The sequence below is a fragment of the Electrophorus electricus genome, chromosome 2 (assembly GCF_041902795.1).
Source record: "Electrophorus electricus isolate QZ-2024a chromosome 2, ASM4190279v1, whole genome shotgun sequence".
In the NCBI taxonomy this organism is placed as follows: Eukaryota; Metazoa; Chordata; class Actinopteri; order Gymnotiformes; family Gymnotidae; genus Electrophorus; species Electrophorus electricus.
The window spans coordinates 38,550,644-38,694,822 of NC_137498.1; the positions used below are offsets into that span (position 1 = coordinate 38,550,644).

The 144,179-nt window shown below is 40.6% G+C and overlaps 5 protein-coding genes across 21 annotated transcripts; 1 reads left to right on the top strand and 4 right to left on the bottom strand.

The window, feature by feature from the left end:
- The first annotated feature begins 12,338 nt into the window (after nucleotides 1-12,338).
- Nucleotides 12,339-55,996, top strand: runx1t1 (RUNX1 partner transcriptional co-repressor 1). Of its 5 annotated transcripts, none has more exons than XM_035529396.2 (11): nucleotides 12,339-12,815; nucleotides 40,163-40,300; nucleotides 41,484-41,725; nucleotides 43,276-43,365; nucleotides 46,464-46,645; nucleotides 49,052-49,299; nucleotides 49,915-50,012; nucleotides 50,246-50,462; nucleotides 50,634-50,702; nucleotides 52,718-52,908; nucleotides 54,028-55,996. In XM_035529396.2, exons 1-11 carry the CDS (start codon nucleotides 12,788-12,790, stop codon nucleotides 54,304-54,306), a joined length of 1,782 nt encoding a protein of 593 aa, XP_035385289.1. In that variant the 5' UTR covers nucleotides 12,339-12,787; the 3' UTR covers nucleotides 54,307-55,996. The 5 variants fall into 5 exon arrangements, with proteins under 5 accessions (XP_035385289.1, XP_035385290.1, XP_081558959.1 ...); XM_035529397.2 differs by having other exon boundaries at nucleotides 49,915-50,003; XM_081702833.1 differs by lacking the exon at nucleotides 12,339-12,815 and adding an exon at nucleotides 12,840-15,032.
- Nucleotides 55,997-73,449: 17,453 nt separating this feature from the next.
- lrrc69 (leucine rich repeat containing 69) lies at nucleotides 73,450-75,894 on the bottom strand. 2 transcript variants are annotated; one of them, XM_027001723.3, is made up of 8 exons: nucleotides 75,709-75,894; nucleotides 75,501-75,627; nucleotides 75,335-75,407; nucleotides 75,027-75,222; nucleotides 74,823-74,894; nucleotides 74,634-74,735; nucleotides 74,311-74,490; nucleotides 73,450-74,104 (listed from the first exon to the last, which is right to left on the bottom strand). In XM_027001723.3, the coding sequence occupies exons 1-8, from the start codon at nucleotides 75,883-75,885 to the stop codon at nucleotides 73,997-73,999; spliced, it is 1,035 nt and encodes a 344-aa protein (XP_026857524.3). In that variant the 5' UTR covers nucleotides 75,886-75,894; the 3' UTR covers nucleotides 73,450-73,996. The 2 variants fall into 2 exon arrangements, with proteins under 2 accessions (XP_026857524.3, XP_081558970.1); XM_081702844.1 differs by lacking the exon at nucleotides 74,823-74,894.
- Nucleotides 75,895-76,037: 143 nt separating this feature from the next.
- otud6b (OTU deubiquitinase 6B) lies at nucleotides 76,038-78,449 on the bottom strand. 2 transcript variants are annotated; one of them, XM_027001725.3, is made up of 7 exons: nucleotides 78,216-78,449; nucleotides 77,755-77,906; nucleotides 77,525-77,623; nucleotides 77,059-77,371; nucleotides 76,850-76,911; nucleotides 76,533-76,628; nucleotides 76,038-76,426 (listed from the first exon to the last, which is right to left on the bottom strand). In XM_027001725.3, exons 1-7 carry the CDS (start codon nucleotides 78,283-78,285, stop codon nucleotides 76,355-76,357), a joined length of 864 nt encoding a protein of 287 aa, XP_026857526.2. In that variant the 5' UTR covers nucleotides 78,286-78,449; the 3' UTR covers nucleotides 76,038-76,354. The 2 variants fall into 2 exon arrangements, with proteins under 2 accessions (XP_026857526.2, XP_026857525.2); XM_027001724.3 differs by having other exon boundaries at nucleotides 76,522-76,628.
- Nucleotides 78,450-81,518: 3,069 nt separating this feature from the next.
- zmym4.1 (zinc finger MYM-type containing 4, tandem duplicate 1) lies at nucleotides 81,519-94,142 on the bottom strand. Of its 6 annotated transcripts, none has more exons than XM_027001763.3 (28): nucleotides 93,951-94,142; nucleotides 91,850-93,178; nucleotides 91,452-91,580; nucleotides 91,279-91,334; nucleotides 91,014-91,184; nucleotides 90,651-90,726; nucleotides 90,279-90,546; nucleotides 89,540-89,717; nucleotides 89,191-89,403; nucleotides 88,929-89,079; nucleotides 88,480-88,595; nucleotides 88,137-88,346; nucleotides 87,770-87,920; nucleotides 87,478-87,653; nucleotides 87,182-87,350; nucleotides 86,917-87,081; nucleotides 86,780-86,814; nucleotides 86,398-86,542; nucleotides 86,194-86,306; nucleotides 85,890-86,061; nucleotides 85,095-85,289; nucleotides 84,881-84,987; nucleotides 84,544-84,691; nucleotides 83,799-83,950; nucleotides 83,598-83,712; nucleotides 83,176-83,421; nucleotides 82,777-82,927; nucleotides 81,519-82,438 (listed from the first exon to the last, which is right to left on the bottom strand). In XM_027001763.3, the coding sequence occupies exons 2-28, from the start codon at nucleotides 93,165-93,167 to the stop codon at nucleotides 82,225-82,227; spliced, it is 5,340 nt and encodes a 1,779-aa protein (XP_026857564.2). In that variant the 5' UTR covers nucleotides 93,168-93,178; nucleotides 93,951-94,142; the 3' UTR covers nucleotides 81,519-82,224. The 6 variants fall into 6 exon arrangements, 5 of the variants coding, with proteins under 5 accessions (XP_026857564.2, XP_026857563.2, XP_081559002.1 ...); XM_027001762.3 differs by having other exon boundaries at nucleotides 91,279-91,337; XR_014118747.1 differs by lacking the exons at nucleotides 81,519-82,438; nucleotides 82,777-82,927; nucleotides 83,176-83,421; nucleotides 83,598-83,712; nucleotides 83,799-83,950 and having other exon boundaries at nucleotides 84,659-84,691; nucleotides 85,756-86,061; nucleotides 91,279-91,337.
- Nucleotides 94,143-97,932: 3,790 nt separating this feature from the next.
- On the bottom strand, nucleotides 97,933-120,484 carry sfpq (splicing factor proline/glutamine-rich). 6 transcript variants are annotated; one of them, XM_081702899.1, is made up of 13 exons: nucleotides 119,639-120,484; nucleotides 118,764-118,952; nucleotides 118,372-118,673; nucleotides 118,176-118,274; nucleotides 117,647-117,843; nucleotides 117,483-117,567; nucleotides 117,207-117,321; nucleotides 117,017-117,065; nucleotides 116,643-116,752; nucleotides 100,058-100,212; nucleotides 99,541-99,587; nucleotides 99,168-99,254; nucleotides 97,933-98,547 (listed from the first exon to the last, which is right to left on the bottom strand). In XM_081702899.1, exons 1-10 carry the CDS (start codon nucleotides 120,290-120,292, stop codon nucleotides 100,177-100,179), a joined length of 1,836 nt encoding a protein of 611 aa, XP_081559025.1. In that variant the 5' UTR covers nucleotides 120,293-120,484; the 3' UTR covers nucleotides 97,933-98,547; nucleotides 99,168-99,254; nucleotides 99,541-99,587; nucleotides 100,058-100,176. The 6 variants fall into 6 exon arrangements, with proteins under 6 accessions (XP_081559025.1, XP_081559018.1, XP_081559029.1 ...); XM_081702892.1 differs by having other exon boundaries at nucleotides 100,058-110,791; nucleotides 119,639-120,483; XM_081702903.1 differs by lacking the exon at nucleotides 100,058-100,212.
- Nucleotides 120,485-144,179: the final 23,695 nt, after the last annotated feature.

The following is a 144,179-nucleotide window of genomic DNA, read 5'->3' on the forward strand; positions in this document are numbered from 1 at the left end:
AGCATTTGGGTTACTGGATATTTTATTATTTCTGTTTAAAGGGGAAATTTATGATCAGTTATGTAAATGTGATTAATCAGATTTCATTCTACATTTTCATGTGAGTGGCAGCTGGGTATGATAGAAAACTCTGGCATTCTCTGATTGCTGAAGGTAAGGGTGTATCCATTCATACTGGAAGAACCTGATGTGTGGCTATTTGACAAGCCTGGAATTGTTGACATGAATCTTGCAACACTGACTTTACTCATTTTTTACTCAATTTAGTGTTTAAGTGTACGCAGGGAAGGGAGGATGGTTTACATACACCAGGGGGCCTGGATGGATGATATACTGTACTGAGAAACACCTCAAATTTCTCAGAAGCAGGGGTGACTCAATGACCTTGCTCTTTGCCCCAGAGTACTTCTACAGAACCATCCTCAGCAGTGGATATATTTGGAGTACTTCAAATATACTTGCTGTTTTTCTCTCATTTTTCCCAATGCACATGCAGAGGATTCACACAAACAGCATGTGTACATAGAGGACGACACATGACTGCACACAGAATGAAGGGAAAAAAGAAAGGATAAAGAAGGGACTTTAATAACATACTACTTTCATTAAAGGCCTCTTTCCATGCACCAATGAGTGACAGAATCAAACTCTAACATGTAGGCTCTGGGTAAGCTTGAGACCATGAGACCAGGTGTGCCTCCATTTCTGTAATGCTGTGGGTTGCCAGAGGGAACCTGCTGCTGAGTACGGAGGCTTATCCAAAACAAAGTCCGTGCAATTGCGCAACAATGCAACTTTTAAATTGCACTCAAATTTAGTTATGAATCCATTTAATATATTATTTTCATTTTCATATTATTGGGATTTTGATTAAAGAATAATAAATTGAATTTCAGCTGTTCGTGTTTTTGTATGAGAGACATTTTTATAATCCAGGGTCCTGCAGAAATCCGATTTCATCTGTAAAGGACTTGTAAACAAATCCGTCATGCCTCACTCCAGCCCATTCTGCAAATGAGGCAGACGAAGTGGAGTGTTTGCCAAAGGCTGGATACACACTGGGCAGAATTGTCCCAGTTACCTTCTCCTCCCCTCAGAAGCCAGAGAGACGTTTCTTTTCTCTACAATCTTCTGCACCTGGCTCCAGGGCCCACTAATGATGCCCTGTCTCTTTGGGTTGCTCATGCTGCTTGTGGTTCCTCTCTCCCCTCCCTCTCCTGTGCTGGGACCTGGTGCTGGGCGATTTTTCCCGGTCCACTGAGCTCTCGCTCTCTCTCGTATACCAACCAAGGATACCAACCAAGTAAGGAAGCATACTATAGGGAGGCACTAATATGCTAAAGTGAGTGACTAAATATATTTTTATTTCATCATTTAACTTATGAGAAGTACACTGACCAAATGTAACGTTCTATAATTCAGTGTGTTGTTTTAACACAGCAAAATATACTGTGCATGTAAACATGATCTATTTTGAGACATTTTACCTGAAAATAAATTACTAAAAACCATATCAGAGATACTTTAACTTTTTCTCCCAGGACAAAAAAAAGAACAAACATAGATCTTTCACTCACTTTCATAAAAAAGATTCTTAGAATAGTAAGTAGATAAGTGCCTTGAATTGGCATAATTAGTCAAGATTAAAATGCAGATTTAAATATGCTTATTAATTCCATTCTGCTCATTTCATATGACTGACTGCACTTAATTAAATCAGATTGATTAGACCTTTCCCAGACTTCCCCCACAACCACATAATTATGACAAATAGAGCACTTGCTACAAATGGGAGCCTTTGACGGCTTCTCTTCCTGTCACCTTTAAAGGTACTGCTATGCTCACATATCATATGTCTGTAGTGAAAGAGTGCCATAGGAAATCTTTAACACCGTGAAAAGCAAAATGGTGGTTGTCATTTGTGCACTTCTTCAACAGTTCTCAGTTATGGTATACTTATGGTATACTTATTTAATGTATGCTGTATGACTTTTACAGCAGTCAAGGCAAGAGGTGAGGACCAGGCTGACCTTAATTAATTAATTAATGTAAACCTGGTAGTTACCTGTGACTTAATTAATTAATTAATTAAACCAATGAGTTTAAAGAAGAAAGAGTTGTAGTGACTATTTGTTTTAGCACAGACTTCTGCTTTTCATTAGCGTTTTGGAAATGGCAGAAGCCCAGTGGCTGGTTTTTTACACATAAATATGTTGTTGCATTCTTTTTATTTTATCTTGTTTTGACTAACCATATTTGTTTAAACCTATGTTTAAGGTAAATAATTGTTGACACAATAGTAATTACAGCTGTACAGATGGTACAGATTTATAGGTTTAATATCTATTTTATTTATGGCTCAGTGATGTTACAAGATATTATATTTGTCTAATGTTAATATTATTTTTATTATTATCTTTATTATTTTGTGAACAACAGTCATGTTTGTACTGTTATTAAATTTCATTTTGTGTGTATTTAACCACTCCATAGCCAATGCTGAGCAGTGTGTGAGGGGGACAAGCCGAGGGAGTGTGTGGGCAGTGGGCTCTTTTTGAATTTGCTTTAAGAGATGAGTTGCCTCTTTTTTAATTAATGGAATATTCTGAATATTTTGACATTTTACAAAATCGTAATATGCATGAATTTGACATCATCCATTTTACATGGAGCTGCTTACATCCATTTTACATGGAGCTGCTTAGTAGTTATGCCTCTTAAACAAGACTAGGTGGCATCTCCTCAACCATCAACTTGTGCATCTCACTTTGCAAGACTGCTCTATATAGTAGGCTGATCTCCCTCAGTATACTGCTCTATACTGATAGACTTTTCTATCCCAATAGGTTCGTCTACACTTTGTACTCTTTCTTCACCTACATGAAATACATCAGGTCAGAAGGATCTAGCCTTAGAGAGGTTTGCTCATCGTTTAGAAGATAGAGATCCGTTAAGTGAGAGCTGTGTTTATCTCATTCCACCTAAAACTCAACCTGTGATGTTTTATGAAACCAAAAGGACAAACTGCATGAATCCGTGCTGGGGTTTTAAACCCTTACTTGCCTGACAGTAGACATATCAGTATTCTTCTCTTTTGTTATAGCATGGAAGTGAATCATATACATGTTCAGGTTGAAGTTTTCAGAAAATTGTTCACAAAATCAATAGACATGCTGTAGACTAAAAAAATTAAACTAAAGAAAATGTGATTACCTTTATGCCCATGCTACTAGCAATGCAGACAGCCATTGATGCAGAGTGTGCTGTTGGCTATGAGCTGCTCTGTAATGCCTATATTGTTCCAATTATATATATATCCTTTGAAGTAGTGTTAAAATATGCATGTTTCAGATATTGATAGACCATTTTAAATAACAGCTTACAAAAAGAGATGGGTGTCAGAAACAAAAGCAATTTTAAAAAAGGTGTTTTTGCTGGGAGCCGTTGAGTTAATGGTTGATATGGTTATTGTTGAAGTGTTTCTGGAGCTTTGATTGGGATTTTGAGTGGGAATTATCTCACTGGGTGCGGGGGGGGGGGGGGCGGGCTGTTCGGGGGGGGGGGCTGTTCATTAACACATACTCTCTCTCTCTCTCTCTCTCTCTCTCTCTCTCTCTCTCTCTCTCTCTCTCTCTCTCTCTCTCTCTCTCTATCCTGCCCATAACATTTTTGTAGAGAACAGTAACAGCAGCAGCACAATGAGTTAACACAATGAGGTAGATAATAGTAAAAGAAGCCCATTGAGGTAACACAGTGAAGTAGATAACTAACAGTAGCAGCACAATGAGGTAACACAATGAGGTAGATAACAGCAACAGTAGCAGCACAATGAAGTAACACAATGAGGTAGATAACAGTAGCAGCAGCAGTGCAATGAGGTCATGCAATGAGGTAGATAACAGTAACAGCAGCAGCACAATGAGTTAACACAATGAGGTAGATAATAGTAACAGAAGCCCATTGAGGTAACACAGTAAAGTAGATAACAAACAGTAGCAGCACAATGAGGTAACACAATGAGGTAGATAACAGTAACAGCAGCAGCACAATGAGGTTAGACAATGAGGTAGATAACAATAACAGAAGCAGCATTATGATGTAACACAATGAGGTAGATAACAGTAACAGCAGCAGCACAATGAGGTTAGACAATGAGGTAGATAACAATAACAGAAGCAGCATTATGATGTAACACAATGAGGTAGATAACAGTAACAGCAGCAACACAATGAGGTGACACAATGAGGTAGATAACAATAACAGCAGCAACACAATGAGGTGACACAATAAGGTAGATAATAAGTAACAGCAGCCCATTAAGGTAACACAGTGATCTAGATAACAGTAACAGCAGCAGCACAATAAGGTTGCACACTGAGGTAGATAACAGTAACAGCAGCAGCACAATGAGGTGACACAATGAGGTAGATAACAATAACAGCAGCAACACAATGAGGTGACACAATAAGGTAGATAACAAGTAACAGCAGCCCATTAAGGTAACACAGTGATGTAGATAACAGTAACAGCAGCAGCGCAATGAGGTAACACAATGAGGTAGATAACAGTAACAGCAGCAGCACAATGAGGTGACACAATGAGGTAGATAACAATAACAGCAGCAACACAATGAGGTGACACAATAAGGTAGATAACAAGTAACAGCAGCCCATTAAGGTAACACAGTGATGTAGATAACAATAACAGCAGCAGCGCAATGAGGTAACACAATGAGGTAGATAACAGTAACAGCAGCAACACAATGAGGTGACACAATGAGGTAGATAACTAACAGAAGCAGCACAATGAAGTAACACAATGAGGTAGATAACAATAACAGCAGCAACACAATGAGGTGACACAATAAGGTAGATAATAAGTAACAGCAGCCCATTAAGGTAACACAGTGATGTAGATAACAGTAACAACAGCAGCACAATAAGGTTGCACACTGAGGTAGATAACAGTAACAGCAGCACAATGAGGTTAGACAATGAGGTAGATAACAGTAACAGCAGCAGCACAATGAGGTGACACAATGAGGTAGATAACAATAACAGCAGCAACACAATGAGGTGACACAATAAGGTAGATAACAAGTAACAGCAGCCCATTAAGGTAACACAGTGATGTAGTTAACAGTAACAGCAGCATGCGCAATCAGGTAACACAATGAGGTAGATAACAGTAACAGCAGCAACACAATGAGGTGACACAATGAGGTAGATAACAATAACAGAAGCAGCATTATGATGTAACACAATGAGGTAGATAACAGTAACAGCAGCAACACAATGAGGTGACACAATAAGGTAGATAATAAGTAACAGCAGCCCATTAAGGTAACACAGTGATGTAGATAACAGTAACAGCAGCACAATGAGGTTAGACAATGAGGTAGATAACAGTAACAGCAGCAGCACAATGAGGTGACACAATGAGGTAGATAACAATAACAGCAGCAACACAATGAGGTGACACAATGAGGTGACACAATGAGGTAGATAACAAGTAACAGCAGCCCATTAAGGTAACACAGTGATGTAGATAACAGTAACAGCAGCATGCGCAATCAGGTAACACAATGAGGTAGATAACAGTAACAGCAGCAACACAATGAGGTGACACAATGAGGTAGATAACAATAACAGAAGCAGCACAATGAAGTAACACAATGAGGTAGATAATAGTAACAGAAGCCCACTGAGGTAACACAGTGAAGTAGATAACTAAAAGTAGCAGCACAATGAGGTAACACAATGAGGTAGATAACAATAACAGAAGCAGCACAATGAGGTAACACAATGAGGTAGATAACAGCAACAGCAGCAGCGCAATGAGGTAACACAATGAGGTAGATAACAGCAACAGCAGCAGCGCAATGAGGTAACACAATGAGGTAGATAACAGTAACAGCAGCAGCACAATGAGGTCACGCAATGAGGTAGATAACAGTAACAGCAGCAGCACAATAATGTAACACAATGAGGTAGATAACAGTAACAGCAGCAACACAATGAGGTGGCACAATGAGGTAGATAACAAGTAACAGCAGCCCATTAAGGTAACACAGTGACGCAGATAACTAACAGCAGCAACACAATGAGGTGACACAGTGAGATAGATAACAGTAACAGCAGCAGAAGAAAGAGGTGACAAACTGTTGAATATGTGTCACAGTGGTGAAAAGTTCATAAATACTGTTCTTCAGGGAAACCCCTCCTTATCACCTCTCACTGCAAAATAGTCATATCCAGCAGGTAAAGGACAGAGACTGTCAACAAGAAGGCTTCCTTCACAAGTCAGTCTGAATAGGCCAATGCTGCCTTTGTCATCATGAATCTTCACATGCACACATACATGACTACAGCACTAGACGTGTGTGTTGTATGTGCTGTGTTGAGCTGTGATGTTCAGGGTTACCCTTACCTTGGATGGCAACCTACAAAATGGCTGCAGTTGGTAAGACATGCCTAGTGACGTGTGAAGCTCATTTTTCACACTTTCTGGCTCTCCCCCATGTTGATTTGACAATAATTGCATGATCTCTTTGGGCAAAAATGGCTGTTCTCAAAGTGGCATGGGCACTTGGCAGTCATGTTCATTTAATTACTGAGTGCGTTATTACCGTCAAGCACTTTCCACCTCTTTCTCACGTAATGGCTGCTCATGCATTTCCATGACATTTCCTTTCATAGGCGGCTGCTTGTCTAAAAATGCCAGAGCTCATGTTTGATCGCTCGAGTCACTCTGTTCACATCATAAATCAGTCATTGCTGCGTTGCAACGTTAATGCACATTCATGTAGTCATGCCTTCTTGTGCTCTTCTCCAGCAGTCAGACATCGACAGGTCTTTTTTAAGTAAATCATCACTGTTTTCTCTTTTTAAAATGACGCCTCCTTGCAATGCAGTAGTGACCATGGGGGATTGTGTGTGTTAAGTCAGGTGTATCAAGTCTCATGGCAACTGCAGGCAAAGCTAAAAGGTTTCTGTGAGCTTTTGTTTGTAGTTATTGATTATTCTGAAAGTGCTGATGGCCACATCCCTATAGGTATTGACCTTACCCTATGATTTTCAAAGCTGATTAACTGTGAAATTCTGTTTCTTCAATGAAAAGATTAGTGTATTGTCATTTTCAATTATGTATTTTATGACAGTTCAGATATGACATGTCATGTGTTTTGTTCACCTAATCCTATATATATATATATAAAATACTGTTTATGTCTTATTTCATAAAATAAAATGATTTCCATATTAATAGTTTGTTTATGTACAGATTTCTGACATTCTTATGCAGTTTCTCATAAATCTAGATTTCTAAGGATATTTTTCTTTCATGGAGGACAATAGCCAAAGAGCACATTTCATAGGGTGGGAGAAGGTAGAGAGAGTAAGTATTATTTGCCCCCTCAGTCAGCAGGCAGGACTGAGGAAGATAAAAGACTTGGACAGAGTGATTATGAGCCTTGCCTCAGAAAGTCTGTTCATAAAGGTTAGTCAGTGATCCGTGACATAAAGAGTACTTTTCCATGTAGTTAAAGTCTGTCATCAGTTAATGGGAGGCAGGGACAGACAGAGATGAGCAGCTTGGGGAGCTGTCCCCATCTCTGCAAGCAGAATTATTTTATAATGCCAGTAGGGGTGGCAGGAGACAAAGAAGGCCAAAACGTCTCCACAGTCAGTTAAACCAGACAGAATGAGCTTGGTTTGTTTTGTTTGTCTGTATGTTTATTGTCTTGGGTAGAATAAGCCTTGTGTGAAATTGATTGAATTTAAATGTTGCTCTGAAGGTCTGAGTTTAATTTTTATTCATGCCTCCTAAATCATGAGTTTAAGATGCTAAGGCAGTACAGAGCAGCGTAAGAAGATGTGTTAATGTGAGACCTTGGGGTACTTTTCCCCTAATTCTGTCTTGCTTCTTTTCACTATGTAAGTCACCTATTTAATGTGTGACATGCAAGATCATTTTAACTGAGATGCAACACAGAACACTAACTGAAAGTAGAAAATCCTGTTCAACACTAACAAAAGTTTGAAATCTGCAGCCAAATGTTACTCATGGTTACCATAGTTACTGCAACCACTCTCTCTATAATAGATGCAATAAGGCCCTGCCAAGGTCACTGACAGACAAACCTCTCATGAAGAATGTCCATGATTACTCACCAATGCATTGTGGATCCTTTCATTATTTATTTATAGTGCAATTCATATCTGAAATAGTATTTTTTTAATTGTTTAAATCCACACATGTCTATATTTCAATCATCTAATGAGCAGTGCTGGTTTATGTCTAACTCCTTCTGCACCCCCTGATGAGAGAGAGGGAAGGGGTGTTTGGGAGTAGCATCACCATGACCTTTCTGTGTTTCACTTTTAGTGGAGTGACCTGACTGTACTCATTAAAACCGATGTAACGGATCATTCCCCACTAATTGTTTTTTTCTGACAAATTAGGTCTCAGACTCAAGGCTTCCACAATGCCTGGAGCAGAGTTCTAGCAAATGACAGCTTTTACTTTTCATTTTATGTGTGTGTGTGTGTGTGTGTGTGTGTGTGTGTGTGTGTGTGTGTGTGTGTCCACAGATGTAGTTTATATTATATACTATCACTGCTCAGGAAAGTGAAGGGGAGAGTGACAGACATGCAAAAAAAACCAAACAAACAAAAAAAACGTCATATAACACTGATGACACATTTTACTATAGTGGAATTACAGTTTTCATTTTATTCTTTCCTCTTGTAGGAATAGAATGTACTTCTATGGATATTTTGCTTGAAGTGGAGATACAATATTTTGTTGCAGTGATACAGCTCCTGAGGGTTCAGTATCATTGGTATTCAAGAGAGAAAACTGCGTGTGTTTTTCTATCTTCCACTCTACCTCACACCCACCTTCTGTGCTATGCATTTATTTTCTCTTCCACTCTCCATTTCTCCCTCTTCCTCTCTCTATCCCTCCCTCTCTCTATCCCTCCACCTGTTCCATGGTCCAGTGGAGGACTGTGAATGCTATCATGGGAGAGCGCAGCACGGTGCAGCCTGCCTAGCTCCAGTCCATCACGGGTGCAGTCAGGCTGTGCGCCCAGCCAGCCCGAGCCACACAGCGCCGCGCCAAGGGCCCAGCTGTGGCCCCGACTGCCGTGTTACAGCATGACGGATGGCTTCATATCAGGTGTTTAAACTGAGTGGCCGCTCCATCTGCTGAAAGATTTGGGAAGTCTGGAGCTTGTGCTTGATGAATGGTGAGAAGCGACACTGCCAATCAGCCCAATCGTTGGTGGTTTCGTCTCTGTTCTCTCTCTCCCTATCCCTTTCTCTCTATCTGTCTCTCTTTCTCTCTCCTTGTCCCCAACACCCATTTCTCTGCAGCCTGTGCCTGCAGTGAATCCCCTCGTTCTCTCTCTCTCTTTCTCTCTCTCTCTCTCTCTCTCTCTCTCTCTCTCTCTCTGTCTCTCTGAGCTCTCTCCTCGCATTTCTTTTCAGAAACCCTAGTCCACTCCTACTGAATGCAGGGAATTTGGTAGGAGCATGTTGGTGGTGGGGGGAGGGGGAGCAACAGCACACACTATAAAAGTCAGATGTGGTCCAGCACATGAGCTGCCTGCTGGACTCTCTTCTCCCCAATGGCTACTGTGTAAAACAACCATCACAATGCAGGAACAATCCTTGGCACTGTCACTATCAAATGTAATGTTTTTAGCACAATGGAGTAACTGATTTCATTACATTGTAGTCATCAATGGTACATAATGCTCTCTTTTTGTTTTGCTTTGTATTAATATTTTAAGTTCTCATTACAATTTGAACTTGTATATTTATGTATATATTTAAGACACCAAACCAAGGTTAATCTTATATGTAAATTTATAATATTCATATATATTATATATTATAAATAAATTATTTTTTGTCTTATTTGTTTTGACAGAGATTATCTTTATTTTTATTAGAGGCTTCTATTATGTTTACAAATGCATCAAGGATGAAAGCAAATATTTATTTTTCAACAGAAAACTCTGACTGGTATAAAGCATATTTGTGTAACCTCTGTTTGTGTGGCAGTCTGACTGTGTGTGTGTGTGTGTGTGTGTGTGTGTGTGTGTGTGTGTGTGTGTGTGTGTGTGTGTGTGTGTGTGTGTGCACGTGCACAAGACTGACAAGCAAGACAATGTTACATTTCATGTGTCTTGTCTGTCAACTTTTATCACCATAAAGACTAGGGGTGGAGGGAAGAGGTGAGATGCTTTTCACATGTGCACACTTCAAATGGGCTGCAGAGAACCCAGACCCCGGAGGACCATGCAGTACCCCTCAGCTGTCTTCAGCCCCCTGAACTGCTCTGCTGCTAGAGTATATCTGCTGCTATAGGCTGATCTACCTCACATGAGTTTCAGCAGGGAAATACTATTCCAATAAATTTTTGTCCTGGTTTTCCTTTGACCAAAGAGAGTTCTGATGAGTGACATCCAAGAGATTTTTCTGTTTTTATTTATTAACCCTACCACTCTGAAATGAGAGGTAAATGTATTTGCTGTAAATAACTTGATTTTTGATCCATGTCAGCTGGATTTAGATTAAGACCCAGCTCTGGAGTGGGTTCACTAATTATATTATCACAGAGGTGGAAACAGCTGTCCATTTCCTGCTGCTTAGCTTTTCCCCTTCAGCTGGTGTTGCCATACGGTATTTGTATCTGTATTCATATCCAAAATGACCCACAGCATTTCTCTTTTAAAAATATGTGTGAATGTGTAGTGTGGGGGGTTGTCACTGTGCTTATAACAATAAGAGGATAATGCCTATGGCAGTGTGGGTCTAAGCTCACTGCTATTGTGCATGCTCAAATGGCAGTCTCTTTTAACTTAGATTAAGATTCGTTTTGCCAACACACCCATTCGTGTCATTCTGTTGTTATTATTGCCGTGTTCCAAGATAGTGGCAGCGATTGTGTGTGTGTCACAGCTGGCCCTCCGGTATGTAGGGAAATGCAGGAAGCCTGCATGACTGTGCGTGCGTGTGTGTGTCTGTGTCTGTGTGTGTCCCCACATGGAGGCGAGGTATCCTGTGTGTGCATGGCCCATCGCCCTGGGCGTCCCACTTCCAGGAACCTCAGCGAAAACAGCCAGGCGTGTTTCCTGGTCTCTGGCGCTGTTATCAGAACGTACGGCTGCCTCTCAGACCCCTGCCTTTTCCCCTGCAGGTTTCCTAAACCATCGTCCCTGTGCCTCCGGTGTCAAGATGTTGCTGTTTGATTGTCATGAGGAGCTTTTTTCTAACACACACTGGGCACAAAAGGGAGTCGAGTGAGTGTTTGTGATAACGCTGCAAAGGGTGTGTTTGCGCGACTTTGACTGCTCTGACCCCAGCTCCACTCGCTCTCTCTCTCTCTCCTCAATCTCCCTCTCTCCCTCTGTGTCCCCGTCTGCAGTACTCCTAGGCAAGGAGGCTCACTGAGATGTCTTTGTCTGAAAGGAACAAAGAATATGAGTGGCACATCGAAAAAAGTAATGCCAGGGTTTCAGGTATGGCCTCTCTACTGCTCTGCCAAGATACAATATAGCAAGCTACAGACAGATTGAAGGAGATACAAGCAGACTCGACTGAAGGGAAAAAAAAGATTGTAGCACAGTGGCCTATTTTGGTAGCAATTATGTTTCACAAAATACATATCAAAACTATACATTAAGCTATACTACTATGCTGTACTGTATACTACTGTACCATAGGCTATACTGGGTGTAAATCACTTAACATTGTAATGAAAGGAAAAAAGACAAAGTACATAGATACCACATTTGGAGGGAAGACAGAAACTGCCGTGGAAATAAGGAAATAGTGTGTTCTAATTTGGAACATACAATTTATGGGTTAAGTTAGGGTTAAGAGAGAGATTGAGAGTGAGTCTGCGATGCATTAACTTCAAGCGTCTGTGTGAAAGAGGCTGTTATCATCAGGCTGTAAACGAAGCTTCTGCTTTCCCTGGCTAGGCAGGCCGAGATGAGATCCAGATGGTAAGGGAAAGTGCCTTGAGTTATTGCAGGCTAGTGTGTGTGCGTGTGTGCGTGCGTGCGTGCGTGCGAGCGAGCGATCGAGGGAGCGAGAGCGAGAGAGAATAAGAGTATTCACATGCACTCCCTGACAAACGACCACAGACCAGCGTTCATCACGCTCAACAAGCACTCGCCTAAACTCGTTATAGTAGGCAACCTCGTTCACCACCAAAAAACGTGATTCTACTCGCTGTTAGTATTCACTGTATTGGCCCCTGCCAAGACAGACATGCCTGTTATCTCAGTCACCTCCCACTGAATCGGTCCCACCCACTCTGCACCTGGGTTTCCCGAAGCTTGCCGACTAGAGTCAAAATACCAGCGCTCCTCAAACCAACGGCGACGGACAGAGAGACTCGAATGTGATATTCACAATTTGATTACTATTTCTGACGATCTGTAAATCTTACCACTGTTACATCCAGGACAAATATTCTATACCTTTAGTGAGAACTCGCAAGGACAATATAAAGAAGGTTAAATTGAAGGACTGGCACACGAGCATCCTCTTGTCAGTGTCCGCGCTGGACTTCCTTTGCAACCACACTGCCCTTAACTGAGTGAAGAATTTCTGGAGCGGTGCGTCGCTGCCCTAGTGCACTGGAGTTTGATGGACAGTTCGGTCGTCTTGGAGATAAACTGAGAGGACTGAGAAACATTTCTTAAACCTAACGTTTCGACTTGAGTCGAAGACCGGGAATTAATTTTGCCCTCGTAATACCGTAACGCATGGTGGGAATTTCTGCTTCTTTTCAGTGTAAGTAGCATTTTGATTTATAACCGTTTGCTTTACTATTTTGATGTATAACCATCTGCTTTAATATTGAGTTAACGTTTATTCATTTTAGTTGTTTTTAATTATAGATTTCTGAATAAAGTACAGGTAATGTTATTAAATCATAGAAGCACGTTACCTAATTTACTGGATCGGCTAGTAGCCTGATTTCCTAACGGAGGGTGCATCATATCCTTAACTAAGTGTTTCCCACTGTATAGCTGTAGAGTCCGCTCTGTTTTCCTATTTAAATTAATGTTCTTGAATTTTCAGTGCTAGTTAGAAAACGTCATACGTTAACGTCAAACGCTACAGAAATGCAGTGTTACTCACTTGTATGCGCAATAGTACATTAACTCATCACAGAATTTCTGAAACGTATTCGTCTGCAATTATGTTTGAATTAGAAGGCAGGGCAGTTACATAAAACGGCAATTATTTAAAAAGTCTACGCTGTTGCTCGTCTTCTCATGTAAATTATGTGCACCAAATTTTATAAAATCTATTGGTTTAAATTTATTTATCTGCAAATCGTAGAAGAACATAGAATTTTTAAAAAGTTTTTATGTATAGTAGGATACAGTATACTAGTATATTATATATGTGTAGTACTAATATTAAATACTAAAATGAACTCAAAAGTGTTACATGCAAAGTGGTGTGAACATCAGTGCAATAGAAATGGCAAATGCCACATTTAGGGCTTTTGTCCAGTGAAATCTAATCATAATCTCCGTAATTCTCCGTAGTTCAATATAAATATTAGTTAACCAAGGCGAAATCACTGAGTCTGGCTAATCTAACGCAGGTGTGACTGTAGCTTTTTAAACTGTAAGGAAGTCCCCCTAAAAGTGCATTCTGCTCCTCCTGTAAGGGTATGTTAACTTGACATACAATTATCCTGTTTAAGTTGCAATCGGAGTTCATAATAATAAAAGTCAGGTGCCTTTTAAATTAACAATACCTATCAGTTGTTGAGCGTGAATGCCAGAAATATTAACTTATTCTCCCAATAGCGGAGAAGAAGCATGACCTTAAGAGACCCTAATAAGCATGCAGAATATTGCTGGTTAGTGTGCTAGCTCCTTTTTTTTTTTACATGGACGATCTGTCACATATGATTTTATCCCTTTTACCCAGTGGAGGTAAACGTTAGGAGAAAGGCATGCTTGCGCACTTAATACAGCAAACCATGCGCGCCCTGCTCTTGGACTCTCCAGAGTTGGGTGGAAAGGATAGCGTTTCGGGACTTTGCATTTGAAGAAGCTCTTACCCGTCACCACTGACAAACGCATCTTCACAGTCCATCATGATGTTTGTTTATTTGTTTGTTTGTTTGTTTGTTCCCTCTGCTACTTTGTCAGCGCCAAATCCTCACGTGACTCTAAAGGGACGATTAAGTGAAGATGGAAATGATGGAAATTTAAGTATGACATGGTTTGGCTGCTTGAAATTAAAGGATCGATTTTTATTTTTCGTGGGAACTTGGTCTCTGTGGCAATCAGCGTATCTTTTAATCCGACAAAAATATCTCTGGCATTCGGTGCAAGCTGCTTATGGCTCCTCTTTATATTCGTTCTCTGATTCGTTTGGATCATGGAGGAATTTCCATGGAAAATCCACGAGTCTTTAAATGCAAACTGTAAATGTCGTTTTGTTTTTAACTAATTTTCTTGGGTCAGCAATACAACTGGATCTACATTGATAAGTGTGTGACATAAATAGCCTACTTTAGAATACATATAATTTGTCATAGAGAGTTATTGGTATGCCTCCAGAAGTGTATATTGTGCCATATAGATCTGACACTGCTAGACATGGTGACACACTTTGTCCATCCATCATTTTCATCAATCGGTTCACACTGAACAGGTCCTTGCATCACTGTAGTCTGTTGTCCACCTTTCACTGTGCAGCTCTCTTTGTGAGCAGAGGTGAAGATCAGCTTTAATTAAAGTCAAACATAAGGCAGGGTGGCTGTTGGTGCATATTCAGTAAATTGTAAGTGTACTGTGTGTGTGTGTGTTTGTGTGTGCGTGCGTGCGTGCGTGTGTTTTCCATGTGGCCATGAGGCTGTTTAAACAGCACCAGGCCAGGCTGGAGTAGGACAGCATCATTCTCTGGCTGTGGCCATCTGTACAGCCACTAGCCTGCCTGTCCCACACCTGTTACCCTCTCCTCCATTTCTTCCAGCTCCATGTGAGTGTAACACATCAGTGTTGACCTAGCCATGCTCCCTGCCCGCACCTCCTAATAATGGCCCGGCAATGCTAATGTGGCAGTAGGACTACCCATTTTACTACTGCACAGCTGTGTCTAGTAAAGTAGCTCTTTATTTTCTCATTAGTTGTTATTGACTCAGTGATAAGATTGGGGCACTTCATGAAATGCTTTTTGGTGTCATGTAGAAAACATTCTGATGACCTGCAGTGATATGTTTTTTTGTCTGTTTGTTTTTTGTGGTGCATTTACATGAGAGAAAATAATAACTGTTATACAAATGAAAAAAGATGGTTTTCATTCACCTGATATGCATTCCAGAAAACATTTGTTGTTGAGTAATTACAGTGCATTTTAAATGAGGAACTGCAGACACTGTGGCCAAAAGCCAGATATCTTATCAATGCAGTATGGCATTCACTTCATTAGTGATGTCACATAATCGTTAACCCCTAATATAAACTATCTGATATTTCCATCATGTTACATCAGCACTTAGCAAGTTGATTCTGCTTGCCTGTTTTTCTTTGTCCACTCTGACTGTGAAAATATGCAGCTGTACTGCTCATTGCTAAATTTTACATTTACTGCAGTTGTGGCCCTGAGAAATGTTTTAAAGGCCCATGACCGTGAAAGCAGTCTGTACGTTCAGACTACGAATAGCGAGATTACGCCGCAATTTCAATTGAAAAGGAAAAACGTCTCCATCCATTGTTTTAAATAATAACCATGTTCACCCTGCATATTCTTAGAGAACCCAGGTCAGAAACAGTATGCAGTAAAAGAACCCCACACCACTATTTTCACCCCCCCCCCCCCCCACCCCTCTTCTTTAGCGCTTTGTCATGTATGAAGCTCTTTATATTCATTGAGCACTGCTCTCAGACTTGCTGACACACTCGACCCACGGCTGGAAGAGAAGCCGGGGAGAGGTTTTTGTGAATGGGGATAAAGCCCTCTTTTTGTGAGGGCTTCAACATTGGTTACTGCAGAGGGCAGACGATGAATTATTGATGTGGACGCCATCTCCTAGAACCTATGTTTCAGATCGATGAGAGACATTGATGGGATACAAATTTATCACTAAGAAGAATTTTGTGCTCTGGTTATATAATTTTATCAAGGGTGATGTATCAGGTGAGAGGAGTGAATGACATAGTGTGAAAACAGAATTTTAAAAGAACTGAGGTAATATAACACATTGCAATAACTGTACAATATAATGTAATTTTTTGTATAAAAAGCTGTGTTTAGTGAATCTAAGAATTTGTTGAGAAATAATAGGTGTAAATTTCAGAGCAAATACAGTTCCTAGCTCTGTGTGTGAGAACTTCAAACTTCTATGGAGCTGAGGGGCTGCAGGCTGTGAGGCAGTGAGGAGCAGTTTGGTCCAGGGTTAACCAAACAGCCCACTGCTCCAGCTGACAGGTGGCTGGGCTGCCTGCTCTTGCTCTCTGTCTCTATGTCTGTGTCTCTCTTTCTCTCTCTCTCTCTCTCTCTCTCTCTCTCTCTCTCTCTCTCTCTCTCTCTCTCTCTCTCTCTCACACACACACACACACACACACACACACACACACACACACTTTATCTTCCTCTCCTGTTAATCCAATGCTCATTTACCAATTAATGTCTCTTTCCCTCCATCTTTCTTAACCCAGCACACGCGCACGCGCGCACGCACACACACACACACACACACGCACACACAACACACACACACACACACACACACACACACACACACACACACACACATTTTCACTCACATCCATACATAATATACACATTTGCTCTCACACAGTCACACACATACTAAAACCACCTCCCTCCTCCCCCCTCTGCTCTCTCTTTCCCTCTCTCTCTCTTTCTCTCTCTCTTTCCCTGTTTATTTTCCTGCCTCCATCTGGACCAGGCTGATATTGTAATCGCCCTAATGCACATTGCCTTCCCCTCAGACACACACACAATGTGCCATCCTGACAAGTCCCCTTTTTTATTCTAGATAAGCTTGGGATGTGTGTTTAATGAATACAAAGCCATGGTGTGTCGCCGTGCACTCTGCCAGAAGCTAATCTTATTGAATAGGTGCTTTTCAGTGATGCAGAACGTGATAGCAGTGCAGGAGTGAAGATGTAACCTGCTATCTCGTGCCTCCTCTATTTTCCTGTCACAGGATTTACATTTAAAGATTAGCTGTAAAAGGGTAAAAGATGCAGGGTGGTGAAGGTGTTAGGATGGCAGGGCACATGTGTGCGGTTGTGCATGGCCATGCAGGCCGGGGGGGGGGGGGGGGGGGAGCTGCATTTGAGAATGAGGATGGTGGAGTGGGTTAGAAAGGGATGTCTCAGAGCTGTGTCTGGAGCGCGTGGCAGCCACATGACTGTTCCAGCTCACTCCAGGTTCATCTCCTCTCTCCCTGGGAACAGAGATTAGCACATTGTTATCTGTAATTGGGTTTTGTCTGTGCATCCAGGGCAGCTTGGAGTCAGAGACAAGGTGAGAATGGCAGATGATGGGAATTATGCTTTGGCATATCTTCGTAAAGGTTGATGGATGGAGAATGCAGCTGGTGTAATGGCTTGATTAGGGTTTTTCTTCTCCTTTTCTTTATGAGGTGATGATTCCTGAGGGATGGACTAAACCTCTTGCTGGATGTCCATAAAACTCCTTCATAAAAAATTATTTTTCTTTTTATTCTTGTGCGAGGGGCAGTGAGAACTGCAGTCAAACTGCAGAGGAGGTGACAGAAATAGTACATCTCACTTGTATGCACTTACTGGCTACTAGGTGCATTAATTGCCTTCAAAACTATACTAGCATGTAATTACACTATATAGTACATAGATATAATGAATATTTTTTCAGTAAGTCCATGCCAGTGTGTTTCACATGGTGTGTTTGGCTGAATTGTGCAGCTCCTAATCTCTGATATATGGGCTGTTCTTGCGTGTTAAATTTGATGTATGGATTTTGATATGTATTTTATGAAAAGGGCGGCCTCTGTGGTCCAGTAAAGAGGACTGTAATTAAGATTTGTTTAGAGGCCCGAGGCTCGACTCCTTCAGGAACTGAGGATCGATAAGCAGAGACAGTAGGCCCCCACGATTTCACTTCACATATTGACATATTCAGTCAATTACAGCTCCTGAGAAAAGGGAGGGAGAAAGGGAGGAAAGAGGAGAGAGAGCCAGAGAGAGAAGATGAATGGATAGAATTGTCCTCATCACTTTCTGGCTCCAGATAAAAGGCAAACAGCGTGGTGCCCAGCACATTGAGATTTATGTTCTGTATGCATTATACCATGTATTAAATACCCCACTGAGAGTTCTTACTCTACTACAGAATTAAACCTGCTATTGAATAGCATCCCAATAAACTGTGTATAGCGGTTATTTCAAATAGCACATTTCCCTCTGTAATAGACTGGGGGTGCTGCACCATCTTCCTGGAGTTGGCGGGTAGCGTCACAGACACTGTGGTGGGACAATAGGACTATGGAAGCTCGCAGGAAGATTGTGTTGTTGCCAAACGATCAGCAGGTGCCTGGGAGATGAGTGCCCACTGTCAATTATTTTTCCGCAGAGCTGATCCTGAAAGCAGGGCTGAAGTGGCAGAGGCCAGGAAGATGTGAGGGGGAGGCAGAAGAGGGAGGGGCAGGTAGGGTGGGGATAGGCTGGGTGGTGATGAATCTCTCCTTTTCACTGTGGGTTAATTTTGTTAAACGGTTGTTGCAGCTTGATGTTGAATGGAGCGGGACCCCTGGTGCATTAGAAGTGTATGAAATAAATAGAGAATTGTGGGGAATTATTTGGAATTATCTCCCTGTGTTATCACCAGCACTCCATGACTGTAGATATTGCTTTAACACAGCAGCCGTTGAGAAGAGCTGCTGGTGGTGATGCGCTGTTACCTGCGAAATTCTATCTCAGTCTTGCTTTGTTCTTGGGAGCACCATGCTGGTGGACAAAACCAGAAGCAGTGCGTCCAAGGTGGTTTGGTAAAGATGCTTAAGTAAATGAAGAGAGATCTTGAGTGCTTGCCCTCAGACACCTGCCTGGAAACTTCATAGAAAGCACGACTTGAATCCTGTTTATGGTTGTGCATGTGTCTTTTTTTATGTTTGCTGGGAAGGAATTCCCCTGCTTGGAATCATTCTCGAGTGGTCGAGGCTTCCGGTAAGAGCAACATATGAGCCCCTGCCAATGGGAGCAAACAGCCAGTTTTTGTCAGCTTTTTTTTTTTTTTTTTAATTTCCTTGAAGCCAGTGGGCAAAGGTTCTCCTTGGCCTCCTCCACCTTTGACGCTTTCAGTGCTATTAAGTGCAGTGCTATTGAGGAAAGACGCTGTAGAGCTCCCATCATAAGATCACTGTAAAGGTACAGCACTAGGAAAGTCTGAGTGGTGGCTTTCAGGTAGAGTAGAGGATCATTAGGGCTTCGAGAGGAGTGTGCAGAGAACAGTGATCCATACCCATATCGATCAACACGGGGTTAGTGTATCAGTGACCTTTTATGTGTGTGACATGGCCACTAAAGGTCTGAGGGTCTGGCTGCAGAGAGACTCACAGACCATCCCAAATACCAAAACATAGACCTACCCCACAGGCCAAGTGCATCTCTCTAAGGGCTGTGTGCGATAGGAAAGGTGTTGTGTCTTAGTAAAGAGACACCTTTTAGTTGTACTGCCATTGTACTCCCAAGTACACATTTAGAAGTTGTCTGGAATAAGGGCAATAAAAAAATTGTAAAAGATAGTATAACTGCTTGTAATGAGCTGTTTCACTATAGTTTTGTTTCAGCAGAGTTTCCACACATTCTGCAAAGCAGTGTGCTCATAGAAAAAATTGCTGACCAGCACATTTCCATGCGAAGAGATGAGGAAGGTATGGATGAACTCCGGACGCCTGCTGCATGGATTTGCACCGAATGTTATTTCATGCCCTTGTGCTCCCTCTCTGATTTATTCCTCTGAAAATACACTCCAGTGCCAGTGTTTAAATAAGTACAGATTGTGGTGAGCAGTGCGGCGGAGTTGAGATTAAGACCATACTTCCAATGTGGACGGGATCTTGTGAAGCAATCAAATGGCAGAGCGTATAAATCCATTCTGCCTTATAAGGTCAGAAATGTTTTAAGTTGTTTCAGGGCGTTTTCTGCTTGCCAGTAATTGCTTTGCCATCTGTCTTTATGTGTCTTTATCAACATCTGGTTTTGTGAGCTATACTTCAGTAACAAGTATTCTTTATAGGACAAGCTCTGCTATTGCTATTAGCTTAGCCTTGACTACCGCTCTGAGCACTGATCTCCACATATGCTTGCTATTACTCCATACTCCATTCACCAAATATAATAACCTTTTGGGAAGAGAGTGAGTTTGTGTCTGTGCTTGTGTTTTTCTTCTCTTTTACTTAATTTTTTTCCATACTTGTAAAGATTTTTATTTTTATTTTTTTTTGGTCTGGTCTTAATAGAGACCAGAGAAATTACTGGTTCTCAGGGTATTCAGGGGTATACAAGTGTAACAACAGCTTATCCACTAAAAACTACTCTACTTTTAAACAGAGAGAGAGAAAGAGAGAGGCAGAGTGAAGGAGAGATAGCAGAGTGAAGGGGGGCAGAAGAGTAAAGGAGAGTGGGGCAGCAAAGTGAAGGGGGGAGAGAAGAGTAAAGGGGGCAACAGAACGAGGGGGGTGCAGCAGAGTGAAGGGGCCGGGGGGGGGGGGGGGCATCTGCTTAAGTCCAAGCCACCCTCATTTGGCAAATGAGAGAATGCGTCTGTTTTGACCTGCTCCCTTCTCCAAGGCTGAGGAACATGCACACACTTTGGCAGCATTGCATAGATATGATCTTAATCTGATCTTTCCTCTTTGGCAGTATTAAATTGTCCACATAATAATTTGCATCTGCACAGGGGTAGAATATAATGATGCAGCTGCAATTTTGTATGTGGAAATTGAACCGTTTCATTTTGTTTCGCTTTCTTTCACTCCTCCTCCCTGTGCCACCAGCCTGCTCCTTGTCCCCACATGTTAGGCTGTGTCTATGTGCCAGTGCCAACTCTGCCTGATATTTTATTAGGCATCACCTTCCAAATTTGCCATACAGCACTTGCGAGCAATGCAAGATCCAGTTTTGGAAGTGCTCATTAGTCATTAACTCTGCCACAGCCACACATCAGTGTTCGGAGAGGACGACTCAAGGCACATGACGCGTGGGGCAAACAAAGCGCCAGCCTTGTGTGTCACCTGGAGGAGGGAGACGGCACGTGTCGGTAACGCCCACTTCCCTTCCTGCCGGGGCCTCCTGGGGTGCCCGTCACTAAAGTGACGAATATACTTGGCCCACGCTGCCTCAGGCTTTTACTCTTAATGATGGCATGGGCGGAAAAGTCAGTGGCTGGTTAGAGACTGAAGAGAAGTCCTGGAGGCACGCTTATTACGATCCCTCTGACTCCTGCATGGTCTTGTCTGCTACACAGTACCAAACATGAAAAAGGCCCTAAAAAGGTCTCTTGCCTCAGCTGAGAGCTTTAGGTATTCACCAGTCTATCTCTCTCTCTCTCTCTCTCTCTCTCTCTCTCTCTCTCTCTCTCTCTCTCTCTCTCTCTTTCTCTCTCTCTCTCTCTCTCTGTGTGTGTGTGTGTGTGTTTGATGGATTAGAGCTATTACTGTAGAGTTTGGTTTATCTGTAGTTGGCACCATATTCCTTTCCCTGTAGGATTTGGGGACCAGGAGAGGAGGGGAGACACAAGAATGCCTTTATTCAAAACAACTGTTTGTGTGTAATTAACATATGAAAGGGAGCTTACAGTCTGGCAAATCCATGCACTTGTTTTCAATTATTTATCGGCATTCTGGGTGATGGGTGGTTTGGGGGTGGGGTGGTGGGCGGAGGAGAGTGCCTCTCTGCCATGAATAAGGAAGGGGTTCTTATGTGACAGAGCTGGAGGACCTCAGGGAATATACCCTCACACATGATGAGATGGAAATAGAGTGAAGCTGCAGAGTGGATTAGGGTGGATGAGGAGCAGAGCAGGTGAGCAGATGACAGCCCCCGTGTGAGACACACACGGGTTAGGGTGATTACTGGACAGGCCTCCATCAGCGCTGACGGAGCTGGGCATCAATCTCTATGGAGTCACATGACGGCATGTGAAATGTGGATGAGTGGTGGGGGGCATGTGTATGTGGAGCTGACTGGTCACTGCCGAGTCTGAGACAGAATTTGGTAAAAAGTGTCATAGGGGAGGAGTTTAATGATCAGAAAGATTCCATAAAGCATGTGTAAAGTGTGAGAGGCAGGGAGGAGGTGTGGGGATAGAAAGGATGGAAGGGATCATGTAGGTGGCCAGGGCCTTCATGTATCTGCCCCTGTCCTGGGCTGGAGATTGATGGCGAGGGCTGTATCAGCACCCACCAGGACTGGTCTGGATATGGCACAGGAAAGCACAGGAAGAGGTGCCAACTGGAGGAGAGAGCAGGAGAGTAGTTCAGTGACAGGGAGAGTTAGAGAGAGAGAGAGAGAGAGAGAGAGAGAGAGAGAGAGAGAGAGTGAGAGAGAGAGAGAAAGTCTCTGCTACAGACACCAAAAGAGCTATTGAACAGACACAGAGCCCGTCTGCCAGGAGACACAGCAATACAGAAGCAAGAAGCAGCAGAGTGAGCAGGAGCAGTAGGGGCCAGGTCACAGGGCTCCCAGGAGATCATGGTTTAGCTGTGTGTGGGTTTCTTCTCATGTTTAGATGTGTGGGCTAATTCCACTGAGTGGATGAGATTGTGGTTGTGTACCCGTATTCAGTACTCTAATGTATTTTTAAGACTCCTTCCTGGAAAGACTCCTTCCTGTAATTTCAACTTTCAAGGACATTGTTGTAGGTCCACATTATGTTGTGTGTAATGAAATATTGTCAATGGGTACATATCTTCTGTTTTCTATCTATGAGTATTTGGTGTACTGGAGTTTCCGAAGTCAGTCATATAGTGTTAGTTGTAACTACAAGTATTACAGAATCCACTCATATCTAGGTGGTACAGGTTGGTGGTTAAACAGCAGCATTTATTTTAGGCTTTTGTCATTTTTTTTAGGATCTGTGAATGTCAAATTTCATATTTCAGTCATAGAAAAGCATTGGTTTGCACCAGGCTTTCTCCTTTCTTTGTCAGTGTGTTCAGTAAATCAGAACGAAAGCAGATGGAGTTCGTAGAGTGCATGTGTGTTTGTTTTTATTTTGGGTCTCTGCAGTCTGAAGAATAGGAACCCATGTGAGCTGCATATGTGCTGCGTAACCCTGAGCAGGGTGTGGCCCTCTTTCCCCTCATGCAGAATTAACATCGCCTTAATGTGGAATCACAGACAGGAGATGCATAGCCTCTCAGTGAGACACTCCCTACCCAGCGTGGCTGTGGTAGGAAGAGCCTCTGTGTGTGTGTGTGTGTGTGTGTGTGCGCATGCGCAAGTGTAATATACTGAAATTCCAAATTTCTTTGCTTTTTATCTTGGGTCTGGGTGAGGGGTCTTGCAGGCCCAGGTTCCTTTGCCCATGTAGAGCTGAAACTATGAAGATATTGTGAAGATATTGAAATCCTAAAATCCAAATAGTGACTTACCCCCCCTTTGATTTCCATCCCCCCCCAACCCCACCCCACCCAACTCCAGCTTGCCTCCATCAGCCACTGTGTTGTCTTTGGCTTTGATTTAGGGGCTATGAGACTGTTGTAGCTGTGGCCAAGGGATGCTAATGGCATGCATATGCTGGGAGACAGTGTTTTATTTTCACGTGTCAGATATGAGGTGATTGTGATTCAGGTGAATCAGAACATAACTTTACCATCCCTGCACCTGCTGCCATATTTTATTAATGGTGACGCATTTCTCTGTCTTCACCTCTTTTCATGCATCTCTAAACTCTCTCTCTCTCTCTCTCTATTTCTCTGTCTCTTGCACAGTCTCTGTCTCTGTCACTTTGTCTTTGTCTCCAGTAGAGTTAGTAACTTTATTTAGCACATTGCACATGCATGTCGGGTGCTGCTGTAAACTATCGTTCCTGCAGGAAGTTGTGGTGTTGCTCACCTCATTATATAGCCACAGTGCATGCTGTCTCGGCAACAGCAAACATGGTCAGGGCGGCCAAAGTGATGAGGTGCATCAGCATTGACAGCCACTGCCCCAGGACACTGGGGTCAGTGGACCAGCCTGCCCTGAGCCCTCATCTCTCCCCCTCTTCAGCGAAAGGAGAGCTGATGCCAGCCCTTCTGCAAATGTTGTAGGCTTACAGGTGCTACTCATTTTTCCCATAGGCAGTGTTAACCTGAAGGCTCATGGCAAAGCAGGGCTCCAGCATGGAGCAGGAGGGGCAGGAGGGGCAGGAGGGGCAGGAGGGGCAGGAGGGTATTGGTGTTGTAGACTTCAGCATATGATGTGAGCATATGGGTGCTCTAGACTCCATCACGTGGTCTGAGGGTATTGGTGCTCTGCGCTCCAGCTTGGGACAGAAGTGTGTCAGTGCTCTGTATGGTGAGCAGAATACCATGGAGGAGACCTTGTCAGCACACAACGAGTCTTGCCTGAACCAGGCCTTCCTCATCAGGGAGAAACGAGTGCCAGAGCGCAGAGTCTGGGTGGCGGCTCACCGATGCCCCAGGCAGGGCTTGCGGAAGGTAGATAGAGGGGACAGGCTCTCTGGCAAGACAGCGGAGGTCAGGCCGCCAGCTCTGCTGCTCCCGGGACTTCCGACTTTAATTACCTGAGCATCAAAACATCCCGGCTGGTCCGGAGGTGAGAGTGTGTGAACGGGGGATATCGGGGGGCCATGCGGTCCCATGGCTGCGACATCCTGCCCCAGCGAGGCGGGCCCCTGCGCGCGCTGGTTCCTGACAGCGGCCTATCTCTGCCCACAGCACGGTTCCTTCTATTCTCCAGGCCATTGTGTGGAGCAGGGCAGGGCCAGGAACGACTGGTTCCTGTTGGACTCTTTCTCCCCTCAACCCCCCGGTCAGCACAGGCAGCTCTACTGACAGAGTCCTCCTGTTTTCATTTTGTCATCAGCAATGACAAAATATTAGAGAATAACAGATTGATGAGATGCTGCACCCTTATCGACTCCTTCTTTCCTTTTGTTCAGCCAGCGTATGACAGTGACAGTGCACTTATCATCATTGAGAAAAAAGAAATTAATTATTGAGGGAAATTTTATAGTTCCCTTATATTTCTTACTTTCATATATGTATGTATATTATTTCTGGTTGCTATGTTATATCTTTGGGTAGATGTGCCGATAAGTGGAGCTGTGTGTGTATGCTGCACCATATGAGTATACTATTCTAGTCTAACACAATTACAGTGACAAACACTGTATTTGTGTGCATGTGCGCATGTTAGTATGAGCATGTTTGTTTGAATATATGCGTGTTGTTCATATTAGGGTTCTCCAGTGCAGTGTGTACTACTAGCGCCACCTAGTGATCAAATTTTACAGGATGATTCCTGAATCTACCTGACTGTCTTGCTGTGAAATTACACAAAATATTGAATGGTATCAAGCATCATAGAGGTTTTGATGAATGCGCAGTGTTCTGCGTCGGAGAGAGCGATGCTAGCTCTTCAGCCCACCTCGGGCACAGGCACGGCAGACTCTCCAGCACAACTTGGCTCCTGTTCAAACAAGAGAGCTGGTTCATGACTGATGAGATAATTGGCTTTTGTGAATCAGCAGAAGTGGAGGGATGCTTCATCTCCAGCATGCCTGCTCGCGCCTACTCCTGCAGCTGGAGCCGCTGCGGATGGGACGGAGCTCTTTAGAGCCAGTGTGGTTGACGTGACAGGAGGTTGGGAGTGGGGGTTCAGGAACGTGGGGCCAGGCAGCCAAGCTGCAGAGCATGAGAGAGGAGGAACAGACCTCAGACACAGCCTGCTCAGGGACCTGGGCAAAACAGAGTGGACAGATGGCTGGGTAGCTGGACACACAAACTCGCACAGACACACTTACACACATACATACGCACTCACACACATACACAGACATAGTTTCTATCGTCATCTTGCTTTTACAGTCACACACCCAGTATAGCATGGAGGGGAGGTATACAGAGTAAAGGATGATGGGCTAGTAAAGCTACACACTGATGACAGATGGCCACCACTAAATGCTAAGTAAATAGTTGAATGATTAACAAATACAGAGAAGGAGTGGTCTCTTTTTCCTTTGTTTAGACTGCTGTACCTTTTTGCTCTGATTGTTTCAAGGCCATAACTGAACCTGTGATTCTCGCTTTCCTAAGAGAAGCTTGTGTTCTTTAGGGGTTCCCTTAGACAGAGGACCAGCATCCTCCACCCCAGTCACTCTGCTGTGTTCCCTGGCCACTGTGCTTGCGGTTTGCTCGTCACAGAGTTGTAATAGCTTCCAGCTGGGTGGAAAATCAGGTCTTTGTGCCGCATGAAGGCGAGGAGGCAGCCGGGGAAAAGCTGGACCAATTCGGTCCCTTTGTTCTGCACTGGCGGACCACAAAGGACAGCGGCCCTCTCACGTCTCCCTCCGACACGGGTCAAGCAGTGCTGGATATGTTGGGTGAATGTGCCTTCTTGTGGCCAGGCTTTGGGGAAGTTCCACGGGGAGGGGGAAGTCCGGATAGGGCCGCTCCTTGGGGACCCCCACTACCCCAAGGAATCGGGACGGAGAGAGGTGGCGACAGTCCACCACATTCACCTAGAGCTCATTGGCTCCTTAGTTCAAGTGCCACAGGCATTCAGATTGTCAGGCCTTCAACACAAAAGTGGAGTGCAGGTCCCATTCAGCCTGTTAAGGGCCACCCCTTCCAGTTAAAACAGCCCACCGCCATCCTGTGGGATCTCCTCAACCCACTGCTTTCCCACTGTCTCTCATTGTCTCCTCACCCTTTCAGCCTGTTAACACTGCTGGCTCTTAAAGCGGGCGTTTATCAAGGCGATCCGAAAACAGGCCTGCTCTCTGCTGCTCCGGGGTGTCGAGAAGGTGGCAAGGCCCAGATCACGGACCAGGCTGACGTGCTCAGAAAAGGCCCTGCAGTGTGGAGCCATGCAAAGCTCAGGCTTTGTGCTGCGCTGAGGAGTGTAAGCGTAAGCTCTGCTCACACATCCACCATTTCACTGCGTGTTGTACTGTGTATGACTATGTATGTGACAAATAAACCAAACTTGAAACTTGAAACTTGAAACATTCGTGGACAGAACAATTTCTCATGCACGCTCAGCACATATCATATCCGAACACTCTCATGCCAGGAGACACACGCCACAGGTCATCCTTTTGTCATGGTAAATGATGGCCCTGGCCTTATTCAGCTGCTGTTTGCTTCTCAGCAAAGGTTTGCATCACTGGTGGGATTTTGTTAGATTTATTACAGTGTTTAACATATTTGACATTCTAATGCAATCAAGCAAAAATTTTCAGTACTGCACTGTTCATTTTTTCCAAGTGTAGTGTAAATTGAGATGGTGTGGTTTTAACTCAAACAGTTCGGTTCTGGATTTTTGTTTTACTGTCTTTCTTTCTATTTTTGTTTTAAAGTTTGAAGGCACAAGGTGAGAGTGCAAGTGAGGCAACTGAGAATATTTTCAGCAGAGTTAAATGGTTCAGTAATGTTTTTATGACTAATTTAGAGAACTTCAGATGTTATGTTGTCAGCGATTAGTCTGAAAGTTCAGTTATCCCAGATATTGGTTTAGTGTCTTACTGTAGCATGTATTATAAGGACAAATCAACTGTAATCAGGGTCATGAAATTGCCTTCTGTTCACTCACTGCTGTTCTAATGTATTAAATTGTTGCATGATTCAGTCTAACAAATCACCACTGCTGGTGCTTTTTTTCCAACTGGCACTATGTAATTCTCAAATGTACTTCACTCACCAGCATAAAAAAGAGGGAGAGTAAAAGGAAGGTGGGGAGGGGAGAGAGAGAAACAGGAGTGATGCTGGGATGAAAAGCTGAAGGAAAAGAGAGACAGACAGACAGACAGACAGACAGACAGACATACAGAGGAAGAGGGAGACAGATAGCGCAGATGTTGTTAAATAGATGGAGAGGAAAAATCTGTCCAGCCACCATCTTCACTTCCTCTCTTTTGCTCTCTCTCTCTCTCTCTCTCTCTCTCTCTCTCTCTCTCTCTCTCTCTCTCTCTCTCTATCTCTCTCTATCTCTCTCTTTCTTTCTCTCTCTCTCTCTCTCTCTCTCTCTCTCTCTCTCTCTCACACCCTGTCTTTCTCTGTCTAGTGTTTTCTCAACATGGAGCCTCATCTGCTGTTTAAAGCGGCTGGGTGAAATGCCTTCAAGCTGACAGGGCCTGAAAGCTCAGACATATGTTAATCACATGTAGTGATGACAGTCTGAGAGGGGGCAAGAGGGAGAGAAGGAGGGAGAGAGAGAGGGAGAGAGCGAGAGACTGGTGAACAGAGGAGAGAGAGAGTGTGAGAGAGATAGCGAAGGGGAGGGAAGTGCTACTCTGGAGACTTCAAACCCAGCAGCGGCAGCAGACGAATGCCTTTGTTAGGACTCTCCAAATTGATTTTTTCTTTTTTAATGAGACTCCTGCTGCCACAGCTGTATCTGTGTCTGACAGAACGAGGAGGGAGAGGAAGCAGGGGGTGGGCCTTGCAGAGGGATGGGGCTGTAGTTTTATAGGAAGGATACAGCTTAGGTCTTACAAATGGTGATAGCAGCATGTCATGTTTTTTTACTGGCCAATATTGGACATATATACTGTGCTTTACTAACTGACTGCAATACTCATTCTAAAATAAAATAAATCTTAAATCTGATACAAAAGGTCATTTTTAATCTTTGACTTGATTAGCCCTTAAAGGTACAAAGCCTCAGATGTTTGATCTTGGTGTGGTCGTGGACATTTGAGCTGAGTGCGCATAAACAGGAGCAGATTCTTGTAAAGTCGCAGCAGAATCTTGTGCTACTGTACCTAATATGCGGAGTGGGTGAGATTGGCAGGCCCCCGTCCTATCTGATACATTTGCATCAGCACCTGACATCCACAACATATCTTCAGCATTCCTCCATCCTGCCACGTCTCCATTTCTTTCTCCCTCTGTTCAGAAACACCCTTCCATTTCTGTATTTGCCCATGTCAGCTTTTTCAGTCCCTTTTCTTTCTTAAATGCTCCTCACTTTTTCGCAATTTTGCACTGCTTTTCTCTCTCTCTCTCTCTCTCTCTCTCCTCCTCCATCTTCATCTCTTCCTCTTTTTCCTTCTTTTTTTCTTTTCTCCTTTTATCTATTGGGCATGCTCAGTAGTGTGTGGCTGCCCCAAGTCAACCAGGAGGAGATGGTAGAGGGGGCAGGGAATGTGTGTGTGTGTGTGTGTGTGTGTGTGTGTATACGTGTCAGTGCATGCTCGCACGCCAGCTGTCATTGTTTCAGCCTTAGGACTCATCTTGCATGCATGTGTGCGAGGACCCCGTGGCCAAGTGTGCCCTTGTTCAGCACAGAGCAGCAAGTCGCCTCCTCTTCTGCTCCTGTGTGTGTCTGGCAGAGCAAGGGAGAGACAGAGAAAGGGAGAGAGATCACCATGGATACCTGGGCCGAGCCCTTAGACGCAAGCGAGCCAGGTGAGGTGGGATGGCTCAGAGTGGGCCATACTGGGCTTGCGGGAAATGGTGAGTGCTTTTCACCGGTACTCCACTCCTGAAGCTCCAGGACCTCTCACGTGCTGAGGAGGACTTTCAGAAGTCATTCATTCCTGTCTTTGCCTACTGTTTCAGCACAGCTAACATGCTGATAGCGTTTGTACGATGATAGAGGTTTGGTGGAAGTGGGCACTGGAGATGACTGGATCTGTGGATCTTTATTCTAAGGGCTTATCCTAACCTTCCTGGCCAAGTCCATCTTCAGCCATGTGCTATGGCAGAGTGTCTACTGGAGAAAATGATAGCATCCACCAGTGGAAGACAGTGAGCTGAGAAGGAAGAAAATACAGGCATTTGGAAGGAGCAAAATGGAATAGCAAGAAAGCCAACAGAAGAGACAGAAGGAGGAGGATAAGAGAGAGTGTGTGTGAGAGAGAGAGAGAGAGAGAGAGAGAGAGAGAGAGAGAGAGAGAGAGAGCGAGAGAGAGAGAGAGAGAGAGAGAGAGGGCAGCTGGCAGGTTGCGTGTGTATGAGGCTTGTAGGCAGTGCTGAGTGCTGCATGCTCTCTGCTCTTCACAGATGGTGTTGTGAGACAGACTTGCCTGGCACTGCCCACCGCGCTGCTCTCCTGTGTGCCATGGGCACTGGGGCTCTGCCAGACTACTCACCCTCTCTCTCTCTCTCTTTCTCTCTCTCTCTCCCTCCCTCAGCCTCTCTGCTTCCCTCTCTCCTTCTCCCTCTCTCTCTTTCTCTTATAATTCCAGAGAAAAAATTGTCTATTTTATAAGTTTGTGTCTTTAATTTTCCCTTAATATATCTCAGAAGGTTCCAGGGACTACTGTCATTGCATGTGACAAGTGTGTTCAATGCAGTGAATGGCTGTACTGTTTCAAGACTTTATATGTGGTGTAAAAATGCATGTCTGTTTATCCTTTTGGGTGTTGCATTATAGACTGAATGTGTGCTTATTTTAGACGCAGGCACTCTAAAAGCCATTTATTTATATAACATATGTATGAATGGCTTTGTATTCAGCTGAAGGCTCAAGTGGGTGCTTGTGTATTGTGTATGTCTACGTGTGTGTTGTGCATGTGTGTGTGTGTGTATGTGTGCTGGAAGGGTCTGGAGGAAGCAGCTGTGCGTGGGAGCGTGTGCCAGGTCAGAGCCACTCGAGGAGAGCTGACATGGGGCTATTTCGGACGCCCATCTGCACTGGAGCTACTGTTCCTCCAGGCCTCAGCGACGGGCAATCTGTTCGCTCGCTGGCACCATGCCAGCCTCCATGCCGTCCATCTGTAGCAGGGACTGGAGCTTTCTCAGAGGCTCCCTCCACTCTGCACCGCCCGTGCCATCCTCCTCCTGCGTTCGCCCATGCAGCCCTGTGAGCATATTCCCGCTGGCGGGCTGCGGCTTGCTGAGCGAGAGACGTTTGTGCATATGTGGAGTTTTAATGAATCACATTAGGATAGATAGGAAGCTCCATGGCATTCTGTGTGTGCGTGCACATGTGTGTGTTTGTGTATGAATATTTGTGCATGTGTGTTTGTGCGCGTTATTATAAATGTGTGTGTATTTATGTGTGTCAGTTTGGGCCACACTAAAAACTTCATGCTTTAGCCCTCCCCCCCCCTTTTATGAAGCTTGTCCAGTCTGGACTCATCCTCCCACATTGGCCTATCCATGCTGCTGCCGTCCACAGGCCTCCTGAAGCCGTAAGTTACCTACTACTGCACCATGAAGGGCAGTTCCAAGTTCTTGCCATTGCAGCAGACCAGCTCCGAGCTGGATTTTACTGATGCAGCGCATGAAAATAAAGCCATTTCCCCAAGCTTGAGCAGTCCCTTAGTGCATTCAGATATTAAAGGGCTGTGATAATATCCCCAGAGCTGTGCCTCAGCCCCTTGTACTCACAGCAATTAACAAACAACTAGTCACTGACCTCCTCCTCACCATACACAAAAGCACTCACAGTGGAAGTGCTCTGACATTAGGTCACGCATCAGCATCTCCTGCCACCATGGCCTGCCAGATGTGGCTCAGATACTTTTTAGGATCTCATGGTGCGCAGGGCTGGAGAATGAGAGTGTGAAAGAGTGTGTGTGAGAGAGAGAGAGAGAGAGAGAGAGAGAGAGAGAGAGAGAGAGAGAGAGAGAGAGAGAGAGAGAGAGAGAGAGAGATGGTTTTCATGTGTGCACAGTGATTGAGGGTAGAGTTAGTTGTTTTTTTAATCTGGTTCTACTTAGTAAATCTCCATCCTGGACTGTGTTTCATAAATTGTCTACATATTTTTCTGAGCAGAGGACTTAGCTCAGTCTAATTTTTAACACATGGCCTCTGTCATGTGATACTTTCAAAACACTTGCAGACAGCGGTCCCAGCAGAAACCTACCGTCATCCTGCCGCCAGGTCTCTCTCTCTCTCTCTCTCTCTCTCTCTCTCTCTCTCTCTCTCTCTCTCTCTCTCTCTCTCTCTGTCTCTCTCTGTCTGTCTCGCCATCCGCCATCCCATTGGCCTCCCATGTTGTGCTTCTCCACTCTCGTTTTATCCCCCTTTTTCCTTTATCACATAGATGTGTTTCCAGTTAACATAGCCATATATTATTAGCTCAGATTTTTGGGTGTAATAAAATAGCATTTCCCTGATTTAAAACATGAGCCTCTTTATTGTCTGTCGAAAATTGATTTGGCATTTATAGCTGTGGACTTGACTCCTCTTAACATCAGAGGCCGCGTGAGCAGTGCAGTTGTTGCCAGGAGATTGGTGAGGCCCACGCACTATCACCACAGCCGTGGAAGATCAGTCAGCAGCGAGAGAGAGACAGAGAGAGAGAGAGAAAGAGAGAGAGTGAGAGAGGGGCGGGGGGGTTTGAGACAGGACAGTGCTGCAGGGCTGTCTGAGAGCGAGATAAAAAGCAAAATAACGGTTCCCTGGGTCTGCAGAGCAATGTGAAATTTGTTTGCCTGCATACACATATACCCCATAATATCTGTCTACTGATTTGGCGTATTTTTTGTTCTTCAATACTATCTAATATTGGTGACACCATGAGAAGCACCTGGAAATTGAGAACAGGTTTGGAGAGTAGGGATGTAGCCACTGCTTAAAGTCCTTATAGCAGAGTCAAAGGATTTGCATCTGATTTGCTTCTGAATTGCATTTGATTCTTCTGAACTATAAGACCTTGTGAAGTTTTGGTTAATCACAATAAGTTACTCCTCAAGTGTACTCACCTCTGCCAGAAACATATGACTTCACTCTGTTAATGGATGTCCTTGGGGTCCAAAACCACATTGCATGTGCGCGCTCGCTCGCTCGCTCTCTCTCTCTCTCTCTCTCTCTCTCTCTCTCTCTCTCTCTCTCTCTCAGTCTTCAGCTGGCATCTGCTGGTGCCAGGAAGCTGAGTGAGTCATTGACTTGAGAGTTGGATGAGTTTCAGATTAGCGTTTGAAAGCACTAATCTTGGTATAAAAGCTCGTTTATTGACAAATGCTCTAATTCTGCCTCTTCAGATAAGAAGTTAGTAAATAATTATTTTTGTTTGTTCAAAACATGTTGGCATTTGCAGCGCTGTTTGTAGTATAATTGCAAAATCTTGTTCCCGTTTCAATGATTTATCTGTTTGTAGATGAGGCATAGCGGAGGGAGATTACAGTAAATGTAGTCTTATTTTCATTTATCCAAGCTCCCCCGTGAGGTCTTACACTTGCAAAGATTTTTTTTTTCCCTTTTTGCCTGGCAACAAGATACAGCGCAAATCTCAGAGATTTCAACAGATGCATAACGGAGACTGTGAATCACTTTTATTGTTCCTCAATGCTTGTTTTCTTCCTCTATGCTTTAAGCCAGTCGGGTCTTATTTCAACAGATGGTTAAAACAGACGTTACTATAAATCCATTTCGAAGACGAAGAAGAAGAAGTAAAAAAACGAGAGACTTCCGCTCTTAAACACTGCATCTGTTTTATTGGTCATTTTCTTTTTATTTTCAGAAGCAGGTCTTTATTTTGAAGCATCTCAGCAGATGGTTCTGGGGCGTATGTGTTTATGGCGGAGACAGGGCTCGCCGCTATCCCTGCCCTGCACTCCTGCACTGGGTGCCACCTGTGCCCTCTCAGCGGTGCCCACACCTGCCACACCAACACTGGCATCAGCGCAGGCCGGCATAACATTCTGCTAAGGCTTGGAAATACACAGTGCTGCTTTTGCTCCCACCCAGTGTGATCTCCTAGTGCCAGAGTCTTGTAAAAATAGACTTATGTTGACACAAAGCAACAGTGGTGTACTGCTGGAGTACTCGATCAGAACACATGGATGTGCTGTGACAGTAAGCAAGAGTGAAGCTCAGAGCAGTTCCTGCTGCTGTTTGTTACTGCATTCTGCTTAACACGCTCAAATGGCAGCTGCCATTAATTTTTTAATACAATGTCGCAAGAGAGACTCCCACAAAGAGCTTAATTGTCACATTTGCTGTGTGTATTCCTGCCTTAAGCATATCCCTTAGCAGTCCGTGTTGGTAGATTCCAATATTTTTTGTATGCTTAAGACAGGCTCATTTCTAACACTATCACAGCACACTTATGGTAACGAGCTAAAACCAGGCAGGTTAGGAATGTGGGCTCTTTAAATATGAAAGTGGCCAGGTTGGCCTAGAGCTGTGCTGGTGGGTGGGGCGGTAATTCTTGACCGAATGTGGGCTGATGAAGGTCCCCTCAGCCCTGACGTCATTTGATGGGCTGGAATAGAAAGTTGGCACACCACCTGGCGTTGCCCAAACAGCGATCAGGAAACACGTGTGCTTGGGGAACGGTGTGGAAGGGGCCCGGAGAGTGGGGGCACATGAGAGAAAGAGCAGGGTGGGGGTGGGAGGCGAAGGAGTAAGACAGAGGTGCAAGGGAACAGAACTTGCTGTGGGGAGAGTGAGGGGAATAAGTGAGGGGAATGAGCTTCAGGACAGTGGGGGCATTCATACATCTTCTCTGACAACCAGAAGGGGTTTGATGGGCCATGCTCAGCGCACTGTTCCATCTGGCAGAGATGATTGCATGGTGCACAGCCGTGCTGCAAGTTCATAATGTATTCTGGAGGGGGAGAGCACGCTTGCATACCAATGCAAGCCTCCAGTTCCCCCTGACTTCACCCAGAGCTTCTGCTACTCAAAACAGTGCCTGAATTCCAATTATCTGATGATTCCCATGTTCCAGGCATGCCCCTAGCCCGTCTTTCCATCACCTGCATCTGTGTCTCTCCCGGCAGCCTGGACCCATATCTCCTCAACCGGTATGCCGATGGCCCAAGCAACACCGCTGCCACGCCATTTCTCTTTATTCACTCAACTTGTTCTGTGATGTGTTTCCTGCGAGAGGTGGCCTCCATCTTGTCCTCCCTCACCACCTGCCCTCTCTGTGATGGGTGGCAGGACGTACCCTTCACCTGCAGGGCCCTGGCTGATCCACTGCCATCTCTCCAGCATGGCTGCGCAGTTGACTGGCTACCCGCTGCTTCTCACGCGTCATGAGTTTTGGCACTGGCGAGGGGGCCATGCTCAGCTGAAGCACACCTCCTCTGAGGAAGCACTCTCAGTGACCTGTGCACTCACTGAACTGTGCTGATTTAGCATGGTCAGGTTATTAGAGAAAGTGTGAAATCCCTGTTCATTTTGCAGAGAGTTGATAAGTGTGAGTTGCTTTCTGACTAGCCTAATATAAGTCACTATTGTTGGAGCATATTAGATTTTATGAAGCTTCTGGTCCACTAACTTAGGGAGGGTGAGTGAATCTTGCTGGAGCTGCTGTGTAGGAGGATAAATCTAGTTCCAGCCTCTCTCAACAAAAAATGACAATGCAATTCATAGAAATGCCCTGTCGGATATATTAAATGCATTTCAGATTTGCATTCCTGCAGGATTTGTGCATTTTAATATGCATTGCATGAAGTATTTTATGACCTCTTTCTTGCTCTGTTTCTGTATCCACAGTTATTTTAGCTATCCTGGAATTCAGTGAGTGCAGTGAGTGATGTAACAGATATGCAACCATGGCAAAGCCTGCAATATGAGAGCAGAAGAAAAGTGGAGCTGAAGCAGGGCATCAGCTGCCCAAGCTGTAGAAAGTGCCTGCCTAAAGCCCTGTGCTTAGATCAGCCTGATGTAAGCACAGGCGTGAGATTTCTGCTGTGCGATGGACCATGCGTGTTCAGCCCTAGTGTCTCTTTTAATGGCTCATGGTTCGAAGCCATAGAATTTGCTCAAGTTGCTCCTTTACTTGGGTGATTTTATGATTTTTGAAGTGGAGATTTGCAGTCATTTGGTGGTTCCATTTTGCAGTGGGGAGATTAGCAGAGAGCCCGTCCAGCAGATGAAATCCTGTTAGAAGAAGCATTCAGTGGCAGCCTCCACAGCTGCTCTCTGACTGCCACCCATGCACGACTGCCAGGGACAGATAGCAGAGGCAGCAGATGGACTGAAACATTCTTGCACATCTGAGCAGCTACTGCTGGGTGAGACTGCTTAATGTATTTGGTACTGGATATTTCCAGTATTACAACTTTCAATATTGGGCAACCCTTATGAAATATGAATGTTAATTTGAAATGAATATTTGTGATTTCCCTTAAGGCAGATACACAGTATAGAATGTATTACAGCATATTTACTCTACTGTAAACTAACTAAGCAGTGATACAAGTGTTTTGATGAGGTGCTAAGTTTCACAAGAGCATTGTGTGAGGTTCTGAAATACTATTTTTTTACCTTTCTAGAAAAAATAGAGAGCCCTGGATCCAGTGTTACATGAGTGTAGTATTGACTGGCACTCACCATTCTTGGAAAATGATATATGCGAGAAGCACACTTTTCCGAGTCTCCATTCGCAGTGGCATTTAATGGCTGTCTGTGGAACTCCAGCACTATGCTGAAAAGTAAGAAAGAACCTTGGCCAACAAGGAAATGGAAGGCCCTTCACAGGCCTTACGTACATTAAACCTCTCACTGCAACAGTATCCATCTCGGGTCGCCCTGTATGCATTTGTGTGCCTCATGCACTGGTTTCCCATTCGTAAATGCGAAGTAACTGCCGAACAAACTCATTGTGTGTCAGTCAGTCCTGTGAAATGAGCGAGGGTAGAACTGCACCCTGGTTTGTTTTTCAGCCTGTGTAAAATCTCTCATTGACATGCACCTGCACTGTGTCTCTTGTACAGCATACCTCAGCAGCCTGTGGGAGGCTCTTAATGATGTTATTCAGTAGGCCTTTTGGAGTGTGTGACCAACCGTAGATGCGATGGTGTATGTAAACTCATCTCCTGTGCTAGGCGCAGAGTTTTCAGTGAGATTCTACTAAGGATGAGTCATGTCATTACTGCTGCATTGTCTGCCTGCACTTTGCACTGTCTTTGGTTGAAGTGATGTGAGATCATGCTGCACAGTTACCTCCGCCACATTCCTCTGTTCAGTACTTCAACATCCATGGATTTTATTTTGTACTGATGCATTCTGATATATCTGCCAAAAAGAGAAAGGAACAGGGATGACTATTGAAACAGAAAGAATGTGTACACTTATAACAACTGCATTACATTCTAGCTATCTGAGATGAGGTGGTAACGGTGAATGTTTTAAAGGAATTACTCTGACTGAATCATGGGACGATGGCTTTTTTTTGCCTGTTACATAGATCCACATGCTCCTGCCTCTCCAGCCTATATAAATATTGAATTTTAAATTCATGCCATGTTTTCTTATTTCTCCTTCAGCCCTGTGTTTCCCATAAGGACCTTATTCAGTGTTCAGATTGCATGTGTGTGTGTGTGTGTGTGTGTGTGTGTGTGTGTGTGTGTGTGTGTGTGTGTGGGTGGGTGTGGGTGGGTGTGAGTGGGTGTGTGTGTATGTGTTTTGGATGTTGTGTTGGATGTATGTGGATTAAAGACTAAAGTACTTCTTCATTCCTGTCAGACAGAAGGCAGGGATGAGTTTCAATTCTTTTAGAGTATTCTCCACAGTTCTGTCTTACTAAACTAGGTGTTAATCTCTAATTAGATATGTATAGTAGAACCATCTTTAACAGTGATAATTTCTGACATCTACACAGTGATGAAAAGATTTATGAGTGTGTGAGACTTTCTTTTTACTTTAATTAATCACACAGGCTGCTGGTATTCCTAATATTTCCAGTATTTCTGGATAAATTTATTGTATTCATTTGAAACTTTTATAGTGGCATCTCAAGTGACTCATCAATGTCAGCACTAGTCATGTTTTTAACATTTCAGTGTAAATGACTGGTGACATGCTGGGATTGTAATGTTAAATCAAAGTTCTGTGCTGTATCCTGTCGACCTTCATCTAACATTCCCCCACACCCCAATTACATTCAGAAGCTCTGTGTTCTAGTTTTCATGTAGCTAAAATTAGATCATTGGATCCGGATTCATGTGTAGGATACACAAGCACAGAGTTCAGATTAGAAACTGTTGTCTTGTAGTCCCTTTCATAGGGATAAATCCACATCATGGTATCCAAGATAATCAGCTGCCTTGACAGTTCATTATGATAATAAAGATTGCTCTGTCAATAACAAAGTGAGTTAAGTACTAAAGGTTTATTTTTACTGTGCTGCCTGTTTATCAGTGATGGTATCTCATTATTGTATGGAGACAGGAGACAGAATAAGTGAGTGAATGGACAAGTAGAGGGAGTCTGTTTTCACTACTCAGACTGGCCATCTGTTTGAGTCTGTTATCTGCAGAGCAGGGGTTGTGTGAGGACCAGGTATGGGCCAGATTAACCATGCTTAGCGTAGACATACACACACACACACACACACACACACACACACACACACACACACACACACACACACACACACACACACACACACACACACACACACACACACACACACACACACACACACACGGGTCCTGGGAAATGGTGGCCACATGGGGCTGAAATTCCCACCAAATTGATCTCCTCCACTTTGGCAGGGGTGTGTTGTTGGAAAAGGTGCAGCCTTTCTCTGGGAATGAAAAAGCTAAGTCATGCACCCCCCCACCCCCAACCCCTAAAGGGCCCTCAGCTTGAAAGTGTTCTGCTTGTAGTTTGCTTCATGACTGTGTACTGTATAAGGGCTCAAAGACATTATTAATTTTGCTGAAATGTCACTTATAAGGTGTTGAGAGCAAGTTTTTTTTAAAGAATCAGTGGAGTATTTTTGTAATGTACAACTAGAATGTCTTGATTGTTTTCCATTTCCTGGACTTTATGATGTCATACGCTATTTGATCTAGTCTGGAGGTCTTTATTCCAGATGTGTCTTCTTAAAACTTAGCATCTGTGTTCTCATTTCCTCTTTAGCATTCTACCTCTAGCACAAAGGCTTCAGTTTGAACAGACAATAGAATTATGGAATTATGGCTTTAATAAGGCACAGTGCTTCAAATCAGTCACTTTGACGGACTCCTGCCTGATCGAGTCAGAGTGTGACATCTCCATTTTCTTAGAGCCATCTGGCTCCACCACGCTATGACTGAAGCACTCGCCACAGGGCTCTCATGTTGAAAGGTGAGCTTATCTAACAGGCTTAGGCTCTCACTGCTCTCTCCCTGCAGCCTTCCTCCCACGCTCTGCCCCGCTCCACCCATTGCCCCTCCTCCCCTGCCTGTTCTCACGCACACGTGATCACAGCCTCGCCTGTGGTCGAGGATGCTTCAGACAGGCAGGCAGGCCACCCCGTGTCTGGTGTCTGGAACCTGTACCCTGACCACCAGCTGTCCGAGTTCCAGCTGTCTCATGTGTCCCCTGCCTCAGATAGCAGTATGGAGTCCTCCCATCTCACTCCACGCCTCCTTGTTTGCTTTTGCCCTGGCCACCCCAACTCCCCATTTGCTCTCCTGTGCGATGTTCCACAAGACCATTCGATAACACTGTTTGCTTTTTGGATACAATTCAGTGCTGCTGATAGCTGCCATTGTCTGCAGGTCACAATCACACTGACTCGGCACATGTACCACAACTAGCCTATATTTGGATTAGACACTGCCAATAATGAACTGCGTGAATAGCTTTTAGCTTGTGAACACATGTCTGCCATTCCTGAAGCAGGTTCACATGTGAGCTCTTGCTGTGGTGCTCCTCTGGGGAGAGTAGGACTTGTGCAGGAGAAGAGCTCGGATTTGAGCAGCGCTACTACAGCAGAGCTCCCTGTAGGAATAGAGGAATGTGTGTATGTGTGCGTGTGTGTGTGTGTGTTAGAGGAGCTCAGATGTGTGAGAAAGGCAGCTTCTTGCAGATCATAGAGGACTCACCAGAACTGCTCCGTTTTTTGTTTTTTTTTGTCATCTATCTCTAACTTGCTTTATCTTTTTCTCTCTGTCTATATCTCTCAATCTCTGTTCAGCTCCTTTACTTTCTTCATTGTTGGCTCATCACTCAAATCTTATCATCACCGAGGATGAAGATTTGGGTGCCGTATCTTGAGCCCTGCGTGTGTCTGTGTGTTTCACTCCAGATCGTACTGAGAAGCCCTCCGCCATGCCCGACTCACCTGCCGATGTGAAAACACAGTCCAGGTTAACTCCACCTACCATGCCTCCTCCTCCCAGCACACAGGGAGCTCCCAGAACCAGCTCCTTTACTCCCACCGCACGTGAGTACTACACACATGCACACATACACGCACACACACACACACACACACACACACACACATACAGAATATACATAGCATACATATTAGAAGCAGAACTGGACACCACATTCCTGGCAGTGCAGGGCAGTGCAGTAGCAGTCTGCTGAACTCTCTGCTGTCTCCAGCAGCGCTGACCAGTGTGTTTGTGTGTGTGTGTGAGAGAGAGAGTGAGAGAGAGAGAAAGAGCATGTGCATTATGCGTGGGAACCCAGGGGACTGCCAGGATGGCTCCATATCAAAGCTCAGTTCGGCCGCTCCCTCCCTGCCCAGACTCAGGGTAATTGAGTAGTGCTGTACCTTCAGCATCCCTAACATGCCCCTCGCTCCCTCTCCCTTGCCAGATCCCTAAAAAACAGATCACTTGGACTCTGCAATTAGCACTTATGAAAAAAAGCACGCGACAAGCCGGCTCCTTGGCTCCTTGTCTGCCTTTTAAAGGCAAACTTTAATTACACATGCTGAAGGTTTAACAAAGCAAGCTCTTTGATTCCCCCTACACACACAAACACACACACATACACACACTCCACCACCACAGCCACCACCACCATGTAATTGGTACCAGATGCAGCTGAAGGATCTCGTTTCTGTGCCACTGGAAAGAGGCCAGACAGGCAAGCCTATCGCACAGCCTAATCTCATTAGAGCGACGTTGACGCCATGCTGGATCGCTCCTCGCGTATGGTTTGCATCATGACAGTGGGCACATTTGACCACATGTATTCTCCCCCCTGCTACATTTCTGCTGTCTGATGTGCGGTGTGGGAGCACATGGCTGTGGATGATTGGAAGCAAATGTGGCTGTTGCGCGAGAGCGTTTGGGAAGTTGGCCATTAGCACCGTGATCCCAAACACATACACAGAGTGACACAGGATTGTAAGTGTGGGTAATAGGGATGCTTTAGACTTAGGCCCTGAAATAGGCTGGCAAGACCAAGCTTAGGCTAAAGAGAATTTCCCATGGTAATTCACAATTGGCACTGCAGTCCAAAACTAGACTTAACTTGGATCTGTGAAACAGGCCCTTGAATTTCTTCAGAACAAACCTTGGTGTAGGAATCCAATACAGACAATGACCCAGCAACATTCACCCTCCTGTTTGTGTTAACTGTTTCTCTGGCTTTTGATTTTTTACCCCCAGTCACAAATGGCACCAGTCACTCCCCCACGGCCCTGAATGGCGCCCCCTCTCCACCCAATGGCTTCAGTAATGGCCCTTCATCTTCTTCATCCTCCTCGCTGGCCAATCAGCAGCTGCCGCCAGCCTGCGGTGCTCGGCAGCTCAGCAAGCTCAAACGCTTCCTCACCACGCTGCAGCAGTTCGGCAATGACATCTCACCCGAGATAGGCGAGCGCGTCCGTACACTGGTACTCGGCCTCGTGGTGAGTCCATACACACCATGCTAATTTCATCAAGCTCCTCGGTTAGTGGGCTCGCATTAGTCATTGACAACAGATTTGGCTACATATGTCAAGGAAATTACAGTTTTCACAGAATAGGCTGGATTATGAGAAGGAATTTGATCATGTATCATAATCAATTATAAATATGTGCAAAATCAAGTACAAATTTTTTGCCTTCAGAATCATAATGGAAGATTTTTGCTTTCTGCTCTAAATGTTTTAATCATTTTGTTCTAAATGTGTTAATCATGCAAAGCTTTATAGCTTTAATCATGTAAAAACTTTACAGAATGCAACACAGGCAACACAATCAACTGAAAAAACACGGTCAACACAGTCACCTGAAAGGAATTTATGTTGTTTTTAACCTGTCTCATATACACCAAAGCCCACTGAAAAAAAAAAACAATGCCTCATCCAACAGGTTGTAGATGTTTACTGCTGGGCCCAGTAACATGCCGCACCCTGCCTAAAATCCAGCCATAAGAACATGCAGCCATGGCTGAGAAAGTGTTTCTGTGCATCATGGAATACTAAGTGAAATACTGCTGCCTTTACCAAGGCCACTTTAATTAGCCTCTCTGAAGGAAGGCTCCCTTTTTTTTGGCACGTGTTTGTTTATTTTTCACAGTGTCTACACGCCGAGGCTTTCTCCTGTCCCCTTGGCTTCCATAACTCCCGTTAATATGCTCCCCTCTCTGCCTTATTGAAAAGAGTGACACACTTAATTAGCGCCAGCGAAGCCGGAGAAAAGCTCAGGAGGCTTTCTGGCTGTCAAAACAGGCCGCTGCAATCTGGGCGAACAGATGTAAGCCTAATGTAACAAAATTCAGGTCTGGGAAATGAGGGAAAAGCTGTGTGTTTTCTCCAGCATGCACCCTCTCGCTCTCTCTTCCCTCTTCTTCATTTTTTTTTTTTTCTCACTTCTTGGAAATAACATATTGAAAATTGAAAATAGTGTCACCGTTCTGCCAGTCTGTTAAAATGAGATAGAGCAGCAAGAGTGGGAGATAGAAATTAGTTGCTTCTCTCCTTTATTCCACCCATTGCGCTAGACAGGCGCAGAGCAGCTGGAGGGCGTGATATACGGTGGCACAGCTGAGATCAGAGACCAGCGGGAACCAATATCCTTATTAAACAGATCAAACCACAGCCCATCCGTTGCGTGTAAAGCAGCCACTCGCCTGCGACATGCATGTTATGATAGGCACCTTATCTCGTATCTTACAGGCAGGAAGTTAGAGGGACAGTTAACTTACTGTGTAAGGTTTAACACTGACATTGGGATTGCCGTGTATGTATGTGTGCATGCACAGTCAATATTTGCACATTTAAGGAGCTACTAAGGCAAAAGTTCCTATATGTTGCCATCTTCCACAGCCTTCCCAGCAACCCACTGAAAGCCCAAATTGCTAAGCCTGCAGCAGGATCCAGTTTTGCCTCCTATGAGTAACATTATCATATAATGCGTTCCATCTGTATTCATGCTTGTTCTTTTCTCCGCCTCTCACTTGTCTCCATCTCTACAGAACTCCACTTTGACCATAGAGGAATTCCACTCCAAACTGCAAGAAGCAACGAACTTCCCACTCCGACCTTTTGTCATCCCGTTTCTGAAGGTATTGCGCAAGCCAGTGATCTGGAAAACATTTACACAGCTCCGCAGCTGATGCACAGATGTACATACTTCTCCTAGCCCGCTTTTCAGTTCCTCTCCCTTTCTCTAACTCTGAGTCCGGGAGGACCTCGAATTTCCTCTTCACTGAGACCTTAATTTTATTTCTCTTTTTTGATAATATTTTATATCAAAATAAGGGACGTGAACTCACATGAGCGCCCATTGTATCAGTGCAGCACAGTTTGACTCCCAGCGGAATTTGTCTTTTTGTTTCTAGTGCCTGATGGACTCCCCTGCTTAGTCATCGATTTTCTCACATGGTGGATGTTTGAGCGGGGGATGGGGGGTGGGGTTATGGGGGGGGGGTGGCAATGAACATTTGAAACCATTAGATGAGCAACATGAGCTGCTGCTGGCCTCTGGAAGAACACCAGCCTGTACCCTGGTCTCACTCCATTTGTCACTGGGCTACTTATCTCATTACAGCTCAGAGAGCCTGGTGTCTGTTTATGTTGGGCCACTTAAAGTGAAATGCTCAAAGAAATAAATGGATCATGCTTTCAAAAAGGAGTTAGAATTGCAACAAGGCTTGATTTTAAAGCACATTAGTGATGTCACTTTAAAAAAATGGGCATAACACATTTAAAAGGTGCACTGTTTACATTTGGGGCACCATATCCTGGTGCAGTCCTGGAGATTGACTGTGAAAAGATGCAGATGAGCTGGTGTGTGGGTCCTGTGATATTTACCACTCTTAAGCTGGGCTCATTCATTCTCATCTGCTTAGACATGACAGCTGTTATACAGCACACCAGTGCTCCTCCCTCCACTATACCCTTTACATCCTCCCCACTCCATAAGCCCTCCCTCTCCCCCACTCTCTTTCACACTATTTCTATACTACACACACAAACACACACACAGTCACATGTGCCACGTGCTCTCACATTTAACAGTGCAGTGAACATTTGCTGGAAGTGGATGAAATACAGGCTGTGCTGCAGCAGATCGGCATGGCACCATGTCCCTTCAGTACAGGAAGAGTAGGATGTGGTCTCAGGCATTTCATCATGTCCACTGGAAGTCAGGAGCATTGGTTTCGTAAGGGGCTGTGCTGGTCGCTGATGGATGCAGAGAGACATAGTGGGACACTACCCACCACCATCTTGCTGCTCCATGCCATATGCTTACTGTATCACACAGTCAGGAGGGGTGCTATCCAGCATGCAACTTGTGTTCTCACTCTCCCTCTGTCTCTCACACACTTTCTCTTTCTTTTTTCTCATCTCTGCCATTCTCTCTCTCTCTCTCTCTCTCTCTCTCTCTCTCTCTCATCTAATTTTAGTGCTTTCCCTCAAAGGAGGCTTTAATGACAAATACCATATGGCTGTGGGAACAGGGGCTTTTATAAGTGCACAGAAGCGCAGCTGCAACAGTGTGCATTAGAGGCATTTTTTCATTAGGCTAATGTCATCTAACGACCCTCCCTTCAGCGTTGGGTTTGCCAAGAAGTGCTTACTGGAAGGGCAATGTGCACTGTGTTAATGATGTAATCTGGAGTCAATACCAGCTCACTGCCTTCGTGTGGATGGTGTTACTGTATGATTTCTCAAAATAGCTGTTTCTTAGATACTAGGCTGAGCTAGAATATGGAACATATGGGGAGGGGGTTCTCATGGTGAATGAGGCGGGAAGAAGCCAGAGAGCAGGCGCCCCTCGCGAGTGGCCTGCCAGTGTGGTACCAGCTGTGCTGCAGGACTTAGAGAGCACACCACCACACACTAGCACAATGAAGCAGGACGGATACAGTGCACCACCACACACTACTACTGCAGGGAAGTAAAGATTGCGTAAACATGTGGCTTGCTGCTTTGTGGCCTGCCGTTAATTCAGGAGTTTCCAACTAGCTGTGTGCTAATGGATCACACCAGGACAAAGCTACAGAGAGGCATTAGGCAGCATTTTGAAGTAGCGTGTTTGCTCTGTCTTCAAGCAAAGCTTAAATATATGTCATCGATTACAGTGTCATAATGAGAACAATGACCCTGAGAGGTGAACTCAAAAACAACCAGTCCTATGTCTTGTTACTTTTGTGAAATTATGGAATACATAGTTTGCTACATGCACAGCCACTGAAGATGGCCTGCCACTAATTGTGATAAACCTCCAAGTAATAACAACTGAGGTCTTTGCAGTCAAGGCAATCTCTGTCCACTGGTAATTACTATGGAAAGCTGTTAACGCTGCATTACCTCAGGCAACCAGTGACCAGGGGCACCTGTCATAATGTGCATCACTGTAGCCTCTGAAGTGTATACATTTTCAAATAGAAGCTACATAGAATATTTTCAGTTAGAGTCTGTAAGCTGAAAAGTGTTCTTTGGAATTAAGAGCACCTTCAATGCTCACATTTCAAAGAGTCGTCCAGTCCACAGCTCTGGGGTTAAGACTCGATGTCTCTGAAATGGTGATTGCTTATGGAGAGTGGAAGAAAAAAATAGAAACATCACAAGGAAAGCGAGGAAAGGAGAGGAATAGAGGTGATCGTGTGCTGTTAGCTCATGCTGATTTGGCTGCCATAATACCCACACTGTTTCTGGCTGGGGTTTTATGAAAACCTTTCATCTGCTGTAAAGAATGCTCCTCTGCAACGCTTTGAAGTCGCAAAGCCACCCATGTGCTTCTGGAGAAAGTACACCCCCCTAGCAATCAGTGGTCCAGAGAGACAAGGAGGAAATGAAGGAGAGAGAGAGATAATGCTGGCCACTCCTCAACCACCTGCTTTGAAGATGGCACTTTCCATGTAGACTGTGATTTTATATGCCCCTGTGCCAGGCAGGGCGAAGGCTGAAAGCATTAATGCATGGTTTGGGTCACAGCTGAGACTAACCTAGCCAGAAAGTACCAAAGTAAAGGGCCTTGGGTTGTGCAACAGTATTTTATTTTATTTTTTTACCCTTGAAGAGCTTCCCCACAATCACTGTAATGGGTAAACAATGCTTGCAGAAACACTGGAATGTAGCCAAGCGCAAGTCATGCCACAAAACCTTTTGTCTCACTTAGCCTGGCACGAGAGCTGACCGCTATCTCCCCCTGCAGGCCAACTTGCCGCTACTGCAGCGTGAACTGCTGCACTGTGCGCGACTGGCCAAGCAAAACCCAGCACAGTACCTGGCCCAGCATGAGCAACTGCTGCTGGACACAAGCATCACGTCCCCCGTAGACTCCTCCGAGCTGCTGCTGGACGTCAACGAGAATGGCAAGAGGAGGACGCCAGACAGGTGAGCGCAAACCACTGTCCCCCCCCCCCCAACACATTACACCCCACCCCTGCACTCCTCCACCCCTCAACTCATCCACCCCTCCTCCCCTGCACCCAGCGAGTGAATGCGGAGAGAGCTGTAATAAAGTGAGTGATGTTGGCTTCCTGTTTCAAAAAATCTGCCAGTTTTGTGCAATGCCTGAGTGACCAGGAGACTACAGCCCCTTTGGGACTTAAGGCACACATTGAGATGGTAATAGTAAGAGCAGCAGGAGCTGTGTGTGGATGAGCAGGGCTAGTCTTTGCTGGGATGTACTGTGAGCCGCTCCTTGCATACTGCAGTTTCATGCGCCATTGGGTTTCTCTGCAGTTCTCTTTAATGAGGCAGAAGCTGGCTTTCCAAAAGAGGAGAATCCACGATAGGGACACCTGGAGAATATAGAAATACTGCGCTTCTATGTGTGTGTGTGTGTGTGGGGGGGGGGGGGGGGGGGTGCGCGTGTATGTGTGTATATGCATGCGTATGTGTGTGTGGGTGCATGCATGCACATGTTTTTTGTGTGTGACTGTATGGGGGTGTCTGAGGTCATTTGGGTGTAGAGTGACTTGCCATTACTCAGTGTGCTGGAGGGCCTGTAAGCAGTGCAGTTTTAGCACTATAAATGAAACCAAAGCCCAAATCTGTGTGTGTCCTGGAGAAGGGGAGGAAAGTGTGGTGAAAAAGAATAATGCATCCAACCTCAATACCTGCCCCAAAAGCTTACAATTTTTCATGATTCTAGTAACAAAACTAAATAATTGTTGTTTAGTGTCTGATATTGATGATCACCTTAAGTCCTTGTGGCTAGGGCCAGCAAGCACGTGATCCTCTCTTTTGATGTTTTTTTTCCTATAATACCTGAATATTTGCGGGTGTACTAGTGGCAGGAGGGGTGGGTCTGGGGGGACCGGCTGATAACACATACAGATGAGGTGCACTTGGCCATCCAGCTGGCTAAGCGCTTCTCTTCCTGCTTAGCTCGGCATGTCTCACCTCGCTGGGTGGGGGGTGGGGTATTGGAACTTGAATGGGACGCACAGCGTTCTAAACTGCAAGGCACAATATTGGGCCACTTCATACTGATTAATATCAAAGGGTCTGCAGAGGCGAGGGAGCTTTGCAGAATGCAGCTTTTCTCTTCATTTAGAAGAGAAATGTTAGAGAACATCTATTAGAATAAAAAATTCCATTGTGTTGCATGGCCTCTTTATTAGTGAAAAGTAAAGAAAAAAAAGCTTGAATTTAAATGAGCATGGCTTAGATTCGGTGAATCCCTGGTGATGCAACAGAAATGTCTGAGGTGTAGAGAAAAAAGTATGAGTCTTCCATGTATGTGGAAATTATTATGTGATTTTCTTGCTTTTAAGAGAATTTCTGCATAGCCCGGTTGACTGTTATGTTTATAGAAAAAAACAACAATAAATATAGGTGGCAGAAAAAGTGCTTTATGAAATGTAGAACAACTTGTAGAATATTCTTTAAGAATATTCTTTTTAGAATATTCTTATCTGAATAAGGTCCAACAGGACACTGTTTTACATGCTGCACAAGAGAAATCTTGAATCTTGGGTCTTTAATTAGAGTAGTGTATGATAGTGGCTGAAGGCAGGCACATCTTGTATGTGTGGGGGAATGTGTGATAGGGGATGGGTCTTCTGGGGACCATATGGATGAGCATTAGGAGTCCATAAAAGCGAGTCATTAGGAACTTCAGTGTGTTGGAGTGCTAACAGAGGGAGCACTACCTCACCACAGTGATAGGGGCAACTGATAGGTGAGCTCAGAACACAGACACATCCTTCACACAAGCATAACCTGTGCTCAAGTGCGTGCACTCACACACATACACACACACACACACACGTGCCCGCACACACACACATGTGGCAGAAGGTGTGCATGCTTTATCCATGGTCACGCACCAATACATAAGAGGAATGAATGACATTGTGGTACGTGTGACTCAGTGAGACAGCATACGGTCAAATATCTGCCATGCTTTGACTCATATTAGTGAATATGCTCAAAGGTCTTCAGATGTATGCTATCAAACCCTCGTTTACAGCGGCAGCAAAGAGCTCTCTGCATGCAGAGCACCAGGATTCCCAGTGCAGGAAATCACAGAAAGCTGGATTACAGCAGAAGCTGTTTCACATGGGCTCCCAACACAACTCGAACCAGTGCACGCGCACGCACACATGCACACACACACACACAGACACACACACACACACACACACACACTCACACTGACACAAGCACATGTAGACAGGCACACCATATCTTCATTGCCAGTGTTTTCTCTCTTCTCCAAAAGTGTTTTGCTCAAAGCTGCGCATTCTCTTTCCTTCTCCCCCTCCCTGTCTGGCCTGCCTCTTCCTGCAGGACCAAAGAGAATGGCTTTGAGAGGGAGCCTTCGCACACGGAGCACCCGAGCAAGCGAGCATGCACCATTAGCCCGGGACAGCGATTCAGCCCGTCCAACGGCCTGCCATACCAGCCCAATGGCCTGCCACACCCAACCCCACCCCCGCAGCACTACCGCCTGGATGACATGGCCATCGCCCACCACTACAGGGACACATACCGGCATCCCAACCCCCGCGAGCATCGTGAACGCCCGCGGCCCATCGGTATGCTGCCCGTGGATGCGGCAAGATGCTAGAGCCCTTGGCTCCCTGCACACACTTGGTGTGCTGCTTTCGCTGAAGGCACAGCACAGCTATTAGAGGTTAAATCAGGCATCAGCTCCTTTTTTATGCTGATTGGAGGGGTAATATAATAGTAGATGTGGATATATATCCACCAGCTTGACAAATTACACCCAAATAGGGGTGCTAAAAATACAAATCTATGTGATGGTGCTGCTCTGCGGTGATGTATGGATGAGATATATCTGAGCCTGGCAGGCCTAATTCCACCAAGAGCGAGACAGTGCCCACAGGCAGCGCTGCAAGAGGATAGTGAGGAATGAATGTGTGTGTGTGTGTGTGTGTGTGTGTGTGTGTGTATGTTGGGGGTGGGGGGGATGAGCGATGAAATGTGTGTCTGAATGTGTGAGAGATGGAGAGTGTCATGAAGGGCCTGATTGATATCCCTGAAACAGACGGAGGCAGCGGAAGAAACGGGGAGCCACAGCACAAATAGTAATGAGCCTGGTCCTTTCTTCCTCTAATCTCTCTCTCTGTCCCCTTATTTCTCTCCCTCTTCTTTCTCTCTCTCTCTCTCTCTCTCTCTCTCTCTCTCAGGGATGCATGGAGGTGCTCGTCAGGAGGAGGTCATTGATCACAGGCTTACAGACAGAGAATGGGCAGAGGAGTGGAAGCACCTTGACCATGTAAGAAAAGTAATAACATTTTTTATTACTATTCAAAGCACCTGTGTGTATCTGTGTGTGTGTGTATGGGTGTGAGAGAATGTGAGCCAATGAGAGACAGACATGTCAAAGTGAAAATGGAAAATGTCATGTTACTGTACATGTCTGTATATGTGAGTGTGTGAATATATATATATATATATGTTAGCATTACCATAAGTGACTTGTATGGTGTGCATACTCAGCGTGTGTGTTGTCCACAGCTGCTCAACTGCATCATGGACATGGTGGAGAAAACGCGGCGCTCGCTTACTGTGCTGAGGCGCTGCCAGGAGGCCGACCGCGAGGAGCTCAACTATTGGATCCGTCGCTACAGTGACGCTGAGGACCTGAAGAAGAGCTCCAGCTCCAGTAGCAGCACCAGTGGCAGCAGCCAGTCCCGCCAACAGAGCCCTGCCAGCCAGGAAAGCACCCCCGCAGGTAGCAGCACACATACCATGCACGCCACACCTCGGGTCCCTGACACAGCTCAGGAAGAAGATCACCTGCTGCTGTTTAAATACATGAGAGATGGGAAGGTGTAGGCATGTTTTGTGTAGTTTGTTGAAGTGGGGTGTATAATGAAAGAATCTGTTCCCCTTTCTGAATCAGAGGTCCACCGGGAGCTGCTCCACAGGCCAGTATCTGGCTATGTTCCCGAGGAGATCTGGAAGAAAGCAGGTAAGCCGGTGACACACACACACACACACACACACACACTTTCTCTCTCTCTCTCTCTCGCTCTCTCTCTCTCACACACACACACACACACACACACACACACACATACATGGAAACATGAGGAAATTTGAAGAATTTTCTGGGGTTGTTTCATGGCCTATTGGTAATAAAGAGCCCTTTTCAGCCAGTTAATCACTCAGTCACACCCATTCCATGCTGAGATGTCTGAATTTGTGCGATTCTGCACTCTAGAGCACTCCCAGATGTCTGCTGCACTCTTGGAGTTCTGTTCTCAGGTTTGAGTGCCAGCGTGTGTTCCAAGCTCGGGAATGGCGTACAAGCAACGTACAGAGCTCAGAGCAGAACTCAGATCGTAAAGCCAGCAGCCAGTGTGTGTTAGTGCACTTAACTGCTGCTATTAGCAGCACAGGAGTTGAGGGCTGGCTCCCCTCTCAACACAGCCCCATTTGAGCAGAGTATCCGTTAAAGCATAGATAGCATGATTAAAAGACTTTGTTTAACAGTAGGTGATCTGGGTGAACTATGACGGATGATGGATATTGTAATAGGAGATTGTTTACACTGGCCTCTGATCACTTAATGGCATCTGCTAAAGCAGTTGCTGTGTAGTCTAATTGAAGGCCTCATAAGAGCAATCTAACTAATCTTTCTCAATTAAAAAAGGGAAACGATTCTAACATCAATTTAACTCGTGGCGTTGCCATCAAAACACCATAGTACCACTGCAGATAGAAATTCCATCTGAACAGTGGAATATAATCACAGTGAAATATATCAGGAAACATCATTCATTTTCCATGACCTCAGCCCATCAGAGAGAGGACTCGATGCACCAAACCACCGTGCATTAAACAATTCAGTCCAATCCAGATGAAAATTGGTCTCCATTTTACAATCCCATACTGCAGTCACACTGCAGTCACATTTATGATTGAGGGGGAGGGTCTGTGTGAGCACAGCCATCTATTTCTATAACACAAGAGGCATCTACATAACAGCTTAATACATGACAATTTTGTCCATAAATGACACTCAAATTCAGCCAAACACTTTAGATGAACAGTGCCCATGTTCATTTTCCTTCTGTATCAGACACTTTATAACCAGTAAAGTTTGGCACATTTTAGATTAATAGAGATGGATCATGTATCGTGGAGTGTTATGCAAGTACCAGGTCTGGTTTAATCAGTGAGTAGATCAAATCTCTATAGCTCTTTACTGTAGACAATGAATATTCATCTTTCCATGCAGTGTCCTACCAGTTTCCATATCCTGATTTGCATATACAATTAGACTAGCTGCAGCCTTGAACACAATAGAAAAGGGAAAAACCTATCCTTTGTTTCTGCCTCTCAGATGGATCTGTGTCAAAAATATTTACCAACAGTTTAACAATACAAAATGCATTTGTAAAGTGTCCATCTGTGAAGAAAAACCTCTCCATGCTTTGTCCATCAAATATTACTTCACATCATATAATCATTTTTGTCCAGAACTATTGGGAGGTTGTGATTTTTTCTAAGCACAATAAATTAACTTGTCCTATTTTTCTTGTTTACTTGTCTTGATCAAACAGTAATGTTCAAATGAAAATGGATGTTTCAAATTAATCACAAAATGGATCAAACCAGTACTGTGATTAAACATCCTGCAGTTAATTTTCAAAAATGACATTAACAAACTTAATAAAAAAATACAAGAACACAATAATAATGCTTAATGTTATTTTTTATTTATTTATTTTGCCATCCTCAATATGTAAAAAAACAAACAAAAAGCAAATAATTTACATTTACAAATAAGTAATGTTAGGATATGTAAATTTTGAATTTGTTTTTAATGGTTGGCATGGAATAAATCCTATTTATTTTGTGTTATATATTCTTGTTTGTAATGATAAGCAAGGCTTACTCCAGCTTGCTGTCTAAATTTGGCCGTGTTAGCAGAGAGGACATGCAGCACGGCCTCTCACATCCTTGTGACCTCTGTTTCAGAAGAGGCCGTGAATGAGGTGAAGAGGCAGGCTATGTCCGAGCTGCAAAAAGCCGTAGCTGAAGCAGAGCGCAAGGCCCACGAGATGATCAGCACAGAGCGTGCCAAAATGGAGCGCACGGTGGCAGAGGCCAAAAGGCAGGCAGCGGAGGACGCGCTCCTGGTCATTAACCAGCAGGAGGACTCCAGCGAAGTAAACATGCTCACTCTCCCAGATACAAGCAATTGCTAGCCTGGACCCAGACTCCACCAGCACCAGGGAGCAGTTGTCTAAGCTCAGCAGAAACCATTGCCAGGTTCATTTATGCCTGATTTAGAAGGGACAATATATGAGGCCCTCATATGAACAGCTGTATGAGGAGAGTCATCAATTTGTGCATTGACACCTTGTATCTAAATTAAGTGCATGTCTGTTAGACAGCCTGTGATTAGATTTTTCTTCTTGATGCACTTTCTATAAAGCAGTTTTTAAATTGTGGCTACAGTTAATCCTTAACTATTGCTGGCGGTGATTCAGCAGAACTGATTGAAATTATATTTTAATGATACTTTAAAGTGTTTATGCCTTGCCCCTCAGCATTCAGTTGGGTACTAAATTTACGGACATGTTTTCACAGCAGGTGTAAATGCAGATATTCTTATAAACATCATCATGGTACAAGATGTACATTATTTTCATCATGTCCTTAGGAACATATTCAGTGGCTTATTCTAAAATAATTTTTAAGCATGTTTATTAGAAAAGGCATTAAATAAAATCAAATAGATGGAAGGTAGAGAGTAGGACAAATGCGGGTGCCAGATCTTTTCTCATGCAGGTGGGTGTTAGAGGAGGCAGCATAATCGTTCATCCCCCAAGGGAGGACCTGCCCATTCCTTACTTGTAAAAGGTGCTTGGACACTTAAGGTGGTACAGATTCAGTCAGGGAGGATTCTGGGATAGATGTGCAATTTCTCAGCAAATTGGGGTTGCACTCATTTAATCAGTCTGTGGGGAAGAATGTTGAATTGCACAGAGGAGCCTGGGGATAGGTGGGCTCTGGGAGCATTTTGTAGTTACATCCTGCCATGTGGAAGAGTCCCCTTTTTCCACCTTCTTTTTGCACATAAACCTTCAAAAGTATTAATACTTCAATAAAAATAAATCAGAATTCTCTACAGTTCTATGAAATAGGAAACTGGTGGTGTTTAAGTGGCATTCTGAATATCAACCTATTGTCTTGCTGTTTTCGGTGGTGTGCCTAATGCTGTTGGAATAGAAGGACTCTTGTTTAAGTGCACTGGGACTCTAACCATATCCCTTCCTGTGCAGAGTTGCTGGAACTGCGGCCGCAAGGCGAGCGAGACGTGCAGTGGCTGCAACACGGCGCGCTACTGTGGCTCCTTCTGCCAGCACAAGGACTGGGAGAAGCACCACCATGTGTGCGGCCAGACGCTGCAGGCCCAGCAGCAGGCAGAGACCCCGGCCACGGTCAGCTCCTCAGCCACGCCCAGCAGCGGGGCAGGTAGCCCTGCGGACACACCCACCACCGCCACACCCCGCTCAGACACCCCTGGCACCCCCTCCACCATAGAGCCAACGACGCGCTAGAGCTGGAGGTGACCTCACAAAGCCCTCACAGCCCATCTAGGACTGTCTCGCCTGCCTTGCTTGCTTAAAGATGGTAAAGCTATCGTGCTAGCAAAAGAAAAAAGAACGATTACCCATTGGAGGTCCATATCAGGTCATATTGACTTGCCATGATAGAAAACGCAAAGATATTCTTTGTTTTAAATTCTCAGTGTTTTAAATTCTTTATTGATACTATAGCTACTATTGATTATTGTTGTTATTGTTATTTGTTGTCATCATTGTTTTTTTATGTTTGTGTAAATAAGAAGAAAAAGAAACTGAGTAGACAGCTGAGACCTCTGGATGAGCACATTTGACCTCCCCTTTGATTTTCTTTGGTTGTTCTTGATTTGTTTGTTTTGTTTTCAGTGCTCCGTTACTTCTCCAGTAGCTGGGATATAAAACTAGTCGACCTCATTGATAGACACTTTACCAAATCACAAACCAAGGGATTAATTCATAGCTGTTGTAAACAAAGACAGAAATATGTGATTAAAAAGGACAGCGTTCCAAGAAAGCAAGACAAAAATAATGATGGCAATAGACTTACCATGAAATGCAGGGCATGTTGGAGAGGAAGATGGACACATTGCTGGCTTATTGAACTCTAAAGATCCTCTACACAGTGTGCGGATGCGCAGCAGATTGTAAAGGAACACAGATGTTTTTTTTCAGAAACGTCTGCAAGACATTTGATACTATCCAGGTTACTGGTCTGAGAAATAAGTCTGTTTCACAAAGGAATGTAAAGCAGTGCGAGGCTGCTTTACAGTGGGAACTTCATACAGCGCCACAGCGAAAGATGAACCTTGACCTCCACTCCCAAACACATGCTGTTAGGCCCCAAAACAGTGAAGTCATCGGGCAAACAAGCAGAACTGTAAGAACCTCACCATGACAGTGGCTTGGAGCAAAGGGCTGAAAAATGACCAGTACCTGAGAGACGGGTTCCTCCACGCCTGGAGCCAGTCCAGGACCCACCTTGTCTTGCCCACAGCTCTAGCTGGACTGCCAGTCCTTGTTTCAGTTCTTTTTTTTTTTTCTTCCCCTCTGATGCTTTCGTTGTGTTGACCATTTATGTCTTGTACTGTCTACAATGGTTATTTATTGTACATGTGTTGGACAATTGTGATGATGCATAATGCTTAAAAACCACATAACTTTAGGCTCATCCCAATAGCTGGTGCAAAATAACATTCTAACTTGAGCTGCTTTCCTACTTGTGAGTGTTTGTGGTAGCTCCCTGATAGTTCTTAAAAAAAAAAAAAAAAAGAAAGAAAAATTACGCTTTTCCCATTGTCTTTGAAAAGAAGACAAAAGCTCTCAGAGCCGCTGCTTCAGTCTGATTCCAATCTTTTCTGAGAACTAGCATGTTACATGGAATGCTGACATAAATGTTTTGTACATGGGGCGTTACATAAATGTATTTGCACTGTCACAGAGTTGCTCTCAGCATGCTTCGGTTGGAGTTTCTCAGTAGAAAGCCCTATGTCACAGGTTTTCTCTGTAGTGTTTCTTTATGTATCTGTGATTTTTATTTTCTGTAAAAAAAAAAAAAAGGGAAAATAGTATCACAACCTGCTTTTGTTAGTAATGTTACTTTGTCCTGACATAATAGCAAAAAGTCATAACTTTGCTTTGAATAGTTAAGAACAGTGCATGCACATTACTGAACGTTGTTTGTTTGTTTTATACAAAAAAAGAAAAAATGTAAAAAACATACATTAAGAAACTAACTTTCCAAATGCAGAGGTGTAAACAGACAGCTTTAACAATGCAGAGCACCAGGTTACACAGTATTACAAAAGAATTAACATGGAAGACAGCCAAAGACAGACATGAAGGACCAAAACCTGATTTATCCAATTTTTAAACATGAAAAAGAGAGATTCACTAAAATGCACCACATCTTATTCTTTGTTTTATCCATGTGTTCATCAGGGGAAACCAGTAACCTTTAGTAACCTTTCCATTTTCTAAACCTTTACCACTCTCCCATCTAGAGCCAAGACCAGCCCTGCTCTGCCTGAACAGAGGCACTGCATCCAGCACTGGAAGAGGTGAAAGTTTCTTCGCATGGTCCAGGCTAATTAGCAATAATAGAAATGGTGGCTCATATACGTTACTTCCGATAAACCCCCTTAATTTGCTTTTCCTTCAACAATGTTTGCAGTGTATTAATATACAGACACACTGAAGTGCACATTGAAGGTTTTGCTTCATCAGCTTTAACTGGATGGAATATCAACCCAGAAGGGTAATATGGCAAAGAGGTATTGGAAAAGTCCAACATAAGCAGCACACATGCATAAATTACATATCCAAACATTAAAGTGTATCAGTGCATAAACAGTGAAGCCATGTAATATAGAAATAGACCATTGATTAATTTTGAAACTATATGCCTAAACCTACATGAAACAAACGAAACAAACTAAAACCTCGTTGTTGGCTTAGAAAGAAGAGGGGACTGAATGAGCACTTATCTCCCGCACCGCTGGGAACGCTCTCCCCGACACCATGGTGCTAAACGTCTCGGAGGAGGGCTGGCTCTGAGCTGGCTCTGCACTTCCTCTTGCTCCCTCCACTCTCCCCTTTTTCTCTCTTCCTCTCTCTGCCTTGTTCTCTGTCGTTTTCTAGACTTGCTGAGGTAAAATGATCTAGAAAAAAAAAAACGGTGTGTGACACCCATTTACATAGCAGATGCTGTGTGGCAGCCGAGCTGCCTTCAAGTAGTTGTGTATTTGAAAAAACATGCTAAGTACTTTTGGAAGTGTTAAGGAACATCTAGAAAGCTCTCTCCCCTCCCCCCTCTCGGATATGTCTGTTTTGCTACAACCTTTTTCCTCTGTGGCAAAAAGTCTCACTCTACCTCTGACAGCATGTTACAAGCACCAGTTGCTGAGCAGACACTGGTCTAGTCAAACCAAATGGGCACATGAGAACAGGACTAAAACCCAAAGTTAAAAGCTCATACAGCTGCAAAACCATATCACTACTTGGTAACAATGCAGACCTCATAAAAGAGAAAACCTAATGAATAGAATAAATATGCTGAAAAAAAAAAAAAAAACTTTTTATGTTCCTTTACACTTGTCACACATACAGATCACACTGAGTTTGGTTTGTAGGTAAGAAACTAAAGTGAAAAAAAAAAAAATGATTTCAGAGTTTTGACTCCATTTGATATACAGTGTAATTCAAGAAGTGGTCGAGTGAGAAATGTGATATTTCCCTTCCTCCTTACACCCCACCTTCTCTCCCCTCCCCTGCTGTTTTTTTCCTTTGTTGTAAGAAATGCTAGGCCGCTTGTCAGTGTCGTCTAGGGTCATGTTATTAAGTCATACTAAACACGAGGTGTGAAAAAAGGGTGGTGATTTTTCGCATGCCTGTTTCACCAATTTGTAAGGGAGATGTACATGCTTTATTTTTATTGTTTTTATTTTCGTATTTTTTTGTAAAGCAAATAAACGTTTGGCTTATTGAAGGGCGGAGGGGCAGACATAGGGTGTGAAGAAATTTAAAATGTGGAAAAAAACTGAAATGAAAGTCATTGTGCAATACTTAATTGAAACATGAACCACAGGTTAATGGTAGACTGTCACTGGGGGTGTGCTCTTTCATCACACTTTGTCAGTATATTCTTGAGCTTTTGAGTCTACTATGTCAAAACTGTGGTTTCTTGTTTATTCTGTTTCTTTTGTGTTTTCTTCTTTTGTATTTTGGGGGCTATAATCAATGGTCTGTCAGTCTGTGAATCTTTGCAGTATGATTCTGGTATTGTTGTACTCTCTACTGTGTAATAAATATGTTAATATCTGCTCTAGAGAGTTCTGTTTGTCTCACTTCCTCATGGAAGACCAAGAATCCAAATTCAATGCAGAGCTGTTTATATTGTATGCCTAATAAATGGTACACTGCAGTGTTACTGCAGTCCAGTCGGCTAGGAAACAGTAATCACAATATAGGTGGGCATTCCATTGTCATGGTGATAATAAGGCAAAGGCAGCAAAAGCTGACCCACGTTGTAGACACCATGAATGCATTGTATTTACAATCTGGCCTCAGACGAGGTTAGGACATTAAACTTTGAACTGAAAGGAAGCTGGGAAATGCTCATTAAAGGCAGGTGTGACATTAAATACCCCTCCCATTTGTAATCCATACTTTACTGTAATATTACTGCATTTAAACTTTAACCTACCAATAATGAACAAATGTATATCCTCTGTGGATGGTCATAACAGCCACTGCAGCCTTTGGCCTGCCTCTCATAATGGCCTTGGGTAATTAACCGCAAGTATCCTCCCTGAGAGCAGGCTATTAGAAAGGAAGGGCTAGATCTAAAATTGTCATTTAATTCCATTTCCCCTTCATGTTTTATGTAACGTGTGAAATTTTAATATGCCCGGTCATCAGCCCTATTTCCTCTCAAAGGCAACATCACTGAGAGGAAAACACATTTAACATGGCAATTAGGCAAGGCCTGGTGCAGGGCTTTGTGAACGTCAGATGTCGATACAGTCTGGACACCGCTACAACCCTCATATTTCAAAATCGCTCAACCTTACAGTCCTTCAGAAAGAATCACAAAAAGCCTTTAGATAGGCCTGTTCATAAAAAAGAAACCTATTGTAAACCACATCAACTGCTTATCTTACTCTAATACCACTTTGGAGTTGATAAAGCTTGAAATGAGTTCAAGCACTGAGATATTTCTGCCTTTCACCATCTAGTCACATTATGACCTCTTTTTTTCTCAGCCTTTTTTTTAACCACCAAAATAGACAAGGTCTGAAATAAGCACAGTCTGGAGAACTGCTCTCCCCCGATAACAATACAAATGGATTTTCTCAAACAGAGAAAAACAGCTGTCTCCATTATTTGAATGCTTCACCTTTTCCCCGCTCCATTAATTGGGTCTTTGATCACAGGCAGAGGTGCGCAGTGCCTGATAAGAAATGCGTTATTAGTAAAGTAGCCTGGAGCACTGGGGCACGGCCAGCACACACTGTGTGAGATGAGATAAAGCTGCAAGGCTTGCGTGTGCAAGTGCGCGGGAGTGATAGGAAGGCTCACAGAGGGAGAAGAGCAATCCTCCAATGTGATGATAGCTAACGCAGGATATAAATTCAGCTTCTAGGGATGGAATGCAGGATTAAACTCCATAAAGGTTTTGCCTCTGAATGGTTTACATCCCCCACCTCCCTACTAAATCAACCTATGTCATGGAATTTCACTGAACCAGATATGTGGCCAGGAACATTACTGTAGACCTTCGGCAGAGGAGAGAAATGGGAGAGGGAAAAAAACCCATCCTCCCTCTGGGAGTTAAGTGAGAGTGCCTCTTTGATGTGCACTGGAGCAATGTTTGAGGTATTAAATCTATGGAAGCTAAGCCTGTTTATATTTCCCTGTCCATGGACAAGATGCGGAGTGATTCGTAACACCTCATTCGGAAATCTTGAGGAACTCACTATCGTGTAATGTGCCCTCACCCCCTCCCCACTGCCCCCAGCCACAGAGGGATAAGGGGGGCAGAGTCTGCGCCTGTACTACTCCAATGAGGTGGTGGGAAAAGCAGCGCTATGGAGAAAACATTTCCTATTAAATTACGGAACACAAGGTTATCTTTCTCCAGCACATGCTGCGCTGCCCTGGGCCTGGGTAATCTGTTAATACCGTTCAGCTAAAATGACATTATTAAGGAAGTGAGGCAGTACCTCTGCACAGGACCTGAATGATGCACGTGGCTAGTGCTCCATCATCCCAGACAGAGCTGTTCAGAATGGATGTAGGCCACACAAGAGAGCAAGACAGACAGTGGAGGAGGAGGGGGGGTGGACAAAAAGAAGGGAGATAGTGTGTCTGCTTGGCAAGGACAAAAGCTTTGCTTAAATGTCAGCTAATGGTCTCATGCAGCCCTGCAGATGAACAGGGCATGGAGGAAAAAAGAAACAGAGAGCAGCTCTTTATCTCTAGTGGCCAGCAGAACTCAAGCCTAGATTTATACTGTGAAAAAGAATGACTCCTTTCTCATACTCCTGTCCTCTGGGCATTGTTGCACTGTAGAAACATGTAATCCACTAAGGCTGTTGGCAGTAGCTGATGCGCTGCTTTCACAGATATGTAAATAAGTGAAATTAAACCTCATGTAAAACTGCAATTAAAAATATAGGATACATTACATGCAGTCCTGGAGCATACATTATAAAACTGTGCATTATTGCAAACTTCCAGTTTATAAAATATTGCCCTTTTTTTCTAAGTCAACAGCATTTCTTCATTTACTTATTTTATTATCAAATACATTTCCTGAAGAGTAAAGTCAAATTTATTTATAAAGCACTTTTTACAACAGCCGTTGTCACAAAGCAGCTTTACAAATGTCCAATTCCAAGCCCCCAGTGAGCAAGCCAAGGGCAACAGTGGCAAGGAAAAACTAGAGCATGAGAAAGAAACCTTGAGAGGAACCAAGACTCAAAGGGGGGGGCCCATCCTCCTCTGGTTGACAACGGACACTACAATAGTAACAATGTAAGCAATATGGAGCAGAATACATAGTGAAAGAGAAAAAATAAATAAAATAAAATGCAAAAAATAAGCTATTAATGTCTAGTCCGGTTTTCTAAAAGTCCTAGTCTGGTCCCGATAGTGTGCGAGTGTCCGAAACCCATCCTGCAAGAGAATGTCCATCAAGAGCAATGGAGAAGTAGTTTGCTGGGGTGGAGGTGTGGTGGGCCACAGCAGGGGACATCAGGGGGTGGTGGGAGTAGGCATGGCAGCTGAGACGGGTTGAGGTTCAGTAACATCATGACATCAGGTGTAGGTGTACTTCGGCAGAAAGAGAGAATAGATTATTAGGCATGTCCAGGTATGAGGGTGTGTAAATTAGGGAACTATAATGTGCAAAGATGGACTCTAGCAGGTCCATCTATGACAGTATAGATAAAAGGATAGAGCCAGATGGAACCACAGGAATATCAGGCACCCTGGAATATCAGTACTCTGCCAATCTCAGTCAACAAACTTGAGAGGTAAAAATGAAGTGAAGTGACAGCATCATAACATCCCAGTTTACCATAACTCTAAATGTCCATAGACCCCCAGATCTATACCTTTACTTAAGATGGGAAGTAGTTAATAAAATACCTGACTGTACAGGTTTTCAGCCTAGCCTTAAATATTGACACTGTGTCTGAGTCTTAACCATTTACAGCAAAGTAATTCCATAGTTTGGGAACTTTATAGGAAAAAACTGTGGCCCCTGAGGTAGATTTTCATATTCTTGGTACTTGTAATGAGTCTGTACCTTAAGCAAACATGGTGGGTCGCAATGCACTAGGAGTTCTCTAAGGTACTGTGGGGCAAGACCATTCAGTGCTTTGTCGGTCATTATAAGTATTTTATAATCAATATAAAATTTTACTGAGAGCCAATGTGATGACATTTTCTAGTTCTTGTAAGAACACTGGCTGCTGCATTTTGAACTAGCTGGATCTTGTTTAGGCACTTAGTGGTACAGCCAGATAGTAAGGCATTACAGTAGTCCAATCTTTAAGTGATAAAAGCACAGACTAGCTTTTCTGCATCATGTGAGGAGAGTATGTTCCTAATCTTTGCAATGTTCCTGAGTTGGAGAAAAATGGTCATAGAAATATTATTTACTTGAGTTTCAAACAAGAGACTGGGATCCATAATCACTCCATGATCTTTAACTGTGAACTTTGAGGCTCACTGAGTAATTAGAGAGTGAGGATCTAGCTGTCTCTGGGCCTAATAGAAGCACCTCTGCTTTGTCAAGATTAAGTGAGAGAATGTTTCTCAACATTTAGTGTCTGATGTGCTTTATGCATTCCTCAATAATACTAAGATGATATATGTCCTCTGCTTTGTATGAGACATATAACTCAGTATCATCAGTGTAGCAGTGGAAACTAGCACAGTGTTTATATAAAGGGTTATTCCTCTAATCCCAACAACAGTTTCAAGTCTATCTAGTAAAATGTTGTGATCTATAGTGTCAAATACTGCATTCAAATCAAGCAATATAAGCAGAGACATAACCCTGGTCAGAAGCCAACAACAGGTCATTAACTACTTTAATCAGTGCTGTCTCTGTACTCTGATTAGGCCTAAACCCTGACTGAAAGACTTCATGTATCTGTTTCTCATTCAGGTATGATCTTAAGTGCTGAGCTAAAGCTTTTTTGAGAAGAGAAAGCAGTTTTGAAGCAAAATCCTATATGAACTAAAATATCTTTCCTGCAATCAGGGGCTTGTCCTTACAGAGTTTCAGTAGCAGTGGGGGGAATCACATCTCTCTCCTCCAATCTGGTTTGGGCCCATTTGGGCTCTCCCAGAAGCTCATGTGAACTGTGCCAATGTGTGCACAGTTCGTGGGCCTGGATGCCTGGGTTGATTGATGGCTGGTGAGAGCTGAGTGAGGAGTAGGCCGCATGGTACCCACTGTGTGTTTAAGGCGTGATTGATGCTTTGCGAGAATTGCCCCCTTCTCAGATGCACAGCACGTGCCACGCACAAGCGGGCGCTGCTCTTGCTGACTCAAATGCAACGAGAGTGTGTATTTACGAGAGTGTGCGCAATGTACAGTAAAGGTTTAACATGCAGAGAACCTTTGGCCTTGCATCTGAACCTTCAAGCTTGTCGACTGTAAACGGAATACCTTCTCCATGGAGATAGAATGATGTCACTCTTACTGAACAGAAACCTGACTTGATCTCTCCTTCTTGTGAGACATGACAATCCTATGGTTTATGTGGTTCCTTGTGCCTCTAAAACAGGCAGAAAACAATTACATTTCCTCTCATCACAGGCCTGTTTGAGACCCAGTGTGTTTAAAATCTAAAACCACACAAGTCTCAGAACCAAAAGCAATCTAGCATTAATCACAGAGGGGGGCTGCACACTCTCCATCATTCTGAGGCTTTATGCAGTATGCATTGCTATCAAAATAGGCTTAACTGCATGGATCATAAGCAAAGAATCACGTTAAGATTTATATACAGTTTAGATTTTTCAATGAAGACCTGAACAGTAACTTTTTATCCACATGAAAAAATGGGGATATTCATCCTATTCAGATATTCAGTAAAAAAAGCCTCTTTTAGATCTTCCATATTCCAGGACATGGAGCCCATGATTCTACTAAGAGGGTGCACGAAGAGAGAAATTTCATGTGGAGAGACAAGTGATGTAGCTCTCATCCCACCAAATAAATGACCTGAGAGAGGTCATAAATCAGCAGGATTCAGCCAGGTCTGCCCTGTGCTCCTCTCCACAGCAGAATTATGGAAGGAGAGTAGGAGAGAGAGAGAGAGAGAGAGAAGGAGAGGGGCAGGGAGGAGGTGAATAAGTGCAGCTGATGGCCAGAGGAGTGGCAGGACACACCTGAGCACCCGTGTATGATTAATATCAGCGCGGAGATGTGGCGGTGTTAAGTACCCAGAGCTCCGGTACAATTTATAGCTCCTGCAGAGTGCCTCCCTCCTCCAGTCCTCCCTGCTGTCCCCCACTACGGTCTTTCCCAGCTGTTCCACACCTGGACATGGGCCCAGGAGACAGACGTGTGATCCATCTCTCCCAGGGCACCAGGGAGGAGAGGGGGAGGAGTTATCGGCAGGGGCTCTCTGGAGGTAAGAGGAATGGAAACACAACCTTGGTTCATGCTGCTGCTTACTTTAAATACCTCCTACATTTTCAAATGAGTCCATTTCAGTCCACAAAATCATATTTCATTCTGTCAAAGTTTTGTCTTGGGAAATTATATTGTTTCATAGAGCAAATAAACCACTTATCTAAATGACATATGTACAGCATGATAAAAGTAATCCCTACTGGAATGACAATCTGTAGATAACATGCATGAAATGTGAAAATGGTTTGTCACCAGCATTTCTGAAGTGTTTATTGCTGATATTTAAAATGCACCTTTATCATCACACCAGAATCACATGAAGGCTTGCCAGATGCTTCGGAATCACACTGAAACACATATCCATGCTTTGTTCCCTCCCAAAGCATATTAACCAATTCAGCTTCACTGAAAGACCAGAAGCAAGGCTTGTCAAGGTTAGCACATCATCTGCCTATTCATACCCACAAACACAATGAATTTAATATCTGCAGCTTTGCATCTAATGTCCTGAGACAAAGGTTGTACCTCAGACCACAGTGCTTTCTTATTCACCCTCAAAGTGTCAGAGGAATAACATCATCCTCCACGACCTGAAAAGATGCACCTGGGGAAAAAAAATCTAGTTTGTCACATTAATCAGAAGATAAAATGTATAAATGAGAATGTCTCATATCAAGAGTCAGCACCTCAACTGAACAAACTTGTGATTGGTCTTGTGAGAACTGGTGTCCAGCTCAACCCATAAAGGCAGCAGAAGAGTTTGGCTTCTCTCTTCATTTGTAAAACAACACCACTGCCTGATTGAATGAGGTCGTAACTGATGTAACTGAGTATAAGTGAGACAACCACCGATTTTAATGATCTAGGATGTTCAGTGCCTTAGGGTCTTATTTTCTGGGTCTTTCTATAGTCACATTAGCTTTTTCCTCAAAGGGAAAGGAAGTCAGTGATTTATAAAACTGTTCTGGTATACACAAATGCACTATATTAAATGATGAGTTGTAGAAGTTGTAGAAGATAATATATTTGAGGTTTTTTTCACATACAACTAAACTGTATTGCCAAGTCAGAGGAAATTTGCTCAACCCCCCCCCCCCCCCCAAAAAAAAACAGCCCAACAACAACAATAATAACAACAAAAACATTCTTGTCTCCAGGGCATATCACTGACTTTTTGGAGAGGAACATGCTCTTAATTCTCTCTGGTTGTATTGTATTGTAGTGAGAGAGGGTTCTTTCTATATTATAGATTATATATTAGATTGCTCTCTACTGATTACTTATTGCAGTTACAGAACACAATTTTCATTCTATTCTTTGCATTTTCTTCCTAACCTTTGCACACTCTTTACATAATCTTAACATCAGAGGACTATTTGTGGAAAAAAACAGGTCACCATCCTGGAAGTAGTGCAGATGTCCATGTCCATCCTCTGCAGAGGAGTGGCATCAAGGGAGAACGGACTCCACATCAGATTGCTCCACCATACTTTCGTACTCAACCTTGTTCTATTGTCAGCCCAGAAAAGGCAACAGCTCTCCACTTCCACACCCTGAATTCTACTTTCTCAAAGAGACAGAGACCATCTGTAAATATGTATTTAGCACCTGTGTAATTAAACGGGAATCAAGTGAAATATGTCGGTTCCCTTACAGTGTTGAATAAATACAGTGGAAGAGCCAGACAATTTGTAAATATGGGTGGTATCAGGTGATTGAGATTGGATGTGTGAGTAGGAGAGGGTCTGAGGAAATGGCTCTGGATGCACTTCTAGTTCTCAGTGTTCTCAGTGCTCCTGCACTTCTTCCAGGATGTGAGAAAGCTAGTGGAAGCATTTAAAACAAAGCCTATAATTAGCATAAAAACACAGACAAATCATTACAGCTATAGAAAATAACTTCAGAGTGAAAGGAGGCTGGTCCAGCTCAGAATTTTCATTACATTAAGGGGTTGTCAAAGCTGAAAGATTACCATTTGGTTTTTGATGGGTTTGTTTGTTTGTTTGTTTGCTTGTTTGTTTTGTTGGGGGGGTGTTGTTTTTTTTGGTTTGATTGATTTCAGGAATCTCACAAGGTTCATAACCTTGGCATGTCAACCCAGAAACAAGAAACATATAAATGATTTTCTATGTTCACTAATAAAAAAAATAAAAAAATTAAAACTGACAATCTACAGCAGAAGGATACTAAGGAAAAAGATTCCAGACTTTCATGACTACCATTTCAACAGGGAATGTGCAGGGATACAGGCTGCTTAAGGAGTATTGAGTTACTGTGCCAAGCTGTTTAGGAATCAGAATCCTTATATCTGGTCTCACTCTTAAACCAAAACACAGCAGCAAAACCTGATTCTTCCAATAGCAGCGACCCTCCTGATAATTGGGATTTGATTTTCATTCAGAGGATGCAGAAGAGGCAGGTGAGTTGAGAGGGCTAACTTAAGCCAGGTGCTCCAATTAGGCTGGCCAAGTTCCAGCACACATGGGCACCATGCTTCCCAGTACCAGCCACTAGAGGGCGTTCCTCAGTCACACACCTGCTAGAATGCCTGGAGCCTCCCTACTGAGATATCTAAGGACAAAATGAACAAAATAATAATTTAAACAATTAAACCAACAATTATACATATCCATGCTATGAGTGGATCAATGTTTGGCTGCTAATTAAGTGCAATTTTGATTATGTATTTTGAATAATTAACATGGACAGCTGACAGTGAATGATATGCTCCTAATAAAGAACCTAAAATCGTTTCTTATAACAGATCTTTCAATGTTTTCCAACATCATAAAGACTAATCCAAAATGTTTATAAGAGATAAAACTACTATAGAGTCAGTCATAAATGTAATAAGGTATTAATTCTGGTATAGAGAGACAGATAGTTTAACAATAGTAATGTTTGCATTCAAGGACATTCTTCCTCCCACTCTGCATGAGACAGCTGTTGGGTAGTGGCAGTAAGATGCCACAGGTGATAACATGTTCCTGAAAAACCTTGCATCCAGATGCCTCTACCTGGGATGTGCTACTTTCAGCTGCCTCCCCCTCACTGAGCATGTTCCCCCACAGGCCAGGATGCATCACATGGGTATATGCTGCCATCTAACCCAACCCAATAATGATGGAGCATGCAGAGGCCACACTCATGATCACTGTTTAAGGATTCCTCCGCAGTAGTCAGTGCCATAGGTGGACATGAAATGAGAAAAGGCATATACACATAAATATATACCAAGCACAAATGTAAACTGCTAGCTTATGTATTTAATCGCTCATTTGTTTTGTTTGTTTGTTTGGCATTCCTGTTTGCTTTAGCATTCCTTTCTGAAAGCACACATCTCGCATATTAAACTAAGAAGGAAAATATGATACAAGAAAATAAGAAATCTGTACTTCACCACCCAAAAAAGAAATATCAAAAACTACTTATTTGCATAACAAAAGCTGTTTATTTATTTACTACTAGTAATTTGGTATTATTTAGTAGTAATGTGGTATCAAAGAATTCAGTCTTTGGTTGATACATCTTCTGGTTTGCTTCAAACCATAAACAGCTCTTTAAATCCAGTTTTGCGGGTTTACTGAAAACAGCCCTTTCAAAGGAAGAAAACCTTGTTTATCATTCCCTGTAGATGGTTCCCAGTAATTACCAAGGCTAGAAACCTTCGAAGAGCACAACACAAGATTAAAGCTTATTTGTTCTTTGAAGTTTTTGCTTCTTCACTGTTTTCTTGCTCTTAACAACATGGGGTGTTTTTGTAGTTGGAAAAAGAAGAATGACCCAAAACTGTCAAAATGCACTCAGGGTCCACATGTGGTTTTCTGTTCTCTCTGTACTCCAGTAATGAGCAGAAGGGCAGTAATGGCACTCACCTCTAAAGCCCTGAGCTTTACCATCCCTACATTTATTTTCATTGGTTCTGAGCCAAGACACAAAGAAACAAAGGTTTATATCTCCACTACAGCTGGACATGTTAAATATGTAAAATCACACATGTACAGTTAAGAGTAGTAAAGCAAGAAAAATGGATATGGTATAATCTTGAATTACTACTAGTGGGCAATTCAATGACCTGGATTACTGAAAACCTTTTTCAAAATGAGCATGTTCGTTTTCATTACCTTGAATACAAAATGGTTATAAACATGAGGAATGGTTTGGAAGCCTGTATTTTTACACAATATCTTAGATACACAAATGCAATAAAATTGATTTTTGCATCAAAGATCAAGATTTATACTTCCTTTGTGCAAACACAGTATGAGATTCCAAACAAGAAGCATTCATATTTTTACACCTTAAAACAGTCATCAGACAAACCTACTGCAAGAACTGAGGCTTATAAATGAAAAAAAGCAATGAGACAGCACTTAATGAAAACAGAATAGGCAGAATGTTTACCATCCATGAGGCATTTTCCACAATTACTGACTGGGGCTCTAATCCCTTTTGTGCTAGCAGTGATAAATGTCAAATAGACACTCATTATCATTCCAATTTTTCACAGCAGCTCTGACAGCATTTTGACTTTCATCTTCAGACATTTCGTCTTGTGCAGTTAGAGGTATTCTAGTCATGTGTATTTGACTTCAGAGCCCATTGCTGGGAGGTTTATCAGAGAAGCACAGTGGCCTCTAGTGGCAGCCTGGGCTCCCACGAGGAGCAGAGGCGAAGGGAATTGATTGTGCAGCCGTCACGCTGACAGTGCTGTGGGGCCTTGCCAGCAGCTCAATAGGAGATCCTTCATTCAGCTTAAGATGCGAGACAATAGATTACCCTGATTGGAGAGTGCTCCTCGCAGTTTGACAGGGATTCTCTGCATGACACTGAGTAGCTATTTTTCTCCCTCTCAGACACAGGCCTTTAATACAACAATCAATGATACTCATTTTAATATACCCACTCTACATGGACTTGGAGAGTGTAATTTGTTCCTGAAGTCAGCTCAGGTCATTTACAGTGCTTCTGCTCAACAAGGAGGCTTCATCTCAGATCAAGCCTCAAAATGTCAGTTTGGATTAGTAAAGTGATGCACTGAGAAAATGAAGTCATAAACAGAAAATAATGAACAAAAACTTGCCAGAAATAATGTTGTAAACATGTCCTTTCAAATTTTTCACATTTTGTTTATCTTATAACCAGATTAAGAAATCTTTCAAAATGGGCTATTTGAATAAATAATAATAAAGAACAAAGTGTTTCATGCTGTACACATGTAGTAGATGTACAGCCATCTACTAAATTAAGTATTATCTAAATATTATCTGGTATATTTATGAAATCACAGAAAAACAAGCACGCTAAAATGTAGAAAGCAGACAGTTACAGTAAGCTTTCTGCACACCTTCAAAGCTTGGCCTCTGATTGGGTAAAGCCCTGTGCTCTCCTCAGTTGTCAAGGACACAGTGCGTGAGGTATCAGCATGGGTTTATCAGAGTTCTTTCTCAATGCCTTAGGCAATAATTATGAAGCAATGACATTCAGATTACATTTGTCTTGCATTACATAGCTTGACAAATTTACTCCTGATGGCCTGTGGAGAGAAAAAAACAAAAACACAGGGCTACTGTATCTCATATATTAAATGGTCAGGCATTTTTCCTTGTTTTGTCCCTATGTTCTCACTAAACATCCATCATTTTCCTTTTTTAGATTAACAATGCTAACCTCTAGTTGACCACCTATACAGAAGTTGCCTCTAGGTTTACATTTGGAAAAGGCCAAAACCCCCACTCCAATAAAAAAACATTTCTGCCCAGTAAGACTAGGATGAACACATAACGATTCTCACATGTCCCTGAGCCCCTACTAATGAAAGCTATTAGCAATAATTTTTGTGAATTATGGAACTGAAACCTCCTCTCTTGCCTGTGGATGTCACAGGCTCCTGCAAGTATGTGAGGTCAATAGGAGCCTAAATAGTCTTACAAAAGGGATGTAATGAGGTAGCAGAGCCTTCTAATAGATCATCCTGAGTGAAATTGACATCACGCTGCCCATTTTGAGTTTAGTAAATTAAAATGTATGCACAGCTACTTTCTCATTTTGTGCTTTCCCCACAAGGAAGCGAAGAGATACCCACCATAGGCTATAATCGCATTCAGTAATTATACCAGTGCAGATTTCCTAATTAACATATGGCATGCATGTTCTGAATGTATCAATGCATTGCTCTCCATAGTTCTAGTTGGAGAGTTTTTTCCTTCTGTGCAATATTCCCTCCCATGACAGCTTCTCTACATTGTCATTAATGTCAATCAAAGCACAATCAAAGTCTTCAGGAAGGTGCTGCAAATGTCCTCAAATGAAGGATCATAGGCACTAGGCACTCTTGCAATATCCCCAGGACACTGATGTATGAAAACAAAATTGAAGTAATCTGAACTTTTTAAATTAAACTTATGCCACTGGATGTACCTGGTGAGCAACAGTGGTACACACACACACGCACACGCACACACACACACACACACGCACACACACACACACACACACACACACACACACACACACACACACACACACACACACACATATATATATATATATATATATATATATATATATATATATATATATATATATATATATATATATATATATATATATATGAGAGAGAGAGAGAGAGAGAGAGAGAGAGAGAGAGATTAGGTGTGGGGGATATTATCTTGAGCCCATTAATGTCCATTTAGCATCATTTAAACACACACACACACACACATACACACACCATATTACAGTGGCATCCTATTACATTACCACACTCAAACCCTTATCTAGCATATCTAGGTGCTTGATTTTAATAAAACACTGATTAATTTAATCAGTTTATGAAATTTGTTCCCTCCTAGATATATTATGATCAACTGTGAGTGGTTTTGAAAAGTTGAAGTGTTTAGGAACCACAGGAACTCCACCACAAAGTGGCAGACCATGTAAAGTTACAGAGTAGGGTCACCAAGTGCTGAGGTACATAGTGTGTAAAAGTCACCAAAGCTCTACTGACTAAATAACTGCAGCATTCCAAACTCCTCTAGCATTACCATCAGCACAAAAACGCAGCAGCAGGACCTTCATGGGTTTACGTGGCCGAGCAGTAAGCATGCAAGAATTACATCACCAAACGCAAAGCATTGGATGGAGTGGTATAAAGCATGCTTCCACTGGACTCTGGAGTAGTGGAAATGTGACCCTCAAAGATGGTTTGAGAGCTTTAAAACATTTGCTTGATGAAAGACCTGAGAAAAATATTCCCACTGAAACTTGTGCTTAACTCTGAACTGATTCACCTTTGACTCCAAGTACTACTCACAAACATGAGAAGTTAGTACAGGTACTAAAATAGGATCATCCTATGCAAACAACTTTGTAGGATTCATTGGAAAACATTTTTGAGCAATATACTATACCCTTACAATTTCTGAGATACACTGATGACATTTTTGGTATTACTACATACACATTAGAAGATCAACTGTTCATTTCTACATGGGTTACACCCATATTGTACATACATGGAGTATAGAACATCCTGGCATGAAGATAATCTTTTGGGATGTTTCAGTGAAGTTTGCTAATTCTTGTTTAAATACCACCATCAATTATAAACCTACAAACTCTCTTTCCTATTTGCCGTACAATTCTTCACATCCCAGGGCCTGTAAAAACTAGACTTAAACGTATTTGCAGTAAGAATGAAGACTTCCACCAGAAAAGCACCAGAAAAGAATTGTGGGTTTCCTAAGTAAGTCATAGATGATGCCTTTGCTTCTGTTTAACTTGTTCAGAGAATGGATGCAATGACCTCTAAACAATCTGCTGTTGTTTAAAATTTCCGATCCCGACTTATCATCCTACAAATAAAACAATGCCTGATATTATACTTAAACACTTCAGAATCCTCCAGGAGGATGCAGAGACCACATCCTTTTTTAAGCATCCTCCACTAATCTCCTGCAGATGAGACAAAAGCATCAAAGACATGCTTGTCAAGAGTGAGATAAATGACCATTCAGATAATGGCTGTGGTACTGTAGCCTGCAACCGCTCTAGATGTGCTACATTTACATTTATTAACACAGACACCAAAATAACTGGCACAAAAAAATCAGTTGTCATCACCCATTCCTCCTCATGCATCACTGCAGGAGTCGTCTAGTGTATTACTTGCAAGAGATGCAAGCTTTACATTGAAGAAACCAAGAGAAGGCTTCCTGATTGATTTGATCTCTTGGTTTCTCCAATATAAAGCTGATTACTGATTTGGACCATCAGAATTAAGGAGTTGTTGTTTCCATTGGCAAGGCATTTTAATAATAGTGGACACTGCATTAATTACCTATCTTTGCATTTGTTGCTATGGCAGCAATGAAATTAGGAAACTCAAAGAAAAAAACTCATCTACACTCTTGGAACTTTAGAACCCCATGGAATGAATGTTATGATTTAAACATCTACTTTTTCATATATAAACTGGCTCCTCCAACTAATTCAGAAGCATGCACAGCGAATGAAGGACCTCTGTCCAAAACCTTTTGAATACATCTCTCTCTCTCGATCGATTGATCCATCCATCCATCCATACATACATACATACATACATACATACATACATACATACATACGTTACTCATCTCTTGCCAGGCATTACTATAATTTGCAAAGGACTGTTTACTTCATCCTGGTGGTTTCTGACCACAGGTCAAATGACCAGTTATTTGTCACAAAGTTCCACAGCAGTGACGCTGATCATGGTAATTGTGAGCTTTGAGCTGAATCAATTCTATCACATGTCAGTGTCCCTACTAGGTGGATCTCTAACTGTGGACCTATACTACTATTCACATTGCATCTGCCAATGTTGTTTCAATGATTTGTGAAAAAAGTAGAATGTAGAATGTTGGTGGAGGGAGGGAGGTTTGATATAATGTACAACAGATTACAAATTACTATAAACAAAAAGATAAAAGTTTTAAATATAAAACATTATCCAAGAGAGTCTGCCTTAATGGGGGTTTTGTGGAATTAACTTTGCCCATATAACTTTGTTCCAGAATAGCTGCAGAATTTGATTGTAGGCCTTATAATAAATGACTGGACCTCATGGCTTTTTCACCGGACATCCTCACAGCTGCGATTAGTTTCCTAAGTGCACTTTTCCCTGTACTTCTAAATTGATTGAAACAAAATGTCACAATTATGCCCTGTAGCTCAATCATTAATTATTCATCAATTAGCATTTTTTCTCCTTGCCTTTTTCCCCCTTCTAAACTGATTTTTCATTCAGTTTGCAGAGATGTATGGTTCCCCTGCTGTTAACCAGTCCAAAGTCATTCGTTTCTGGCTTTGCAATTAAACCTGCTGCATTATTCATCATGCCCAACTCGAAAGGCCTGCATGGGAAATTAACTCAGAGAAATGAAGTTTTTGCTCAGGTTTGAACAGATGCCATTGGCCTCAGCTGAGAGAAAGGATAGAGTTTATTGTGATCAAAAGAGCATCAAGCCAGTCTGTCTACAGGTAAAATACACATGTTGACAGAAGCTCCTATAGAATGTCTTTTGTACTAAATGTGCACTTTCACTATGAAACACACACTACTAACATAATACTTGTGATTAAACAAATGGATCACAGTAATATACTTATTTAGTGACAAAAACCTACAATAAATGGTTTATTAAATATACTTCTAAGAGTCAAATCATTTGCAACCTTGATGACAGTAAAAAGGAAATAATACCATTATTAACATTTTTTTCCAATAAAATGTTGCATTATATAAATGGATCCACTGACTCACTAACAGCACATTTAAACTATGAAGCCAATCACTGATAAAATACTGCCATCTGGTGATATATAAGCAAACTGAATGTCAAAAACATTAGCAATATTTTTTGTTTGAATGGTAAAATCAGCAAAAGCACTGTGATAACCACTGTAGAAAGACAGAAACCATTACAAAAATTATAAAGAAAAGAGCAAGAAAGCACATCATTGTAATGGTTAGATTTTAGCAACCCCATAGTAAGAGTGTCCACTCTTGTTGAAGCAGGAGTATGAGCATAACAGGACTCGAACTGGAATATTTTGTGATCTTTTTATTCCCATATCCTAGCAAAGAGAGAGGACAGCAACTTAATACATATCAGCTATTGTGTAAACATATGACAGTTCAACAAGGCAGAAAAATCAGTGCCCTTAAAAAGACCTTTTTAGGTGGCTACAGTCCTTCTGCATGCACAACACCAAAATCATGCTACTGGCCAAGAACAGATGGCCAAGTTAGAGGTTAGAGTGAGAGAGGGTCAGTTGTGTACCTTCTGGAGGTTGATGAACTGCACACACTCCACCCAGGTGGTGAGAAAGGGCTGGAGGCACAGGGCACAACTGCTCCAGCGCGAGAGCATGCTCTGCAGGGCCGGGTAAAGGGGCAGAGCCCGGGACACCACTGACAACTTATTCAAGTTTTCCTTCAGGACAAGCCTGGCAGCGTGCTCCTAACCAGAAAACAGTCACTAGTGCAACCTGAGCATAATGTTTTGCTAATAAACTCCACACTATATAAACAGGTGCATATGTACTGTGCCAAGGCAGTGTGGAGGCCCACATGATATGCAAAGTTATCATTTAAGTGTCTTACCTTTAATGAAAGAACCTCCAGCTCTTGAGTAGACTCCAAAAGCTCAAGCTTAACCAAGTTGTTTGCCTCAAAGAGCAACACCTCTAAGGCAAGAAACTGGAACTGAGAGATGTAATTGGTACTTTAACTGCTGGAGCACTTTATCGTTATATTTATGACTGTGACCATCATACTTTGACAATGACTTACACCAGTTGGAAACATTGATAGTTGGTTACCAGCAACATCTAAGATCTTCAAATTTTTCAGTCCATGGACACCCTTTGGAAAAGCTTAAGTTGTTCTGATTCATTGCAGTATTTGAAACAACCTACTATGCACCAATGTATAATGTTCTTACAATAATGTTCACTGTGTTATTTACTGTGTAGAAGAGACTAACGTGCAACCCACCTCTGGTAGGTCTGTAAGGTTGTTCCTTGCTAAGTGCAATTTCCTCAATTGCGTTAAATTATACAGCTGCTGAGGTATTTCTGTCAGCTTGTTATTGTTCAAATTGATCTCAGTCAACTTCTTAAGCAATCCCAATTCTGCAGGAATCTCTTTCAACTGATTATCCGAAAGACTGATAATTTCCAAATTACAAAGTCTGTAAATCAAAATATTCAGGGATATGGTTTGTGTGAAGACACTGGCATTTTGTATTGTAGTTACACAGTTAGGTCCAAACAAATGCTAAATAGCAAACTAAAAAAAATTACCTCTGTATTTCTGAAGGAATGTGTGAGATTTTGTTGTGATTCAGGTTAAGGACCCTTAGGTTTGGTAGGCCTTCTGATATAAATAAATACTTCCAATTTCAAATGATCAAATGGTGAATGAACAGACTATGCATATTCATTTTTTCAGTTATATTGCCCATCTTACCTAAAATATCTGGATGCAAACTGGAAATTTTATTTCCAAACAAATATAGTTTTTTCAGACTGTTCAGACGCTTTAGCACTGCTGGAATGTCCTCAAAATCATTATTCCCCAGATTAAGTTCTGCCAACTAAAGTAGCAAACAGCCAAATATAAGGTTACAGCAAGCGATGACATTCAACGAATGGTAGAATATGGATTTTTAACCTACTTGTCGTAGAGACTGCAATTCAGGAGGCAAACTCGCAAGAGAGTTGTTGTTTAATTGTAGAGCCAAAACCCACGTTAACCTTGAAAACGATTTAGGAAGCGTATCTATGTTTCTGGAGCTTAAATTAATTTTCTTAGCGTTGGCTTTCAATGCCCGTACTATTAACTCGTTTGCCATTAAAACAGACTAACTGCCTCAAGAAAGCTTTTTATCAATGTTTCCATAGAAACACTACGATATTTTCCAAAATAATCTGACCACACTGCCCCCTAGAGGCGCCAAAAATAATAAAACTCGCACCAAAAGGAACAACCAAGAGTAACACGTAATTATTAAAAAGTTATTTTTACTTTAATACAATATCACTGTTACTATGTAGCCTCCTACGCCAAGAAAGCTGGCAGGTACTTGGCTATAATTACAATATGCTGAGAATATTATAACAATAATTATGATATATATTGCTGAAAACTGTTGACACTCATCACTACTTCTTCCCCTCCAAGTCTCATTGCTGATTTAGTATTTGTGTGTTCATTATCTGAAAGTTTTTGTTTTTTGCCACTGTCTAAAAGTAAGACAATGTACAGTATAGACAAATTTGCAGAATTTGTGTCACTAATTGTCATTAATTCACTCTTGATCTTCACTTGCAGTATCTCTCAGTGTTTGCACAGAATTGTAGTGCTCCCCCAGTCCATATGCATGTCTCATATAACTGAAAGAACAGTAGAAAAGTTAAACATTGTGTCAGTGTTTACACCATATATATGAGAAAATATACATTATAATGATAATTTTGAAAATAGTTACATGAGCATTACTGGTGGTTTAGCATATTCTTCACCAATAGTAATAGTAGGTGAATCAGCTTGAATAACCTCTATTGGTAACTGGAGGACATGTGTAAGAGCTCTTAACTGCATTGGAAAAAAAAAAAAGATGATTAAATTTTTTTTTCAAATCTGTATATAACAAATGAATACTAACAAATGATGCTAAAATATCTTATACCAAATAATTTACATAATGGTGTCAGGTATATACCTTTAAAAAGTGCAAATCTATATACACACACACATACCAATGAATGCAATTACATAGCTTTAGCAATCAGAAGTCCTAGCTAAGCCGTCATTACCTCTAATTGTCCACCCCAAGCAGCTGTTTCTGCAACATCATTGCAGTACTTTTCAAATTCATCTGCATTTTTAAAAATAAATGTTTTTACACATCACACCTGTTTAAGCAGACACTCAGCCCAGAAATTATTCTTGATTATTTGATGCCAACATAATTCATTCACTCAACAGATGTTCAATGTGTAGTGGGAAACAATCTACTGCTCACCTGCAGTGCACATGTTTCCGGTGTTGGGGTTGGTGAGGAAGGGCAGGAAGTCATCTGAGTGGTTCCGCATATACTGGGCTGTTTGAGCACGGAGCTCCCTGATCCCGAGGGATCCGCTGCGATCCATCAGCTGGTGCTCCACAGCGCGATACATGCAGTGGCCATCTGAGCAGATCTCTCGGATCTGCAAGTGCATCTCTGCCAGCTTTTTCCTCAGTTTTAGATCCTCCTGGTGCCTAGAGCCTGACAGGTTCTCTACCTCGGCCTCCGCAATGCGATTCTCTCTCTCCCTCTCCTGGGCAGCCTTCTTGTCCTGGACATTTTTAACAGCATGACAGCCAGAGCTAAAAGGGTCTCAAGACAGTCAGAAACTTTTTAAAGATAGTGATATTTTGAGAGTTGGGACACAAAGTATGGTTTCAACTAATTATAGCGGAAGAGTACAACGTATTTTCTTTCCACTCACTCGTCTCTTCTGTGCCTTAGATATTCGGCCCTGTTTAACCTCCGTTTCCTCTCGACCAGCCAGATTCATGGAATCGACCGCATCCGCAACCTCATCAACCTTGATATAATCAACGAAACAATTCTTGTATCATGTCCAAAACATTAAATCCTGTCTGAAAACACAAGAGGGCATTCTGGGGGATAAGTCAATTTAAGCCTTTCAAATTCATATAAATGACCATATATTACCTTGTCTGCAGCGTTAGAATTCTGAAGGTGTTGGAGTTCGTTCTCGTGTTTTTGATTGAGCTCGGCTTCTAATTTAGCAATGTCTTCAGTTAGCTGCTTCCTCCTTTTCTTGTCATTTTTAGGTACAGCATTTTTCATACTCTGTATTTTAGCTAAAAGGGGGCGATACAAGCCACATTAGTGTACCTTAATTCAAATACAGCATCCCAAAAATCAAGTCAAAGCTGTTAGCTGTCTGAACAGTAAGTAGAGCTAAATAGCTTGTTAGCTAGGTTAGGAAGTCAAGCACGGATTGTTAATTCAATAGCAGAGCCTTTGCAATTTTGATCATAAAAATAATGCGAAAAGAACGACCAGGCTCCAGAGGGTATTGGTTTTGTGTGACAATATCAATTAAAAAAAATACACTAGCCAAAGCTTTTATTCTGCATCACATACAATAAGCCGCCAAACTACATAACCTTGCAGGTCTTTCTTTTCCTTGCGATGTTGTTTCACCAACAATTCTTCCGCTGTTTCCACTTCCTCCATGGTCAAATCGTGATCAGACAACTCAGAGCTGCAATAGATTGGTACTAAGAAGTAAATACTACTGCTCCAAAGCTTGCCATTGCCTAGAGTAGAATAAGAAAAATAAATAAATAACTGTCAGAGCTTATGCCAGAATCGTGCCATGCTCGAAAGTGGATCAGTGTGAATTCAGAAATTGTAAATGAGCCTGCTAATTCTTTTCAAAATTAAAGTCATTTTTTAGTGCAAACACAAACTGGGATGGATGGATGGATTTGCATGGAATAACCAAAACCTTCAATACCTTTTCAAAATAGCCCCCTGAGTATTATTATTAATATGTAAAACCATAATTTTATGGATTACTCACGTTTCAGTGATTGACTTGAAATATAAGATAGACAGGTGTACTTTATGATGATAATAATGTATAATAATGATGATGATGATGATGATGATGATGATGATGATAACTAGTTTCACCTTGTGGAAATTCAGAACCACTTTTCTTGCACAGCTGAGGAAGGAAAGTCCAAAACATCCTGTTTCTTTGGAAACCTTCTATATTTGCCACGCTTGAAACCTTAGGCTACAAAATACAAGGCATACACAACCTTCAGTGTCCAAAACTAAAGGCTCAAAGCACCACCTATTGATATGAAGAGCTGACCATGCAGACCAACTTAAGCATTGCCTAAAACTATAATATGTATATGGCTTAATGCCACACACCTGGATACTTGTAATCCAGGTCCAAGTCACTAATATCATAAGGACCTTCACCAAGAACTCAATGAGGACCAGAGGACAATAATAGAAGCCAACTCAAAGACAATTTCCTGGGTGATCATGAGTATAGTTCATGCCAAAGAGATACACTGTTCCCACTGTTATTCTGCTTAGGCTTGAATCGTGTTAGCCAGATAATCAATAAAAGTGGGTATTGGCACAGATTCATGAGTGAGACCATCATCAGCCACCTCCTTTACATAGATCACTTGGTTGTACACCAAGACAGAAAGGGACATTGACTCCCTGATCCATCTAAGATCCATAGTAAGAACATTGCAATGTCATTTGCACATAAAAACAAAAAAGCGATCAAGATTGAGCGATTTGGACTATCACAAGACCATAGCAAACCTGGAGGACAGCTACAAATACCTGGGGATACTCCAGTCACACAGAAACCATGAGGCAGAAATAAGAGCAATAGCAACATCCAAGTATTTCCATAGGGTAAAGCAGACCCTCAAAAGCCATATGAATGGGAATAATAAGACCAAAGCCATAAACACATATGCCCTGCCAGTCAGCAGATACCCTGCAGCCACTATAAACTGGATAGGACACGAGTTTCAAGCTGCTGAAGTCAAGACGAAGAAATTCCTCACAATGCATGGTGCACTCTACCGAAGGCCCAACATCCAAAGGCTGTACACCAGCTGGATGGGGAAGGGGCCTAAAAATTTAAGATTATCCTTTTGATCATAAAAATTGTGGTGTCACTCTCTGCAGTTTTATATGGATAGTAAAATAAGAAAGTTTTTGTCTTGGTTCCAGTACTCACAGACATAAGTGATGGTTATCTGCTCAAAGGTAAAGTTTATAAAGAGTGATTTTACTAAAAGTAACAATCCAAATTCTTAGTAAATATAATTTTTGTTGTTGTTATTGCTATATTTTGAAATATTTTGCACTTATGTAATTGAACATATTGCAGACAGATCAAAGGCTTAAATCTTATTTACTAAAATTAATAAAATGCTAACTAGCAGTAAGATAAGACACAAATGCAGGTTTATGATTTCTATTTAAAGAAATGTTTATCAAAGCGTACTGCAACACTGCATTAGATATCATTTTGTAATTATTCTGTTATCCTTTGCTAGGACATATTTATGCTGTGCCTTGTGGATGCTAGTGACTCTTGGGAGCAGGCATTGATCTTAGCTCTAAGTGAAAAGCTAGTGAGTATACAACTTCTTTTACATAATACTGTATATTACATAATACATTGTTTTACTAATGTTTGTTTATTAATTGTCTAATAATTTCTGCATTTTTTTTTGTGCCAAGCATCTGTCTACACTGTTGTACAAGATGAACATAGATCAGAGAGGACAGAGAGCCTCAAGAGGCCCCTCAGCCTATCACTGATCTGGGCGAAAATCAGATAGAAAAAACATCTTATTTTCCAGTTAAATATGCAGCATTTCCTTGCAATGTAACTAACACTTTTACACTTTACCTTATACCTTACCTTATACCTATACCTAAGTATACATGAATTGACAGCTGCACAATACGTAATAATATTCAGATTATGATAAAATAATTTTGATAAAATAATTTTTGTTGGTTTGTTTTGATTCTTTCAAACATTTTTCAAACTGTTTGAATAGTAAAAACAAACAAAAACCCCCCCCCCCAAAAAACCCAACTATTACCATGGTGAGTGATGTTACTATTGCTTGCTACATTGCAAAAACAAAAGACAAATACATGTCATTCTGTTCTCTTGAATTCCTTTTTAACATGTCCAGAGGACTGAGTTTCACAGCATGTAAGTGCTACCGAGAGACCGACTAGAACGTCAAACTAGAGATCATCTAGAATAAATTGCATGTTTATTTTGTATGTATATTGTGAAGCAATGTATTACTTAAAGCAATTCTTGATGAAATTATTAATATCAAAATTGGAGTATAATTAAGAAGTTCTTAATTACAATTAAGAAAAGTTCTGTTTTTATCTGACCGTTGAACAGAATTTAACTCAGTGGGTTTGGATGGACAACACACCACTTCACGATGGGGGGTGGGGGGGTGTTTAAGTCATTTCTTATTTTATTACTAAATCTGCACTGCAGAAATGTGCCAAAAGAACCAGACAATTGAAGCCAGGAGCCAGCTGGCTAGAGATCAGCATGCATGTTTTCTATGCCAAATCATTCAAAAATAACGTGTGAAACTATATCGCACACCAATAAAAGGCAGTTAATATAACTTTGTGCTTGCACTATGGAACAAAGAAAATGGCCATAGCTCAGCCAGTGCTTAAACCATGAGAAGAATGGGGAAAACTATTAGTATTTCAGTTTTTCCTTCCTTTCTGTCCAGTGCTGCTTCTCAACCATTTAAAACTGGTATCTTGTATGTAAAGAAGTAAAAACTGCATGCGTTTGTACAATCTTATTCAGTATATGAACGAGTAAAATGCATCACAATTGATTTTTTGTGATTCACAAAAGCTTTTTATATATAAAAAAAAAGAAAAAAAAAGAAGAAGAATTAATAACAACATTGGGTCAAATGAATATCTCATCATGAGGTCAATGCACTTTAACTTGATGCAGTGCAATGGTCAGATTTTCACAATTGCCATTCCAAACATTCGTTGAACACCTTCAGAAAAAAATGGCACACGTTTGAAACCAACAAGTACTACTTCCTTTAGTGTTACAGAAAAACATGGGAAGTGAATAAATCATGATAGGAAATAGTTTACACAAATGTGTAATGGAAAAGATACTAGTCAGCAGCTGTTGTGTTTTTGTAGTTATTTTTTTGACCTTCTTTACAAACCTTTTTTTTATCTCAAGAAGTTCTATGCTACAGCTATGAGAACATAAAAGGAAAACTGAGCAATACACACAGCAAAGTGATTTACAAAAACAGTCTGATAAAAGGGTTGTGCGCTAAGGTATTTGGGTCCAACTGTCTGAGTCCAATATTCTGTTCTATTCAGTCCAGTCAGTTCTGTCATCTGACATCATAATGCATTCTGGGTTCTCCATTTCCCACCCAGCAGGATGCACCCATTGAGTGACTGTGTATTATAATTAGAACCATTACCGGGGGCCCCACAATATCTCCTGCTGGTTAGTTTCTCCACTAATTTCCTGTTTAAGTTCTTGAAAGTGTATGAATCCCAGACACATGGGTGTCCATGGGCTCTTCAGTCAGAATTGGAAGGATTGTCTGAGTCGAATGCCACAGAGGATTTCTCTGTCTCCAGGTGCAGCTCTCGTACGGTGAGGATGCGTGTGAGCATGCTGTCCAGCCCCTCGTCATCCAGCGCCATTGAAGAAAACCACAGCGGACTGTTGGGCACGCAGGAGCGCTCAGGACGCAGGTAGAACACGTTGATGCGCTGCTTCACTGTGGCTGAGCTGAAGGCAGCGACGAAAACATCCCCATGTTAGTTCAAACTCACATTATGTCAAGCAAACAGCAGGTTTGGCAAAAAGTCAAGCACAAAATTACAGACCTGGGGTGTCCAATCTTTTCCACAAGGGACAAGAAAATATGAGCACTCATGATCAACTCGCTGAATACCAAGACCAGCAGAATAAATGAAAATAACAAATCGGTCTCTCTTTTTTGTTAGAATGAAAACCCACTGCCACATTAGTCCTTTGCAGAAAAGACTGGACACTCTTGCCATAAATGGCTTCCAATGGGAACCAGTCACTGCATGCATAACAAACCAACAGTGCCATAGGCCTACCATTTGGAGAGGTAGAACTCATAGAGCCTCACAGGGCAGCGAAGAGGGTTCTCTGCATTCTCCTGCATTTCCAGCACCACATCGTCCTCCTCCGCCTGTTCCTCATCCCCCCTCTTCCTCTTGGCTGGGACTCCATCTGAGTCTGGAACAGCTAGAAAACATGACGCACTCAGGGGTTAATGTGTACAACAAGAGCACCACACTCACTAAAGGCAGATTCTTTTCTTCCAAGGCAAGACGACTTTATATAGTTTTGTTTATAATGGATGTCACTGCATCTGGTTGATGATTTTTTGGGTTTTCATGTAAAGTGAGAAATCCATGACCTTGGCGATCAAGACTAGTAGAAGCAGAAAGATGATAAGTCAAGATAAAAAAAGAGGAGGACGAAGCACTCACGGGCACTTTTGCCTTCTTTAGGCACGGGTGGGTAGAAGCGGAGGCAGGCCACCTTAGCTCCATTGTGGGTACGTGTGCAGCGCATGACGTGGGCAAAGGAGAGGCGGCGGTGTTGCGCCAAGGTGCGGAAGCAAAAGTGCTTGGTGCAGAAGAACAGCAGCGTGTTGAGCAGCACGCTGGGGGAGAAGGCGCCCAGCTGCTTACACTCCCATAGGTACTCCTCCTCCACTCGAGAGTGCACGTAGCCTACACGCCCGCGTGCACACAGACACAAAAGGGTTAATTCATGTTTAAGTAGTGATAATCCGTAAACACTGAATATAAAAAGATAAATACAAACCATATTTAAGAGTTCATTGAGCTTAACAATAAAAACTTTATACTGGATTGCTGAACAAAAATGAATGAAACAAATTTCTCACCACTTGGCAGTATAGTGGGTTTCCAGTCTTTGAGAATGCTGGTTATGCTTTGGCTGAATTTAGCGTAGAATAGGTCAGCAAAAATGTTCTCCATTCTGCTATTTTCAAATAGGTGCTGTACCAAAAGATTGGAAATAACCATCTCAGATATGCATGCTGCCTCATATTCTGGTAAAGCAGCTGCAAGCATGCGGTTCCTACCTGCTGGATGCCTAAACAGAGATAATATATGCTGTCTGGACTGTATGTTTCTCCGTTAGGACGGCGAGCTTCACTGATGAACTTGCAGAGACCGTAGCTCAGCTCAGCTGTGCTACACTGAAGCAGGTCCTCTTTTAGCGTCATGCTGCGAGCTGGTTCAACAAACCAGAGTAAGTGCGAGCATTACATAGCCAGGTTTTAAATTACATAACTCAAAACAGCATTGGCTGTTAAATAAATTCACACTTGGTACAATTATAATTAGGGACCTACTAAATTCATGGGAAAAAATGGTTCATTTCACAGACCTCATTTCTAAAGAATTATGGATTTAATCAATTTTAAAAGACAAATGCTGCATTTCCCAGACTTTATTAAAGGGTAGTAACTAGTAGGGTAGTCTCTAATGTTACATTTTAGGACATCCTCCATGCAATGTTCTCATTTGACTCGTCTTAATAGCAACAGGCCAAAAAAAAAAAAAAGTGATGAGCTTTGACATCTAATTGTGTGCTGTCCAGATAAGGCATGTATCCAATATTGTTTCACTAATTTATCTGCACTTCATGTAAAATTTGATATTTCATGGAGAAAAGGCTGATTTCATGGTCTGTGAATTTGATAGGGCTCTAACTATAAAAGGTACAACACTAAGTGGTGAAATACAAATTAATGAATTGTAGAATGCACCCGTGCAGTGAGACTGTAGGGCTAAAAACTTAGAGTTTAGAATTTAGAGACTTACAGCCCAACTTGGGCATCTCCAAGTTGGGTTGGCTGTTCCTCCAGCGTATCCAGCTCTTCCATGTCTGGATACCATACTCTTTGTGCAGCTTGGAGATGTTGGGAAGACCAGCCATATCTGATGCCGGGGTTACTTCACGCTTGCGGGCCTGTGGTCAGACATCAGACTCTGGTTTCTCACAGTCAAGCAACTCAATTGGGAAAAATAAACTCTATACATATCACCACTAGATCAGTTTAAAAGGTCTGTGTGTTACAGGAATTAGTGGACTAAGTTATTGCTGCTTGCGGGGATAATATCTAAGAGCGTTTGAGCGCTTGGCGAAGGACATTCATACTCGTTTCTTCTGGGGGAAGCCATCGCGGCCTCTCCTGCGTGGTCTGAGTCGGGTATTTGCTTGGGACTTCTCCTTTTTGGACTGCTGCTCTAAAAGCTCAAAGCACTCTGCCAATTACAAGGTCAATCATGAGCAATCTGTTTAGAGCTCAGGGAATATACCTCAATGGCTGCATGCTTTGCCATAGGTGAGGAGTGAGAACAGATGCTCTTACCAACTGGGAAGTCAGCCTCTAGGTCCATATGTGACTCTTGTGCGGTGAGGGCGGGGGACTGCTTGGACTGGGGTGCTTTTTCACACTCCGAGGCACGACCCCCTCTAGTGGCACTGGAGACACTGTCTTCCTCCCAGCTGAGATGACTGGACAAGGCTTCCAAATCAAAATCTTCAATGAAGTTATCATTTTGGTCTGAGGAACAAGAGTTCTGCATTAGTCACATTAGACATAACCCAAGCAAATAAATGACATGCATCACTGAAGACTTCACAATCTGTGACAGCCCATTTGCAGACTTCACAACTGCCAAATTAATATTCGGTACCGTCATCCAGATATTTGAGTGGTTACAGTTTAACAATCTTGAAAATAACAAATAAATACATATGCTATTTAAAACATTTGGGTATAAAATGCTTCAATTTACAGCATTTAGATGACCTATAAAACATCAGACTCAATTGAAATAACTATTGTTTCCAAACTTTTCCAAAATTAAGGAATTATCAGAATACAAACCAAAACAAAACATGCCTTGAAATGTAGTTTGATTAAGCAAAACTGTACAATTGACCACATTAGACAGTGTTATTACAAAGCAATGTTATTATTTATTATCAGCATTGCCCCTATAGAGCAAAGTACATCCAATACTTGCAATATTTTGAGGAAAGTCATCTGACCAGTGACAGCTTTTCGTGAGTGCAGGCTTGACCACTAGCTGCATGGCAACACTACCGCAGAGGCATCTGTCATCTTTTTCCAGATCCCTGCCACCCCCTTTGTGTTCACCTCCACGGGAGACAGCTTGTTCTTTTTCACTGTCCTCTGCCACCATCTCGGCCATCATGATCAGGTCGGCCTCCAACGGGTTGTCTGGGATTTTCTCCTTGATCTTCTGAATGGTCTCCACAATTTGCTCAGCGCTGTCCAGAGTCGTGGGGAGGAACATCGGCACCGGCACCTACAAGGACACAGACAAAGAGCGACAATACACCTTAGCTGGCATTGGTAGGCACTCCATAGATGGAGATGAGCATCCACATTGTATCTGAATGTGCAAAAAAAGTCCAGAGAGCAGATATCGACAGCTCACCGGTAGAGGAAGTCCCATCCCAACTGGCGTGTACTGTGTGTAGAGCTGCATAGGTACAGGCACAAACACTGGCACAGGTAAGGGTAACACTATCACTTTTGGTTGGGCTTCATCTGTGGACAAACACACGTGCACGCACAAAGCACACACAAGCATGAGTACTGTGAGCTAAGCATGTGTTATTTTAAGTGATATGATCAGTACCTGTTTGTGTGGTAATATCAGATGAATTGGGCTTGCAGGATGTGCCCTTGTTCTGATTCAGGGGTTTACAGAGCAAAGCTTTGTTCTTGAGTATTCTGGGGGGAGGAGCTGAAGGAGGTTTTACAGCATCTGTCTGAGTGCTAGCCTATAAAAAGCACAGAATACTGCTCAGAAACAACTCACCCCCTCATCAAAATCATAGCACATTTGTAGAACCTCTTTGCTCAGGGCACTGGCAATTTCAGCATACAATCATTACAATCCAACTAAGGCACAAGTCACAGCACAAAGCAGCAAAAACCAAAGTAAACAGCCACCATTCAAATTCTCAGCATCTTTAAACTTGAACATTCACTCAGATGGTCACACTGTGCACACTTACATGACCCATGACCTTTACACCAGCAGGGATGGTTCCTAAAACACAAAGGCAAGATCTTATAAGAAGTGCCCGAAAGGGAAAGACTTGCTAGTGCTGATGCAGCTGTTGGCAGAAGCCCCTAGAGGAAGAGAAAGTACCTTGCAAGGCAGCACATCCCATCACAGGAGGCTGTCCATTGGTGGCGCTGGATAATGATATGACATTGGCAATGACAGGTGTGGCATCTTTCCCTCCCTGTGGTGTATGAGCTGCCATGCTGTTGGGGGCTGCAGGAGAGGCCACAGGTGCTATGGGCACTGGCCCTACGGAGATTGAGACAGGGGAGGGTGAGGCAGAGGGCAAAGACTGAGGGCAGCCACTTGGTGACAGGCCAGCTACCAATAAGGCTTTCCTTGGTCTTACCCTGCGTGAGCGGAGTCTTGGGGGTGAGGTTGACAGGTGCTGCTGCATTGCCTTGAACGCTGCAGAAGTACATGAGACACTGGAGGTTGCAGAAGTGCTTGATTTCGCCGAGCCACTTCACAGACTCAAGCATCTGTCTGGTACGCTTGCACATGCTGCACTTAGCTACCTGTCCAGCGCATTTAAAGTGTGGAACATAAAAGTTTATGCAAATGAGCTTACCAATATACATAGTGGACTGTTATTTAAAAGGAAAGAAAAAAATGAGTACAAACAAAATCATTTTCAGGCATTACCTCACAGAACAGCAGCGTGTACTGTGACAAACATTCATTCCCACAAAACTCCTCCTTTTTGCCTCCAAAAACACTGGTCACAACAGTCTGGGAGGTGCCGCTGCAGTACAGGCAGCTGCGACAGTGCTGCTTCCCCCAGCGTTTGGCCAGGTCATGCTTGTAGAGAAGCTTGCAACCTGCGAAGCAGCAGACACTTATGCCCTGAGGCTGGTTGGCACCATGCGAAGAAATGGGTGGTAGTCTACTGAGTTATGTTCTACAGAAGCACTAATATTGAGCGAGAGGGGCTTACCTTCACTGCAGAAAGAGCAGTCCACATTGTTGATCCTTTTCACCTCCTTCACCACCTTGTCAATTTTGCAGTATACACACTGTGCCATAATGTAGTTGGTCCTTCTGAACTCGTCAATACATGCCTTGTCACAGAACGCATACATCTTTCCCTGTGAGATCATATAGAACGCAAAGCAGGCAATTAAATCCATGATGAGAACATCAGGCAATTCAGAGCATTCTTCATCCACAAGTTTCTAGAAAACTCTTTCGGAGTGTAAAAAAACAAAGCAACAACAAAACAAAGCTACAAAAACAACAATAAACCCCAGACACAGCATTGTGCATGTGGCCAGTGGCAGTGCACAGGGTTGGAAGGGAGGAACCTTAAAATCCAGCAGCTCCGGCTTGCGGAAGAAGGAACGCTGGCACTGGGCACAGGGGATTTTGGTCACTGCTGGGATGCGGAGGACCCCAGAGGCTTTGGAATCCACAGAGATGGGTTTGGTGGGGACCAGCTTTGGCGCAGGTGAAGCCCCGCTGAGCGAAGGTGCCACATTCAGCTGGTTTTGAGAGTTTGACTTATTGAAAGAATCCTAAAGCAAGAGCGGGACAAAGAGCAACATGAAGAAAGTGATGCACAGAGCTTACACATTAAGTGCAGGGGTTACTCTGAATGCTGTGGTGACCAAAAACAAAACAAAAAAAAGGCTCGTCCTTTTGCGCTACCTGAAATGACACAACACAGGAGAAGCAGCAGAAGTTGCGGATGGTGCCATCAGACATGGCCAGGTGGTACTGAGGCACTTGAATTTGCTTACAGTTGTTGCATTCCAGTGCAGTACCTTAATGTGTGTGAAGGAGAGAGAGAGAGAGAGAGAGAGAGAGAGAGAGAGAGAGAGAGAGAGAGAGAGAGAGAGAAAGACAGACAGAGAAATAGACAGAGAAATAACAAAAGCCAACACTGAAAGGAAAGCTGCAATCTGTCTAAATCTTCACAACATAAATAAAGCAAATATATAAAGTAAAATATACATCTGCTAAAGAAGCTGCATTATCATCTACTATCCAATATAGAATGTAATCTCTTCATCCATTCAAATACCCAATGCTGTAGACATTACAAATTATTTGAAAAAAGACCCAGTCTGGGACAGCCATGCACATGGCTATGTTACCTGAAGAGCTGACTGTCTGCACTTTGTGTGCAGTCACACATGCAGAAGAACAGAAGAGCTCCCTGCTGCCTTCCTTGTTTGTGTTCTCCACCATCTCCACCATGGAGCGATAAGCTCGGCACATTGTGCAAGGGACTAGCTTTGTGTACTTCTGCAAAATATTGTATATTGCAAAATTTTGTATAATTGCTCTATATGCACTGCTATTTGCACTCTCTGGCTAGATGCTAACTGTACCTGTGCACCAAGGAAGCAGGTTTACCTTTTTAAAGAACATGACGCAATTCTGACTACAAAACTTTTTTACAGCGCTCTCTATCAGCATAGTGGGACACTGCCCATCTCCACTGTAACAGTAGCCTCCGCAGTGGACGCAGCAGTTCATAGTCAGCTTATTGAAGGCCCTGAATTGGTTGAAGCAGGTGTCACTGCACAGCTTATGGACACCGCCCATGAAGTTAACCTCGTGTCGCATCTAGGAAAGGAGACAGAGGACTCGTTACACAAGACTTAGGGAAGCCGCTCCCTCTCCAGCACATTCCACTACCGGCATCAGCACAGAGACTTTTGGTACTGGCACGTATCCTACACTTGATCCAGAGTGCACTTACAGTGCAGGTCTTTGGGCACATGCTGCATTTGGTACTTTTCTGGTCGGTGGCAAGCACGGAGTTGGCGCCGTCCCGCTTGTAGTTAAATGCACTGAGGCACTTCTGACTACAGAAGTCCTTCACTGCCCCTGCTGAATCCACTGGGGCAATGATCACATCCTTTGGGTTGGAAATCTCCCTGTGTAGGCAGCATGAACAGTGAAGAAGTCACAGTCAGATTAATAATTAATTAAAAACTTACCACTGAAAAAGGTTACCCAATTTTTTTGGAGAAGTATCCATTTATACTGAAAGGCTACTATTTAAAAATATTTTTTCTGTAAACACCATTGATGAACAGGAATTAAAGGCATAAATCTGTACAGAGCTAATTCCAGCAATAGACAAACACTAATTAGTCCTAATCTAAATAAACAAATATATATTTAGCAAAAGATTTGGGTATGAAATTCATATGCTCCTTACATTCCCTGCAGCAATATGGTTTACAAAAACAGATTGATTGGCCTTGACACCGATTTGAAATAATATACTATTGTTTCCATGTTTTTCAACAAATTAAGTAATTAACAGAAAATAAACCAAATGAAACCATTACATCTTAAATCTTAAACTGGAGCTTGATGGATCAAATTCTACACTTCACCATTTTAGACAGGGTGTTATTACTTGTTATAAACACTGCATTTATTCTACAGATTAGCCTTCAATAAATACCTGCCGCACTGAGGACACTCACTTGAGGCAGTAATGACAGATTTTCTTGGGCTTGACCACTAGTTGGGTGGCGGTACTGCTGCAGAGGCAGTGTGTTGAGCAGTAGAGCTGGGGGCAGCCCTTTCGCTGGAATGCTGTCTGGCCCTTCAGGAGAACTTTCTTACAGCCTGAGCATACCACACACAGAGGGCTGGCAGGGGTGCAGGAGGGGACAGCAGATGACGAGTTGGGGGACGCCTTTGCTGAATGAGCCAAGCCTACGGAGCCTGTGGTGGACCCTGTGCTGGACCCTGTGAAACAGAGAGCATGCAACAGCCAAAGGGGATGGCAAGCCTGAAATGACAAACATTCCAATGATACATGAGCTGGAAATGACTGCTTCTCATTTTCGCACCTATAGGTGTAGAGTTTCCCCCAACGGAGAACACCGCACTGATCTTAATCTCATCTGAAGACTTCTGTGTAAATTCCTGCAATCCAATTACAAATATGTCAGCAAATGAAAGGCAGTGCATTTTCCCAGGAGATGTAATAGAACTTGAATCCCATTTGGAATGTGTCAGTAAATAATGTACATTAAGAGTAGCATTTAATTAAGAAATTACTTTTCCTCTTACTGCACTGATATTCCTTTGAGAAAAAACAAACAAAGAAACCTCATGGAATTATATATTACACATAATTCATACTACATATTTGCCTACAACGTCACATTACTAGTACTAATGTCAGTGGGAAAGGATAACGTGGCACTCACTTCATTCATGTCTGGTTCATCCTTGACCCGCCCTGCAGGAGCATGAGGTGCAAGAGCTTTCTCATATTCCTCATCCATAGGCTCATCTTTGATCTTCACTGGAGGTGAACCAGAGATGGGAATGGCCGTTTTCTTCTCAGCCTCAGCCACAGGCTGAACTCGAAGCACTGCCTGTGGTTTGAATGTTTAATTATGAAACACATGAGTGCAAACATGTATTATTGCTGGACTCACGCATTAAAAAGCTTATGCGGCCTGCGCTCACCTTCTGTACAGGCAGGTCTGTCAGCCCATCCTTTGACTCCTGAGATGTCTGATTTTCTGCTGGTTAAACAATTTTGCAATGTGTTCCGTTACAGCTCAGCACAGTTAGTTTCTCAACAAATGTGTGCACTTTCAAAGTACATGAAAAGTGAGGCATTTGTCTTTTTTTCTTACCTGTTCTGTCTGATCCGTCAGATAAAAGGTTTTGGGGTAAGTCTTTAGAAGCCTGATCTTTGCTGTTGGTGGGCTCCAACTCAGTTCTTGTTTCCTCAAAGGGGCTTTCATCTTTATCTTTGACAGAAACTAAAAAAATGAAGAAAAAAAAAAACAACAAATCACTAAATCACATGAAAACCAGAAAGGGAATTTCTATGGATGCTAAACTCATTTTTTTGTAAAAAGTTGCTGCAAGTAATGCCATTATTCAATGACATTTGAAAGCCTGATCATCTTTCTAATAAATACCAATTTATTCATTACGAAGTTTAACATTGATTGATGTCTTTTGGAAAAGAGAATAACACTGCTCACATTCACACTATACTAGATTAAAATAATTAGTCCACACTCACCAATGTTTAGCCAGCTTTCAGAATGCTGCACATCATCTACCTGCATCTTTTCTTCTGTTTGGTCTATATCCATTGGAGTTTCAGCAGAGCTCTCACTTTGTAGGTCCTCCATTGTACTAATAACAGTCGCCTCTAAACAAGCATGTTTTTTTTCTTCCTGCTCTTCCTGTTCTATGCCTTCTGCTGGGGACTCATCTTCCTCTGACTTCTCCTCCATTTCCATGTTTTCCACTTCATTGTCCTCCTCTTTCTCCATCTTCTCATGCTGCTCTGATGTGTCCTTCTCCGTTTCATGCTTCACATTTTCTGTCTGGTTCTCTGGTTGTTCTCCATCCACCTTTTTTGGAATGTTCTGCTCCTGCTCACTCTTTTCTTCCTCTGAACCTCTTTCTGCTTCCAGTGGAAAAACTAAGCCCAGGGCCCCATCTTTCTCCTCCTCACCGTCTCCTTCCTTACACATCATCTCCTCTGGATTTGTGTCCTCCTGATTTCGCCCAGTGCTTTCCTTGTCCAATTCTCTCTCTAGCTCTTGCCTACTTGTCAAATCTTTATCCCTCATTTCTTCTGGATGCTTCTCCTTTTTCTCATTCTGACTATCTTTACATCTTTCTTTTTCCACACCATCCTTTAGCTCTTGGTCTTCCTCCTTATTATGGCCCACACTAAATTTGCCATCCTCTTGAATACGTTCAGTGTTTTCCTTCTCTAATTCCTTGTCTGCCTTCTGCTTGAAGGTCAAATTTTGATTCTCCATCATATCAGTTTGCTTCTCCTCTTCCTCCTCCTGACCACTACTCTGTTGCTGCTCTGTTGTGTTTTTGGGGTCTTTAGACACGCTCTGTTGCTGTTCACTTTCCATATCATCTCTTTGCTTGATGTCTTTGTCTTCCTGCGTTGTCTCCTCACTTCCAAGTGTTCCACCTGCCTCTTCCTGACTCCTCTGATGTTCTTTCTGTTCCACAGTTACTTTAATTTCCCTATCTACTTCTTTTATCTTCTCCAATTCATTACCACTTTTCTTGTTGTCCAACTGTTGGCCCTCTAGATGTCTGAAGTCTGGTTGGCTCACCTCCTCCACCCTCTCCTCATTCTGATTATCTTCCATCAGATTCTCATTACATGCAGGTTCTACCACTGCTGTCTGTGTAGTGCATGGCCTATCTGTGTTCACTTGGATAGGAGAGCCTTGTGTATTCAACATGCCATTAATGGAATTTATTGAATCCCCAGTGCGCTGGTCAACAGAATTCCCCGCCACTTGTAAGGTGGTTTCCATCAGTGTGCCTGCCTCTTCTGGAGACTTAAGGGAGTCAGACATCTCCTAAAAGTCTGAAACACATCATCAAACACACATCATGGCAGGTACTCATTTGAACATCCCGTTTTTTCAATTTTCTACCCAATTAACAATGTCGCAGTGTACTCTGGCTTGGTGTTCCGAATAAGAAAACATTTTAGCTACACCCTTGATTAATGATTTCGTTTCTGCACAACTTTAAACAAATCTCTTGTGTAACAGACGTGAATAAAAAGCTAACGAGCAGCGAAACATATGAACTAAGTTAGCTATCTAGCTAAGCTAGTCCGTTCGCTGGCCGGCTGTGTGGTAGCTAGTTACCCTTGCTATATTACTGTTTATTTTGCAGGATAAATAAGAGATATCCAGGAAACGTTTACACCTTAAACATCCATTGTCTGCAAATCAACCTGAGCACGTATTTACTCTACCTTGCAATTAAAGTGAATATGTATTCTATTGTGTTTTTGAGATCGTTCTGGCTTTTGCTAGTAGATCAGGACGCAGGGCAATGAGGTTGTAGTAGAGAGAATTGTTGAGCTACCGCCGTCAAATTAGTTGCATGCACAGACGTACATGTTAGCTCGCAAATGGAGCACAACTGCATGGAGATAACTACAGCATCGGGCATCATGGCAGTCTCCTAAATAGCTAGCCAACATCGAGACTCAAAATCTGGTGCAGACTCGCTAACAGCATAAGCGCAGCTGGGGAAGGTAGCTAGGGTAGGTAGCTGCTCCGCGTGTTGTTTACAATCTGAGGCTAGCTAGTCAACAGTCCAACCATTTGAAATACTCTACTTACCCAAGAACACGCAGACCCCACAACTAACGATCGGTCACACAAGATGGCCCATGCACAAGTGTTGCAAGATATTATTGTTCAGCAGTGTAACAAAAATAAGATTAAACATATGCATCGCGTGTAATCTAAATATATAGACAGCTAGCTGGCTAACTCCCGCTAGCTAAATCACTTCCGCACGCTGTACACTCCCACGGCAGGAAAACGTGTGGGCTGCTGCAACAACTGCCCCCTGCTGGCTGAAACGGGAATTCCTCCCTGCAAGATTTGCGCGCTCAAGTAGAATTTATCCTAATCAAATGTTGCTTTCTATTTAAAAATTAAAGGTTATGAAGAATATAATTAACATAGACCAAAGAAACATAGCTATCACATTCTCAGGTGCAGAGGCGTTAGAGGTGGCCCTTAAACCCCGCCACCGATTCAGCACTTTAGTAGCGCACTGGCACTACTCACTTTAAAAGTTAGAATATCCCCCGGACCAGGACCCATTCCTTTAGACCCCGTCTTCACTAAGAACGAGATAGAAAATAGACGACATGGACATAAATGCTTTCTTACGAAAGAGGATGTTTTGAAGATTTTACACGTTTCAGGTTACAGAAGGACAAACAAATCAGTTCATATATACATAGTTAGCTAACTTGTCTAAAATGACCGTTTATTGTTAGTGAACGTGAACCAACCGTTATGATGTCGTATCCTGAGCTGGCTAACTAAACATGATATAATGCAAACTGTCTTCACCGTGAAGCAAGCATGGGGATCTTATATATAGTCTATGGGGTCAAACAATTGGAGGCTCGAGTCCCGAATATAAAAATGTCCTAGCGACGCTTATGCTCTGAAGTGTGCTTAACGTATGAGATGATACTAAATAAAAGCTGTTCGCTTTCATTACGTTTGTACGCTTTATTCTATTTACTAATGTGTGAATATACCTTTAGTAATCTGATGGCTATCTTGAGCTGATCTTTCTTTTACTGGTAGGCAATAAATCGTGCATTACGCAGTATAATATAAATATTTGCTAATTACGGTTATTGTAATTACATTTTTTGTGTCCAGTTAGCCACAATATGACAAATTTAAAATGATTAATAAAATAAATTAGACTATTTGTATTATTACTTATCATTTATACTCGTATCGTTCAGTGCTTCAGTTTGTCCAAGACAACTGATACACAGTACCTGTCTTTGTTTGAATGACACATCTCTGACCTCTTTTTCTGACGTTATCATAGAAAATTATATACACACACACACACATTACATTTTATAAAAAATAAAGATTTCGATTAGACATGCAAAGAAAAACGTATTTAATCTGGTTAACTGAGCCAGAGCTCTTATCAATGCTCATCAAATGACTCAGTTCATCTTTATTTATGAAATAGATAGCTGGGGAATAACACAGTGGAAAAGCCATGGCATGTAAAATTGACTTAGGCCATTATGTGGATTTATTGCTGAGGCTGAGGTGTCTTCCTTTCCCTTTGTTGGTGCCAAAGCTTGGTGGCTTTGTTGTCTGTGTCATCCATAAAATCGTCATCAGCTGATTTACTGTCTCCATCTTCTTCCTCTTCAGTCCCCTCAACAGGTAAAAAGATGTGTAGCTGTATTCGAGCTGCTGGTGTGGCTGTGGTGGATAAAGGCCGGCTGGGAAGACAGTGTGTCCCTCTGACAGATAAAGTCTCCTCATGTGGAAGCTGGCAGTGCCGCTTCACCAAAGGTTGCAGTCCATCACATTGTCCAATAGTAAGTCTCTGAGTTGGAGCAATGGGCTGACCTTTCTTTGGAATGGGTCTCAGAGGGTGTGAAAAGTGAGTATAAATAGTATGTTGGATCTCTGATGGCTCTTCAGTGTTTTTAAAAGACTTGCAAAGAGGAAGAGATGAGTTGTGCTTCCAAGGAGAAGGGCGATTTTGGGAAAATTCCTGAAACAACACCTGTTGGCCTGGGGTGAAAATGGAGGCCTCTGTGATGCTGGGGGTTTTCAAAGGACAAAAGAGGACTAAGAGACAAAGAAAACTAAAATAATGTATATGTGTTACATAAACTGGCAATAGTTTTGACAGAAGAGCTGACAGAACCTGGAGAGTGAAATAGCATACAATGTATTTACCTGAAAATCCTATGGAAAGAAATATGCAAATTCTGTATATTTGATATTAACATTTTAATGATTTCTCCATCTTCTATTTTGGTAGCATACTGCACTATTTTATGTCACTATACTGCACACTATTTGCAAACAACTGGGACACGTACAAATACAAAATACCACTAACAAAAGAGGTGTGCTTTACAATCATAAAACACGATTGTTGCAAATTCTTATATACTTTCAAATAAATGATGTACACAAATAATATATACTCAACCTATTGGAAACAGAAGTGCAGAAATCTGAAGGCTTTGTGGTCAGTTACTGGGTAACAAATGTGAAGCTGAATTGTTGGGTTTTAGTGAAAGTCACTGTTTAGTCTGACCTTGAGCCAGTATAATCGATTGGTTTCAAGGGTAGATAAGGCTGCCTCTAATATGCAATGATAACCTCTTACTATAAGTAAAAGTAGAAAAGTAGGAAACAATAATTCTTTATAATCTCCAAAATAAATAAATAAATCTTTCATTTGCTCGATTGTTTGACCATATTCATCTTAAGTAAGTTTTTTCAAATATTGTTACATTATTTTTGATTTCATATATTTTTAAGCACTAGGTACTGGCTTACCTGAGTGGCACCATGGAAGTCCAGTGATATGTAGGAAGTGATGGAAATTTCAGACCTTCCCCGATACTTGGGCCACTGGGCAGAGGAATCATGGAGCTGGAGAGCAGATATGTTCGACTCAGGGCACAACTTCTCTGAATTGCTTGCTGCTGCTTCAGCTCAGCAGAGCTCATTTTAAAAGAGCCTCTGGCTCCACTCATGTCTAAACACTGCTGTCAGAAAGACTGTGCTCCCCTTTAGAGATGCACATGTCCAACAATAGCCATAAATGACTAATGACATCTTCATGAAAGATGCAAAAGTCAGTCCATTGGTCACATGCTTCGCAACTCTACCATCTCCTTTTCCTGCTTCCCCAGGTCAGCTTACAACCACTGGGCAGCCAGATGTCACAGACATAACTTTTTAGACTTTTTTATTATAGTTTCATAGACCTTTGAGAACAACCTCCCACAACAAATTACGATGCTGCGTGCAGGGGGGTTTACTTGTTTGTAGCCACACCCCCGTGATGACACACAGCTGTACAGGGTTTATCCTTAAGTGTTTGTCAGTCTATTTAATCCCCTGTCAGTGCGTGCCTCAATGTTGGTCATTGTTTATTAGCATCTGAGTACAATGTTAGTATCCATGTTTGTCTAGCCTGTGTTAATGTTGGTCTTTATTGTTAGCGTCGTGTGTTTATGTATGAGTGCCATTATTGTCTTTTATGTTATTAAATGTTTCACAAAGTCGAGGGAGCCTGCGCTCCTGTTCCGCACCCTCTGGCACTCGTTACAACAGTTCATTACAGTTGTGTGACCACTTCCAAATGTACCTTTTCTTGAAAAATATTACCTTTTAATTCATGAAATCCTAAATTTTCAGTGTGCATAAGCTACATCCATATCACAAAATGAATGAATCTTTGAATCTTTTAGGTGAGGAAGGTAAATAAGGTTTTCTAAACACACACATGAACCGTCTTGGTTTATTTTTTGAAGCAAACCTCTGGACGAAGCTCAATTTGATGGAGTGGTCTATTAAGACTGCCAGCAAGCTAATCTGCTTTTAGATTTATATGTAAGATGACTTGTATGACCATGGCAAGTTCACATTTATGTTAAGCTGCGCAATTGAGTCAGTGCTCTCATACTCATACAAGATGTATATTTAGATGTCGCCAAGACATTTTTCATAGGTACTAAGACATTTACCTCTAGAATTGTAAGCAAGCAAAATGTTAAAGAAATTAATACAAATGTATGAAACATTTCAGTTTTATTTATTTCATATACCAGTGAATAAAGAAAAAAGTGAGTATTATAGAAGCTCTACAGCTAGCCATTGAACAATGCAGGTCAAACACCTATCAGATTCAAAATCATCAGTGCTATCAGTGTACAGGTTCCTGGCCTCTATGCTGTATCAGTGACAAAACTGATGACCAAGTCAGTGAGCAACAACAGTGATGCAGAAAACATACTGCTGAATTTACTTGGCTATAGACCTGATTCCAGATGCTCTCAAGAGCCAGATAGGCCTGTCTGTGTTACATTACAACTTGATAGACTTAAAATGTTGGTTTCGAGATGGGAACACAATTTCGTAAGTACATGTTTTTCTTTGTCTGCCTTTAGGGAACTAAATGAAAGCTTCAACTTTGAGATTGAGATGTTCACGTAATTAAGCAAAAACCACACAATAGTATGCAAACAAACAAAAACAAAAAACAAACAAACAATAAAACCCCCACACCCAGATGATTGTAAAAAAGTAAAATATCCACAAAAGAGCCATTCTGTTCAAGTGCTCAGGTTTTGTGGTCACACACATGCATCTGTATACTCCAACTGCCTGATGAGCTTTGACACTGGACCTAAAAAGGAAAAACAAAACACAATCCATGGGTTAACAATCTGTATAAGTAAACATTTGATGCAACATATTTAAGGATGCAGTGGTTGGCTATTTTTGGGATGATTTCATACTTTTTTAAAATTGAGTAGTAATTTTTAAAATTGAGTAGTAACAAAGGTAGGTGGTAAAGGCACTCCACTAGTACTCAGAAGGTTACCAGTTGAAGCCCCAGTACTGCCAAGTTGCTACTGTTTGGCCCCTGAGCAAGGCTCTAAATCCAGCTTAGGCTAAAATACTAGGACATTTCAAGTTAATTATACCATGAGGGGTACTATTTCAGCAATCTGCCATGTCTAGTAACCTACTACTATAGCAACTTAAGAGTCACTGCAAAATATTTGGTGTTTACTATGAACGTTTGATCATTGCACAGTGTCATATTCTTTACTGTATTAATATTATTATGTTCATTTATTATTTGCTGGTGTCTGCGTTATTACTTTTATATTTGCACAATGCACCCAACTAATTGACCTCTGCCTATATGTGCAAGAATGTCAGTGTACAACTGTAACCCTGTGCACACGACAAATAAACCTGAATTTGAAACAACAGTAAGGAAACCATTCATCTACTGACCTGCAGTCTGTTGCTGTCTTGTTCCATATTATGTCTTTAAGGCCTAAAAGGGGTATCCATGCATCGACTGCAAATTTATTCGATGGGCTAGGTTCGAGCAGAAAATGTTGCTTTATTATTAAAACACATCTTGAGATCATCCAATACAGTCTCAAAAAAAAAAGCCACACTTGCTTCAGATAAAAACCAAGAATTCACTGTGCTCATCTTTCAGTCATTGTAAGTTGTCAACCACATGCATATGGCAGGGATATGAACATTAACAGTTTAGATTATGACTTTTTTTTTTTAAATATACTTTTCAGGTTTTATATGGGCTTGAGCTCTGTGACTGCTTTAAAAGAAAGGACATCAATTTTAGTTTGTTACTTACCATATTTCAAAAGATGTCACTCAGCCTCCCTCAATCACTTGAGGTTCCTGCAGTGAGAGAGACAGACAGTGAGCAACAAAGCAAAAACTAAATGCACACATGGTCCTCTGATTTCCTACTGACTGATGACTGACTAGGCTAATGCAGATAAAGATGGGGCCCAATCTGGGGGGGGAAACACTGTCAATAAATAGTGGAATTAAATGGTAAACAACAGACAAGCAGTTATTCCAGTTGGACCCTTTAAAAATAAAACAAAGACTTGTAAAAAAGTCCACAGCTGCACCCTGACTGACATCTACATTCAATCATTCAAGAAGTGAGTTGAATGTGTGCATAGTTACATATGGAGACAAGTCACATTTTGAATGTCTAGTGTGTGCTGGTTAAATAAATACAAAAAATGTTCTCAAGTCCATCAAGTCCTAAAAAGAAATTGAGAATGAAGCTAAGATGCTCAATGGATAGTCCATTAAAAGCCACGTCATGACGCTTATCTCTATGTAGACAATATCACCTCGTTTCCAATGCTGGGTATCTAGGAGTGTAGGATCCTGAAGAGTTGCAGAAAAGTCTGCCGCTCCGCAGACAGCCATTAGGTAAAGGGGGGAATTCTGGCATCACACTCCCAGAAGATTAAGTAAAGCCAAGCCAACTAACCGCAGTCAGAGACTGGGAGAATGAAAAAAAATGGATCACAGTGCAGATAAACAGACACACACACACACACACACACACACACACACACACACCAACCCACCCCTGGACAATTATGACACTCGTCAAGTACTTCAAATGCTCCAGGCACCACCTTCAACACAGACACAAAAGCACCAAAAACTTGTCTTTCAGGTTCAGGCACATTTTACACCAAGATGTATATAGTAAAATGCATAAGGCAACTACTGAATGCTATGTTGTGGGTTTTTATGATGAATGGGTTCTCACACAAGAAAGTCACAATGAAACCATACAATGCAGCCAACCAGCAAAAGGAACTGTCAAAGAGTTACTGACATGATGGTAATAGTTTGTTGACTGAAACAAAACTAGTTGGTTTCAGGGTCAAGCTACCATTTAACCTAGATTCTATTACAGTAGGACAGAAGAGACCATATTTCAAGTTTGCCCAGTAGATTGATAAATGCACAATTAATAATTTACCAAACAAAAAAGCTACTAAAAACTCTACTGCATTAGCTGAGGAATATTAAGAGACTCATCACAGTTAGGAGTTGAAAGCATCTAAAACAGATTCACAGTGATGCCTGAGGTAATGGGTAAAAAAAATACAAAATTTGTATTTGATTAAATGGGTCCCCATTTTCAACATGTATACAAAAGTAGAAAAATTAATGTTAATTTGTTGTCTGGGGAATGATATTGTAAACTTGACATTTAAAATGTTTTGTTTACTTTATATTTTTTATATGATTCATTTTCTATTTGCATATTATATATGCACAATTTCAGCTTTAGTATAACACATAGGTTTCCACCACAGAAATATCCAGGAATGAGACCCCAACCCCAGCCAGCCTGACCTAATTTTGCCAGCCTGAAGTTTATCCTGTTTCCACAGAAAGGCAAAGGTTCGGTTCATTATTGTAACTGTACAGTGCAAGCTCACTACCTTGAGAAAGTTCTTCATTTTCATTGACATGCCAATACAAAATTAACTTAGATTCCTAGATTACTTAAGATGAAAAGGAACCACTACTTCATCTTCACAACTCATGTTTTTTCAGTATCCTCTATAAGAATATCAAAAGTTACACAACAGAGCAAACTATCTTTTAAAGCTAAGGCCAGCAACCCTTGGCGTTTCAACTGCACAAGAGAAAATAAGAATTTTAGAACACAATAGCCATTAATATGTACTTCAGAATGCAATGATATTAATACACATTATGGCTCACTGAGTCTGATATGTTAAGTGCACTTATGTGCAATGATAGGTAGGAAATAAAAGGGCTACAAAATCTTTATTATAGATGTTGAGACAGCTTTATGGCACATAAAGGGTCCATAAAAGCTGAAGTCATACACATGTTTAGAACACCTCCATGAACAATACCCTGAAAAATGAATCTAAACCAAGACTTTACATTTACAACACACTCAATTCTGTTCCCCCCACCCCCAAAAAACGTTTGCAGGAAATATTTCAATGATATTGTGATAAGCTTTTCTAAGGCTTTTGCACTTTACTTTCAAACAAGTCCACACAATACCAACCCATCCCCGTCATCCACAAAAAGTTTAGCATCTGTTTACAGAGCACTTCTGTTGCAGTACAAGAAAAATGGACAATTGCAGACCAGTGGTCCACAGAGGAATGTAAAATGTTCTCTAGTCCGCAACAAAAATAGACAAATTCTGCACTGTGAATCCATTTACAGAAGTGTGATGCCAGAGCCCCAGTAAACATCAACATATATGGTGTATCAGGGAGCGAAAGCAGCCCTGCATGTTTTGTCATCATTGAACGAAAGACATGTTCACTTACCTTCTCTGACGATATGCAAGCAAACCTCTTGATGTAAACAAGTCCAGGCTCAACTGTCCACTGATCTGCAGAACTACCCATCCTCACTGTAACCAACTGCTGGAGTCACAACTGTGGAGCGGGACAAGCTGGATACTGGCCGCTACTGCTTAGCTACAGCACCAACATCCACTCCATACACATTACAAACACAGAGACACGCGCTCCTCAAAGATGGATCGAGTCTTCAGAACGGGCAAGGGCGAGATTCTCTTGGACGAGTTTGTCGTCAAGCTTGCAGTCAAGTTTAAACAGTCTTGGAAATCAGCTGTACAGATGTATGAAATGATCCCTCATGTTCATTGCCACCTAATGGTGGTTTTAACAGCATGGTTTTCATACAAGAATGCATAATGCATTCTGTATGCTCATAATTTTAAATAATATGAAAGGTATTTCAGATAAAATTGTTGTGATTATATGGATGCTAATTGGCTAGGTAAGCTTCAATAAAAATGTCAGTGAGTTAAGTTGGGTTTATCTCTAGAACCTTTGGGTCACCAAGCCATTAGCCAATTTGTTTTAGCACGTTTATAGAAAATTTATAATAAGGAATCCAAGCGTGTGGCTTTTGTTCCATGTTAATGATTGGCCGTTTCAACAACCTACACACTTATTTCAATAGATAAGGATTTATTTAATAATTTTGTGTCCACGAAAAGTTTACAAAAGATGATGGATGGGGACCGATTGCAAAGCTTAAAGAAACCCAAACAAATATTCCAAACAGCCAATTTATCTGTTTAATAAACTATGGTCTTAGGGTGTCATTAAGGGAATATATATAACATTGAATTTTTCTGGAAAGAATGTAGTGGGAACTGTGATGTAAGCACTAAAGGCATGTCATGCATAAATACAGTAACGAATAAATTACATAAGGTGTTTTGCAGCTTTGAAATATATTAAGTTTCTCAGATAGTAGCATTAACATGAACACACATTCAAGTTTAACTTGAATGAGCAATTTGAAGCGATGGAAAAGTGGGGCTCACCAATTAAGCAAACCTCAACTGATGCACTTTATGCATTCCAGGGTGTATAAAGTGTCACAATCAAACATGTCTGATAAGATCATCAAGAGGCAAACTATGAATGCAGATATCTCATTGCTAAATGGTGTTAAATTCCAAATTAGGAATCACAGCTACTGTTTGGTTAGGCTTTGTAGCTGGAACTGAGAGCTCAACAAACTAAAATGCAGCAAGGTGAACATTTTAACATGTTCAGAAATTCAAGATACCTTAACTAGAAATATGTATATAATGCAAAATAATGTTCTGTAAAACCAAACGCAGCAGAGAATACTTTTATTACTCTGCTGTTTTTCCCAGTAAGCTTTCAAGAACCTATGCTACAACTATAATAGACTAGCCCTTAACATTTTGCTAAAACAGCATGTGTGCCAAAGCCACTCAAGTTAATTAATATCTACCAGGTTATTATGCTGCAGCACACCCCTGGTTGACAAGCGAAAGGGGACTTTTGTAGGACCGTATGCTGATTAGTGGAAGCCCCCTTTTGATTGATATTGATGTATCCATTGCTTTTTGAGAGTTCCTCAGATTAGTTCTATATTTTCCATACCAATACACATGTTTCATATCAAAATTCCTTAAGCTGGTGCCACCTAGTGAGTGTTCACCTTTTGAGACTGACTCCTCTCAAGCTTTAGTCCTCAGGCCATCTTGGTGGTTTTTGTTGCCACAGTCACTCCTGGCATGCTTACTTATATTTCCATTCTCACACTGTGCTCAGTACACAAATTTCTGAAAAGCTGCTTTGTGATATTGTATGTGTAACTGAACTAAATAAATTAAAAATAATAAATATCTAGCCAGAATGATAGGAAAACTCAATGGAAATGAAGTTAACAGCCTGGCCTGACTGCTTGCAGTTAACTAGGAATGACAATTGTGATTTGAATCAAATCTTTATACAGTTAAACTCTTTACATTATAAACTTGTACACTCTACACATTAAGTAAATAAAAATAATAATTTTCACCTTTTCTTCCAATAAATAGGTTTGGAATTGATCCCAGAAAATATGGCATGCCCAGTTATTATCAGCAAACAATATTTAGTACTGGACACATACACGCATACCCAGAATGTAGACTAGGGTTACCATCATCAGAACTGATCTATCATGGAAGATGGCTTTCAGTAAACTGTACACACCAATACCATCTTACACATTGTATTCCAGGCCACGGTATACAACTGTAGCTGTAAGTCTGTGTGTCTCAAAGAAAACTAGCATTTTGCAGTTTGCTCATTACAGGTTGTGTCTTGCTGAAAGCAATAGGGAGCTGTCTTCAAGACAACATAAAACAGAAATGATGAAATGTATTTTTCTTACCGTGACACGATATTTTCAAGGAGAGACAGGATATTCAGGTGGGACATGATAAATGGCGGAACTTGAGTTTATCCAATTGGATATAACTGGATCGTTCAATGCGGCAATACTAGTTATAGTTCTTTCCCTGACATTTCAACCTTGGTGACATGAGCCTATATATAGGGTTGAGCAAAAGTCATTGGACCTTATGCAAGAACATTTTTGTACACGGACTACTAAAATTCTTTTTTTTGTTTGCATGGTGTCAGACATTTCATGTCCGATTCAGCAAACACTGGTAATTTCTGTATATGATCTGCTCATAGAAAGGTGCACATTGATAAAAATTATGAATCACTTTGGCCTTTTTTTTGACAGCTGAAAAACATCTTAAGTGTTCTGCCCCATTTGTTCAGAGGAGTCATTCATAAAATGCTGTATGAGGGTAAAAAGCTAATATTCTTGCCTTTAGAGATCAGTAATTCATACTGCTCAGTAAATATTAATAGCAGAATTAAGAGCTGCTGATTCCAAAGAACGAGAACCAACAACTTGTATTGCTTATGCGGTCACTTAAGGTCCATGCGATTAGAGATATAAAGATGATTAATTTTAATTTAAACACCATGACAAAGCAAGGTGGTACATGACAAACAAGAAGGGACCAAAGGAAAGCCTAACAAGAGTGTCATACATCATAGGCATGGGTAGGGAAGATGGACAGAGATTCTCAATGTCAATATAAAGAACTATTAAATAAAATGCATTTTAATACAAAACCATGTGTCTCATAATAGCCCACAAAGTCTTAGCAGATGAATGTTCCTGGTTTAGACTGCCAAGGGAAAACATCAGGTTTTAATTACTCAAACTCAAATTTCAGGATATAGTCCACGCAGTTTACAGCATTAATTTGTTTGTGTCTAAGAAAATATTCTAAGTAAGAGAAAACTGGCTAAGATGACTTGAACGTGCAATCCAAAAATTTGTTTTAATGTTCATACCAATGGTTCTTGCATGAGGCCCATTGTATTTTGAAGGTAAAAGATTATGTTTATGGATAATCTATGTCCTTTAACTGATGAATGCTGATGAATCCTATATAATATGACCAGGTAGATAAACTAATAAAGTAGAAAAATAAAACAAAAATCCCCACAAAAACAAATAAACAAATTAACAAAAATCCCACAGTTGATGGCCAAATATGAAAACATCACAGCAGTCTTTATTAAGACTGTGAAGGTAATCCTGAAGTAATAGATGTGAATTCAAATGAATTAAATGAACACCATGAATTCTGTGAAAGAGCCTATTATTTAAAAATATATGGTGCAAGCTCTGTGGTCAGTGGTGAAGTTCTTTCATGTTTCTCATGTCAGAACCATAGCTGCTAACAATATTGAAGCAAAAACAAACAAACAAACAAAAACAAACAAAAAAATAATTCCAACATGCATAGTCTGAAATGTAAAATTGTTAGCTTGAATAAACTTCTGGAAAAGCAAAAGTACTTACATTTGATCATCGTTTACAACTGTCCATTGTCAACAGTACCATTGGTGACTTGAACGCTGCTGCGACTGTCGTTGTACGCTTCCCTCCAGAATACACACATTTCACCAACTACTGAACCAATAAATCTCAAATTTTTACAGTGACAGGACATAATGTGTGTCACTTAAGCCTTGTATTTAAACTATAAACTACACAGGGTCACCTGATCTGGGTCCAACCCTGATCTGGGTTTTACTAGGTGAAACAGTGGCATAAATTACACCTTTTATTTATTTGCTTGTGAAGTAGATTATGCAAAACATGTGTCAGAATTGCAGTTTAAATATTGATGTCAGTAATTAGAGCTTACATTTAATAATGCCCAGCATCATTTAAAGAAAATTTTACTTCACATAGAGCCTTGATAACAGAAAGCTCATAATGTTCAATTAATAGCACTATGTATCTGGCAAAAACACAAATGGTTGCGGTATTTCTAATATTAAAAAAAGCAGAGTGAAATAATGAATGAGAACCATCAAGCTGAGCTGTTAGGGATAAAAAAAAAAAGAAAAGGGAAGAAAAATCATATTGATCAAATTACACCATGTACATGATGGTGTAATTCGATGGATATATGAATTTACAGGAACTGTTGCCAACTTGTCAAATAATTTTTATTCTGTCCTACATTGCTGGGGATTACATTCATCATACTGGTTGCATACAAATTATAATTTTTAAATTATTGATTGATTACATTATTATTATTATTATTCTGTTGACTACTCTTTCTGATGGTGACTACAAATACGCAAGTCTTAAGTCACGAGAATGTTTTGTCTATTCTGATAAAATTACGGGCAAGTTTAATGGTATATACAAAAGGTCTGTCAGCTGTTTGTTGTTTCTGAGTATAGATCTGTGTGTGCAGAAATTAGATCTGCAACAGTGCTCAAGGAGCTGCATCCATTTTTAAAGGCCTACGGCATGTAAATCTTGATCATTAACTGCTTATTTAAAAGTCAAACTATCCTGCAAAGGCTAAGTATTTTCCTCCTTTCTTTCACAATGTGCTTCGCTTTTCTTTACAGCTGATGTAGCTTTTGCATTCATGTTCACAATACTGACAGTATAATGAAGATTTTCATACACCCCACAAATAAATGTTGATGCAGCATGTAAAGATTTACAGTTGCACTTTGCAGCAGTTTACTAAAATGTTCTGCAGGTACAGAGGTCAGTTTTCTGCAGTGCAGCTGTTATTCATGGCATTGCCAAAAGACAAAAAAAAGTCTATGGTAAATTTGTCCAAAAAGGTCCACTGTAAATTATTGTAACCTATTGGAGTATCGTTGTAAGGACGGGCATGGTTTCAAAACAGGCTTCCTCCAATGTGTCAACCATTGTTGCAATTGTGGTCAGCCGGGCAAAAAACAAAATCAGTCAGTCTATTGTTCAGGAATAGTCAATGGTCAGCGCCAACTGTTTCAAGTTGAATCAAAGGGAGAAAAAAATAGATGGTGCTCATGGGTTTCAGACATATGTTACTGACATTTTGTACTGAAGAAGGGCACTACCATATTCGAATTTCTGCTTCAGCATGAACGACTGTGTTGCACCATAAACGCAGTTACTGAGAATCAGATGTTGAATCAAAACAGTAAGCATGAGTTGTCTAATGTATCCATTCCAACAGCTGAAAAAGAGGCAGTTTTTAACATTTATTAAATCTATGTTGATTGCAAGAACCAAGCTGGTGGGTGCTCCTAAATCGCATTGTTTGCGAACCAACGTTTGAGGCAATATACTTAGCCAAATCTTAGACATGATATCCTTTAACTCCTTCATAAACTAATCAGACATCAAAAAAGAAGTTGTGTGTAAATTTTGTTAAACTGAGTACAGACAACAAGGGTTGAATTACCAATGCTAGCTAACATTACACTACAGGATTTGTCTCCCCTGCAGGAATTGGTTAATTATCTTTTTCATTGTGAATCATTGCATTAGAGGTTAGGCATGTTAGAGAAAACATGCACAAAACCTTCACAAAAGTAGTAACATTAGCTTTGTTGTACCTTCCACAATATTACATCATCCCCAATTGGGTCAACAAGTGGAAAAATTTCTCCAAGATACTTCAACGTTTTCTCTTCGACATGTTATCCACCTACTCGGTAGTAGTAGACACATGTTCCAATTATAAATCATCAGCTTGTTACAGGCAAAATTCTCAATGCTCCACCACCAATTCAAAAACAGTTTGTATAATCAAAATTTCTTTAATGTTATTTTGTTTTCATACAGTCTTGGAATTGTCTCACTTTCCCCCCTCCTCTAGTGCAAATTAATGCCAGCATGTTGGCATCACCTTCTGAACATCAGAAATTGGCTTCAAAATGAATTACTGAATAACCAATAGAATTGAATATAGGTTTAAAATATTGTGACATTGCACAGAGGTAATTCAGGGAAATCACCCATCAAAATAAGATTATTCTTAAATCTAATTTTGTGTTAATTTAAGATATTTTATAATGTCTGCATTTAGAATACCAGCTCTAAATTAATGACAGTAATAAGCTCTTCATATAATAAGCTCTACTGTCAAAATGACACTAGTGAAGAAAAATTATAAAGCAAATTAATATTTTACTGCAGGTCAAAGGGAGCAAATCCTGCATAATACACCTAGCCCTGCAAAAACTGCCAACAAATAATCAAGCTATATTTAAAATAAATAAATCTAGCAAAGAACAAATAAGGTATAGTGGTCAATTATTTTCCAAAACCACGGAATTAAATTAATCTCTGAAGGAACCCTAAAAGTATTTGCTGAATGTTCGCAACCAAAAATGTTAGTATAATAACTAGCTTGTGGTTAGAATGCTAGATGTGCTCCTCAATTTGGTTAAGGAGCATTTTTAGTATTAATGTTCCACTACTATGACAAACTTTACATATTTAACTAATGGCACATAATAGTTTGCACTGCTGCCTAGAATGAAAAATAACAGACAGCTTGTTATATCCATGTGTCAATATTCTAAATTTAGAAGCATACTTTAGAAATGCAAGTAATCTGTTGACAGTTTACTTTCAAGCTTTGTAAAAACCTGCTTTCCTCAGTACTGAGATTCTCCCAAAAGTGTATGCAAACTTTATGATAGTTCTGGAAGCAAGCCACTTATGGAGAACACCTTTCTGGAATTTTATCACTACTGCTAATCAAGGCACAACATTGTTGATCAAGGGTGTTTAGGTAAAATCCAACACAAAGTTCCGATGTCCAAGCAACTTGAGAAGCGTGACCTGTTAAAGGAAAAGATATACAAAAGACCAACACAACACACAATAGCAATGCTATATTTTCTTCAGGAATTATTTAGCTCAAGCTATTCAAGTGAAACAGACCTCTAATGCAAGCCTTCTGTCATAGGACCAATGTTATACTGGTTGCCACATTAAATGTTAAAGCTAGCCCTGATTCCAGTAGTTCTGACCTCTGGAAAGTCTGAAGGTAGCACAATTTTACAATGGAGTTGATGGTACTGATCCAATCTCCACCGTCCTGGTGCCAAAAAATGAAAAAAATCTTAAAGTACTTCAAATTCCTGTTAGTTAACTTTGGATGGACAACTGCCCCCCAGGTATTCCACTTCACATGGATCATACTGTGCCATCATTATTATAACATTCTGAATTAAACCACCCATATGTAATCCATACATATTTTTAAACTTTGTGTCTAGAAAATTTCTCTTCATGTTAGTTAAAGCCAATTGAACAAGACAGTCGGTGTGTTACACGACACATATTTCCCATACTTAGTTATAAAAAGTTAGGGAGGGATAAGAAAAAGGGAATTAGAATCACTGATACCTTTAACTTCCTTCAAACTTACCTACTGCAATTTGGAATCCATTTTCAATTGTGTAGTTAAAAAATGTAAAATAAATAAATAAATCTATAAATAAATAAATAAATAAACAAATTAAAAAAAAAAAAAAAAATCAACCTAATATCTTCCCTTAAATTATCTTGAAGCCATATACAGGAGTGTCTAAGTGACATGAATGCCATGCTGGTGAACTAATGTCAACATAGCAAAGGCAATTTTGTAAAATGCCAATGCAACATTAAAAAAAAAACAAAAAAAAAACAAAGAAAATGGATTCCATCAAAAGGAGTTACTCCAAAAAAATGTCTCAATAACATGTCCTCTCTAAAACATTCATGCCAGATCAAATTAAATGTGGATTAATTTCTCTCTACACCCCATGCACCCTTAAGACTTGGAAGCAAGGCTTCCTCAAATGAACCTGGATAATTTTTAGGATTGAGTCAAACACTGTGCCAAAAATACTTATATGGAGTTCGAAGAACCAATTGTAGTCTTTATTGTAAATTTACATGGATTACTTCAAAATGTTGAGTGGCACAGAACACAGCCATAGAAATATCAGAACAACTTACAAGATTAACCATAACAAGTAACATTGCATGATAAGTAGGAATGGAGATTACATGGGATATGCTGAACAAGAGTTCACTCCTGCTAAGATGCTCACTACTTCAATCTACTTTCAATACACAAAATTACGAGAAAAAAAAATGTTGCCACAGAAAAGATCGGTCTTTAGGCTAAACTGCAAAGAAATATTTTAAACTTAAATACATTGAGACCCCAGAACCCCTGGGAATCGACACAAACTCTGCTATATAAAAGTGCCAGATCAGAAGCGTGGCTTTTTGGCAGGTCCTTCGAACTCCTCACGGACCCTGCCAAATCCTGAACTGCCAGGACCCATGCCCCTTGGACCTCCAGGGCCACCTTGAGGGAAACGCTCATTGCGCTAGAGAGACCAGTTTTCATACGATGTAAAGCATTTGGCAGAGGAAATGTGGGTTTTGTTTGTGTCCATGGGCAGGGATTGAGGACAACATAGCCATAAGTTCCATAAGTTCATATTTTGAGCCAAGTGCATTAAAGTGGGGATCCAAGGGAAACATTCGATGAAACAGTTCCAATACGCAGATCCACAGGTGCCACAGGTAACATAGAAAAAGGAAGAGAGGGTAATGTATTTGTTAGCAAAATACTACTATAATATTCAGCAAAGGCGGAACTAAAGCAACCACATGAAGGCAGCAAACTGTTTAACCCAACATTATACAGCCACTTTGAATCAGATGGCAGAACAGCTTTACAATATTAAATAAATATATATTATTTTTTTCCTGATCTAATCCATTCTAGGGCACTAATCTTAAAAGGCCAATGGAAGGTATCTGCATCAGAAAAAAAGTGTAGTTGACAGTTTTGCTTCTTATATAATTTAAAAGGCTGCCATGGCTGCAGCTTTTATTTTATCTGCAGCTTTTATTTAAAATACACTGAAGTCAAAATCAGGTTTTGGCATTTGAGCTTTGCATAGTGCAGCTCAAATATGAAACGTATGATTGCATTTTGCCCTCAAGTGCCGTTTTATGACTATTTTAAAATGCATCCAGTTGTGATGCAATTCCAAGGCCCCAAACATATAGGCCAGTCACATTTAAATCACTTAAAATATTCTGTAAAACTCAAAGCCTTACATAACCCTGACAATGCAATTATGTAAGAACAGTTACTGTTGATAAGCTTACTAGCATACAGTATAGAAAACACATGAGTGAAGTGAAAAACTGACTTCCTTATTTTGATAAAATAAAACTCACTGTTTGAACTGGTGAAGTTCTTACATGGCTTTCATAAAGGGAAATCACCCAAGTAAGGTTATATTTTGCCATTTAAAGTATTTACACCAAGCTATAAAAGCCATCCAACCAGCACAGATAATTGGGTGAGTTCACCCTTGGCCACATTCTCCCATGAACAATAGTTTTTACCCAGCACACATCCTGCCAAGGCTGTTGCATTTGAGCAGTACACAGCTAGGGTGGAAAATATGCTAATAAAGAAAACTCAGAAGTCAACTACTAGAAGTGAACATAACCCCATTAAAGTCAAATGTTTCTACACAATTATAAATCAGTACTGTTAGAGGTTACGTTCACATTACAAGCCTCATTATTCAATAAGGATTTTTGCTTGAATCCAATTTGCCTATCTTGACAGTCAACATTCATTTTTGCAAGTGATCTGTATGTGTCTGTAATGGGAACACATCTGCCCTCCGAAATGGCACGTGTGTGCACATCAATCACCAACACCAATATATCATATTTGTGAGACAACTCGTGGTATTAAATCAGACAAAATGGACATGCTAGTGGCTTTTTCTGTTTTCCCACTGACTGTCATCACTGCTGATGCTGGCTGGTGACAGTGTTAAGTGCATGAATTGGATATGCATTTGATATAGGACTACATACAAACTGATTCAAATCTGATTGGAAAATAATGGTATTCTATGTCCACACAGCTGTGGGAAAAATTAGAATTGCCTCACATTAAGGCAAAAAAATCAGATTTGAAAAACTTTAGCCTGGTAATGTGAACGTAGCCCGTGTTTTCTGACGGACATTTCAAATTTTAACCAAAGCAGTGAATGCAAGTTAGAGGTAAGCATGCAAATGACAGTTCTGATGCAAACTCAGTTTTAAACCTGGGAATGCACAATATAACATTCTTTAATTTTGGCAAAGATAATCATAGCCAAGTATAAATTTCATTTAGTCTCACAATTGGTCAAGAAATCCTTTAAAGAAGTGTGTACTACAGTGAAGAGAGCTCGGTGAAATTTTGCTAAACAGTGACAACTACTAAACTTTGGTAGGGGAATCTTAACAGTTGGAATTCCTTTAATGGACATCCATGTTATCTACTGACATTTCCTTTACCATTTTTGGAGGATTACTTAATTTAAAAAATTTAAAATAATTAAATGAGTATGCACTGCTTTTAATTGATCTAATGAAGAGACAGCTTATTTGAAGCTCAAGTTGATGTGCTTCTTTTTAATAATTATTACTAAAACTAACCTAGTCACTATAGGAGTTAGGTGTAAAGGGGGTAGGTAAAAGCAATTTTTACGGATGTTATGGTCTGAAACTTACCATACCAACTTCACAGCATAATTAAACTATGTCCTGCACTCAACTGAGAACATGAAGAATGACATTTTATATTGTGTGCTTATAAATTAATGTCAAAATAGCTACTGATTGGCCAAACAGCTATAAATTGTGCCAGAACATTAGGACATGAATAGGTCTAGCTAAATGCACCAAATAGCCTATGGCTGTAATTTGACTTGTGCTGTTTATACAGTTAGCACTTGGGTTGCATGGACTTAAGATAATTTCCAATTAAGAATTTACAAGCAAATCTGAGATTTAAATTATTCAGTGCTTCTCTGAGAGGTGTAGGTTATGATGCTTAAGACTTTTCAAACTGGTTCACAAAACTGGGAGTGGTGAGAATTTTTAATGGGTCACAGGCAAACTGTGGAAAAGTATATCAGCCCATGTCTACTATCATTTATCATATTTTGATAAGAACTATCAATTTTGTCAATATTTACCATATTTTTTGTAATATGCTGAAAAGACTGAGGAAAAGCACATCTACCTAAAGTCTGTCTAGAACAGTTGTGTGCAGCTATTTTTGTTCATTTTGGATAATTATGGAGAGCAATGCCATGTTCTCCTGTATGCTAAACAGCCATCAAAAATGATGAAGCTCAACATGCTAGAACTTGTAGGAGCAATACCAATGTAACATTTATGTAGTGGATTACTCAGCCAAAGGGGTTGCCATGCTGTCTGAGTGCCTGTGAAGGTAAAGGAGATTGATGCAGTGTGATTTGGGGAAATCCAGAGGCAGGGGTGCATGAACCCCCTCCAACCCACGTTACTGGATACAAAAAGGATGAGAACCAATGATGCAAGAAAAAAAAACTACAGTTACCGAGTAGACAGAAATAGATGACAAATGTGTTTTCGGCATTTTGAGAAAGTCAATAGTGAAGCCACCATTCACGCAAACACTGTACCAAACCCGAACCATGACACCGCAACAACCCACTTTGCTCTTGTAGCGGCTGGTAAGTAACAAACTAATGAAGCCATATTCTTTATTTTGGCCTACTAAAAGTTCAACAATTTTTTTGTTTAATTACTTCGTTACAGTGGCAAACATTACTATATTTGAAATACAATTTCCTTCAGGTTGGAAAAAAATATGTACTGCCTTTTTCTCACCACAAGGTACATGTATGTGCTATTAGAGAATTGTGGGAGATTCTCCTGACATTTTCAAAACAAGATTTATGTTCTGAGTACATGCAAATACAATATTACTATTATTACTATTATTATATGCACACTGGCAAAATGAACTGATTTTACTATGAACACCCTTTTCTATAATATGAATGAAAAAATTCTAATAGGACAAAATATGGCATAATTGTAAAGCCTTGATGTCAGGTTAAAACACTGAAATGCTACAAATGGATTTTACAGCTATTGTCATCTGAGGCAATCAAAAAAAGTAAACTATGCAGAAACAGCACTGACTAGGTTTATTATATGCTGAACTTGCATGACCTAATGTTTCAGGGTATCCTCTTGAAAGCTTAGTTTTTGGAATCTGCATCCCTGTGCAGATATATAGAGTATGAAAACTGCTTGTGATTAACAAGCTGCTTTAGTCATACTCTAACCAGAGCCTAAGACTTAGAAAATAACAGTATGTTCTCAGGACCACAATAATTCACCAAAATGGCATGGATTTTCATTAAAACATTGCAGGTCAAATGACTGGATAATAAAGTTTACAAAAAAAATAAGCAGAACTCTGTACATGTTGTAATTGCCATTCATCACTTCTGAATTTTTTCCAACCCTACTATAAACGCTAGGACTGTGTATTCTGTTTTGGCAATATTAACTTCAACATGGTTATGCCAACAGCTTTTACCATATAGGCTGGGCTGAGTTTATGCACATGTTGAAAATTCACTATGCTCAGTACTAGACAGCTAAATTTTTGTCATTTGTTGAAGACCAAGGGAACCTAAATCTGTTTTCTTTCTAGTTAGTCCTGCGCTTCTCAGCACACAATGTCCAGTAAATGTTTATTTTGTCAGAACTTTAGGATTACTCTCAATCAGAAAACTCGCTTCTCACAAACCTCTCACTTTCTCATCCTGTTGAGATCTGAGCAATATATCTAGTGAGTGAAAGCTATTTAGCAAGCAAAATCTTTAGCAAATGTTTAGAATTAGTGTCTTTGGGGTGCTTCACATACTGCTTCACATACTGATATACATCATACAGTCTTGCATAAATCTGGGTATCTTATGTAACACAATGTTAATTCTAAATATATTAAAAACACGTGTTACACAGACATTAACTAAAAGGAAATTCAAAGGCAGTCAGTGCTAAGGCAAGTTATTTTGTAGTAAATGCGGTCATTTTTTCATTGTGCATCAATATTTATGTCCATGTGTCTAAACCTAGTTTAATTTTCATTCAGAATGAAAACAAAAACACAATGTTCTCTCAGCACCCGTTAGAGAGATTTATCAGCCACCTGAACTTCAGAATTATTTGCATCACAAGGTCTGTAAATATATGGTTGCTCTGATTCTCACTCCTTTTGACATTAAATTGAGCTCAGGTTGAGTATAGTAAAAGGTTGTGAATTTGAATCAAGTGTGCTTACTGGAATACTAGGACCGTGTCCAGACTAGTTCTCCGATAGTGTCATACAAACATGTTAATATTTTAAAAAATGTTCCCTGGGTATTCAAGGTGGTGATAAACATAACTGAGGTCTAATAGCAACTGTATTAAAATGTATAGACAACATAAACTAAAGCTAATACCTACCCCAAGAATTCCAACTAATTTTCTTAGACTACAAACAAGCAAATAAAGAAATAGATTTTTAAATAGTCAGAATAATTGACATCTCTAGTAATTTAGAGATTTAGAAATGTAAATAAAAGCCAAAGTACTAAGCCAGTGTGAATTTAAAATGCAGGGTCTGAAACCATCTGTAACCAACATTATCTCCAAAAGGACTGCAAACAAATCAGCTCATCCAAAAGCTCAGCTCATCCAAAAACTTAAACTATAAAATATTACTCTCTCAAATTACATGGGAAGAGGAAAAAACTAAAATGAATCAAATTTCACTTCTGTGCACTAAATCCCCGTAGTGCCTCAATTACAAAAAGAACTATTAAATGGTTTGCCAACCTCATACAAGAGGCAACAATCATGAACCAGTCATTACAAGTATGCCAACATTTTCCCAAGTACAAGTATGCATTTTGTTATAAGGTCCAACAAGAGTTGAGTTTTTTTTTGGGAAATAGTTACAAAAATTCTAAGACTGCCATATCTGCAAATAAAACAATGTCTGTCTTCACTTCAGACAGGACATAAATAAAAGGTGTGGAGGCTGAGCATGATGGATGGGAGGTGGGGGGGGGGGGGCACACATTAGCCCAAGACTAGCCTATGCACCAAGGATATGGAACAAAGATACTATCCAACAACAGGTTACGGAATAACCCACTCTGAACAAAACACCTCAGTGCAACTTTACAATCCAATCTATAAACGATCTCAGGAGATGAGCAATCAAATCCTCTCAATTCTCAAGGCCAAACTTGCCCAACAGTCACATCAAGCATCACTCAACACACTCTACCACTTGCTCAGTGCCACCATGGGATACGTTACCATTTCGTTGGGCACCATGCCCCCTGGTGCTGGTCCAGCCATTCCCTGATGACCATCAAAGTTCATTCCAGCCAACTGAAACTTTTGGTTTGGTGAGCCAAAAGGCATATCTAATAAAACAGAAAACGTCATGTCTTTGGGCTTCATATGACTTACACATTTTGTAATATGTAGCGGTTCATTAAAAAACACTAAACAGTATGCTGTAAACAGTTTTCAACTGAACATAAATATGGACAATCAACCAAAAACATAAGCATACCTTTATTTATTTAAAAAATTGACAAAAGAACTGAAGCATTTAGCATCAAAACAACTGATGCAACTACAACTGCTTATAGCAGCGTACAAAACAAACAAACAAACAAACTGACCTGCCAATCCAAGGCCTCCACCAGGATTCATCCTCATCTCTCTGTCCCTCTACACAAAAAGGTAGAACTGAGTAATTCGGAAAGTCAGTGTAAAACAAAGAAACATGGATCTGACATTTCCAAATACAATGAAGGAAGCGAGAAAAAATACCTAAATAAATGTAACAGGTCTTGTAAGTATGGCACCTACATTGTCCATGAAGCCAGCCATCCTATAGGACTCCTCACGTTTGCGCCTCATCTGCTCCTCCATTTCTCTCTGCCGCATCATTTCCTCCTCCCGTCTACGGCGTTCCTCTTCTTGCCTTCCGGACAAAATATTACAAATTACTATTCAGTATTCTGGCTATTGGCAAGAGTCATATAGTGTCGGTCCTCAAGACATCTAGCGATACATTCTTAAAAAAAAAAAAAAAAAAGAACAGAAGGAAAAAATGTAAAATGTGGTAAGTGATTTCAGATTTACCTAAGCTGCATCTCTTTGCGTTTTTGCATTTCTTGATTATGCATCTCTTCCATGCGACGCAGTTCTTCTTGCCGCCTAAGAAGATCTGCGAAAAACAAGGAAATCATGATTTGCATATTAGCATTAATGTCCAAAACCAAGCTCTAACACAGCTAAATACTTGCCCTGTCGAAGCATATTAGCTTGATGCTCGTGATAGGCATCCTCCATCTCTGCCTCTAGCTTCTCACGGGCCTCACGGATGTTCTTCTCCACTTGCTGCCTCTGCTGTTTTTCCATTTCATCAAGGGACTTCCATCGCTGAGAGTATTCAAACTCAAAGGTGCCAGGTCGAGCAAAACGTGGAGGCTGCTCCCTCTCTCTATAAATCAAGAACACAAACATACAGTAAAACAAACTCTAGGTAAGTCTGCAAAACACTTCATAATTCCACCAAATGTGCAAAAGGCAGAAACTGTTGTCCTTCTGTTTACCAAAATTCATTCACTCAACACTGACCAAAGAACTAAGATGTCACACCAAATCAAGTTCAACATACATACATAGTCATACACAGTATAACTCGCAGTGAAATGGTACTTATACAAGTAAATCAGCCCAAGTGTGATTTTTAAAGGTATTTGAAGCCATGGCATATAATATTCTAACAGAACAAAAAAAGAAAAAGAAAGAGATACATTTACATTCACTCACTTTTGATAATTTGGGTTCTTCTGAGCAAGTTTCTCTGGCAGACCATCTTCATCATCATACTGCTCCAGCAGCTCCACAACAATTGGACGTGGTGATCTGCTGGACGTGAGAATTAAAACAAATCAACATGTATAGAAAGGTAGCATGTATTAATTTTAGTATTAAAAACACTAATGCAGGATTTAAGGAATCTTACGATGTGAGCAGGAACACGCCATCATTACAGCGATCAAGCGCCTTTCGTGCTGCAGGTTTGGTAGCAAACTCAACAATGCCTTTTCCAGTCGAGCGGCCACGGTCATCTACAATGACCACTGCCCTCTCGACCAGTCCAAACTGAGAGAACGCCTCCTCGAGAAGCTCATTAGAGACAAAGGGGGACAGGTTGCGCACAGACAGTGCAGCAGAGTGGGTAGCAAAGCGAACTCGAAGTGGCCTGCCTTTCATGGGTACATCATCCAGTTCAGCTTTTGCTATCTCTGCTAAAGCCCGTGACTCCTGAAGAAAATAATTGCATTCATTTTAGCTTCTCTTAGTTTGAAACCTTGGAACCTACTTATACAAGTAAAGATTAAGAGGGAGCCTTACCAGTCTGATGAAACCAAAGCCCTTGCCTTGATTGATGAATATCTCGCTAGGCTCCCCATACTTTGCAAACAACTTTCTGAATTCGTCTTCAGTGATATCATTGGGCAGATTGCCAATAAACAACCTGCATCGTTGAGTGTACGTTTTCTCACCAGGCTTGCGCAGCAAGGACAACGTAGCCTTCAATTCCTGAATTAAAACATGGACTGCAACTTTAGCCTGCGGGAACTAGCTAGTACGTAGTCCGAACAAAAGTACCAATGTTGATTAGGTTTTATGTAGTACAGACAACAAATCGGTGATGTCGAATAAAGACAATTGAAAATGTTTGAAATGATGCACTACACACAAAAAACCCATTATACGTTCTATATAAACAAAGCAGAGCCAGTATTATTATTAGCAATTACATCTTGCTAGGTTAGATTACTGGCTAGGCAGTTAGAGCTAGCTAACCTAGCGTTAGGTTAACTAGTGAAGATGCACGCAAAATGGAGGGATGAAAAAAGATCGCGAGGCAAAATTATGCTTCTATGGAAACGACCAGGCATTGATCTTACTTCAAAACACAGGCTAAGAATAAACAAACAAACAGACATCTTATGTGGAAAAACTACTAGCTATACAATTCGCCTGAATATCATATTTTCTAGCTAACGTTATATCGATAGCTAACGTTGCCTACTTGTTAGCTAGCAAGCGTGGATAGGCTGCTGTGGACAACAAAATGGCTGCACATTATATTGCGTAGAAGGCCGACTCAGAGCTTATTTTCATAACAAAGCCAATTCGGATAACGTTACTGAGCTGTCATAATTCTTGATATCTCAACCAGGTTTAAGATTAAAATACATGTTAAAAACTGTTCGTCTTACCTGGGGCTGTAACATGGCCACGCGTTCGACCTGTGGTAATTTGGCTTCACTGATTGTTGAAGAGGTTGGTTTTTGGCCGTTTCCAATTCCTGGTTTTTGTTGATTTTTTCTGGGTTGATTCTGTGGGGTTGTAGATTCCTGCTTTACATTAACATTTTTTGGTGGCGGCGACTGCATCTTCGGCGGACCCGAGCTAACAATTTGCTGCTGTTGTTGCTGCGGTTGTTGTTGTTGCTGCTGTTGTTGCTGCTGCTGCGGTTGTTGTTGCTGCTGCGGTTGTTGCTGCTGCTGCGGTTGTTGCTGCTGCTGCGGTTGTTGCTGCTGCTGCTGCGGTTGTTGCTGCTGCTGCTGTTGCTGTTGTACAGGGCCCTTGTTCTGTGGAAGGCCAGGGCCTTGCTGTGGTGGCGACTTAACTTCGGGCTTTGCAGTAACGTTAGCTCCTTCTAGCTTCTGCGGTGTGCCTTGGTTTGGTTGATTTACCTGAGTGGGCTTAAAAGCAGTACTCATCTGGGGTCCACGGTTTTGAAAGTTATGCAGTTGACTGTTTTGACTTCGAAAATTTGGATTTCCCATTCCACCTCGCATTCCTGCTCCACCGCCACCTCGGCCTCGTTGCTGGAATCCTCCGCGATTTCTGAATCGGTCCCGAGACATGTCTGGCAGATTAGAAAACCGTTATAGCTAAATTCTTTTGAAAACGAGGAAACGTGAGTTGACTACCACGATTATCTAGGAACGCTGCCGCAGACAACAGAAAACTAGTCAGTTATTGGCACTTAACCTGAAGTACTGCACCCTGTATGATTCCCACTTGGTAAAATGGACGATCACGTCGGGCAACAAAGGGCGAGCTTAGAATACCGTTGTGCTGTGACGTTTGGTTGCGGTTATTTCCGCCCAGCAAAACGCAGTGTGCCCTCTACTGTTTGTCCTTGTGAAAGCATCTGATTCTGTTTATAATTACATGAGTTGCTGTACAAGGTATTTTATTGAAATTCATGATAAAAAGATTGCAATCGCCCTGCATAAAAATTAAGATAAAAAAGATGCAAAGCAAGACCAGTACCAATGCTTGATTCTGATTGTCCTTTAAATACTTTAAAACCTAAATTGCTGCAACATGTTGATTCTATGAGATGTGTTGCTTGTATAGACTAACTCATAAAGTGACATGAGAACTGGTAGTAGCAGCTGAATAATGATATGCAGCTAACCGGCTAGTCGTTAATATTTATGATCGGTACCGTAATAACGTATCATTTTGGAAACTGGAAGGATCAAAGCAAATAAGTTGTGTAATATCATAGTTTTACTATTGCAATAGGCATTTTGTGTAGCTAGCACTTCAATGTCCATACAGGTTTACTTTGTTCCAAAAGTGTTTATGTTCAATATCTAACAGCAAAATATGAAGTATCAAAATTTAAATACAAATGTAGAAAATGTTAATGATAAGAATTCAATCATATCCTTTATTTTAAAATGTCTTTGCAACTGACTTGAGCCAAATACATTTTATTTACGTTTACAGCATTTAGCTGACACTTTTATCTGAAGTAACTTACAATTTTGACTGAACACAACTTGAGCAACTGAGGGTTAAGGGCCTTGCTCAGGTGCCCAACAGGGGCAGCTTGGCAACCTTCTGGTTACTAGTCCAGTACCTTCTGATTGCCAGTCTAGTCTAGTACTGCCCAACTACCACTGCCCTTTATGATATCTTTTGTTATCAAAAAACAGTTCCTCCTGTCATGAACTTTGATGTGATGTATGTGGCTGTTTAGTGCTGCATTTTGTTTCTTCCTAAAAGCAGTAAAATAAATAAATACAAAAATAAAGTGACCTGCCAATCCAAGGCCTCCACTCATTTCTCTGTCCTGCAGCAAAAAAAGAAAAAAGAAAAAAAAAAGAGTCGTATTGTCTCGGCCCTCAAGACATCAAGAGATACATTATAAAACAAAGAAAAATTAAAAATGAACTGAAGCACCTTAACCACTGATCTACCACTGCCCATATTTACAACACATAGCAGTGGACATATGTAATAATATGCAAACTAATTTAGTAGCTATTTACACAAAAGTACACACACAAAAAAAAACCCAAACATATATATATATATATATATATATATATATATATATACATTGCCAAGTGTTATGAATGATAATTTTAAAAATGAATTACATCACTCTTCACTTTGTTGGATTCAGTCCTGGTGGGAGTTGGAAAATCTGAGAAGTTTAAATGAAAAGCTGTGCCATCAATATTCTCGACTGGAATTTACCTTTTGTAGACTATATTGCTCTGCTGAAATCTGCAGCAACGCACAGAAATCATATTCTATGGAATACTGGCAAAGCTGAAAACATAATTCCATCCATCATTTACCAACCCCCAAGCAAGCAAGTTTGTTCCAACTCACAGGCAAACAAACAATAATTTGGATTCAGAATCCTTTCTTCTTAGTTGCCAGTTGTGGCCAGTGGTACTTTGTGCAACTGCCATTAGCTGTAGCTTTCATAAATTCTTGTTTACAGATTAATCAATTGTCTATCAACTACAAATGTATTGTTCATAACTTACAAGCATACTTTGTGTTAATTTCGTGTTGTTCATGTAGTGAGTAGACTTAAGAAACCGAAGACTTGTCCAACTGAGTTAAACCTGACAAAAGACCCTTAATGTGTAGCATTAGGCCAGTTCCTTCTTCTATGACCCACCCTTAAAAATGTAAAAGCAATTTAAGGAGCAAAAGCAATTTAAGGAGCAAAAGATTCATAAACATTCACAGAAAGAAAAAATAATTGGAAGTGTACATTGAAAAGTGGTGCTGTCCATTAGCTCTATGGCATATGTTTCTTGCCAAATCACATTATTAGCCTTTTGAATTCAGGACAATAGCTTTGTATCAAATAAATCTATTTTTTCAAGACCACCCCCTGATTCACCTTTGACTCCAAGTACTACTCACAAATAAGAGGAATTAGTATGGGTACTAGCATTGGATTATCCTGTGCAAACCTCTTTGCTGGATTTGTTGAGAAACATTTTTAAGCAACATACTGGAAGTGTGCCATTAGTATTTGTGAGATACATTGTTGATTTTTTTGCTACTGGTACATGCACATTTGGAGAGCTCCAATTGTTTATTTCTTCCTTCTCCAAGTTTCACCCAGACCATGAAGAAGTCTTGTTCAAATACTGCTAATCTATTACTAATCTATTATAAACCTATGGACTCTTTTAGCAAGAATATTCCAGTGCTTGCACATTCCAAGGCCTGCAAAGACTCCACTGTTTACTCAGAGCTATTAAAACTTAAATGCACTTGCAATAAAAATAAAGACTTCCTACAGAAAAGTATGAAAATGTTTTAATAACTGCTTTCTGAGGAAGTCATATATGATGACTTAGCTTGTGTATTTTTCTTACCAAGTGTTGAATAATAACAAAGAATGGATGTAGTGGCTTATAAACAATATACTATGAAGACAAGTAGTCCTTTTGTGCTCACTTATCATCCTACACATAAAAGTCGTTATTATTATACTTAAACACTTCAAAATCCTCCAGGATCATGCACAGTCCATATCCCTCCATGAATCTCCTACAGCTGAGACAAAAACATTAAAGACTCTTGTTAAGAGTGAGATACTATGTTACTTTAGTCTGCAACCACTCTAGATGTGCTACATGTACAATTATTAATACAGCCACTAAAATATCTAGCATGAAAGGACCAATTAGGCAGCTTGATCAAAGCATGTGGGCATGTATTGTTCACGCCATGTCTTGTCCACAGCCCAACCCCCAGTCTGCCTACCTTCTTGGCCAGCTCCAGTGGCCCATGGGAATTAACTCCAAGGGGAATTAGCTCAAGTGGTAGAGTGCTTGCTTAGCATGTGAGAAGTAGTGGGATCGATGCCCACATTGTCCGGTGTGTCTTATCTGCAGTGTTACAGACTTAGGAAAAGTATGCTGGCCACTGTCTTTAGAGTACAATGTTTTAGGGCAGTGGTGGCTTAGTGTTTAAGGTACTTGATTTGTAATCAGAAGGCTGCTGTTGGTTCAAGACCTACCACTGCCAAGTTGCCACTGTTGGGCCCCTGAGGAAGACTCTTAACCCTCAGTTGCTCAAGTTGTACTCAGTCATAATTGTAAGTTACTTTGGATAAAAGCATTAGCCTGCTTTTCAGCAGTGGGCACTCCAACGTCTATTAGGCCTCTTGTGTGGCCAACACCTTACCTAATATTTGAGTTGCTAAAGGTGAACCGAGAGGCGCATGGCCTCCTGGGACTCCCTGCTGTGCTTCTCTCAAAGCCCAAGTTGCTATAACCCCACAACATATAACATTCCAGGGAGTTACTGCAGGCTACTGAAGTTAAGGATGTAGAGGTAGTAGAAAATTCACAAGGTTTCCAGGAAAACAGAATGAAAATGGCCTGGAAACCTTGTACTACACTGAATTTTTACACACACTCTCTCTCTCTCTCTCTCTCTCTCTCTCTCTCTCTCTCTCTCTCTCTCTCTCTCTCTCTCTCTCTCATATATTCAGACAAAATGTTGCACATTTTGCAGTGTCGTGGATTAATTTTTAATTGCATAGAACTGACATTTTAAAATCTACAATAATCACACATAAAGCCAAAGTGAAAACATATATTTAGACTTTCAAAAATGAATTAAAAACCAAAATCTCACTTCTGGCAGAATTTACACCTGCAAATGTTCTCTATAAGCTATACACACATGGATTTAGGATGTTTATCCTGTTCTTTAGAGTAGATCCTCTCGAGCCTCGTTAGACCGGATAGTGAGTGTCTGTGAAGTGCCATCTTCAAGTCTCTCCACACACGTTCTCTCTCTCCACACACACATACACACAACTATGGATGGTGGTGTAAAATGAGCATGTTAAGGTCCTGTGGGACTTCCAGATACAGACAGAAAAGATGGTAATGGCTAACCAACCAGACACAGCAGCAGAAGAGGGCCATAGTGATAGATGTGGCAATCCCAAGTGATAGCAACATCAAGGAACACAAAAAGGTCGAGAAATACAAAAGACTGAAAGAAGAGCTAGAAAAGATGTGGAGGGTGAAGGCAACTTTGGTTCCCATGGTAATTGGAACACTAGGGGATGTGACCCCCAAACTGGGAGAGTGGTTCCAGCAGATCCCAGGAACATCATCAGAGATTTCTGTCCAGAAGAGTGCAGTCCTGGAAACAGCAACACAGGACCCTCAAGCTTCCAGAGGACCCAGGCTTAAAGGAAAAAGACTGCCTGGGGGGATAGGGGGTTAGTGGGGGAATTTATATATCTAAATTTATATATCTAATTTATATATCTAATATATATATATATGCTTCAGTATAGCAACAGCAGTGCAGTTTTTAAATAACAGTGAAGTTGTTAAGTTGTTGTTAAAGTCAAGTGTTTTTCCATCTTGCTCTGACCTAAAGGAAATATCAACTGTTAAATATCAAGATATTTAATCACCAAATTTGTATTAAAAAGTTAATCACTTTGTAAAGCTCCTCAACTTCCTCTAGCATTTATTTTCTTATCTATTAATTTTAGGCAGACAAACTTACATTTCTTAGAATTACATGCTCTGTGCTACTTTATATATATATATGCCAAACAACCTCCTAAATTGTATGTCTGCTGTTATTGCCTGTTTCAGAAATTAATCAAGAAATGAATCAAGTCCAGTTTAATTTTGGGGAGAATTCATTTTATGCCCAATCTTAGGTTGGGATTGGATTTTAAGCATACATCTTTTTAATTCTAACATGAGCTTGTATTTTAAACTTTTGCAATTTGTAGCCAGCATGTCCGCAAATTGTAATATTATCCTGGAGTTTTCTAACTGCAAATTCCTACTCTGAAAAAAAATAAAAAAATAAAATAAAGGTATCCTGGTGATAGTTAAACACCTGACAACCTTACAATTGTTGTCTCCAAGGGGACAGGTCTTGGTTCATTCATTCTGTATATATATTATGTTATTAGGCTTATTGATCAGTCCACATGCCTTCTATTTGCTAAACGTAAGTGAGGGTAGTTCTTTGGTTTATAGATTAGTAGCTAAATTTGGACAAACTAGGATAACACTGTTGTATTTCATATAATAAGTCTTTCAAAATTAGTTTAGTAAGTTGCACTTACACTTATACACACATATACATGCACAGAATGCACATTTAAATCCACAGAAACACACTTAAAAAAAAAAAATCTAAGACAGAGTTAATACTTTTATGCACACCGACTATAAGACACTGTATTTTTTAAGCATTATTATATTTGTGCCAGGAGCATGTATCAGTTAGGCTGTATTTTTGTAGAATATGTTGGATGATTTCTGCAATCAAAAATTATTTTATATGCATTTGGCGACTAAGTACTAAACAAATTATATATGTATTAATGTATAGTAAAACAAAATAAAAAAGTGAAAAGTAAAAATAAAAAGCAAAAACTTGTACAATCAGCTAAAAATTATGTTTTCATTTAGATGTTTTATATGAAAAACAGTAATGACATTACAAATTTTATTAGAATTCTCCTTTACCAAAAAACAAAGGTCTTAAAGGCTCTCTAGACATGCATTCTTTAAACCTTCCTGCATATCAAATGAATCGTAATATCAAATGTATATCAAATGAAAGATAAGTGAAATACCATCTCCACATATGCTGACATTTGTATTAAAATAAGAATAATGAGCCATTGCCCTCTGACAGGTCAACTAACGCATCCCTCTTTCTCGCGTTTCATAGGGTTATATAAACTTGCAATCTAAAAACACGACAGAATTCATTTCAGTCATTACAATCCACTGCACAACCAATGGGAGGCAATAAAAGGCTTATGAAGACAATGGTTATTGTGAAATGTACCCTTTAAAAATGCATGGGATGCTCTGGGCTGTGGGTTACTAATGAGGTATGCCTGTAATATTTGATAGTCTCTGTTTCATTTGAGAAAATAAAACAAATATGTTAATTGCCATTATTAATTGATGCGGAAAGGAATATATGTAAAGCACGTACGTTAATTAGGCTTTTTTGATCAATTGTTTCTGCCTAATGTTCCATGAATATTTTCACTTGAACTCCTGGGGTGAAAGCATGCTCATTTGTTGGTTCTTTGGTGCAAAAACATTTAATTTTCAAAGTGGCTTTTAACATTTTGAAAGACTCTGCACAGACAAAGTTAATTTTCTCATTAATTACACAAGGAGCGTAATTATTAATAAGCTGCAGTATTCAGAACTATTTTTTCTCATTTTTATTAGCAAGAGTGGAATCATGGATCCGTTAAATTAAAGTTTTTCCCAGTTAATAAACAATTCCAGTCCAGTTTATTCTGTTGGCTCTTGATTTGGCCCCAACCAGTGAAAAAAAGAATAACATAAACAAATGACAGGAAAGATCCCTTGAATTAGGAAATTGAGAATGTATTATTGCAAAGATGGCAGATGTTACAAGGAAGAAAATTGACTCTCATCTTTCCATTAGGGGCATCAAAGTTTTTACTATTTGCTATTTAACAGTGCAGAGCATTAAAGTAATAAGCCAGAGTCACCAAGCAAATATGAAAACATTTGGAATCAATAGAAGAAAGTATCCAGAAAGAAATAAACCTTCTGAAACAAAATGTGTTGTCTACCAGTAGTCTTAGATTAACTGGTTTGGCCTCGTGTCTAGTTATGTGAACCTGGGTTGAGAGTGCCATACTAAACTGCCAAACTAAATGAATGCCAAATGAATGACCATTCATTTTTATTTACTGTGACATATGGCAATACAATACTGTTAAGAAACAGTAATGTTGTACCTCCAGTCAGGAGGGATATGAAAACCGGAGCCTGCTTCATAAACAAGTTACCGTTAATGAAAGAAAGAGAGAACATATGGCATAAATGAATTGTCCAGAAAAAGAAAAATGCAACTAACATTTTAACAGTTAATATTCTAAATACTATTTGTACTGGGATTAGACGAGTATGTCAAGGCACTTTCTGTATGGAGAAGAACCAGGAAAAAAGAGCCCCTGGTTCTACCACATGATGGCTCTATTGTTTCATGCTTGGGGAAAAGAATGCATGCCATATTTTTGATCATGACAAGTGTGAAGTAATGGCTGGCCAGAGGATAGATGATCATTAGAAAGTGAATGCAAATTTCAAGCCTATTAAGAAGTCCATTCCATTCATGCTCATGCTGGATATCACCAGTGCTAAAAAGTCTTTCAAATCTCAAAGAAGAATTTGTACCCCATGAAATGTTCTCAACCCTGATTCTTGAACAAAGCTACCGTGTGCATGCTATGTTTGGCCAAATTTTCAAACACATCAGAACTGTTGGTAGAGACTTTTACTATTTGAAAAACTGGAAAACATTTTCCATTTTTTTCTTGCTGACATGATTTACTATGGTTTCCCAATAACTAATTTTCTGTTTTCAAAAGAGAGCCATTTTTACACATATGCACAAAGGATTTAATACAGCATTTTATTACCACACCTCTGATGTTGCAATAACAAGAAGTTACCTAATGCTAAGGAGTTTACAAGGTGTTTGGATATTTGAAGGAGTTACAAAATTTAATATTCTTAAAATTAATATAATATTGAAGGAAGGTGATGACTGAAATAGATACAAGTCTTTCTTTCCAGGGGCAGACAAGATGTAAAACACTTCTCTGGAAAGCAGGGTATATGTTTTGGATTTCTTTATTAGCAAAAGAAGTGAAGCGAGGTTGACCACCGGTATGGTCCAGGGCTCAAGACCAGACAACAAGCTACTACAATTAAGACTTTGAACCAGTATACAATTCAATGTGAAAATACCAGGCAAGCAAGCTGTTAAAGAAAAAGCTACATTCAGGGACAAAAACAGGATCAACAGGCAGAGCTCAGTACAGTCAAGCAGAGGAAGCACACAAAAGGAATAAAAGTCACAAGACTTTTTTTTTTCAATAGACAAGTGAGAGTCTTTGCAAAATCCTAGTGCAAACAGGGATAGATACACTGGTGTTTGATTAAGTCCTAATGGGAAACAAGTGCGCTGGATGAGAGGGCATTATCTGTATAATAGCAGAGATGGGAATGGGCCTGCCAACAGGACATGAGTTTTAAGATTTAAACTACCAGTGGACAGTGGGACACAAAACTTTACATAAATCACACTCCTGTGCAGCATTGTTGAAGAAAGGCTTGCACCATTCTTTCACAAAATAATCAGATAATAATAATAATTTGAATGTATTTGTTATGGCTGCCAGTTGAAGAATCTGGATTGCAATTACTTGATTGCCTCAAGTTAAATTATCTTCCCCCTTCTATTTATTTCAAAAATATCAATGTCCATCATGTAAAATACTGTGTTTTTAAATGGCTATCTTCAAATACCACTTTTACATGAAAAGATGATTTGATCCATAAAAGTCCATATATTCAAATTTTTTACATATATTTCTTACATGAGCAAAAAATATTAAAAAAAATATTGTATAAAGTACATCTTGATTTTTTATTATTAATTTAATATGACACATTTTTACCTTACAGTATATTCAATATTTATTGCAATGGAAGACAATGAAAGTTTGACATGACAAGAAACCTGCTTCATAGTGTTATCCTTTGGGTGACATCCATCGCTGAGACCTACATCGGAAGTTGCTAGAAGGCAAACTGGTAAGATCAATGGTTTACTTGATTAAATCAAAGTTGCAAAATTGCTGGAGCTACCTCAAGTTAGACAAATATTTAAATGTAAATTTGAAGTGAGTGTACTAAAGTATTTGTTATTCTGAAACAATTATTAACCAGTTCTTTTAAAAAAACCTCCTTACACTGATTATGCATTGGCTGTGGTCATTTGATGTTTTAAAGAAAGTGCTTGTCTGCATTCAGAAAGATGAATGGGCATATTTAGAGGGAGGACAATAGCTGCTTTGAATGATTAAGGGGAGCTTATTCCTTGGGTTCATGGACTCCTTATTGTGGGATAAAAATATTATTTATTCACACTGATGAATTAATCATTTTGGCCCTTAAGTGAGTCAGTTACAGGATGAAAGGTAGTGGGCTGAGGACAATGATGGGAGATCAAAAGGCTCAGAGTCATCTAACCTTGGCAATTTAGAGGGCAGGAAAATGTTTGTAGAGCTTGCAAGCCTTTATGTTGTTTTCCGTCTTATGGTCTAGGCTCTTCTTCCTGATCTAGAAACAAACTTTGTCATTGACACTGATTTCAAAATGTGTATAGTAACAGGATGAAAAAATTGAAATTTCACAGACAGGATAAATTACCCTCAGCCCCCATTCTTACCCAGGTCTGCTAATTTTCTTGCCTATACTACTAACAGTAATGAATGCTTTACATTTGGTAGACAGCCATGTATATGTCAGTAGTTTTGTGTCCACAAAATGATTGCTGTTGTGGAGTAACATGTTCTGCAGCTTTGGTATATATAATGCAGTGAGTGATAGTTACAGACTGCAGGCAGAGCTAGGGTTGACAGTAGGAGGCCCTCACTATGAGACCTTCAGCAACTAGTAAAGGGGCTATTTCAGTCAGGTGGCTCAATCTTCTTCTGATTCAGTGCTTTTGCTTTTCATATTCAGGCAATGACCCTGGACATAATGTGGTTCCACACTGCACAATGCATAGAGTGTGGATTGGTTTTGGTTGGAGAAAGTGCAGCAGTGGTCATCATGCAGATGATGGAGTCACACAAATGAATGCTGTTTTCCCATGAATCTGACCTTGCCTGCACAGAATGATAATGATGTCTGAAGTAGTCCCAAAAGTGAAGTAACAGGCATGAGAAATGAATACGTGAGCAGAGGCAAAATGGAGGATTAGTTAATAAATGTGCATCTAAGAAATATAGGGATATGTATTTGCATGTTTTTTCGTTGACATTTGATGGGTTTCCCTTTAAAATGATCTTCTGTCATTGAGGGAGGGTATGTTTTTATGCGTTTCATTCATGAAAGGCTTCTATCATCCCCACCATCTTTTCAAAGTGAGACCATTCACCTGCAAAGTGAGATTTTTCAACACATAAAATGAGACCATTGCATACAATCAACTAACTATTTTTTAAATGTTTAAATTTTTTAAATGGCTATCTTGAAAATTCTAATCAGGACTGACCCCAAAATAGTACTAAGACTGCCCAGACAAAGGCAATACATTTTATGCCTGAATACTGACTCCTGATAGTACTAGATGTTAGTATTACATTTGATCACAAAGTATTTGATCACAAAGACATTTTGCAGAATTTAGTAGAATTTAGCACTTAAAATGGTTTAGATCTTATTTAGAAGGCTGGAGTTTCTTTTCAGATTTGGCATTTATGAATCTGCAACATGCAGAACCCCCAGGGATCAATTCTTGGTCCGCCTTTGTTTAATATATATATGCTCCTACTAGGCTCAATTCAACAATACAACACAATTTCCTAATGCAGTTTGGAGATGCTATGTATATGAATCTTAAAGAGTATAAATATAAACAAAGATACCACCAAACATTGTGAAGTAGCATTCAGCTTTTGTTCTACACAGAACTGCAGATGAACTTAACCTTTAAATCTAGGATTAAAAACATTTCTATTATCTCATACTTATTGAGCTCTTGTACTCTATCTTGGCAGCACTTTTAATAATCTTTTATTTCTTTTTAAATGTTATTATCGCTCTTTCCGTATATTAATGTATTTTTCTGTTTTAAATCATTTTAATATTTCAATTTTTCTTTTCTACTTAAATCACTTGTATTCAATTTTATTATTATATTTTCTATTTAAATAGTTTTGTATAACTTTTTCTTTTCTTTTTTCTTTCTTTCTTTCTTTCTTTCTTTCTTTCTTTCTTTCTTTCTTTCTTTCTTTTTTGCAAAAACCTTCTTGTGGTGATAGATCTTAATGTATCTATATAAGCTATATTAATAATATAAGATATATTAATATTAATAAGCTATTTTATGACTAAATTATGTTATGTTTGTCTGAAACATCTTCTGTGTAAGAAAAGTGATATACATGTCACTTTGCCTTTTTTTGGAATGATAATGTGAGAGACATGAGGCAGGTGTTATTTAAAGCAATGGAAATACAATTAATAATTATAAAATTACTGTAAAATAACTAATTCTTAAGATTCCATTGTGCCATATTTTTATAGTGCAATTTATTGTAATTGTAGTAGTACCAGCTAATAATCAGGAAGCCACATATAATAATTACACATGTAGATTATATTTAAAAGAGCACCATCTGCAACCGAATGTTGTTTACTCTAGGTGGGCATCAATAACAGTCAAGCACTACAATGACTGGTTAATATGACATTGCTGAATTTCTTGCTGCCACAGACAGATGGACCTCCAGAAGGCATATAATACTCATAGCGGTGGGAGAGCCTAGTTGTACTGACTGAAGTTCAGTAATGCTCTTTCACTCAGAAAACTTAGCAGATTAGCAGAATCTGTCTCTTCATCTGGCCTCTAAGACTACAAACTACGAGGCTGCATACTGGATTCCTGTTTTGTGGATATATCATCACAGAGAAGCCTTTCCTAGTCATTTCACTGTAACACTACATTTAAAAAAAATGTTTACTGAAATTTGCTGCTTACTCTTTAAACCTGATTTTTAAATGTTCAGTGTGACTTGTAGAAGGTTCATTTTTAATGATCACTGGATGCTGTGTACACTATTTTATAATGTTGTAGTACACAAGACCTGAATCTTGGTCATGTTTGGGTCTCAAAGTCATTTGGAATTGGTATTGTCTTTGTGTCAGGTTCAAGAGGGTCAGGACATGGAAATTGTTCATGAGAGTAGCTGAGCACATGTCTCAATGTGAAGTCACTGGACACTGCACACATATCCTGATAGCTAGCTAATACTAACGGGAATTAAATATATAGGTTTTCTCTGTTTATACACTCTGCAACTTGTTAATATATTTAGCAGGTGCTACTGTAGTTAAGTTTAATGTTATTTAGAATGTTAAAAAAGTGTAAGCTAATTCTGTAGGCTAGTCATTCATCAGGGCATGCGCATGCATTTATGAAGAGAAGTGAAATGTTATTAATACTTGCCACATTAGCTTGATTGGGTATTGTTTGTTGACTGGTTCCAAAGTTCAAACAGGTCCTGGGGAGATTTTATTGTTTTTATTTAATGTGTATTAACTTATTTCCTTGGTTTATATTCAGATGAATTTAGGTTTGACTTCTGAATAACTTTTTCAGAAGTAGAGACAGAGAAATGTCTTACATTTATCATTTGACTCCAGAAGTTGCAACAGAGCTGTGCTGAGACTACAATATGTTTAATAAACTGTTAATTAATATTATATTTTACATGCAATATAATAATATAAACATAATACAATTAGTTTCCTTTATTTTTTTCTCTTCTTCCATCATTTTTATATTCTGAAAAAACTTTTGTCTTGATTCAGATGTCTAGGTCTTGAATTTGACTTGGTGCTAGTTGTCTTGACTACACTAACACTTTATGACTTTATGACTTTATGACATTTTTGGTGTGTTAAGGTTATTATAAGCATTCTACACTCATTATTGCTATAAAAATATGCTTGCAAGAGATCAGATTTTGAATACAAAATCCTTCATAAAAATATCATGGCATACAATATTGTTTTCTTTCAACACAACAGTGTTGAATGTATCTATATTTCAAGGGTCCTCTGTTCCCAAGTTCAATATTCTCTTAAAACACATTAACCCTCCTAGCCCTAATCTTAACGCTGACCGTAAGCCTAAATCGATTATATAGAGAACCATATAGCAGTGCTGTGGAATAGAAAACCCCTGTGAGAAGTTCCCACAATAGCCCCTGTCATATAAAGTGAATATAGAACTGAGGAACACATTTTACACGTTCCCATTATGTATCATTTAAAGCTGAATAAAATCTGACCCCAGGAACAAATGACCCTGTGAGAGCTCATATGTATAACTGGGGAACATATAGGACACTGGGAACAAAGGAATGACCTTCCACAAGACCCTTTAATGTGTTCTCACTAAGTGACTCCTGAAACACCTCAGTCCATAAACTATACATTTATATATTTTGGTTCCTACCAGAAAGCTCGGCAGATATAAAAATTCATGACAGTAAAACTTCAAAACCCACTTTATAAAAATTGGAATTTTTCTGTTAGTTTATATATTGATAATGAACATTGAATATGGCCCCCAGCAAATATAAAAATATATATATATATTTTTTCTGTAGATTATGATCAATAGTTTAATTCTAGAACAATCCAGTCTCTGGCAATTACAAAGTATTTAGTTAAACTCTTTGTGTTGACTGCAGCTACCTGATAGTGTAGATGATTAAAATTCTTCACTTTATTACGTGTTGTTGTTGTCTCTTGTTATTACATTTCTTTAACCGCAAGTGAGGATGTAGACAAAGTTCATTTTACACAGCTATGCAGTGTCTGTAATAAGTCAAAAAGAACTGCTTGATATTGCATTGATTTTGACTGTCCAAAGTTCTCTTGCACAGGATGAAATATCTATTACTATGGAGTTCTATCATATACAGATGCCTATAGAGCACATAAACAAAAATCCATTCCAGTGTTATTGTTACTCTGTGTGTGAGCTTTTTTCTTCCCTCATCAAGTCAACTACCACAGTGATGTTGTGAATACTTGTGCTCTGCGACAGAATATTGATGAAACCCCTACTTGGAAACAGAACACTTACACTGACAGTGAAACATGCTCAACTGAGCACTAATGGATTTCATTTCATAGGAACCTACAAATCTATCAAATACCTGCCAATTTCACTTTTTTTTTGGATTGTGACACCAAGTCCTATATCTTGTTCAAGTGCATGGTACTGAATAATTCATACTGTAGCTAAATTAATGTAAAGCATATGATAATGATTGCTGAGTGCCAAATATCCAATTATAGTTTTAGAAATTATTCAGTAATTTTAGTCTAATGCAGAACCAATAGAGACTCACATCCTGTTTATCACTAGGGCTCTTGTTTTAAACAGACTGCCATATTGCTGATTTTGCTACAAGTTATGGAAAATTTGTTACAAACTATGGAAAAGATAAAGACAAAAGAATGAGAGGATGGAATTCCTGATGTTCTGTAAAAGTACATTTTAATTAGTGCTCTGGGGAGAGGCATTCTTTATGTTTGAGCTTTTTATATTTGCAAATCTCTGACTTTGTATCATAGCACCCACTAGGGACAAGAAGTGGTTATGCTGAAGATAAAGGGCATTTACTGTGGCTCACTAAATGTTTTCAAGTTTAAAGGACAGCTTTTTCCTCAGAAAGTTGAAGGGTAATGTACAGTATGATAGATTTAGGTAGATGCATCTCACACTTCTTTGGCAGTAACCTCAAGATATCACTAACTGTAGCTGCTAAACAGTAGAGCACAGAGTATAAGAAATGTGTTCTACACAAAACAGTGCAATTTCATGTACATTTTTGGAATGTGTTCCTTAGTCTGTTCAGATCATGACATGATAATTGATTAGGACTGATGTCAGGACTAGGCCTTTCTGAGATGTAGAATCTGTTCAGTCTGTCATTCTGTTATTTTACTCTTTTGATTATGATCATGGTCATGTTGTATGTTGTGAGCAGATCCAGTTGTACCTATTTATGCAGAAACGGACAGAATGTTGATGAGTTTTGTTGCCCAAATGTATATCTTATGTAAATTAAGTTTAAACCCCTTCATCATCAGTCTGGTGACATGACCTGCTGCCTATTAGTTTTTTTGGTTCCCTGTCTCTGTTCTTTAAGGAAGTTGTGAAAGCAGGGATGGATTATTGACCAGGCCAGTGGGCCCAGTGCCCAAGTAAGTTTGGCAAGGTCCCTGGGGAGCCTCAGACCACAAGGCTTGAGACAGCATAAAGACTGGGAAAGAACGCACAACAGGTAGTGATCCCTAGATTATGTACAAGTTACTAAATCAATGAATTAAAAAAGCAACAAAAAATGTCCTCAGGCTTCTCAGTACATGCTGTGATTGCAAGGAGCGGGATGCACATACCTCTTTCGAGATGGACGGACGTTTATTTATGCAAGACACAAATTATAAACAATATGGCACTCACACATAGTAGGGCAGTGGTAGCTCAGTGGTTAAGCTACTTGACTTGTAATTGGAAAATTGTGGGTTCAAGCCCTACTACTATCAAGTTGCCACTGACCAAGGCCCTTAATCCTCCATTGCTCAAGTTGTACTCAGTCATAATTGTAAGTCACTTTGGATAAAAGTGTCAGGTAAAGGGTGAAAGAAACTTAACATCAACACTTATGTGACTTGATACATCTAACAATGACCAACAACAACACTGAGCTCTGGAACCCCTGTGCTGATCTACAGATTTACCTTGCAAATATAAAACAAATAATATAATAACATTGCAAACATAATACCACTACACACACATACAAGCCTGCGCCCAACAAAAAGGAATAAATAAAATTACAGATATGCTAGAAATGATAGGTTGGCTGGGTATTGGTATTTTTCAAATACCATGTCATTCGCAGGTATTTAGACTGGCAATGATTTTCTTTTGACATTGAAATACAGTGGAAAAATGCTGCGTAGATGCTGCTCCAGTGGTGCATTCCAAAGAAAAACAAAATTTTTTTACTTAAAAATATTAATTTATTTCAAATATTCTGAGAAAATTGCCAATTGTTATGATGCAAAGTCTTAGCAAGAAGCAAGGCAAGGTTAGGTAAGTATGTTATCCATGAAGAAGAGGCTAGCACTGAAGCTCCTGCTAACAGCAGCTGTCTAGACATGACCTCTGAGGAGGAAGCAAATTTACTGATGCTAGTTGATGGTGACAACAAAGAACCACCAGCATGGATCCAGGTACTTCAGGTGGAGGTGGAGTGATAGGCAGGGCCAAAAGAATTATCTATCCGCAGGCTGCCGTTAAGTTGGAGCAGTAACAGCTGAACAGTTTGGATGATCAATGAGAACAAGAGCAACAAAATTCATTCCAGGCCCAAGCCACTGACCCTGCATTTATGGGAAAACACCTCAAATTATATTTTCAAATCAATATCCATTGAAAGAGGAGTGGCACTCTTCCAAAACCAGAGTGTGAAATACCCAAGAACCATTCAAAATTGAGCTCTTAAGGGTAAGAGTTGAGATTTATCAATGAAATGTTCAGCTGTAAACTGCCAAACACACAGTCTCTTGACAGTGGTTGTTTAACCTCATTCAGTGGGATATGTGTATTATTTTGCATTCCAGCAAACACAATACCTTTGTTGATGGTTTTAGTTATTTGAAACACTCTGAAAAAATAGAAGAACATGAAAGGAGTGAAGAATAATGTGCATGCTTGCATTTCACATGCAGATATAGAGCAAGTGCATTCATTTGAGGGCACATCATACTTGTGACTATCTGTTACTGTGTGAAAGGTAAGTAGTGCAGAAAGATGGGTAAGCCAAACCACAGAACAAACTTAAGGGGCATAGACTAATATTATTTAATAATTTGATTTAAATGATAAGAAGAGGGTGGCTTAGGTCTCATGCAGAAGATATAGAATATAATTCCTGTCAGTTTACAGTGACAGGTCTTATTTTACCATGTATGGCACAGTGTGCATTAAACATCATTATCAAGCTACCATCTGATTTTCACTCTTATTTGTTTTTTATTTAATCATACAAAAAGGGAGAGCACATATTGCAAATAGGACCTTGACTTAAAAACCAGATCAGGGTAGTGGCTTTTTTTCTTTTTCTTTGCTTGGGCACTGTCCAAGTTCTCTTTCCAAGTTAGCACCCTTGGACTTGCATACTGCATTATATAGTTTCATGTTGTTGGTGTATCCGGTTTGTTTGTTAGTGTGTGTTGTAAATTCACTTATTCCTAATAAAGCACCTATTGCCACTGTATTCTTGTGTGAGTGCATTGGCTCACGACTAGAGAAGCCGATGTTGCTGCTCCTGCTCCTTCACCTAGACAGGAGCCCATAGTAGGAGCATAACACATGACAGTGGCTGAAGAGGTTCATGAAACTGTAATGTGCTGGTTGACATGGATGTATTATATATCAGAGTTCTTAATGATGATGCATAGTCCAGTACTTGGAGAGATTTAGAAGTAATGGTGGCTTACACCTATCAGGCAAAGTTTCTCTTAGTTATTTTTATTCAAGAATTCCTCACTAAGTAAAGTGCATTTATAGCAGATATTTGTGATTATGTGGTATTTATGGCAGATTTTCTGCATGACACTTTTCCCAGTGATGCTTTGCTCAAAATAAATCAGGCGGAAGAAATATATTTGAAAACTACAACTACTTTAAAGATTAGCTTTGCTGACAGTGTTTTTTTTAGTAAGAAATACACAGTGGGTTATTGAAAGAGGTTTAACAGAAATAGAAAATAGAGCAGAACTTTTTATTATAAAGCTTTTTCTTAAAGTTATTTCAAAGAAAATGTTAGTCTTCCAATTTCTCTTTTTTTTTGAAGCAGGGGCAAATGCTTTCTTGCTGTGTTGTGTGTCTGATCTTATGACACCCTATACCTTCAGTCATAATGAAATATCCATGATCCTTCTCTGCAACTGTCAGCTTTGATTATGGTGAAATTTCTTCTTGTAGCCTGCGGCAATGTCCTTTGTTGTGGTAGCTGCAGTGTTTATTCTTTTTTCCCTTCATTACTATAAAAATGGTTAGAATTGCAGTGGATGTTTATTCTCTCTGTCTCTCACACACATAGGATCAAGTTTTAGGTCAGCATAAAAGATTCCATTTAACCTATCTCTATAAATGTGACACTCAGACGTGAATGAGGCAAGAAGCAGGATGCAAGTGCAGGCAGTGTTTAATAAGAATGAAGGAAACAAACAAAACAAGGGATGCTAACGAGTTGGAGCTGGGGTGAGGTGAGGCAAGGAGCAGAGATATGAGCAGGGGCAAAGGCAGGTGCAGGAGCCAGTTGAGACACAAGACGTAATCAGGATCTAATAAGAAGACAGGAGATGGGACAGGACTACAGACAACTGGATGAGGAATTTGAGGACAGCAGATATGGGAAAAGGAAAAAAGATGGCCATGGGGTCAAGGACAGACACACACATGGGCACAAGAACGGAGACAGACAAAGGGGCAGAAACAGCTATAACAGGCACAGAGAGACACAATGAGAGGGACCAAAACACCATCAGGAATAGGAGACATAAAAAAACACTGGGGCAGATGAAGAGACTGAAGAAGAGGCCATAAGAGACATGGGAGGCTGGATGGCTTGTGAGATGGCCACCAGAGTCACAGGAGGCCAGAAGGCTGATGAAGCAGCCACAGGGAAAGTGACAAGAAGGCCAATGAGATAGTCCTAAGAGTGTCACTGGGTATGGCTATAGCAGTGGGCTTGAAGGCAGATGGGACAGCCACAGGAGTGCAGTAAGATACAGGCACAGAGGTGCCGTGGGGGATAGGATGCAGTAGAAATGGGGCAAAGAAGACACCCTCTGGCACACCTGATGTGGGCTGAGCACCCTATGGGTGGCTGCTTCCACACCTGGAACTGGTGTGCCCAAGTCTGGTGAGGTCCTCCTGCTGCATCCTTATTCTGTGATGCTAAGACATGACCGAGGAAAGAAGCAGGGTGTAAGCACAGGTGGCGTTTAATAAGAATGAAGGAAACAAACAGAATAACAAGGGAAGCTAATGAAACAAACTAAATTAAACATGTTACACTAGGAAAAGGGAACATGGAGGCAAATCAAAACAAACAAGAAAAGATAAGCCATAGAACTTAGCTGAAATCCAAAAGATGTGTCATGGAAACATAAAGGTAACATAATAGCCTAACAATGACAGGGTAACAATGGCAACAATAACCATTGCTGGAAACACAGGAACAAGGAATATATACACAGAACACCTGGGACAAATTACACAAGGGAGGGGTAACAAATCAGGCACAAGTGAAACAAATTAAAGGCAGGGAAGACCGAAACAAGAGGAGGAACTTGAGAACAAGACCAAACACGGCAGGAGTCGCTGACAGAAATGCGACGGCAGGGGAGGGGCAATCGTAACATAAATATTCCTGTGTTTAGCTCTATCCTGAACATTGTGGTAAAGGCAAAATTATTATTATTAATAATAATTTATTTATTTATTTTCATTTTTTAAATTTTACTTTTAATTTCTGTGTATTTTTTCTGTTCCTAATATATCATATTTGTTTACTGTGACCTTGGGTATCTTGAAAGGAGCTTATAAATAAAATTATATTATTATTATTATTATTATTATTATTATTATTATTATTATTATTGCTTGTGAATAAAATTATTTAAGAGCAAATTAAAGGGATACACACAGTTGTTGTTCTGTATTTTTGAAATCATCCAAACCTTGTGCATCTCCATGTGGGTATGCACAGGTATGCGTCTACATATGTATAGCATAGGAGGGGGATCATGATCAAATAGTTTTATGCACTTCTGTTTTTCTGTTTGTATATGTACTCTGTGGTCTCTCTGTAGTACCAATGAATTGCTAATGAAGTGAATATAACCTATGAACCTTTGATTTGAAAAAAAAAAAAGTTTTAAGTATATTGTAAGCAGCAGAGGAAACAGTACCATGCTCAGATTTCAAATCACTGTAAAAGCAGAAAATTGTTAAATATGGCCTGTTATACTGATTCTAAATTACATAACTTAAAAAAACCCTCTTAAATAAATGTAGACAAAATTGCATTAAACATTTAATATATTTTAATATGATGGCGTGACAAATTCTTCCCCCACCAACAGACTTTGTCAGGCAGTGTCGCCAGCCATGTGGCTTTTGTTTATGCTTTGCTTTTCTGTTGCACATGCTTGTCTGTTTTGGTTTGTTGCCATGTTTCACTGAAGCAGTGGGCATCTTGTCTCATTGTCCACACCACCTGTGTTGTGTCATGTCTTTATGTTATGCTTTATTTAAGCCCTATCTGTTTTTGTGACTTCTTTATGTTGACTTCTTTTGTTATCATTAGTAAACTTTTATATTTGTTTTGTTTCATTTCATTGAACGCTTCATTTGGACACTCCTTGGCCTTTGCGTCCTCCTTTTTTCCCCCTGCATGTTCTTTGCCCATGACAGATGGCTTATATTTTCACACAATTAAATAACAGAGACTAGTTTGTTTTGACACACCATATATAAATATTTACTTAATTCAAAAGATTCACTTATTCATAATATGTTAGGTGTCTTGGAATTAGAGGGAATGATAATTCAGATTAAGTCTATTCTTAAAATGTAATGCTTCTTAATTCATAAGGATTGGATACTGTTGGATACTGAAAGAAAATAATTTACAATGGAATCATAACAAAAACTAGGCAGAGTAAAATATTACCAGCTTGTAAAAATTTGCTGTGTTGAGCTTGGTTCACTGTATACCCTTCAACCTACTTTCAAAGTGGTGATATAATATAGTGTGCATACTTATAAGAAGGCATAGTGAGATGCAAAGTTCACATTAGACCAAATCCAACAAAACTAAAAGAGATGATGAACACCAAAAATTCAAGAAGTATGATTCAGTGAATGAAATCTAAACAATTTCAAGTGTATTTCTTTATGTCAGTGAAACAGTATAATTACGGAGGCATCCATGGAAGCCTCTCAAGCAGGCTTTTCCATTTCTATTAGCCTTATCGCTAAACATGACCTGCACAATGACTATCAAGAATCCATATTTTTGCCCATTTGCTATAAAATGTCACTAGATTCACTTTGTGTTCCTTCACTTTCTAGCAAGATTGTGACCATAGGCAACCATGGATTTTGAGCCAAAACATGGGAGGTTTGGACTAGATAAACCAGAGTCTCCAAATTTATATTCACTGGGAAATGCTTTTCATGAGCCAAAAAGAAAATTGAACCCTAAACTCAAAATGGTTGTAGGAAAGGCCTTGTAAATGCATGAACATGAGGAAAAACTCAAAACCCTATTCAAATAACTTAAAAACATTCTAATACTTAAAATAATTCCAATACCTAAAATGAGGAACTGAAATAAAAAAGTACCACTATTCTATATTTATAAAACACATAAAATGGCAAAAACAAAGGACAATCTGTGGAACAAAAATATTAATATGCATTTTATTCTGACAATAGTTGTGATTAATTAGACAGTAATATTCTTATTCGATTTATGGTTTTTATGATATTTGAGCTTGCAGCATTTTATAATTTAAGATTTTTAGCTTTAAGATAAGTAACCTCTGATTTACTGTCACATTTATTCTCTACAGTCATCAGAATGTTCTGTCTCAGAACTGGCATATACAGTCAAGTCTGGATGTAGTCTAGTTTGAATTCTCATCTTTGTTCAAACACAGACTCATCCAGGTCACACTAAATTGTTAGAAATTTTGTGTAGATGAGGCTGACTTAATTTTGCACAGATAAGTCTGACTTTACCTGAAGGAGAGGTAAAGGAGAAAAGAGGGGAAATTGCATTGATATGGAGAGTAAAGAGGGGTGAGGGGATTGATATGGAAAGGGGAAAATGAAACCTCAGAGGGCAGATGAGGCCTCTGATTACAGTGCACTTCTTTTTGTCTTGATTGCCAACTGGGAACATAAAGGCTCTTGTCCAGGCTCTCATCAAATAAAAAACAAAATGTTTATGTTTACTCTACAGTGTTTAGGATTTTCCGGAGTTGGTGGTAAAGTAAAGCAAGTGGATTCTGACTGTTGGAATGGTGGTTGTTGATCTAATGACCAGCCCTTCATTCATTCTAATGTCTAATCCTTAACCGTTTGCAATCTCAGTATCTTTTACCAAACATTTCTGAAGTAATGCGCTAAAAAACTTATATCACTCATACAAGTAGATTTCTGAAATTGTATCAAAAAAGAATATATTAGGATATTTTATTTAAAAAAGTGAGCTTTATTGTCAAATTCAGTATCCAGCATACATATACATGTTTATTCTTTTTTTATTTATACTTGTTCCACTGTCTTGAGGTATGTAAGCAGAAAGCTATAATAAGCTATTTCTGACAGATATGTCCCATGAAAGTCTATCAACATACAAAGCAGTTAGGTTGACATTTGTGTTTTTTCCATTTGGAGAAATAGAACATGGGAATGCAGTGAGATTTACTGTGAGTAAAATCACCGCAGGTCTTCATTTGTAATGACATTTTATAGTCTGCTGCAAGTTGGTGTTTCTCAGTTGAGAAATATTGGTTATTTCATTGGTTATTTAAATGAACCTCATATAGTTATGTCAAGTTGAAAGAGGTATAAACCAGTGCTGTTGAGTAATGCAGTGATTAAATTTTAACACTGATGTCATCCTATCACCTGGATAACCCCATACAGACATGACAGTAACCAACACAGGTGTTAGCCATGTCTTATGCTATGCTGTGTTAGCATGCCCCTTGTTAACACTGCATGTTGTTTTACCATGGCAACATTACTTACTAAATTGCCAAGATTTCAGTAAGCTATTCTCTATGTTTCTCTCTCTTGCTCACAATAGCTGCCCTCCCTCACACCTCTACATCTCTCTGAATAGCCCTCACACCCACATACTTGCCTCTCATTCCCATGAACTTTTTCTAAACGGTACCTATTTTTCAACAGAATCCATGAATAAAACAATTTCTTGCACAAGACGTTATACTAATGGGGTGCAAAATAATCAGTTTTCCTCTAAAAATCTTCTTCTTTATATATTTACTTGCTTGACTGGGAGAGTGTTTTTAGTTAGTAAGAAAAATGTCAATGATTGTTATCACACGTTAGCACTGATTTTAGCGTTAATTCAATATAAAGTCATATATTTAAACATTTATGCATAGTCATTTTCATTTTTGTTTATATAGACTGTTTCTACATTTTAATGACAGTACTACCAGTATGTAATATGGTGTCACTCACCTATATAATAATGATGAAAGCATTCATTTGTACAAAACTTTACATACGTTCCCACTGTAATTCAAAATGCTTTATAAGCAAATGAAGACAAATATGATAAGCACATTACCTTAGAAAAGTCCTGGGATTAATTTAGATGTATAAATATGCCCTTTTTGTGCATAGTCTAACTGGCAACTTCTGAAAATATCTTTTCAGTTCTGAAGTCCCCAGACTGTATTTCATTGTTTAAAATGAGGATTGTTATTATGTTTGTGAGTGACTTTGACAAAGCTCCTCTTCTTCCATGTTTTTTATTCACCAATTAAAATTCATTGCCTTTTTATTTATGAGTTTTTCTATTTGTATTTTATTTTACTTGAGCTCCCTTTGTCCATTTCAGTTTGATTAATCTTTGTGATCCAGTGCTTTAACTTTGTAAAGCAGGTGTGTTGCTTTTGTGAAGCATTGCTAACAGCTAAAATGGCAATTAGAGTGATTCGCTAGTGTAAACATGGATTGGAAGTAGGATAATGGGTAACTTGTACA

Bases quoted from the DNA above. Each gene is read 5' to 3' on its own strand.
- runx1t1 (XM_035529396.2), top strand. From the start codon at position 12,788: ATGGTGGGAATTTCTGCTTCTTTTCAGT. The intron at 49,300-49,914 runs GTATGCTGCCCG...TCTCTCTCTCAG, and splicing joins TGAACGCCCGCGGCCCATCG to GGATGCATGGAGGTGCTCGT. The intron at 50,703-52,717 runs GTAAGCCGGTGA...CCTCTGTTTCAG, and splicing joins GGAGATCTGGAAGAAAGCAG to AAGAGGCCGTGAATGAGGTG.
- lrrc69 (XM_027001723.3), bottom strand. From the start codon at position 75,885: ATGGCAAACGAGTTAATAGTACGGGCATTGAAAGCCAACGCTAAGAAA. The intron at 74,736-74,822 runs GTAAGTCATTGT...TACATCTCTCAG, and splicing joins TATCAATGTTTCCAACTGGT to TTCCAGTTTCTTGCCTTAGA. The intron at 74,105-74,310 runs GTACACAACTGA...TCTCTTTGCTAG, and splicing joins AGTTCATCAACCTCCAGAAG to GATATGGGAATAAAAAGATC.
- otud6b (XM_027001724.3), bottom strand. From the start codon at position 78,285: ATGGAGGAAGTGGAAACAGCGGAAGAATTGTTGGTGAAACAACATCGC. The intron at 76,629-76,849 runs GTAATGACGGCT...TTTCCAATGCAG, and splicing joins CTTGGGGTGGACAATTAGAG to TTAAGAGCTCTTACACATGT. The intron at 76,427-76,521 runs GTAACTATTTTC...CTGTTCTTTCAG, and splicing joins AAACCACCAGTAATGCTCAT to TTATATGAGACATGCATATG.
- zmym4.1 (XM_027001762.3), bottom strand. From the start codon at position 93,167: ATGTCTGACTCCCTTAAGTCTCCAGAAGAGGCAGGCACACTGATGGAA. The intron at 84,692-84,880 runs GTATGAATGTCC...GTCTGACCACAG, and splicing joins GCTTCCCCCAGAAGAAACGA to GCCCGCAAGCGTGAAGTAAC. The intron at 82,439-82,776 runs GTAGGCCTATGG...CGCTGCCTTCAG, and splicing joins GAGTTCTACCTCTCCAAATG to CTCAGCCACAGTGAAGCAGC.
- sfpq (XM_081702892.1), bottom strand. From the start codon at position 120,292: ATGTCTCGGGACCGATTCAGAAATCGCGGAGGATTCCAGCAACGAGGC. The intron at 117,066-117,206 runs GTAGGTGCCATA...CTTTTTGTGTAG, and splicing joins TGGCTGGCTTCATGGACAAT to AGGGACAGAGAGATGAGGAT. The intron at 116,753-117,016 runs GTCAGTTTGTTT...CTGTTTTATTAG, and splicing joins TGGAGGCCTTGGATTGGCAG to ATATGCCTTTTGGCTCACCA.